A 144,179-nucleotide genomic window follows, 5' to 3' on the forward strand; every position below is an offset into this window, starting at 1 on the left:
AATCTCTCTGCCTACTTGTGATCTTTGTCAAATAAATAAATAAATAAAATCTTTGAAAAAAAATAATAAAGCACTTGCAACAGGGTCTGGCACATACAAACTAGCAGAAAATGCTTGCTATGGTCCTGCACTTACAGACCGAGCAGTAGGTAACCCAGAGTTAAGGGGAATCCCTGATATCACTATATAATGTATAATGTTTGTTTGTTTTCCAATGGAACCACAGGCCGTAACTATTAAGCAAATTCAACAGGATTTTTTTTTTAAGATTTTATTTATTTATTTGAGAGAGAGAGAGAATGAGCAGGGGAAGAAGCAGAGGGAGAGGGAGAAGCAGACTCCCCACTGAGCAGGGAGGGAGATGGGGGGCTTAATCCCAGGACCCTGGGATCCCAGGACCCTGAGCTGAAATCAGACGCTTAACCAACTGAGCCACCCAGAGTGCCCCAAGTTCAACAAGGTTATTACCCAGAAGATAAATGACTCATGGAAGAAAAAAAAAAGGAAAGACTTACAAAGTGCCTTGCTCAAGCATTGTCTAGAAAATACACTCAGTGCTATTTCATATTTTTCTTAGAGAGTTCTACAGACTCCTAATAGGAAGTGTCTAAAATAAGTTCATAAAGTTGTGTTTCAATAAAATTAAGCCCCGATCACTTCTGCCCGCAGGGGAGGAAGCTGAGGAGGGGGATGGTGAGTGGCAGCCAGCCTGGTAATCTAAGCGGTGTAGCTTCCCAACTTCAATGGTCAGAAACCAGCCCCCTGTCACAGAGGCAGGGTGAGACTGAAAAGGGCACTCCACGTTGGTAGGTAGCCAATTTTAACAATAGCAAGGGAAACTTACATAAGGGGTTTGTCTTAGATGAATGGACAGAAACACAGATGGATTCCTGCACCTTTCCTCCGAATCTTAAAAGTTTATAAAGAGACCCTAATTTGGCTCAGTCGTGTATACCTTGTAGACCTTTTCAACATCACCTCGCATCTCAAGGCTATGTCCTCAGAGCAACCTCTGAGAGCAGGAAAGGCAAGTCAAACCCACATTCCAAGGGCAGGGGAGGGGGTAAAAATTCTTCAAAGTGCCCTGGTCCAGGTCATGCGTCAATTGGTAGTCACATTGTTTTTGATCACCTTCCCTAACGAGTAGGAATACTAAATAAGAGACAATTCTCGCTATTGAAAATAAGGGAAAAGACCCCCTTTTTTTAGAACATTACTTTTGAAAACTTGTCATTATAAAGTCTTTCTTGAAATGTGTGTAAATCCTTTTTTAAAGCTCTGCCACCTTTACAACCCAGCAATGTCTTTCTCAAGGACCTAGGGGCATCTCCTTGAAATGTAACCATCAAGGAAGATCGTTTCCTAGTTCAAACTGCAAAACTACCTCCTGTCATAAAGATTTGAGAAGTTTATTTGTCCTTTGGTTAAAGGCAGTTGGTTAACACAACGGTCATTCCAATTGCCAAGTGAATTTAGCATGAACTACTCAAGGACTAGCTGTTGCTTACCTTGAGAACATGTAGGGAATGAGTTTTTCCTCCTTGCCAGTTTAAAAGGGCGATATTTCTCTTACCAATCTCTTTAGCAGATTGCGTGGGATTCTGCTTTATTCTTATTCAATAATAAAACAGTTTCCTTTCTCTTCTATATTGGGATAGCAGAAGATTTTGTTTTAATTAAGTTTTCCCAATAGCAATGACCTTCACTCTGCAGCAAACTCCTTAATGCCCAGGTCTAAAGTCCCCTAATATACATCAGCTCAGGCCTGACTGCCAGGGAAATAAATAACCACCTCTTCCAGGAAAGGCCAACGGGTTGTTTAGCATTGTCTTGGAGAGGGCATGAGAAGTCCTTTGACTGGTTTCTGTTTCACTCCTGAAGAACAGGAAGAAGGCTCACCTGAAAGGAGACCTCATGACCTCATTAGGAGGACGGTACCCGCTATGGGACCAGTAACATTCTTAAAGTTACAAGTCTGAGTCTGAGAAAAGGGAACAACAGTTGATAATGTTCCCACCTCTAGTCTTCGATCCAGCATTCATTCCTGGCTGCATAACTTGAGGGGGATTGTTAAACGGTGGTATCAGCTGGGAAGAAAAGCCAACCTCAAAGTAGGTTAGTAAATGCTCTGTTCATCCTCTTACTGGGGGTATAACCCAGCAGAAAGAACTACTCCAAAGCTTGTCAGTTTATAAAGGATTATATATTTAAAAAAGTATGGGGTAGATATGCTTGCAAGCAGTTCTTTAAGGTCTGCAGATCATAAGGTATAATTTGTTCAGTTGTAAAAATTAAGGTTTATTGATTTCCATATCAACACATGGGAGACCCATAGATCATCTTAATACATTTATTATGTTTCTATAATATCTGATAAAAATATTGCCCACGTGCCTCCACTTGACTGAGTTTCTGATTCTTCTTGTTTTTGATTTCTCCGGGAGCTCACTTGAAATGTTCACAGGAGGTTGACATCATTCACCTAGTGTAGTTTGAGTGCACGGTTAGTGCTCAGAGGACTTGGTCCAGGCTGCTGTTGAAGGAATCCACAGAGATTCGGTGCTGACAAGCAGAAGACGTGCTTGTCATGACTCCACGACAGACTGGCTTTCTGCTACTGGGCAAGTAAACTTCTATCAGCTTTATTTTCCTCATCATAAAATGAGGTGTTGGTGTAAATTATCTCTAAAATCACTTGTTCTAAAAGTCTGTGATTACAAATACATTAGATTTGGCAGAGTAATTATAGGCCACCTGATGTGGTCCTAAGAAGGTCATTGTAAAATGCTCTTAAGATTTAAAAAAAAAAAAACAAACTGATGGATAATATTCTTTATTTAGAATATTAGCTCTTGAGTATTTCTGGTGTTTGAGTACCTCATCTAATTTTACACATTTTAGGTGAATATTAGGCTTCATATTTTCAAAGTGCTTTACAATCATTAATAAGCTTCTTGAATGACCTCTGGAAGGGAGGCTTACCCATGATCCCAAAAAAAGACTTTTCTTTTCTCGTTCTGTAAAGGCAAGTCTCAAACTTGGCAATTTGGGATCTTACATACATTTATTTTTTCAATTAAAAAAATAAATTATACTTAAGCAGCCAATTTGATTCCAGTAACCCACTGATGTTTCGGGTAACTCTACTAATAATTTACAGATTAACTTGATATATATGGTTTTACTTCTATATCAAGATAAAATAAGACACATAGAAGTTAATTTTTTTATTCTAGTAAAATATAAAATAGAATTACTACAGTAAAAATAATTCTAGTAAAATAGACTTAGGGTTGAGCTACAAAAATAGAACTCATTTGTTCTATACTACCTGATAATCTTTAGACTAAAAAAGATGCACACTGAGTCATCACTGGTTCTCCACATGCTTCTCATTTCTCCAAACCACACCACCTTTCACAGTTCAGCATAAGTGCTAACACAGGTGCAAAACTGTTTCAATAAGTAGTTAAATTAATAAACGGTTGCATCAGGTGTTCATCATTATGGTTAATATTAGAGCTATAAATGTGATTTAGACAGTGGGCACCCAAAAATGATTTAGACACAGCCCGTATCCCTAAGGACCTAGAAGGAAAGGAAAGGAAACCAATATTTGTTTAAATCTATGATGTATGGTGTATTGTCTCAATTAATGATAACAATAATACTGCAAAGCAGATATAATTTAAGCCCACTTATAAAAGGAGACTGAGCTCCCTTTGTTGTTACCTGTGTGTGACCCTGAAACAACAAAATCCTACCTCTTTTAAGACTATATTTTAGGGGCACCTGGGTGGCTCAGTGGGTTAAGATTATATTTTAGCATAACATTAGTTAGAAATTAATGGTCAAATTAATGAAATTGGAGGGAAAACAAGATAATCTTTTATTTATCTTTTTTCCAAGTTTTTACTTAAATTCCACTTAGTTAACACACAGTGTAATATTAGTTCAGGTGTAGAATTTAGTAATTCAACACTTACATAAAATCTCCAGTGCTCATCACAAGTGTACTCCTTAATCCCCATCATCCGTTTAACCCATTCCCATGCTCACCCCTTCTCTGGTAACCATTAAATTGTGCTCTAAAGTTAAGAGTCTGTTTCTTGGTTTTCCTTTTTACCACCCCCACCACACCCCCACTGCCCAATACTCATTTGTTTTGTCTCTTAAATTCTACATATGAATGAAACAACCATTTGTCTTTCTTTGATTTTGCTTAGCATAATAGTCTCTAGCTCTTTCCCTGTTGTTGCAAATAGCAAGATTTCATTCTTTTTATGACTGAGTAATATTCCTTGATATTCCATACACACACACACACATATGTATGTGCAGGTATATATATATATACCACATATAATATTCCATTACAGTCTATGATATTCCATACATATATATCATTTCCTTATTTAGTCATCTATTGATGGACACTTGTGTTGCTTCCATAATTTGGCTGTTGTAAATAAGGCTGTTTTAAATAAACATAGGGCTGGGTATCTCCTGCTGAATTAGTGTTCTTATATTTTCTGGGTAAACATCACAGGTTATTCTTATTTTTGACTTCTTGAGGAAACTCCATACTATTTTCCAGAGTGGTTGTGCCAGTTTGCATTCCCACCAACAGTGTAGGAGAGTCCTCCTTACTCCAAACCCTTGCCAACACCTATTATTTTCTATGTTCATTTTAGCCATTCTGATAGGTGTGAGATGATATCTCATTGTAGTTCCGGTTTGTATGTCCCTGATGACAAGTGATGTTGAACAGTTTTTCATGTATCTATTGCCATCTGGATGTCTTCTTTGGGAATATGTCTATTCATGTCTTCTATCCATTTTTTTAACTGGATTATTTGTTTTTTGGGTGTTGAGTTTGATAAGTTCTTTATGTATTTTTGGATACTAACCCTATATCAGATATGCCATTTGCAAATATCTTCTCCCATCCTATAGGTTGCCTTTTAGTTTAATTGATTTCTTCTTCACTGTGCAGAAGCTTTTTATTCTGATGAAATTCCAATAGTTTATTTTTGCTTTTGTTTGCCTTCCTTTAGCAGACCTATATAATAAGAAGTTGCTATGGCCAATGTCAAAGAGGTTACTGCCTGTGTTCTCCGGTAGGATTTTAATGGTTTCCTGTCTTACATTTAGATCTTTCATCCATTTTGAACTTATTTTTGTGTATGGTATAAGAAAGTGGTTCAGTTTTGGGGCACCTGGGTGGCTCGGTCAGGTCATGACGTCAGGGTCCTGGGATCGAGCCCCGCATCGGGCTCTCTGCTCAGCGGGGAGCCTGCTTCCCCCTCTCTCTCTGCCTGTCTCTCTGCCTACTTGTGATCTCTGTCAAATAAATAAATAAAATCTTAAAAAAGAAAGTGGTCCAGTTTCATTCTTTTGCATGTTGCTGTTCGGTTCTTCAAACACCATTTTTTGGAGAGACTGTCTGTTGTATGTTCTTTCCTACTTTGTCAAAGATTAGTTGACTGCATCATTGTGTGTTCATTTCCGGGTTTTCTATCTATTCTGTTCCATTGTTTTATCTGCAACTTGACCTTTCAGTGGTTTTAAGATAAGGTGAAGGAATCAAAGAGAAAAATGGAAATTATGTAAGAGAAGGAGGTAACTGATAAAACAAGGCCTTGGGACAGATGAGGAGAAGGAATGGATTTAAACTGAGCACGAGTGGAGGAGTTGGTCCCAAATTGAAGGGTCAAATTATACCCTGAAACCAGAGAGAAAAAGGTAAGGATGAGGTGTAGGTGTAGATTTTAAAAGAAAAGAAGTTCCTTTTATGACGGGGGAAGGACAAAGTAGGATAGAAATTATGAAGAAGTCCTTACAGGAATTTCCTCAGTAACATACAACACCATATTCTTTGAAGGAGGCCAGGAGATGACCAGATTTGAGTAGATATTACCAAAGGTATGGGATAGCTCTTCAGGACTTCAGAGAATGAGTTTTGTTTTGGTAAGATTTTATCTATTTACTTGACAGAGAGAGAGAGAGAGAGCGCTGCACGAGCAAGGGGAGCAGCAGGCAGAGGCAGAGGAAGAGGGAGAAGCAGATTCTACACTGTGCCAGGAACCCAATGCAGGGCTGGATTCCAGGATCCTGGGATCATGACCTGAGCCGAAGGCAGCTGCATAACCAACTGAGCCATCCAGGTGCCCCAGAAAAAAAAAAAAAAAAAAAAACAACTTTTTTTTTTTTAAAGCAGGAAGTGGGGCTGATGAGTCATGTTCTATAGTTCAACTAATATTAGAGGTTATGAATTTTCATTGATTCCACATTTTCAAAGATAGACAGTTTAATGCAGAAGCTTTAGTACAGAAGGTGGTTGTATAATTAATTGGTTCATAGTTGGGGTTTCTTAGGGCTCATAGACTAGTTAGCTATAGAGGTGAGAGCTCTGAGACTAAAAGTAGTTCTGAGAGCTGCTCCACATACTGAAAGCAGAGCTGTAATCGTAGTTCAAGCTCCAATCCTGGTATGCAGCCTGAATATCTTGAAGGAGAGGAGACTGATCACCTATGTAAAGTAAAGGGATCAAGTGGTAAGAGACCTGGATGAAGCTAAAAAGCAGGTATTATGGAATAAGTATATAAGAAACGTAGAGGGCTAGGCAGCTCCAGTCAGAAAGTAGGACATTAAAGATGGGGAAGTTTCTGGAGATGGAAAATTCTAAAGGGTGGCCTTCAAAGAGGTTGTGTGTGTGTAGTAGAGGTGAAAATCACAGGATTTGAGAAAATTTAAAAAAAAAATGTGAGCCTAATGGGTAAAACGAGTTTTCCATTTTTGTCTTACAGTTGCTTGAGAATAATGGCAGGAGTTGGGGTGGAGAAGAAAGCTCTCACACAGGTGGCAATGTTCTCAATGAATATGGACAAGTAACATAGATTTATCTGCAATAGGCAGCAGGAACAGGATTCATAAAGGGTAGCTACTCACACATAATGGTTCTATCTAGGAGAGATTTTGCAAGTCTGGGAAGAGTAAGACACTGAAATGGAAAGTGAAGGTATAGATTTAGGGAGAAAGAGTAATCCTCCTGGCCAAAAAATATGGTGGATATCCTATTGGTCAGTAACTATGGCAGAGGCATTGGGGCAACTATCCTAGAACCAGTAGAGAAAAACTATTCTAGAGTGAGAGCTATTGGTCCTATTGGTCAGTAACTATGGCAGAGGCATTGGGGCAACTATCCTAGAACCAGTAGAGAAAAACTGTTCTAGAGTGAGAGCTATGTTTAATTTAAAGCAAAACATAGAGGGAAGTTTTCATGAAGACTTAAACAATCTATCAGGGTTTGTTTACAACAAAACAGCAGGTGAGAGAAGAAGCCAGTAAGTTACAGAAAGCAGGGGGCATGGAATAGTAAGCAACTTGCAACCGATCTAAAACTCTATTTGCATTGTGCTCTCTCTTTCAAAAAATTTCTAACCTCTGATTATCAGAGGTAATGCTCTGATTAGCTGATTATCAGAGGTATGCTATTAGTAAGCAACAAATAAATATTCCTTTGTTACTCTGACGTTGCCCCATCTCTTCTTCTTGCAACCAAAAAATAAAGGGCTAAGATAGGGTAACCCAGCTGGGGAAGGACTGATGAGGGAAGATGTGACTTTATAGTAAAGGAGCTGCAGGCTCATCAACATGTGTCAGCATGAGCAAGGAGAATACTTTTGGGATTGTATTCTGAGGATGCTGAACAAGAGGACATGGAAAATGAATTTGGATAAGGGAGAGTTTATTGATTTGGGAGCACTCATCTGGAAGAGAAGAATGAATGCCCTAGTAAGGATCCCAGAAAATATGACTATCATACTTCCATGATGGCTCATAGAAACTTGAAGAAAGTGGTGGCCCACATTGAGAGAAGTAGAAATAGAATTGTCATGGCAGATAGTGGAAGCAGAGGAGCAAAAGGCTCAGGGAAGGAGACATGCTAGAGTGGCTATCCTATGGAAAGCTGGGGATTCCACTAAATGACAATGTTCTGATTCAGATGCTCCATTTATCAAAGTGACTAGGAATTTTCTGGTGAGAGGGGTACCCCATCACTGAGAAGCTCAGGTGTGGCTTTTCTTGGTGGATTATGGCTGATGATAAGAGATACTGTCAGCAAACTAGGTTCAAAGATAGCAACAAGGATAATAGAATCCCAAAACAATAGAGGCCAGGGGGCAGCACTTAACCATCAGAAGGGTACAACTGTCCTACTGAGAGGCAAGATTGTAGTGGCCATCAACGGTCTTGACCTAGAGAGAGCTGTAGAGCTGTGGAGATGATTAATAGAAAATGGCACACCTAGGGGAAAAGATAAAAGCTAGCCAATGAGAGCATGCTCTATTGAAAAAAAAAAATGAAGGATGGATGAACACAAGGCTGAGAGCAGCACCCTCAGTAAAAAGTTTCAGTCTCTTCCCCAGTTTCCTGACCTGCCAGTTCATTAGTCCATAACCCAGTGGCTAAAGGAGAGGCGGGAATGCCGGGAGGGAGGACCCTGAAACACAGTAATGAGAATATATGGTAATGACTTCTCCTACACCAACCCCACCTCCAAATCTTTTCCAAAGGGATTTATGGCCATCCCCTTGGAAAACCATACACTTTAGAAAAGAGAATGCCTAAACATTTTTAATATTGTTGGACACAGTCATTACTGATACGTAGGAACTCTGAGTATTATTTTGGTCCCCAAGTAGGGTAGAGGTATAAGGGAACCAAATGATGAATGAAGATTGACTTGGGGTAAAATCTTTATCTTCATCCTAACTGTCACCACCAGTGGGGTGCATATAAAGGAGTAACTGCAATTTTTTTAGAAATCACAAATGCATGGAATTACAAACTTGGCTAGTACGTTAATGTCTTTATTAGAAAATCTCCTTACGTTGCTTTGTAGCTGATTTTAAAAATTATTTCTAGTCACGATCAGAAAACGTAATTCAAAGTATGTATATTCATTGAACACCTTTCAATGGGATCCACACTTCATAACCCAATACAATACATTTCAATACAGATCGCACTGTTCCTCTCCTTAACCACCAGGAGGCGACGAGGAGCCCACGTCTCACTCCAGCTTATCCCTCCTCTTCCTAGGCGGCCCAGCTCCCGGGAGCGCGCACGTTCCGCAGCCCACGCCGCTTGAAGGAGCTGCGGCCGCGCACGTCGGTCAGCCGCGGTTAGGCCTCCGCGAGTTGGCCGAGACTCGGGCGACCCAGGCCCATGTGGAAGCTGCTCCCCGTCGCGGGCCCGGCCCGAGGTAAGGGCGGAGGGGAGAGGCCCCGGCCCCGTGTTCCCGGGAGCAGCTGCGTTGGGCAGAGGGTCCGAGGAGGGATGCTTCCGGTCCGTTCCCGTCCCTCTCTCCGCCTTCCGGCGCCGCCTTCGTCCCCGCCCCGGGGGGCTGCGGGAAGGGGATACGCGCATCGTTGGACTGCGGCGGGGACCCCGGCCGGGCCTTGGCGGCTGCATCCCTCACCCAGCCTACCGCCGGGTTCTCGGTGGTTGGGACCAGCTCCTCCGGCCGCACTGACCCGGCTTCTCCGGCGAGACCCGCACTGACCCGGCTTACGGGCCGCGCGGAATTGCGTCTTGGCCGGCCATCTGCTCTCTCCTTCAGCGTTTTAAGCTTTTGGCCAAACACCTAGAATAAGTTATCCCAGGCGAGGCGCACGATGGCAGCAGACGACTTTGTTTTGAGCACACGGTTTAATTTTGTGAAAAGCCACAGAGATGAGTTGGGTAAATGGCAGCAGCCCCAGGAGAGGCATGATTTCAGTTTTGTTTTAGAGCCTTTTTTGGTCATCCGAACAACCGAAAAAGTAGGGTTTTGTTGTTGTTTCTGTTCTGCCCTTTTCAGCAGTGGCAGATGGTTATCTCCCGTTAATTGCTTGCCTGGTCAAAGTCCTTTTTAATTGATAAGCAGATGGTAGCCTACGAGGAGGTCCTGCCCCCTCAGGAAGTTTATTCTGATAGGCAAAAGAGCTAAATTTACAAACAGCGTTCGAAGTTAGGAAGAAGTAGTAAAAAGACTAAAGATCAAGGCCTCCCTGTGGACTTGGAGCAGTGCCGAGGTAGAACAGAAGCTGTTGCTGGGAAGCAGGACTTAATTCCTTTCCAGGAACAGTTGTCTGTGGCTGGCTCTGGGTTCCTACACAGAGAGAGGTAGGTAACAGTAGAAAAATGCATCCATCATCAGTGGCCAGCATTCTTTTTTTCTTTTTTTTTTTTTAAATTTATTTGTTTGACAGACAGAGATCACAAGTAGGCAGAGGCAACAGAGAGAGAGGGGGAAGCAGGCTCCCTGCCGAGCAGAGAGCCCCATGTGGGGCTCGATCCCAAGACTCTGGGATCATGACCTGAGCCTAAGGCAGAGGCTTTAACCCACTGAGCCACCCAGGCACCCCCCAGCATTCTTAACTTCTAGGAGATTGTGACCACTTTTCAGAATCTAACAGATATTATGGGCCCACTCCTCTAGGAAAAAATGTAAGTAAACCAAGGCACAATGTTTTTTCCTCGAAACAACCCACTCTAGGGTAAGAGTTTCTGAATAACAAAATATCCAAACGTGGCTTGCCTTTCTACTTCGTGAGTTTATCTGCCCTAATTACCTTAACACTCTGAAGATGGAGTCCCAGGCTCCCATACTAAACTGCTAGTCTCTGAGAAATAGGCTATTAACTAACAATTTGTGGTTGTCAACATTTTTTTTTAGAAATTAAACATGTACTTGAAATGGTTCCTTTAACAACAACAACAACAACAAAACAAAATTCCCCAAAATGCACACTTAAATCAGGTCTGAACATTTCTTGCATTGACCTATGTTGTTTATCCGGATTCAGTACCATATATTTTAGTTACTGTAGCATTAGGGCATAGTTTACCATCTGGTAGGGAAAGTTCTTGTAAATTTTAAATTTTTCTTTACAGTTTTTTAAAAATTATATTTTTCCCAGTGGATTCTTGAATCAGATTCCAAACATAATATTGTGATTTGTTTGGTAATGTATATTTATGTATGTTGATCTGGGCAAGACTTTTTTTTAAAGTTTTATTTATTTGAAAGAGGGTGACAGTGATGAGGGAGTAGGAGGCTGGCTGAGAACAGAGCAGGGGCTGGCGCCTTGCACCCCCTCTCCACCCACTCCCCTTGGTAATATCTGTGACATTTCACAGGCACCCCTGACTGCCCTAAAGAAGAGCAAATGGTTATCTTGCAGAGATCACAGTCCTGCAAGGCAGGAGTCTCTCTTGGTTTACAAATGTCTTTGAGATTTACAACAAAGAAGTTACCTTATCAATAGCCCAATTTCCAAAGACACATAACTCAGTTCCTCAAGCCCTAATGTCACCCTCCCCTCCATAAAAAACCGAAGGAGGCGGAGGTAGAAAGAAAAGTAAATAAAGTTAAATTTCTTCTAAACCTAAATCTCACTAACAAGGACGTTTGAGAGCAGGAATGTAACATTCCACCAGGAGACTCCCAATTGTCTTTATGTTAGTGCCTCATTAGAGGGAAAGTGGCCTTGGCTTGATAGTAACCAGGCCTTCAATATCTTGACAGTCTTCTTTGCCCCACTAGCCCTTCTGAACACCCCTTTGTCCTCACCTACCCAACTCCTGTGTGTATAACCAGCCACTCCTCACATGCCCATGCCCGGCGCAGCAGCATCTCCGTCTGCCCCCGGGTCCTGTCCCCGTGCTCTAATAAACCACCTTTTTGCACCAAAGCCGTCTAAAGAATTTTCTTAGCCGTCGGCTCCGAACCTCACCCTATTGAACCTCACCTAGGTTCAAGAACTTCATCAACAGCGTGTGTGAGAGCCAGCGGACACATGCGAAGGAGGTGGAGGCAGAGGGGGGGGAGAGAATTCTAAGGACCCTGCACTGAGCACTGAGCCCAGTATGGGGTTCAGTCTCTTGACCCTGAGATCCTGATCTGAGCTGAAACCAAAGGTCAGACGCTTAACGGATTGAGCCAGTCAGTCTCTGCCGACACTTTTCAGTATTGTTTTCTCTTTAGAAAATGCTAGAGCTTTCCATCTAATCTTTTGCATCTTTCAGTGAGGCTTTATAGAAATTACAAGTTTTGATTTATTTGAAGTTGATTATTAAAGTTTAAAAGCAAAATAAAAATATTTTACATAAATATTTGCTGTATCTATGTACGTAGGTACAGCAAATATGTGTCTATACATTTACTTTTTTTTTTTTTTTTTTTTAATTCTTAGAACCATTCAGACTTTTGACTGGTGTTGAATACGTTGTTGGAAGGAAAAACTGTGGCATTCTTATTGAAGGTGATCAGTCAATCAGTCGAAATCATGCTGTGTTAACTGCTAACTTTTCTGTAACCAACTTGGTATGTCACTAATTTATTTCACTAGTTTAAAGTGAGGGGGTTGAAATTACAAGATTACTTTGGTGTGTATGAGGGAGTTTGTAGAATTTTTAATTCCATAAAGGTGTTAGTTTTTTTATGTTAAAACTAAATACTATTTTGGTGGTTGTATCAGTGGTGTTTGTTTTGATAATTTAAGTTTCTGTTCCAGTGTCTTATTCTTTTGTAGTGATTTAGAAACTCAATACTTACTGAATGAACATTAAGTGCTTACTCTGTATCCATCATTGTGCCAACCCTGGCAATAGAGCAGTGAACAGACCCAAGTCACATTCCTGCTTCTAGAGTTCTTATAGCCATGTGAACACAGGCATTTCCCATGTAATGTAGGTTTTCACAGTGGGAATTGGTAAGTTTTAGTAGGAAAAACACCTGTTGCTATGTCTCATAGTTCTTTGAATGGCTTTGTTTTGGTTGGTTAGTTGTTTTAATCACAACAGTGGGTGGTAAAAATACTAGTGTATATAAATGGCTGTCCTCTTGATAATACTGGTGATAATAAAACCCATTATTTTGAGCAAAGACTGCGTACCAACAAATGCCGGATCTGTGCAGTAATATTTAGCTTTGGTGTCTGTATTCTTTTAGGTATAAGAGAAGATTATTATTGAAATTCCTAAAGGAAAAATAAAATTATTACTTTAAGTCAGACATTCTAGCCTTTTCTTATTGGACTTTTTTTTTTTTTTTAAACTGTGTTATTTTGGTAATATAAAAAAAAAAAACTTCGGGATGAAGCTATCATGCATAAAACAGACCACACAAAAGCAAAGAAATTCTCAAATGTGTGAAATTAAGGGGTTAGAAAACTCTGCACTGACTTAACAAAAATAAAGAAGATGCATATTCTGAGAAGAGTGATGCTGGAATTCAGGCATTTGCCATTAATTTCAAGTTGAGTGATCCTTCTGTGCCTGCAACTGAAACAGTAACTGTTGCCTTCTATGTTAGGAGGTTGGCCATCTATTCAGTTACCTATTCAAAAAGTTACCTCCTTTTTGTTTTGAAACCTTTTCCCCCTGGGAATTGCATTTACTGAGTGGTAAAAGACTTTAATTGTATTGATTTTTTTGTTCATTTGCTTCAGAGTCAAATTGGTGAGACTCCTATATTGACAATAAAAGATAATTCTAAGTATGGTACCTTTGTTAATGAGGAAAAAATGCAGAATGGCCTTTCCCAAGCTTTGAAGACAGGGGATAGAGTTACTTTTGGAGTGTTTGAAAGTAAATTCAGGTAAGATTTTTTTTTAATTGGTATTAAAAATGGATGGCTTTGTTTTGCACTGATCAAATTTTAAAGGACATGATATTTATGGATAATGAATTTAAAACCATTTAATTTAGTTCCTGCTTATTACATTCGTGCACTTTGCATCACATGTGGTTAGTGCATTTTGTCAGTGCCAGGAGTAGTTAAGAGTTGGAATGGTCACAGAGATCCTTGATGGGAGCTACATTTGTTTGATTCCACATAAGTTAAAGTATAATGTTAACTTAGATCATTGTTTTTTCTTAAGTGCAACACAAGACTTCAGAAGTGGTAATTTCATAAATTAGAAAGTGTAAAAATACATAAAAATTAAAATAGCATGTGATGTGAGCTTAAAGTACTATAAATTGCCATCTCTGGAGCTATGATAATATAACTTTATGTAACTTATTCTCATTTGCAGAGTAGAATATGAGCCTTTGGTTGCATGCTCTTCTTGTTTAGATGCTTCTGGGAAAACTGCTTTAAATCACGCTATATTGCAACTTGGAGGACGTACTGTAAACAATTGGACAGAAGAATGTACTCATCTTGTCATGATATCAGTCAAAGTTACCATTAAAGTAGGTTGAATGCCATGATATTATATTAAAATAAGTTCTGTGAATTTAAGCTTACTCACCAACTATACACAAGATATTTTTAAAGCCATTTATTTTAAAACTATCAGAACTGTTAGTTGTGGGTTTATATAGTGTCAGTCTGTGCCTTCATGTACCATTTAGGCTATAATGTTTAAGATAACCTGTTTATTATTTGAGACAAGCAAAAGCCTATAAAATTATATTTAGCATTTAAAAAATTTAGCATTTTAAAAATGATTTATGTTATATTTTCACCAATAAGTTTATTATAATGTGTAGTTGGTATCTCCAGTCTAAAAGTTAGCTTTTAGAGACTGGAAGTCCACTGCCAGTCTCCAAAGCTAGCATCTCTAGTCCTTTCTGTCAAGTTGTCTTCCTCCAGCTCAACTCATGTCTCATCCTCTCTTTACTAAGTTTTTATTTGGTATAATGCCCTTAAAAGACTTTTAAGTTTATAGTTTATTATTACTGTACTGTATCTTCACCATCTAGAGATCTGTAGATATGTACCATTAGAGGATGCCAACTCTCATTAAAACAGTGATATATTTTGGTATGTTTTCAGATTTTACGTCTTCATCAGATTTGGTTATATCCAAAGCTAATTGAAGAATGACATTGGGAGGTGATTCGTCTCCTTTTAAACAGGTTGACTATAGATATGTGAGATTGTTTTAGGTTAATATCTATAGTAAAAAGGAACAGATATTTAGATTCCCTTATTAGATGGTACAGAAATCTTTTAATACATAATTAGAATATGTATATTACAGTTAAACAAGTATCAGAGAGAAAGACTTACTGCTCAATTGAACCTCAAGTTAAACTTGTATTGTTGGTGGGGTTATCGCTGATCAAGGGTCGTTTGCAAGCTTATGAAGGTTATAAATTCAGCAGAGTGATTGGCCTCCTGAGTACTAATTTATGCTAATAAATCAAAATTTCCATTTATTAGTTTATAGTAGGGATGCAGCCTCATAGTGACTGTATATTTATGTATAGACTTCAACACAATCCCCTTAAAGGTACTAAGGTACCTGAGAAGTGAAATTTAGATAATCATACACTTGCTTGGTGATTATGAAATAAGAGCAAAGGCAGTTAAACAGTCTTGAGAGATACTTTACTGAGTCCATGACAGATTTGGAACTAGCGTCCATTCACCAAAGTGTACACTATTCCAGCGACTGAGATACTAACAGCACTGGATATTTGAATGTCACTGTATATACACCAGCAACGACGTGCAGAGCAATCCTTTTTCAGTATTTTTGATCAGCCATGTACCAAAAAAAGAAAACCAACTTACTATATTATTTGTTTTGGTAAATTTTCCAAAAGTACAGATTACCTTATATTTTTAAAATCATTAAATGTTTGAACCAAAAGGAAGCTTATGGAACATTCAGTTAAATTTTTATTTTCTGAAGAGGAAACTGAGGCATGGAGGACTTAAATCCTTTGCCCAGGATCACATGTATTGGAGCCTGCCCTCTGCCAGAGGCCAGTTATTTCACTCTACATTCGCGGTTGTTGTATTCAGATTCCAGTTTTGAGAGACGCCCTACATTGCTTGCTCATATTTAAGTAATACCCTATGTTATTGGAAGCATACTTAGAAATTCTTAAGTTGGATTATTTCCTAAAATTATGCTGAATCCTTATTTTCATCTCCAGTGGTGGTGGTTTCTAATCTTTTTCAGATTTTGTGGTATCTTTTTATTTGATGTTTATAGCTTAGTTCACTTGCTAGTTGAAGTTTCTCCACCCTTATCTAACCCCAATCTCCATGTATTTATTTTGAGCTTTTATACCGCCCCAAACAGTTATTCCTTTATTTACTTTCTTGAAAATACTTTATTCCATAGTTAAAATCTGTTCAAAGGGCATTTAGGCAGAAAAGATCTTATAGCTCATGTGTATCTCTTGATACTATCTTCTCTAGGGTAGTTGTTACATTTTCTTAATTCTCAGGTCTACTTTTTTTTTTTTTTTAAAGATTTTATTTATTTATTTGACAGACAGAGATCACTAGTAGGCAGAGAGGCAGGCAGAGAGAGAGAGGGAAGCAGGCTCCCTGCCGAGCAGAGAGCCCCATGCGGGGCTCTATCCCAGGACCCTGAGATCGAGGCAGTGGCTTTAACCCACTGAGCCACCCAGGCACCCCTCAGGTCTACTTTTTAACGTTGTAAGAACTTTTAAATTGGAATACGTTTTAAAATTGACTTATTTTGTTACATTGTTCTGCCCTCCCCAAAGCAATTTTTAAATTAATATTGTAATATATGGCTCCTTAAAATTAAGTGATATTACAGAGATTTGTATACCAAAATTAAACAGTGGCCAAATACTTTAGTTTTGTAGATTGTGGCTCCTTTATAAATTTAGAGAAATGAAAAGAAAAACCTATTAAACAGAGTGGCCCCTTTGTAGTCTCTAACCTAAAACTTTCCTTTAAAGAAAAGCTAGCATGTGATTATTTGTCTTCACTTATGTTTTCTTCTTTCCAGACAATATGTGCACTCATTTGTGGACGTCCGATTGTAAAGCCAGAATATTTTGCTGAATTTCTTAAAGCGGTTAAGTCCAATAAACAGCCTCCACAAATTGAAAGGTATATCCTGTATTTTATTTAACCTATACCAGTTTATTAAAGGATACAATATAGGATGCTAACCAACAGCCTGATGGAGAGATACATAAGGCAGGGTGTGGGGAAGGGGCACGGAGCTTCATGCTCACCCCAGGCACGCTCCTCTCCTGGCACCTCCAGGTGTTCACCAACCCAGAAGTTCTGCATCATGTATTTTAAATAAAATACGACATGCAGAACGCAATAGCACTGATTTTATTTAGGTTGATTTCCTCTTTAATGACTGTTTCAGGATGTAGTATTCAGTTTAACAAAGTTTTTTTGTTGTTGTTAGTATGTAACAGGGTTTGTTGGTGTTCCTTATCTCAGTAAAATGTTACATATGTGCCAATTTTTTTTTTTTAAGATTTTGTTTATTTATTAGAGAGCACAAAGGGGGGGTAGAAGAAGAGGGAGAAGCAGATTCCCTACTGAGCAGGAAGTCTGACAAGGGGCTTGATCCCAGGACCACGAGATCATTACCTGAGCTGAAGGTGGATGCTTAACCAACTGAGCCACCCAGTGCCCCCATATGTGCCAATATTTAAACAAAAAAAAAGGATAGCAAATGGCCACAGAGGTATAGTCAAAAGGCCACATGTTCCAGTGCCACGCATCATGCAGGCAGGACCCCTGAAATTGTTGGTCCTGCAATTGGTGCAGCAACACTGTTCTGCAATCATGTAGTCCTGAGTCAGAATGCTAACAGCACTGTGGCTTTGGGAATGGAGCTTATTTCTTTTGAGCATCAGTTACCTCCTTTGAAAAATCAGACTCCTGTATTTAAGTATTTAATAGTATTAGTTATTTTAAGTAATAGAGTATACAAAGTCTGAGCATTTTGCTTGGCACTGAAGTAGGTGCTTATTAAAAGAAGTGCTGCTGATTGCAGTAAGTATGGAGTAAGATTCACAATAGCTTTATGATGATGGTGAGGATGATTTTAGATGCTCTGCTAAATTGGTGAACCACCAGGGGCACCTGGGTCGCTCAGCGGGTGAAAGCCTCTGCCTTCAGCTCAGGTCATGATCACAGGATTCTGGGATGGAGCCCCGCATTGGGCTCTCTGCTCAGCGGGGAGCCTGCTTCCTCCTCTTTCTGCCTGCCTCTCTGCCTGCTTGTGATCTCTGTCAAATGAATAAATAAAATCTTTAAAAAAATAAAAAAAAAAAATAAATTGGTAAACCACCAGACTAAGGGATCTATCTACTATATAGTATTTGTGATGCTTTGAAGTAATATGAGCTATGGTTGAAGAGGAAGATGTTTGGCTTTTTATTTTTGGATTGTATGGTTAAATTGCTGGTGACTGTAAAATGGTGGGTGTTTTTAGTCAATTTTGCACAAGAACATGCTTGCCTAAAATATGTTAATAGATTATAGTCTATATGGCCTAATAAGTAGATTGTGTATTTATAAGCTCATCTTAATGTCTGTAGGACAACTTTGAATATTTAAGGCTTTAAAAATCTAGAATGTCATGCAAGTTAAGAATTCTATTAGTAGTTCAAAATATCATTAGCTGTTATAAAGTATCTTGCCCATTGCTGGTTTTTTTTTCTGGGGAGAGAGAGGGTACTATTTATGCCTAATATGTGTCTGTTTTTCAAAGTAACTGAAAGTCAGATTTTTCTTCTTTTTAGTTTTTTCATTTGGGAGGTTTCTTATATTGATAATGTAATATTTTTGGACTCTGGAAAGAGGTCCTCAGATTTTAAAATGGATGATTGTAAACTATTTTGAGTCCTAGACTCCTGTGAGAACATGAAAACACTAGTCTTTCCTCCAGAAACTTAAATTCCATGCTACCAACTTGCATAGTATTTCAGGAGAATCACATCTTTCCCTGAAGCCTATTCATGATGCTATGGAAGCCAGTAAATACCATAAATAATGATCCTTGCTACAGATAATAAATGATTATTAATCCTATATTGGAAGTGGAGGGTCTGATAGGTTTCTACTAATGATGATAATGTGTTTTATGGTCTTGAAAGTTTTGGAATTAGTCATTGATTTCCACTCACTGTTTAAGAGTCCCCAGTATGTTTAATCTGGATCTATTTTTGACTGTAGGCTCAACATAATTTTTTCTAGCTTCAGTTTATGACTGTATTAACTTAGATGACTATATTAAAACATCTTTGCTATAAGAGTAATAACTTCTCATTCAGTCTTAACCATGAAAAGCATTTACATTAGCCTGTGTTTGATAATGGCAACTGATGATCGATCACATTTTATATTACATTGAAAAATTAGTTTTTGCCTTCATCTTACTGGGACCCATTTTAATATCCATGTTCAAGTCTTTTTTGACTATGTACTCAACTATGAAATAGAAGAAGGATTCGATTTAAATATTAAATAGTAGGATAGGTTACAAAAGGTTTATGAAATAAATGTGATGGCTCTATAATAAAATGTAACAGTCTCTTCTTCTAGTTCTGGAAAGCGTTATCACTGTATTTAAAATAAAAGGGATATTTTTAACCTAACAAAAGTCTAGTTCTATTTAGTATAGTTGTGTCATCATCTCTTGCACTATTAGCAAGAGACAGGGTAAGACAGAGTTTAAGCTTTATGTACCTGACATGATTTGTGATACCTCATTTGTCTAAACTGTCATCAAAATACCAATGTAGATGAAGTCATTTTTAGAAGATGTCATTCAAAATACTTATTTTGATAATCAGTACTTTATTAAAGGAAGCTCATTAAAATATTGTATATTTTCTGAATGTAAAGAAATGATTCCTTAAAAAAGAGAAGGAGTTACTTTTGTTTGAGTTTTTACAGTTTCATATTGTGGAGTGCTCTCTCAATTACTATATTTCAAATAACAAGCATTGTTTTTGGGAAAACACTGTTGGGAGAAGGTTAATGTTTGCATTCATGTAATACAACTTGTCAAATGTGCAAAAAGTACAAGGCCCTGATTGCCCTATATACCCAGGCCGTTTCTTACCGTTTGTAGTGAGAAGCCTTAAGGGAAGAGGTAGTGTCCCTTTTGGGACAGAGAACAGGCCTGCTTATAATTGGCTGTGAAACTCATGGATTCTGAAATTCATTGTTCCTCTCTCCTGTAATACAACCTACTGTATGTGCCTTTTATATCATCCCCACAGGACTTAGTCAGGGAGGAGATCTTCCACAGATATGCTGAGGCTTGCTGCTCATATTGTCTCTGATCCAGGAGTCTTGTGTCTTCTGCCCACATCCACAAAACAAGAACAGGCTAACTAACTGGCTTATAGTCAAATATCAGACCCAAGAGACACATTAGTCTTAAACAGTCTTAGTTTATGGAGTTGACTGTATATAATCAATCAAAATTCAAGGCAAAGAAATCTAACATATGGCAGAAATTTTTTCCTGACAATATAACCTTATATTTTTACAAGTTTGAATGTCACTGAAATTTGGGCCTTTCAGAGATCACCAGAAGAAAGCGGTATAGTAAGTTCTTGTACAAATTATGAACATGGGGCTATAGGACTGACTAATGAAATAAGCAGCTGTCCAGATGTTGGGCAAATGAATGTTGTGGCTTGAAATACAGTTTCCATGACCAAAATTATACATAAATTGAGAAAAATTCTGTATTTGAAAAATTTGGGGACAGAAATTAAGATGATGTACTTTGAATTAGATGAAATTTATGGGACAGATATTAAGATGATGTTCTTTTAATTAAATGAAATTTACTTAAGATGATTTAAGGAATTTAAAAGCCATAAAAATGTACATAGGAAAAAGTCAGTATTTCTAGATTAATATTTTCTAGAATGTGTGAATTATATGTACTAGCTACTAGATAATAAGACATTATTTGTAGCTCTCAAAGTGTCTGTATAAATTACAGAAATTATTTAGGCAATGTGCCTCTAACCTTGGTCTCTGCCAAGTTAATTTACTCTTTTCCAAATTTTTTTACTAACTGTCAAATCACTGGAGTCTCAGAAATGCTTTAAAACTTCTAGAACATACTGCTTTAGAAATACTGATTTTTAATGGTGTTTTCCTCACATTTATTATTAGTTTCTTTTCTTGTTCTCATCCTTATACTAGTAAAGAGAAGAAGGCTTGTCTAGGTATATAAAGTTCAGAGCTTAGTGTATTCATTGTATTATCAATAATTTTATATATTATATACATATATGTATATACGTACATACATACATGTACATATACACATGTGTACTTGACTCCCAACATTTGGTTAGATTCTTCACAATACAGTGATGTATTTTTTTTTGCAAGATCAGTCTTATTAGGGCACCTGGGTGGCTCAGTGGGTTAAAGCCTCTTTTTGGCTCAGGTCATGATCCCAGGGTCCTGGGATCGAGTCCCGCATCGGGCTCTCTGCTCAGCGGGGAGCCTGCTTCCTCCTCTCTCTGCCTGCCTCTCTGCCTACTTGTGATCTGTTTCTGTCAAATAAATAAATAAAATCTTTAAAAAAAAAAAAAAACAACCAGTCTTACTGAGTGGCTCAAATTTACCACTGTTTTTAAAAGAAAATCAAGGGGCGCCTGGGTGGCTCAGTGGGCTAAGCCTCTGCTTTTGGCTCAGGTTATGATCTCAGGGTCCTGGGATCGAGCCCCGCATCAGGCTCTCTGCTCAGCAGGGAGCCTGCTTCCTTACCTCTCTCTGCCTTCTTCTCTGCCTACTTGTGATCTCTGTCAAATAAATAAAATCTTTAGAAAAAAAGAAAGAAAACAAAAACATATTTTTTCAGTCCCAGAATTTTAATGCTCAAATCTATATATAGGGGCAGTTAAGGGATGTTTACATTTTTTTGGTCTACTTTTAATTTATATTTTGTACTGTCAGTTTACTACCAAATATTTCTTAATGCCTACCATGAATTAGGCAATATAGAGCTGAGGATATAGTGATGAGTCAAAAAGCATTGCAGTTTCTGCCCTCATGGCACTTGGTAGAAGAGCCAAATACTAAAAATGACACATATTGAAGTTAGAACTCTGATAGTGCCATCAAGAAAAACTAAAGGTTTATGATGCTCCTATCTTTAGGAACGTGATTCAAGGTTTAACAAATGTTCAGTCTTCATTGAACTAAACTACAATGAACTATTTTCTGGGTATAGTAAACTACTAGTTGGGATAAAATTAAGAATGACAGTGTGATTAACAGTGGTGTAGGTAATTTAAAAATCATATTTCATTGTCATTGGAAGGCAGACTCACATCTACTCAGCTATATGTATGTGCTAAATATTTACACACCATTTTTACCTAAGACTGGTTCCATCATTTGGTGTTACAGTACTACATACACTAATTCGTGAAGTAGCCATTTGTGTGTAAGTGAAGTAATAGTTGCCTTTCACACTGAAAGAAGTGTGAAATAAGGGAGAATTCTTACTGAAAGGGAGAGGATAAAAGGCATTCAAAGAGATAGTAAAATTTACCTTATATATTAATTAGAATATTTACTAATTTTCTAGCACTAACTTTTCTTGTAGATATAACATAAATGGTTAAAATAGTTTTCACTATTCTCTGTGTCTTTAAAAGTAAATAAATAGAATTGTAAAATTAGGTGTTTAGAAATCAGAATAATGCAGTGGGTTGCATTTCCCTCTGTTGGCTAGGTCAGTTGTTCCCTGCAGATAACTCATTTATTTGAGATTGCATGTTCTAAGAATCACTGTCTTAGATGTACAGTATCCATTGTAGAGGTTAAAACACATACATTTTGTGGTTTGATGTTATAAGAATTAAAAATTAATGTAGTTGTTTAATCATGACTTAGCTAACTTCGTGAAATACGTATGTTGCCAAGGAGAAATCTGAGGAGAAAAAATGTAAGGAAATTAGTTCTAAAATGTGGGAGAGTGATCCTTATGACCTAAATATTTTTACCTCTCTCTGCCTGTATTAGCTGTTGCTCTCTGCAGGTAGCTGAGTCTTGATTGTTTAGTGACTAATTGTCCAGGTTGTGTATTTCCTCTATCCCACATTGCTCCCTTATCATCACCATGATATGTTAGTAACTTTTTTAATTTAAGATTTTTTTTTAGAGCCGTTTTAGGTTCATTTCAAAATTGAGAGGAAGGTACAGAGGCTCCCCAAGTACTTCCTGTTTCCATACATGTATTGCCTCCCTCAAACTCCATCAAAGTAGCATGAGCCTGCATTGATGTCATAATCACCCAAATTCCATAGTTTACATTAGGATTTACTCTTGGTATTGTACATTCTGTGGGTTTGGATAAATATATTATGACATATAGCAATCATTATAGTATTATACTGAGTATTTTCACTGCCCTGAAAACCCTCTGTACCCTACCTATTCATCATTGCCACTCTACCAACTCCTAGCCGCTAGTGAACTTCTACTGTTTCTATAGTTTTGCCTTTTCCAGAATGTCATATAGTTGGAATAATATGGTAGGTAGCCTTTTCAGAATGGCTTTTTCACTTAGTAACATGCATTTAAAGTTTCTTCATGTCTTCATGGCTTGGTAGCTCATTTCTTTTTAGTGCTGAGTAATAATTGCAGTGTTTGAATATACTGTGGTTTATCTGTTCACCTACTGAAGGGTATCTTGGTTACTTCCAAGTTATGGCAGTTAAGAATAAAGCTGCTATTCACATCTGTGCAGGTTTTAGTATGGACTTAATTTTTTCAGCTCTTTTGGATAGATACCAGGGAGTGCAGTTGCTGTATCATACAGTAAGAATGTGTTTAGTTTTGTGAGAAAGTACCAAATTGTTTTCCAAAGTGGCTTTACGATTTTGCATTCTCAACCAGCAGTAAATGAAAGTTCCTGGCACACCACATTCTCACAAGCGTTTGGTGCTATTTATGTTCTGGATTTGGGCCATTCTGTTTGTAAGAGTGACTCATTCTAATTTCCATTTTCCTGATAACATGATGTGTTGAGTATCTTGTGCTTATTTGTTATCAGTGTATTTCTTTGGTCACATAGCTGTTAAGATTATGGTCCTTTCAAAAGAAAAATTCTTAAATTCATTTTAGTTAACATATAGTGTCTTATTAGTTTTAGGGTTAGAATATAGTGATTGATCAGTTGCATATAACACCCAGTGCTCATTACATCAAGTGCCCTCCTTAATGTCCATCACCCAATTTCCTTATCCCCTTAGGTACCCTCCTTTCTTCCAGCAACCCTTATTTTGTTTCCTATAGCTAAGAGTCTGTTATGGTTTGCCTTCCCCTCTGTTTTTCCTTCCCTTCCCCTGTGTTCATCTATTTTATTTCTTAAATTCCATATATGAGTGAGATCCTATGGTATTTGTCTTTTTCTGACTGACTTAGGTCACTTAGCATAATACTCTCTAGTTCCATCCATGTTATTGCAAATGGCAAGATTTCATTCTTTTGGATGACTTGAGTAATACTCCACCGTGTGTTTGTGTGTGTGTGTGTGTGTGTGTGTGTGTGTGTGTATCTATGTCACATCTTTATCCATTTATCTGTCATTTATCCATTTATCTGACATCTGGGCTCTTTTCATATTTTGGCTATTATGGACATTGCTGATATAAACATTGGGGTGCCTGTGTCCCTTTGAATCATTTTGTTTGTGTCCTTTGGATGAGTACCCACTAGTGCAGTTGTGGGTTGTGGGGTAGTTCTATTTTTAACTTTTTGGGAAACCTCCATACTGTTTTCCAGAGTGACTGCGTCCATTTGTATTTCCACCAAGAGTATGAGATGGTTCCCCTTCTTCTGCATTTTTGCCAATGTCTGATGTTTCCTGAGTTGCTAATTTTAGCCATTCTGACTAGTATGAGATGATATTGTTTTTGTTTTGATTTGTGTTTTCCTGATGAGGAGTGATGTTGAGCATTTTTTCATGTGTCTGTTAGCCATTTGTATGTCTTCTTTGGAGAAATGTTTGTTCATGTCTTCTGCCCATTTCTTGATTGGATTTTTTTGTTTTTTGGGCTGTTGAGTTTGATACATTCTTTATAGATTTTGGATGCTAGCCCTTTAACTGATAAAACATTTGCAAATATCTTCTTCCATTCCCTAAGTTGCCTTTTGATTTTGTTGTTTTCTTTAAACAAAAAAGCAAAAGCTTTTTATCCTGATGAAGTCCCAGTAGTTCATTTTTGCTTTTGTTTCCCTTGTCTCTGGAGACATGTCTAGCAAGAAGTTGCTATAAGATTTGTCCCATTTTTTAATCAGATTGTTTTCTTACTGTTGAATTTTGAGAGTTCTTTGTATATTTTGGGTAACAGACCTTTATCATATGTGAGTTTTGCAAGTATTTTCTCCCACTTTTTTGTACATCTCATTTTCTTGATGTCTCTCATGGAGCAGAAGTTCAAAAATTTTTTTTTAGAAGTTTTAAATTTTAGTGAGTCTAGCTCATAATTCATTCATAGATCAGGCCTGATGTATCTAAAAAGTCACTGCCATAACAAAGGTCATCTGGATTTTCTTCTATTATTTATGTTATCTTCTAGGAGTTTTATAGTTTAGCATTTTGCTTTAGGTCTGTGATCATTTTGAGTTAATTTTTGTGAACATTGTAAGGTCTGCATCTAGATTTTTTTTTTTTAATGTGAAACGTCCCAGTATCATCATCATTTGTTGAAAACACTATCTGAGCTCCATTGAACGGCCTTTGTTCCTTTGTTAAAGATCAGTTGACTAATTTATGTCAGTCTATTTCTGGGCTCTCTATTCTCTTTTATTTTTTTCATAATACCAGACTCTCTTGATTACTGTAGCTTTATAGTAAATCTTGAATTTGGGTCATATTAGTACTCCAACTTTGTTCTTCCTTAATATTATGTTGGCTCTTCTAGGTCTTTTGCCTCTATGTAAACTTCAGAATCCGTTTGTGAGTACCCACAAAATAACTTGCTGGGGGTTTACTGGGGTTACATTTAATCTATAGATCAAGTTGGGAAGAACTGACATCTTGACAATACTGAATTTTCTTATCCATGAGCATTAGTAACTAGTAATTTTTACCTGAAGGTAGAGAGTTAAGCTGAAGGACTGAACAATTAAAAATTGCTGTAGCAGAAGGTTTGATTATACAGAAAGTTGAAACTGAACTGATGTGAGGCTTAAGAATTACCTGTTGATTTTATGTATTTTTTTCTTTTCCCTTATTGTCATGGATGATTAAGATGTTCTTATCTTATAGCATTATGTTAAAGAGCTAAAAGTGTGTTTTTGGTGGGGGGTGTAGGAGGGAGAGAGAATCCCAAGCAGGCTGCATACCCCGTGCATAGCCTGCTGCTCCCACAACCTCAAGATGATGACCTGAGCTCAAATCAAGAGTCAGACGTTTAATGAACTGAGCCATCCAGGTGCCCCCAAAGATTGTGTTTTCTAATTTCACTTTGGAAATTTTATTTAAGTTGACAAATATTTTAAGTTTTATAATTTCCTGAGCTTCTCTAAAGGGATCTCTAATAAAACACTTAAAATAGTAGTTCATAGAATTGGATGTGAACATTGTTAACACACTTTGGTTCCTGGGAAACACAAGATGCGAATAGAATTTGATCTTTGTAGACAGTGTCTCTTTCAACCTTTTGTAATTCACAAAACTTGTTCAACTCTTGTAAATTAAACTGTACTTTAGGATTGTCTTCCCTTGGATTATACTTTTTTCAAAAATAAAGAACAGTTAACGCTGTTCTGTTTGGCATCTGTCACCTGTCACCATTTTGTCCCAGATAAAACCCTTACTTTAAAAAAATAATAGTTTAATGATGAATTAATGATATTATGAAAATCAAACCTTCCTAGTGTCTAGATAACCACTCTGTTCAGTATAACAGTATACATAGAGAATAATATATATTTAAAATATACTGTAACTTTTTTTTTACAGCTTTTACCCACCTATTGATGAACCAGCTATTGGAAATAAAAACATTGATCTCTCAGGACGACAAGAAAGAAAGCAAATCTTCAAAGGGAAAACGTTTGTATTTTTGAATGCCAAACAGGTAATCTTATGAGCTAAATTTTGCTGAAGAAAACATTATCAACTGGATAAATTATTACTGTTATCAATAGTTTTTTTTTTTTTGAAATTTTATATGGAAGTGTAAAGTGAAACTGTCTAGGCAACAAAACTTGCCTGGAATTCATGTATACAAGATATTTTTTTGACATATGTTAATTGGCCAATTAATTAAGTTTATATAAATATATAAGTGAGGGGGTGGGGATAGAAAACTAATTTAAGTCCTTACTTGGTCAGTTAGTAAATGGGTGTTGAATGTCTTCAGTGTGCTGAAATGGGGATTCAAAGAGTTTATGTTGTAGGTGGAAAATGTAAGCAAGCCTACAGAGTACTGTGAATTAAGTATGATAAGGAAATGCAAAGAATGTAACAATTCCAAGGCTGCAGAGATATCTGGTGAACTGGGGATTTTCTGAGTGGAAGCCGGGATTGTCTTCTCAAAAAGTAGAACCAATTCTATTTCAGTTCTACTTTTATTTTACTTCTCTAATATAAATGAATGGATAAAGATGTATATATACAATGGAATATTACTCAGCCATAAAAAATAATGAAACTTGCCATTTGCAATGATGGGGATAGAGCTAGAGTTATAATGCTAAGCTAAATAAGTCATTCAGAGAGAGACAAATACCATATGATTTCATTCATGTGTGGAATTTAAGAAACAAAACAAACGAGCAAGTAGAAGAAAAAGAGAGGCAAACCAAGGAACAGATTCTTAACTGTAGACAACAAACTGATGGTTATCAGAGGGGAGGGGGTGGGGGGATGGGCAAAATAGGTGATGGGGACTGTGATATGTACTTGTGATGAGCACTGGGTGATATGGAAATGTAGAATTACTATATTGTATACCTGAAACTAATATAACACTGTTAACTGCACTGGAATTAAAATAAATTTAAAAGAATGTATTCAAGGAATTGAATGTGGCTATTTCATTGTATTTTTTCTATTTCTATTTTTAGCATAAAAAGTTAAGTTCAGCAGTTGTTTTTGGAGGAGGAAATGCCAGGTTGATAACAGAAGAAAATGAAGAAAAAGATAGTTTCTTTTCAGCTCCTGGAATTTGTGTCGTTGACGTAGGAATAACAAGTTCACAGATTCTAATTCCTGACTCTCAGAAAAAATGGATTCACTCAATTATGGATCAGCTCCAGAGGTACAGAATCATCTTTATTAATAAAAAAAATAAAGACCCGTTTACCTGTAACTTTTTTTATTGTACTGAATTAACAGTGTAGAAGGATATACAAGAATTAGATTTTATTGTGTAAAAACTGCTACTGAGATCATTTTTGTACATTTCATGGTCATGCGTCTGCAAGATATTCTTTGGAGAATATTCTTAGGGTTAGAACCTCTGGGTCACAGGTTATGTGAATACTCAACCTCTGGAGTTTCAAACTTGTTTTCTGCTTTATACTTCCACCCACAGTATGTAAGAGATCAAGTAGATGCACATTGTTTTCCACACTTGGTATTGTTAGACTTTACAGTGTTTGCTAATTAAATGGATATATAATCATATCCTGTGATTTTTTGTTTCTGTTTTTCTCATTACCAGTGATGCTTAACATTTTTTCTGATATTTAATGGATGTCCGTTTTTCCTGTTCTCAAATATCTGCTCATGTTTTTGTTTTTGTTTGTTTGTTTTTTCGATTTTTGTTTATTTGACAGAGGTCACAAGTAGGCAGGGAGGCAGTCAGAGAGAGAGGGAAGCAGGCTCCCCACTGAGCAGAGAGCCCAGTATGGTACTTGATCCCAGGACCCTGAGATCATGACCCGAGCCCAAGGCAGAGGCTTAACCTGCTTAGTCACCCAGGCGCCCCTCTTGTCATTTTTTTTTTTTCTATTTTACAGGCAGAGATCATAAGTAGGCAGAGAAGTAGGAAGAGAGAGGCCTGAGCTGAAGGCAGAGGCTTTAACCCACCGAGCCACCCAGGTGCCCCCTCTTGTCATGTTTTCACCCAGTTTTCTAATTGTAGTTTTTTTTTAACAAATTTTTTTTTTTTAAGATTTTATTTATTTATTTGCCAGAGACAGAGGGAGAGAGAGAGCGAGCGAGCACAGGCAAAGAGGCAGGCAGAGGCAGAGGGAGAAGCAGGCTCCCTGCCGAGCAAGGAGCCGGATGTGGGACTCGATCCCAGGACCCTGGGATCATGACCTGAGCCGAAGGCAGCTGCTTAACCAACTGAGCCACCCAGGCGTACCTCTAATTGTAGTTTTTTATACGGATTTCCCTGTGTGTGTGTGTGTGTGTGTGTGTGTGTGTGTGTGTGTTTTAGTTCTGTCCAGTTTTATCACTTGTTGGTGCATATATCACTACCTTAGTCAAGATAAAGAACAATTCCATCCCCATAGGATCTGTCCTGTTCTTTTATAACCATACCCACTTCCTTCCCTCCCTCCCCATTTCTCACTCCGTGTCCCCAAATCCTAGAAAACCACTAATTCATTCTCTTTCTAAAAGTTTGTCTTTTTAAAAAATGTTATATAAATGAAATATTATATACACTTTAGGACTGGTTTTTCTCATTCAGCAAAGTTTTTTGGAGATTCATCTAGGTTGTTTCTATCATTCATCCTTTTTAATTGCTGAGTAGTATTGAGAATATATAGATGTGTATATACTAGTTTTTGAGTCATTCTTACATTTTTTTCCAATTTTTGTTACAAATAAAACCTCTGTAAACATACATGTATAAGTTTCTTTGTGAATGTAAGTTTTCATTTCTTTGGAATAAATGCCCTAGAGTGCAGTTTCTGGATCATATGTTAATTATATATTTGTGTATTTTTTTTTATTTGTAGAAGTTCTTTCCATATTAATCTTTTTTTCACTCGTATATGTTGCAGAATTTTTACCACTTCATAATGTTTTACTGTGTGATACATGAAAGTTCTTAATTTAATATACTGAAAATTAACAACCTTTTCTTTCTTAGCGCTTTTTGTATTTTAAAAAAAATCTCTTTCTATTCATAGATCAAAAGGATATTCACCTAATTTCTTACTAATTTGTTGCTAGTGTTTTGATACATTCTTTTTGAAATTTGCTTTTAAACTATTTGGAATTGATTCTACTTTATACCAATGTCCCATACATACATAGGAATGTTGTTGGCTTTTCTCTGTTCCATTGGTCAATACGTCCTTATACCAATACCACATTTACCACATTGTCTTAATTACTGTGACTTCAAGTGAGTCCTCATATTTGGTATGGCCAAATGTTGCTGGTCTTCTTTAGAAGCCTCTTGTTCATTCTTGGCTCTTTATTTTTCCATATACATTTTAGAATCATCTTTTCAAAGATCCTGTTGAGATTTTTATTAGGAATTCCATTGAATTCACAAATCAATTTGGTGAGAATTAAACAATTTTTACAATTTCCCTGTAAAGATCTTGAGTATCTTTTATTAGATTTATTCCAAGGTACTACATATTCTGTGGTAGATATTATGTATCCAATAGGTAGAATATAATAGAATATAAATAGATAATATTAACCCTTTAATCACATTTTCTAGTTGTTTATTGCTAGTGTATATAAATTCAATAGACATTTAGATATTAATCATATCCTGCCACCTTGGTGACCTGAGCCGAAGGCAGAGGCTTTAACCCACTGAGCCACCCAGGCGCCCCTTGCTATTGCTATTGATTTTAAAAGGTTGTGTTTCCCCATTTAGGATGTTTCCCCATTTAGAATAATGTAATTATCTGTATAACATTATTATTAATTATATATTTAAAATGTTTTTACTTTATGGAGCCAATTTTTCTAATTTACATAATATATTTATTGCTTAAAAAAGTAAGATAATAAAATACCAATTTTGAATTGCCTGAACTGTCAGTATATATATGTGATCACTTGATTATAATACTTTAAAAATATATTTTCATATTATAATTGCACATATAGTTGAGTTCTGTTACATTAACCCAGGACATACAAAAAGCAAACAGTAGGCATTTGAAAAATACCTTTGAAACTACTACAACCACTTAAAGCATCTTTGCAATAAATATTTAAAGTAGTTTTGGGGCACCTGGTTGGCTGAGTCGGTTGAACATCTGCCTTCAGCTCAGGTCATCATCCTGGGGTACTGGGATGGAGCCCAGCATCGGGTACCCTGCTAAGCAGGGAGCCTGTTCCTCCCTCTTCCCCTGTGCCTTCCCCAGCTTGTCCTCTCTGTCACTCACTCCTTCTCTCAAATAAATAAATAAAATCTTAAAAAAAAAAAAAGTTTTGTAATTCTTAAACTCTGAGGTATAGTTTTATATAGCAGTGTTACTAAATTGTCTTTGTCTCGTTCACATAATAGAAAACAGAAGGTAGGTTCACTATAAGATTCCTTTAAGAAGATTCCTTAATACATGTAAGTTTGGTAAAATGATTTTATTTACTAAACTTAAAATTACAGAACGTGTAGAGATACAGTTTATGATATTTCTTTGAACTTTTCTGTCTCTGTCCCTTTCTGCCCTCTTCTGTCTTTTAAGTTTTATCTTTGGATCCTAGTAATAGATGTGCTTATAAAAACTTATTTTATTGCTTCATCTGGTATTACTGTTTCCTTTTTCTGAAAGTGAAAGAATTTTAGAAATGGAAGGTTCTATCTCCTTTACTCTAGGCCTTTATTTTACAAGTGAGATGACTGACTTGCTAAAGGTAGTGCCCAGTATAATATTTCCCCAGTTGAGTAGGCCAGTACTCTGTGTATTTGAAATTCTCTCCATTACCATTAAATCGTGTTATCTCTTTTGGGAAGGAATAAAAAGATTTCACTTGACATCATGTTAATAGAGGTTGTTAGTTTTAATATATTATCATGCTTAAACTATTTTATTTTCATAGGCAGGGGCTTAGACCTATTCCTGAAGCAGAAATTGGATTGGCAGTCATTTTCATGACTACAGAGAATTACTGTGATCCTCAAGGCCAGCCCAATACAGGTAATGAAAACAATATTTTATTGATTTTTTTTAACAGCTGTTAATTGTAACTTGGTGATAAGCTCTGTGCACATTACTGTGTACTTGTTAAGGATAACGATTTTCACCACCTTTTGAAACTCATCTATTTACCATTTTATTTACTTGATAAATATTTGTGGCTGCCATGTACTACTGGGCACTGTTTCTAAAGAAGTGCTGAAGATACAGTGGTGAATAAAACAAGATACCTGTTACTGTGAACTTTATATTCTAAAAGTCAGGCTTCAAGCAATTAAAGGCAGATACAACTGATAGGTTCAGTTAAAACCAGCCACCAAGGAAAAGCTAAAACAAGACCTGAAATTCTCCTTGTACAGCTTCTGCTCAAGAGGTCTGCCACTATCCGTTCTCACAGCCACTGCCGCACTTGAACTTCCCATTGTCTTCCTTTCCTGAGGGCTGTTAGAGTTGCCGGCAGTAATGGCCCTGCCTCCATACTCATTTCTACAGTTAATGTTTCACTTTGCCAGTAGAATCCACTTTTTCTTAAAACCTTTTACTAGCTCATTATTTATAAAATAAAACCCTCAGCCCTTCATCTAGAGTTCTGAGTCCTCAACAGTTTAGCCTTTCTCCTCCTGTCTTTATTTTTTATTTATTTTTTTAAAAAGATTTTTATTTATTTATTTGACAGACAGATCACCAAGTAGGCAGAGAGGTAGGCAGAGAGAGAGAGGAGGAAGCAGGCTCCCCACTGAGCAGAGAGCCCGATGCAGGGCTCGATCCCAGGCCCCTGGGATCATGACCTGAACTGAAGGCAGAGGCTTTAACCCACTGAGCCACCCAGGTGCGCCCTGTCTTTATTTTTTAAAAAATACACCTCCCTACAGTTTATACGTGCTATATTATTTATAATTTCCACACTCCTCAATCTTGTTCATCCTGGTCCCTGTTCTAGGATGCTAACACTGCTCTTCAAAATTTGACTCATTTAGCAGATGCTCACCTCTTTCATGAAGTTTTTCTAAGTTGTTTTCTCTCCCATAATTCTTCTCCAAGTCAGAATTACTTTCTATACCCCAATAACGTTTTTGCATTCTAGCTAGACTTTCTTCCTACTTTGAAATATAAGCGGTTGGTTCCATGCCTTTTTAGCCACTAAATGAGTTATAAGCTCTAATTAATTTTGGATCCCCTGACAGCACCACCAAGCACAGTACTTTTTTGTACACAGTGTGAATATTTGCTTAATTGAACTAAATTATTGGCACACAGGATTATCTTTGCCAGTGTGGAGCAACAAAGTTTTATCATCCACTGTTGGAAATGTGTTCATGGCCAAAAGGGCCCTAGAGATCATCTAATCTGTCTTTCTATTAAAAGGTAAGCAAGCTCGTAAGGCTGAGAGCAGTTAAGATTCCATAAATGATTCATGGCCAACCCAATCCTAAAATGTGAGTTTTCTGAACATTTAGACCAGAACCTTTTCTGTTGTATCATTTCAGATAGAAACAGAGTCATAAGTAGTGAAAATCAACATCTTAATTAGTAGTGTTACTTCCTGCACATACTTATAGATGGATCTGTGTAGGCTCCAAGTCCTAGACATGTGACTTATAAGCAGTTTTAGAATACAACCCATTGGGCGGGAATAGGATAAATGCATGTGTCTCTCCCTCCCTTTCTCCCCTCCTTATTTTCTTCCGTCTATGTTTGTTTATGAATTCAGCAAGCATTTATTGAACATCTGTTACATACCTGTAATTATTTTAAATACTTGGGATAAAGAGGTAAGCAAATCAAAGCCCTGCCCCTATAGTATTTTTAGCAAGGAAAACATTGTAAATCTTTTGTTGACAAAGATTCCTTATTCTGGGATCATTAGATCCAACTTATAGTTTCTTTTAGTGACAATATAAGCATTTGTAATTACTATTTTTTACAGACTTCTGTGTAAGCTGAAATGAATTCTAGGAATATTTGTGTTTAAGGAAATAACAATGAGCTTCTAATGAGATCACATAAGGAAAGTGGCAGAATTTGGAATCAGTAATAAACATTTACTAAGCACAACCTATGTCATGAGACCTAACCAGTGATGATTTAACTTAGATACTTAGTAGATGTCAACTTTTTAAATTTTTCATTTAATGATTTAATTCCATTAACTTATTTATATCTCTCATGTCCCAAACTTTGCTCAGGGACTGCAGATTTAGAAATGAACAAGAACCAGGTCCTATCCTCAAGGAGATTCCAAGTCTAATAATGGAAAGTAACAAGTAAATAAGTGTAGTATAAGGTGATGATGATGATAACAGCTAATAAATGCATTGTACTTACTGTGTTCCAAGCATTTTTCTAAGTGCTGTCAATGTATCAGTTCATTTTGTCCTCAAAACAAGATGGTTCTGATGAGGAAGCTAAGGTATGGAGAGGTTAAATAGCTTAATGCATGCAGTTGATGAAAGTTAAGCATGCAGTGTGTTAAAAGTTAGCAGAGTGATGTAAAGGGTAGTATGGAAGCTGAAATGAAGGATACCTGATTCAGTGTGGAAGGTTCAAGGAGAGTATGCCAGAAGAGTATCACTTGACTTGCTATTCTAGTAAATTAAAAGATGAAGTAATCATTAATGGTTTTCTGGAGTGGCCATGGAATTTATACCTAAAATATTTATATTTTCTTTTCAAATAGTATTCCTTCAGAAAGTGAAACTCACATTAATTTTTATTTGTGTCAAAGTAGAGTTGATACTCTTTCTGTGGGGAAGAAGCACAGTTTTTGTCTTCTAACTCGAATCATAATTTGAATTATAATGTAAGTTGATTTTATTTTTAAGTTGGTAATACTTCACAAAGGATTTGATGTAGCTTTAAAATGATTTGATTTAAATGATTCCATTACAGATGCCAACAGGCTGCTTTTATAGGGCCATTTCATTAAATATTTGTTGCTTCCACTGAGTGAAGATAGCTGTGTTCTGTGTTGGCCACTTGTTTCCCTCAGCATGACACAGTCTAGACATTTTAAGTGACAGAATGTCCATTTTGTGTCTAGCAGTTTTGATTCTTCCTTTCACTTGTGTCATTTACAGCACTGAAGAGGACTCCAGGGCCAGGCCTTTCCCAAGGCTTGTCAGTCAATGAAAACCTGGTACCAAGTGCCCCACTGAATACCACAACATACGTAGCAGACACGGAATCACAAGCGGATACATGGTAAAGCTTTATTGTTAACAAACTATTGCTATTCATAATATTAGTAAATTAATAGTATACTCAAGAAGTCAAGTCATTGTCTTTATCAGATCAGCTCTTAGGAGATAAAGCATGGGAGAATGGGTTGCCAGGGAAGATAGTACAGTAGGTCAAGGATTAGTAAACTTTATGTAAAAGTCCAGACAGTAAATCTTTTTGGCTTTGTAAGTGAGTGATCTGTGTTACAGCTACTCAGCTTTGCCTTTGTAGCATTAAAGCTGCCTTAGACAACATGTAAATGAATGTGTGTGGCTGTGTTCCAATAAAACTTAATTTATGAAAACAAGTGGCAAGCCAGATTTGGCATGTAAGCCATAGTTTGCTAACCCCTGTCTGATGATAAAGCTTTTTTGTTTTTGTTCCTTACAGATGTACATAGAAGGCTGTAAAGAATTACAGTACTTTATTTGTGATTGTTGAAGCAAGTTTGAAATAAATTTGTACTATAATATTGCCTTTATCTGAGTATAACTTTGGAGATACTTTCTATGTGTCTACCTGGCTATCTAAATAACTAATATTTGTTCATAAAGATAGTTTTCTAGTGGTTCACTGTTCGAAGAGGTTTTTGTTGTTGTTCTTTGAGGGTTTCATGGAGCAGGAGTAGGTCATTTGTATTCTGTGGTATTTTTCATTTAAGAGAACGTATTGTGTTTTTAAGTAATACATTAATGAGCTACTCATATTGAAAAATACTTGTGATATCACTTTTAGGTCATATTTAAATTTTTAATACATTGTTTTTTTTATATTGAGGCCAGATGTAAGTTTTTTTTTTTCAGATGTAAGTTTTTAAAGAGAAACTATTAATGTTTTGAGAGTCATGTATATGACCAGTTTACTTCTTTTTCGTGAAATGAAGAATATTAAGGGCAGTTTATGTAACCATACATTGTGGAACTGTGTGTGTGTGTGTGTCTGTGTGTTTATTTTAAATATTTTTCTAGTAGTAGAGAATTATATTCTATTCTGGGGACTGCCATCTGGCTGAAATGTAACCATATCAGTTCATCTATATTCCTGCCATCTGGCTGGAATATAACCATATCAATTCATCTGAATCTAAAATCATCTCATTTAGATCTAAATGGGATCTAAATATCTCATTATGTATGATGCTGGAATTATAGGAGATTGTTCTTTTTTGATTTTCCTTTTTTATTTTTTGCATGAAAATAATTGTAAAATTTTAAATAAAGCAAAAATTATCTAAGATTATCACTCAGTTTAATTTATTATAGAATACTAGGTTGATACACCATATATGTATGATAGTTTCTTATAGCAGAGTATGCCAGACATTGTATGCTATAGGGAATGAAGAAGAAAAAGTTATCATTTGTCTTTAGGGAGCTTTGATGAAAAAGGAGGGACTTTTTTGGTATAGTGAAATACATTCCCTTTAATTATAGTCTAAAGAGAATTATGTTCTAAAGCTGTATCACATTAGTACTATTTAGAAGACTTTTTTTCTTGATAAAAATTGCTATTAATCTGATTTTTTACATTGCATTCTTCTTTTGTTACAGTATGGATTTTAGTGAAAGACCTAAAGAAATCAAAATCTCCAGAGTGGAACAGAAATTCAGAATGCCTTCACAAGAAACGCCCACTATGAAGGAACCCCCCAAAATAAGCTCTGATGATAATGATGCAGTATCAGATACCATGGAAAGGCTGAAAATCCCTACCTGTCAGCTTTCACCAACTAAATTCTCAGGTGTAAATAAAAGTAGAGATCAGCCTTTTCAGCGGCTGCAGACCAACTCCATCAAAAACTACTTTCAGCCTTCTACCAAAAAAAGGTATATTTTTAAATAAAACCTCTCTGTGTCTCTGAAAAATATTAATTATTAATATTAAAGTATTAATATTAATTATTAACTAAATAGTAATTAATATTTAGTCTGTGTTCTGCTTGGATATGCTTTGTGTAGAAAACGGACCCTTTGACTTCATTCCCTCTCAGAAACGTCCGTATGTCCTCCTTCACCAAGGTCATTATGGATAGAATCTCCCTCATCCCTTTTTTTCCTGTGTACCTTAAGCTTCTCTGTTGTTTCACTTTGCTGCACTCCTTTTGAAGAGCTTTCCCACACCTCAGTTCTTTGAACTTCTCTCACTTCCTCTAAAACCATGCTCCCTCAATTTTTCTCTCTTTTTCTAGCACTTTTAATTATTCTAGGTCCTTCTCTATTCAGAAGCTCTCTCTCACTTTTATTTTTTAAAACATTCCCTTGACTTGGTTCTTTCCTCTAGCTACTGCCTCTTGTTCTTCACAATCATTGTTAAATTTCTCAGAAAAGGAAATTATTGTTACTGCTCCCATTTCTGTATGAAGTATTTCTTAACCAGCAGTATTTCATCTTGACATGATGTCCTTGAAAGTAGCCATTGACATAGTTGACAATTCTGGTGGCCTTTTGGTGCTATTCAGTTCTTTCAAACCTTTCTTCTCTGTATGTGTTTTCTCAGTTTTTGTAGTGTGGGCCTCTTCTGGTGGTTTTGCCTCTCTCACTTTCCCCGTTGCCCCCTCTGGGGACTTTCCCTTTTTCTACCACTACTTTTTATATGCCGTATACTGTACCTTCAGAGTTTCATGACTTTATTACAGATGATCAATATATTTGGTCCTAACTTACCTCTTAAGTGTCACTTCTACTTTTCTATAGGAATTTTCTACTGTTTTCCCAAATAATAGTCCTAGACCTTTTCCCCTCTGTCATTGAATATGTATTATTTTTGTTAGGAGTTCATTTTGTCAAAATCTTGGACTCTTTCTCTTTTACCTCCCCAAAACAGCACTGTGATTCTTATTTTCATTGTTTTATAAATTCTTCCCTTTTCATCTGTTTGTTTTTCCAGACCTCTGACTCATTCTGACCACCTAAATTATTACAGAATCTTCTTAGTCTGTCTAGCACACTGATAGTAGATTAGTATTATTAAAATACCACCTTGACTATTCCAATTTAACATGAATTTGGTTAACTTCTTGGAAGCAGAGATGTTTTCTTTGGACCTTAGTACAATTTAAATGAGTAAAGTACTTATTCAGAACTTAATGAATGAAACAATATTGTACAGAAAATTCTTTGTCATATATTCATATATTACTTGCAATACATAGTCTGTGCTGTATTCTGGATTTAGCCACTCTGACTTACTATCTTGAATCTGGCTCTCATTAATCCATCAGGTTTTATTCCTAAGGTAGTTTTTACCTGCCTACAAGTTCCTACATTGTAAAGTAAGCTATTGTTTCCTGGCAACAAGTCCTTTGTATTTTTATATCTTTCTACCTTTTCCTCTGCTTTGATTTACCAGCTACTGCTGCTTTGGCAGAGAAGATAGGCCTCTCCTTATTGTTTTAGCCATTAGTTTGACAGTCCTACAAAAACATTAGTGTCCATACAAATTATGCTTTTTTTTTCAGATGTCCCATTTTTTAATTTCCAGTGATACTAATTAATTAAGTTAAGAATGTTGTGAATTCAGTGGGGGAATGAATATTGTCAAACAAAAAAATTACTTAGCTGTGTTTATTTTCTGTTTTTGCTTTCTTCTCTCCTTTTTAAATCTAAGGGAAAGAGATGAAGAAAATCAAGATATTTCTTCACCCAAATCAGCAAGAATAGAAATGTCTTGTTCTCTTTTAGAACAGACACAACCTTCTGCACCCTCAGTATGGAAAAATAAGGAGCAGCATCTATCTCAGAATAAGCCTATGGAAAAGAAACCAGATAATTTACTTACAGATAGAGATTTAAAATCCACTGTGAAAAATTTTGCCAATCAGTCTCTTTCTTCAGAAAAACTAAGATCAGAAAAAAGAAAAGAAATTGATGATTTAGCCATAGAAGATGAAGTATTAGATCAGTTATTCAAGAACACAAAATCAGAGTTAGAAATTGGAGTGAAAGTTGAAAAACAAGAGGAAGTTGTCAATATTAGAAAAAAGCCAAGATTGGATATAGAAACAAATGGCACTTTTAATGAAGCAGTATCAGAAAATAACAGAATATCTGTAAGTAACATTTTTTAATGAGAAGTACTACAAATAGAAACTTAGAATGTTAAAAAGAAATTTGTGACAATATAAGCATTTATTCTATTTCCTTGAGGAAAATATTAATATCTTCAATATCCAGTATTAAGTATAAGAATTTGTTGGTTGATAAGGTAAATGTTAAAAATACAGTGTTTCTTCTATAGTAATAAGCAACAAAAAGTAAATTCATGCTTATTATTATTCATGATTGTTTTAATAGATTTCCAGGCTGTACTGTTATTTTACTACTATATCAGACCTTTGGCCTTGATGGTAAGTATAGGAGATGCCTTAATAGAGGAAAACAAACACAGAAAAATGAAGAAAATTAGGAAAACAAACTACTAAATAAATTTTTAGCATGAAATAGGTATAACATCACAGGAATTTTTATTTTGATTTTGATATGTAATATCCTGTCCTGTTTTCCTGTATGTTGATAATTTGTCTTACCATTTCAGATTTTTTTCTATTTTATGTGTAGGTAAGTTGCCTACTCTCTGTAGAATAGTTAGGTCATCAGGTCTCAGAGAGCACTGACCACATGAAGTTAAAAGGTAATATTCTGATCTTTCATATAGGTCCGTTAGCTTCCCTCTCATTCATGGTTGTAGTCATCCCCTCCTATAAATGGCTACTGCATAAAGATAGGACTACGTAGAAGGATAAGGATTAAGCAATTGAAAGTACAGTGATTCAGTAAGTATTTGTTGAGAATTAAGTATGGATCAAGCACTATAAATCTGTAACTACTGTTGAAAAAACAAAGTATATGTCCTGTTTAGCCAAAATATTGGCATCTTGTATGAAGGAGAGAATCCTCATTATTTCTTTTGAGTGAATCCTCAGTGCCCTTTTGTGGACCAGCTATGTCAGAATCAGCTGGTGAGCTTATCTAAAAATAGAGATGCCAGACCGAAACCCCAGAAGATCCTAATGTAATACATCCAGTTTTTTTTCCCCCAGAAAACGTTTCCTCATTTTATGGGTTAATAATTCGTTTTGCTGTCTTTAAAAATTCTAAAATCAGTGGCTTAAGGAAGATAGGATTGTTTTGTTTCTATAAAAGAAGTCCAGAAGTAGGTAACCAAAGCTGCTTGGAAGTTCTGTGGTATAAGTTTCTTAGGCATCTGTTTTTCTCTCTACAAGGTTACATCGCTAGCCATCATGTCAGCTTCACAGGGAGGAAAACGGTGGAGAGGGGACAGGGTAAAGACCTTTCCACTGAGTTCCTCCTCACTTTGTAAGGAGCTCTGTCAGAAACTCAACTTTATAACTTCGTTCGTCGGCCAGAATTTAGTCCTGGCCCGCACCACTCCCCAGCCCTCACCCTCAGTCTACAAGAGTATGGGACATGTTTCAGGCTTGGCACATTGCTGTCCGTAGCAAGCTAAGCATTAGATAAGAAAAATCAGATACTGAGATATCTGTAAGTCAATTGAGAACTTCAGAGAAAGAGGTATTCTTTATTATCAAAGATTAGCTGGCACTTTACAGAAGAGGTAAACTGAGTTAAGTGGATTTATATATCTTACAAGTTACTATCCTATAAATTTAGTGGTTTCTACTGTAGTGGAAGTTAATGTGAGATTTAGTGAAATCCAAGGGTTGATTTCCTATGTTTAGTAAATCTATTTATTTATTTATTTAATGAATTTACTAAATTTATTTATCTCTTTTTAAAGTTATGTTTACTCTGCTTGTATTACAACTTGACGGTGTTATTTTAGGTCCGGACTATTCCAGAATCTGTGTTGAGACCACTTAATGTTACAAGCATTTAATGTTTAGAAAGTTAGACTCTATTTATATTATTTCGCTTACACCTTTGGAAATGCGTTTCCCTGCCATGTTCTTCTCCCTGTACTTAATTTAAACTTAAAAAACTTAATAGTTTTTTCTGACATGTTCTTCTTTTCTTTCTCTAGTTTTCTTGTCCTACTACCTGCTTTAACTTTTAATAGCCTTTTTTTCTTTTTTTAAGTTCTATCCCACATTGGTCCCCTGCTCACAGTGGCTACAGCTCTGTCTGGAAATGTTTGTGACTTTAATAACAGAACTCTTCGATTCCTCCTGTATGACTGCTGATTAATTTTCCTGAATACTCTACATTGGCTATACATTTTCCCAGGGCTCCTGGTCACCCAAGCAACTGGGCATTAGATCCCAGAGTGGAAGAGCCAGGAAGTGAGCGTTACACACCAGTAATACAGAAACCATTAAACAGTCTTTTGTCATCTAAAAAGACCTTTCATTTAATAGCCAAGGTTTACATGCTTTGTAATGATATCAGGGAATACAGCCATTTTATTTTGCTCTCTGGTTCTGAAGCATAAATTTCCTTTGTCCTTATTTTACTATTTTAGAATTAATAACATTCTGAATAAAAATAGTTTTGCAGAAAACTGGAGAGTGAATAGTGATTTGATTGTGATACACAATGCTAAAAGTTAAATCACTATTCTAGCACTGTACATTTTTTTTTTTTAAGATTTTATTTATTTATTTGTCAGAGAGTGCGAGCAAGCACAGGCAGACAGAGTGGAAGGCAGAGTCAGAGGGAGAAGCAGGCTCCCTGCGGAGCAAGGAGCCCGATGTGGGACTCGATCCCAGGACGCTGGGATCATGACCTGAGCCGAAGGCAGCCGCTTAACCAACTGAGCCACCCAGGCGTCCCTAGCACTGTACATTTTTAGTAAGAACCTGTTATAAGAGTATTTTTGCTTTCAGTGTAAGATGATTTTTGAAAATTTTGTATTTTGAGATAATTGTTGATTCACAAGCAGTTGTGAGAAATTATATAGAGAGATCCAATTATACCTTTATATATATATCCAATTATACCTTTATATATATATCCTATATATATATATATATATCCAATTATACCTTTATATATATATATATATCCAATTATATAGAGAGATACAGAGAGATCCAATATACCTTTCATTTTGTTTGCCCTAATTGTAACATCTTATGTAAGCACAGTATCACAGCCAGGAAATTGACCTTGTTGCAGTTCATCAATCTTACTCAAACAATGGGAGATTATTATTATTACTATTTTTAAAGATTTTATTTATTTATTTATTTGTCAGAAAGAGAGAGAGAGAGAGCAAGCACACAAGCAGGCAGAGAGGCAGGCAGAGGTAGAGGCATGCTCCCTACCGAGCAAGGAGCCCAATGTGGGACTCGATCCCAGGACCCTGGGATCATGACCTGAGCCAAAGGCAGCAGCTTAACCTACTGAGCCACCCAGGTGTCCCTGGGAGATTATTTTTAATTCATTTTTATCATTTTGTTGGAAAGTCCTAGATGTTAATGGATTAAAGGAATTGCACTTAGTTTTTCTAGCTTTGTAAGTGATCGGGAAAAAATTCTCAGTCCTTTCATTTAAAAAACTTTTTGCAATTTTAAGGCAAAAATGTGATACTTCCCTTTAACATTGGATTCCTTACATATATTTCAGAAAAGTAATTTCTAAAATATGTTGATGGTAGAACTACTCTTTTTCTATTTTGGGATTTAATATAGATTCTAGCACATCTGTAAATTTTTTCTTTTTTTTTTTTAAGATTTTATTTATTTATTTGACAGACAGAGATCACAAGTAGGCAGAGAGGCAGTTAGAGAGAGAGGAAGGGAAGCAGGCTCCCTGCTGAGCAGAGAGCCCAATGCGGGGCTCTATCCCAGGACCCTGGGATCATGACCTGGTCCGAAGGCAGAGGCTTAACCAACTGAGCCACGCAGGTGCTTCTGTAAATTTTTTCTTAAAGATTTATTTATTTTAGAGAGAGTGGGGGCTAGAGGGCAGAGGAAGAGGGAGAGAATCACAAGCAGACTCCCTGCTCTGAGCATGGAGTTCATCATGAGGCTTGATCTCAGAACCCTGACATCATGACCTGAGCTAAAACCAAGAATCAGACACTTAACCTACTGTGCCACCCAGGCACCCCATAAGCTGAAATTGAAAGGTGTTGGCTAGATATTCCTGCTAGGTATATATTCATATGTGTGTGTCTGTGTGTGTATGACATTAAATATATTAAAAATTATATATATTATATCCGTATTATCCGTATATAATTATGTATATAAATTAAATGTTATAAATAATATATATAGAGATTTTTAAAAAATATGACCCCTGTGCCTGAATCTTGGCCTTAAAATTTCCTAGTCTCCATAAAATGTAAACATGATTCATCATCTTTGTTTATATTCCTCTTCTTAAACGCACCCACTGTGCACAGAGCATCTTTTCTTCACCTCATTCTACACCCTCTTATTCTAAAGGTTTCCTCCACTTTCTTAACTATAGCATCTTCCAAAGCCTAGTAGTAATACCTACCACTTACTGGATACCATCATTCTCTTTACAGCAGCCTTGCAGTGAAGCAGCAGTACTGTATGTATTGAACCGGTTAAGAAACTGACAGTAAAAAAAAAAAAGAAACTGACAGTAGGAGGTCTTCAGTAACTTGGCAATGTCACTTAGCTGGGTTTTGAACTGGGATGAAAACAAAGGACTGCTCTGCTCTTTTGGCTGTTCTTTTGTCAGCTTTCTCAGAGTGTCATATATTCAGTTACTCTACGCAGTGGGCATGCTGACATGAAAGGCAGTCTGAGAGGGTACGTTTGATAGGCCTTTAAAAGGTAGAATCTCCAGGACTTGGTGATTGCTCAGCATGAGAAATAAAGAGAGAGGGAAGAGTAGAGGATAATTCTCAGGCTTAGAGTCTGAGGGCCTGGTAGGTTATGATATGATTCTCTGAGATAGAAAATAACTTGCTCAAGAGGATAAGCAAGTTCGAGGGAGTAGGGCAGGTTGGGGACAAGGTGTGGGGAGTAAACTGTTCTGATTGTAGGATGATGTATATGAAAGTAGTGAAAGAGCACATGATAGGCTTGGACTATAAATTTTTAATCTTACTGTTGAAAAAGGAAAACATTAGTTCTCCTTAGTCCCTAGGCAGACACAAAGTATTTACATTTATTTTTCTGCCCTTTTCTTTCTAATTTTCTTACTACAGTTTTTCTTATTACAACTTTTATTACTGAATCATTGAAAATTTGATGTAAAACTATAAGCTCACCTACTATATCCCTAGGGATTATAGTATCAGAAAGCTATCTATGTACTATGCTTTCACCTGGAACCTGGTCTGGATATATGAATGTGAGGGATAGTATGACTGTTTACAAAGCAGTTTTCATTTTATTGCAGAAAATATCTTGAGCAATTAATATAACCCTGTTTCCTTTTTCCTGGATTAAGGGTGATTCAAAATTAAATACGAAACATAAGTTTAGGTAGAATCTTTTAACAATTTTTTATTTTAGACTATAGAAGTAATACATAGGGGTGCCTGGGTGGTTCAGTGGATTGAGCCGCTGCCTTTGGCTCAGGTCATGAGCTAAGGGTCCTGGGATCAAGCCCTGCGTCAGGCTCTCTGCTCAGCAGGGCTCCTGCTCCCCCATCTCTCTCTGCTTCTCTGCCTACTTGTGATCTCTCTCTCTGTCAAATAAATAAAATCTTGAAAAATAAAGTAATACATAATTGTGTAGAAATATAGAAGACAAAAACTTAACAATTTGTTGATAATCCTACAGTCTAAGGATAACCATAATTAATACTTTGGTATTTTCTCTTTTAAATCTTATTTTGCAAACTTAGAATCAACTATTAATGCTATTCCGTACTATTTTATATTCACTTATTATCATTTCTCATATTGTAAAACAACTTATGTGAACTTAGATTGTTTCCAAGTCTTTATTTTTGTATCTCATACTACAATGTCTTTTTCTCTGTATATTTCTATTCTCATCTTATAGCTTCTCTAGGAAAGATACTTGAAAATCAAATAACGGGGTCAAGAACATAAATATCTTTAAAGGTACCATTTTGTAATTTCTATGAACAAAGTCTTTTTATTTCTTTAGCAAGAAAATGAAATTGGGAAGAAATGTGAGCTCAAGAAAGATTCACTATGGTCAACTAAAGAAGAACTATCTGTGAGGAAATTTTAATTTTTATAATCAATTTCTGTCAGCTTACATTCTTAGGATTAATTATTTCCCTGTCTGTAATCTTTATCTGTTTCATAAGTATGCCTCCTCTGGAAATGGGTAGATCAAACCCATGATATACACAAAAAAACATGATACAACAAATAGAGTATGGAGAAAAGCCTAAGTGTAATTTCCTGCCTTCCACTGCATAGATGTGTGATCCTGAACAAGTCACTGTCACATTTCTGAACCTCAAGTCTTTATGAAATCAAGTTGACACTGTTCCAGCAGAGTGGCTGTTTATATCAAATAGAGTAATGAATGTAAAATATTTGGAACTGATAAAACACAATACAAAAGCTTTAGGTCATTGTTAACTAATTAAGAGTTCCTAATTGCATTCTGTCACTAGTAGATGAACCTTGTCTTTTGACTTTTCATTTTTTTCCTTTGTTTCCATCTTCATTTTAGTCCTGTTGCCACTTGCCATTTAATATATAGTAAAAGAGTTTAAAAAACTAAGATGGTCAGCTTTGAGCAGCTGTAGCAATGTTGATATGTAACTAACCAGTTAGTAGTGAATGACATAAAGAAATTCACCCAGCAACAAGAAGGAATCTTGAGGCTGATTTAATAACTATTAATCTGTGATTAAAAAGTGGCTTTCAGTTAATGAAGTAGTGTATCCAGAATTAATAATTTTTTGGAGATATCAAAAATAATAAAACAAATTACTGAAAATTCAAGAAAGCTTAAATATATTAGACGAGAACTTATAAAACAGATCATTGTAATAATGTTAGTTTATGGTTTTAATGAAAAATAAACAATACTGAGATTTTTTGCTAAGAAAATATATGCAAGAAGATAAATTATATATTGAGATGATATGTATTAGAATAAACTACTAAATTAAAATGCTATATGCTTTTAGTCGTCTAGCACAGAAGTTATAAATGTTTTTAAAGTTAGTATTTGAGTAGTTTTCTTACTTGGCATAGAGATGATTTGATTGCAAATACAAAATTCAAGTGCCAGAAATAAACCCTTTTTATTATTTTTTCATGTATTTGAACTTTTGTTTGTAGCCTCACAAATGACAAGTAATTTTCCTAATTTTTTTCTGCTTATGTATCCATCTTAACCCTATTTAAGATCAAAGATGAACTTCAGGATGACAGTGATATGCTTCCAAGGAAGGTGTTATTAACTGAATTTAGATCACTGGTGGTTAGTAACTCTCCCTCCAGAAATGCATCCAGTGTAAATAATGATTATAGTCAACTGAAGAATTTCAAGAAATTCAAAAAGGTATGGTATTCCTTTAACCAAAATATCACAAGAGGGCAGTGTTTGAAATGTTTTTAGAAAATACCACTGATGCTAAATATAAATAGTAAAAGCAGTTCATACTGAAAACTGTTATTTCTTCTGCTTAAAACAGTTAAAATTACTCTAGGAAGGGCATGAACTGATAAGTAGTGAATATGTGAGTAAATGTATGATGAATATATAATGAATACTTGGAAACAAACTTCATTAAGACTGAATTCCTGGGACGCCTGTGTGGCTCAGTGGGTTAAGTCTCTGCCTTCAGCTCAGGTCATAATCCCAGGGTCCTGGGATCCAGCCTGGCATCAGGCTCTCTGCTGAGCAGGGGGCTTGCTTCTCCCTTCCTCTCTGCCTACTTTTCTGCCTATTTGTGATTTCTCTCTCTCTGGCAAATAAATAAATAAAATCTTTAAAAAGGAAAAAAAAAAAAAAGACTGAATTCCTTAAAGGGTGCTGTTTACCTGGCCTTCACCACCTTAAACAGCAGGCTTTGGGTTATACTGATAGGGTCTTCTATTTCTAATAATCATCTATGTCTACCTGAAGGAGTTCTTTAACTCAGGGCTTTATGAAGATAAGAGATTTGTTGAAAATAGCTGAGCACATTAAATAATGAAAAGTAGGCATTTTACTATTACATGTATATATAAAAAATATAAATATGTACCCTGAGTATTATCATCAGACCTGAGTTGTTTCTTCTCTAGAAACTGGGAAGAGGTTTAATTTATCAGTATGGTTAAAAGAGTATTTCTGATCTACTCTGTATTCTTTTGTTGTCTTTTCTGGAATATTTGCTTCTTATCCCATTTTTATTACTGACTGTTACCTTTTGCTTAAGCATTCAATCATAATACAGTAATTTTGTCCAAGGTGATTTCTGTGGTAGACTGCTTTTCACTAGAGTATAATCTGTATGATTCTTGCTATACTGTGAGGTGTTGTAGTTTTTCTCTCTAATGTGAGTTACTATTAACATTTGTCAGTTAATTTTTTGCATACTATGACAATGTGTAAAAGGTTCTAAACACCATCTCTTGTACTTGGAGTGAAAGATGGAGATATCTCCCAGTTAGATGGCACCCACTTTCTCTTTTCCATCTGAAAGGTGTGGCTCATAAATACCACAGGGTCATTCTTTAACCATATGGTTACTTCATGTTGAGGATTATGTTACTGAGTCTCATTGTTAAATCAAAATTCAAAAGACATAGTATATTTTGTTATTAATGAAGTTACCAAAGATAAAGTGGTAATACTGTTGACCCAGGCATGGTGAAGGAGTATAGAGTTATACAAATTTCTGGAAAGTAATCTGAAAAAATTTTAAATTCTTAAAAATATTAATATCTTTGATTAAGGAATTTTATTTGAGACTGTAAAAGAAATTCAAGCCAAAATTTATGTAGCAGAATGATTTAATTAAATTGGCTCTAATTAAAGAATTTGTGTTTTTCTTTATATGCTCAGATCTAATGACATGGCTCTATTTGTGCTTTTAAAATAGTATTCAATGATGAAAACTATTTTAAAATTCCCTTTCCAGGGCACCTGGGTGGTTCATTGTGTTAAGTGTCTGCTTTCAGTTAATGTCATGATTTTGAGGTCATGATTATGAGGGTAATTTGACTCACATCCCTGAGCAGGGAGCCTGCTTCTCTTCTCCTCTGCCCCTCCCCCTGCTTCTTTGCGCACACGTTCTCTCTCTCTCTCTCCTCTCTCTCTCATAAATAAATTTAATTTAAAAGTCTTAAAATTCCCTTTCCACTTTATATATTGACATTTTAAATGTATGTCCCATAGATGTTAAGGGTTTATTATTTCCTAAATACAATATTAACAGTGGCTTGATTTTCTTTTTCACAATTATAAGCCATTAAAATTTTATTATTTATTTATTTTTAAAAAATATTTATTTGTTTATTTATTTGACAGAGGGAAACACAGCGAGAGAGGGAACATAAGCAGGGGGGAGTGGAAGAAGGAGAAGTAGGCTTCCTGCTGAGCAGGGAGGCTGATGCGGGGCTCAATCCCAGGGCCTTGGGACCATGACTTGAGCCAAAGGCAGACGCCCAATGACTGAGCCACCCAGGCGCCCCTATAACCCACTAAAATTTTAATTAAAAACATAAACTATTGCTATCTCCAACATCTTTTGCTAGGGATCTATATATTAGAAAGTTTTGAGACATAAATTTTCATGAGTACTAGACAAGACTTAAACTTTGACATCTTTAGAACAAAATATGATACTTTTCAGTCTCTATATTTACCTTAAGTTGCTTTAACTGCTAACTGACGAGGTAAGGCTATTTTTTAATAAAAACTCCCAATTAAAAATCTCAACTAAATTCTTGGTACAGTGACATCTAAATCTGGGTATAGCAACAGCCAAAAATAAATAGGTCAGAAACATGGGCCTAGCATGGGCCTAGTTACTGATCTCTCTCACTTCCATTTGTAGGAATAAACATTTTTGGCACTTATGTTACACGTGATTTATATTGTGCTTTCTTATTAAGCTTTTTTATTTTTTTATTTTATTATTATTTTTTAAGATTTTATTTATTTATTTGACAGGCAGAGATTACAAGTAGGCTGAGAGGCAGGCAGAGAGAGAGGAGGAAGCAGGCTCCCCGCTGAGCAGAGAGCCTGATGTGGGGCTCGATCCCAGGACCCTGGGATCATGACCCGAGCTGAAGGCAGAGGCCTTAACCCACTGAGCCGCCCAGGCGCCCCATTAAGCTTTTTTAAAAAATGATGGTTTTGAGGGTACCTGGGTGGCTCCGTTGGTTAGGCATCTGACTCTTGATTTCAGCTCAGTCCATAATCTCAGGGTCATGAGATTGAACCTCATGTCAGATTCTGCCTTTGTGGCAAGTCTGCTTAAGATTCTCTCTCTTCCTCTCCTCTATGCCCCAACCCCATGTTCACACATTCGCTCTTTTTAAAAAAAAAAATGAGATGGTCTTAATTTGTTAATGCATTTAACCTTACTATTTTTATTATATAATAGGTCACATTTCTTGGAGCAGGAAAACTTCCACACATCATTGGAGGATCAGATCTAATAGCTCATCATGCTCGGAAGAACGCTGAATTAGAAGAATGGTTAAGGCAGGAGATGGAGGTTAGTAGGAACTGAGGGCTGGTAATTTGCTTGGTTTACATTTTGTCCCTCATGGTTTCCTTAGAGCAAATCCTTAAAATCAAATTTTACGATAATTGACCAAAGGTCATTGATTCAGGAAAAATCCTAAATTACAGAGAATTAAGATTAATTTGTACCTATCCATAATACTTAAGAGGCTTTTAAGCTTATTCAAGTTATTAAAGAGGCTTTTAAGTTTGTTAAAAAAACAAATTAATTAAGTTTGTATCCTAATATAAAGGGGAGAAAAGAGACTTAACCTACAAAAATGTAAAAGAAAGCTAAAGGCTAACAATCAAAAGATGGTTGTATAGTCATATGGGGGTTATTGCAAATAATATCAGTTACATAGTATATGAATGTACTGGGCTTTCCAGATCTGGAAATTATCTTTCAGTGGTCCTGAGAATTTCTCAGTCATTATTTTATTGAGTTATTACCTTTTTCCTGTTCTCTTGTATCTTTTTTTCCCGATGTTTAATTTTTTAAACAACTGTCATACTGTTTTCCAAAGTAACCGCACGGTTTTACATTCCCACTAATAGTGGGCAAGGGTTCCAGTTTCTCCATATGCTCTCCAGCACTTGTTATTCTGTTGTTTGTAATGGGGCATCTAACTGGTGTGAACTTTATTGTGGTTTTGATTTGCACTTTCCTAATGATTAGTAAGGTTATGCATCTTCTCATACACGTGTTGGCCATTTGTGTATCTTTTTTGGAGATAAACCTATTCAAAAATTTCTTCCCATTATTATTCAGATTGTTTATTTTTTGTTGTTGAATTAGAGGTGTTATTTATGTAGTCTGGATAAGAGTCCCTTATCAGATGTATAATTTGCAGATGTTTTCTTGCTTTCTCTGGGTTGCCTATCCCTCCATTGTTTGTGTATTTTACATATGCACAGAAACTTTACATTTTGGTAGTTCAGTTTATCAGTTTTGTTGTTGATACCTGTGCTTTTGGCATCATACCCAAAATATCATTGCCAGATCCAATGTCAGAAAGTTTTTCCTTTTTTCTTCAAAGAGTTTTATAGTTTTAGCTCTTATATTTAGATTTTAAATTGATTTTGAGTTCATTTCCATAGGTGTTATAAGGTTAGTTTATTTCATTCTCTGTGGTATACTTTTACACTTTGGTTTAATGATTCATAAGCACACCATCTCGAAGGAGGGGGTGGAGTCTTAAGTCAGTTACACTATTGACAACTGCTTGCTGTGGGAAACTTGCCATAATGCCTCCTCCCATGGGCAGTTACTGATCTATCTCATTTTTCCCCAGAGTGTTTTTAAGTTTTAAGAAAGTAAGGTAAATTATTAAATAGTGTTACTAAATTATTAAGTAGTAACTATTTCTATTTAATTCAAATTCTTAAGCTTTTCATTATGAAAACTTTCCAAACATACACAACATAGAGTAGTGGAACAAACCCAAAACACATCTTCAACAAATATTAGCATTTGCACATCTTGCTTTCTGTTCTCTTTCCCAACTTTTTTTCTTTCTGGAGTATTTTAAAGCAAATTCCAGTCATTTTATCATTTCATTTATATTTATATGTTCAAACATATACAGATTTCTGATCAAGTATATATTATGTCAGAGTGTGCTTTTCTGTGTACTTTTATAGTAGGATACTTACATAATCAGTTCATGTTGATTTAAATCCTAGACTAAGACCAGCAACATAATTTTGACACTTGAGATTGCTTTAGAGTTTTATAATTTTGCTTACTTGCTTTATGGCATGTCTTTAATCATATCTATAAGTAATATGTTCCCTAAGCCTCAGGAAACCAGATCTCAGTTACAACATTGTTCTGGGAAGATATGAACTGCTTTATAGCTCTCCATGTTAGAATGTGATTTTTAAGAATACATTATTTACATGTATCAGCTAAATATATTCATATACTCTGTAATGAAAATTCCCAGGGAAGATTATACAAATATGCTTCTCTTTTTTTAACTTTCTTCTTGGGTGTTTTGAGTCCTAGTTATTATTATGCAAAACAGCCATCTACCTGATTCATAATTTTTTCTACCCCTTATTTTTAACTGGAGAATTTAATAAAATTCAGTAAAGTGTCAACTTTTTGCTGTAGAGGAAATTACTGCATGAAAGTTAAGATTTCACATGACTGTTGAATTGATAGATAACCAAGGTCTTGTTCAAGATTAGAAAGTTTTCTTCTTAGCCTTTGTGTTGTGTGATTATCTAGTGCTCCTAGAACCCAGAGGTGGGCTTCAGACAGGTCCTCTCAGCAGGCTATTTGAAGTAGAACTGTTCAGTAATGGGCAGGTAGGGGTCTTACCTCTTTCTTGAACTCTGGTTTGACAGAAGTCAAATTTCACTTTCTTCTCTATCTTATTTTTTATACATTTTATCCCTTTTTTTCTCAGGATTGCATTCTTTGGTAATTTTTCCAGATTATCTTCTAGTTTGGTACTTTTCCTTTCTGTTCTTTCTGGTTGGTATTCCCACCCATCCACTGAGTTTTCATTTAGCCTATTGTATGTTTTCAGTTCTGGTTGTCTGTTTCATTCATCTCTAGGTCTTACTGTTCCCTGATGATATTTTTAAGCTCTTCCTGTATTCTTTGCTTAAAGTGTTGTTAAATTTCTGCTACTCTTCTCTTACGGAGTCTTGTTTCCATGTATATGTTCTGTGATAGTTGAATGTGAACTGCTTATTTCCCTTGGAATTTGATCTGTGGGAATTCATTGAGTCCTACGTTTAAGTTTCTTTCCTCTAGAAAAAATACTTTTGTTTCTGCCTGTCTTGTTCTACCAATACGAGACCACTTTAGCCTCCACTTGTGATTTTTTTTTGGATCACCTAGGTAGTTAATATGTGTTTGGACCAGAAGCCTGAGTGAAGGCCAGCTGGTCAGTATAAACTTGAGTTTTTTTATTTTTCCTTCACCCTGTGTTGGGGTTGAGGCAGGCAAGTGTCTTTCTTACCTTCTTTTTGTGTTGTACAGTTTATTCCTCTTTCTCTCTTTAATGCTGGGGTCTTTTCTTAGATTTCCCCATCTTCGATTTTCTTTAATATTTCTCATCCCCCATACAGACATCAAAGCAGAGGCCAGTTTTTTATGCTTTGCAGAAACCCAGAGGGCAAGGCAAAAGCTGGCCATGGTACTTGTTCACTTTTCAGGGCTTTTACTTTGCCTCATTGTGGGTTAATGTAGTCTTCAGCAATTTATGTTTAAAAATGCTTTTTAATCAAAAAATTGTTAGGAGGGTCACCAAAATAAGTAGGGTTGTTAAGGTCACTCACGATACTTAGTGTGAAAAAATGAAAGAATGGAAGTCACATCCATTCCTCTTTTTTATTTTTTTTTGGAAGACTGAATGGCCCTATTTAAAATGTGCATTTCAAAGAATTATGGTACTACATGAAAGAATGATGAAGTTAAAATCCTGAAGTCCAGAAATGACCCATTTAAACATGAAGTGAATTATTCCAGATTTCTCTTTATTGAAGAGGAGTAATAGCCAGGGACAGAGAAGGAAGAGAGGGAGAGAGATTGATAGAAGGAAGTAAAGCTGAAAGCATTGCTGAATTTTTGGACACGTTTCTTCTTTTCACGGTATTTTATTTCCTGAGATCCCTCTAAGACCAAGGGGTGATAAATAAAACCAAAACAAAAACCACTGTCAGGTTAGAATCAGTATTTGTTTCAAACTGCCTACTTTGATTTTAGATAAATTTTTTGGCTCCCTGCTGTAAATAGTGAGAATATTTGTACTTCCTCCCTTCCCTGTTCCCCCTCCTTCCACATGCCACCATCTTCTGGCAGTCCTTTCTTTTCTCCCTTTTTAGAAGGTAACTTGCATGCCTACCCAGTTCCTTCTTAGGCTTGCAAGTCAGTAACGATGAGAGTATGTCTCAGTGTTGATCAGCTTTCCATTCATTTTTCCTGGAATGCAGTATGTTATTTTGATTTGCAGATGCAGGTCTTTTTATTTCAAGGAACTCTTCGGTACATCTTTGAAAACATTTTTATATTTGTTAAGTTCTCTACATTTAAGATGTAACTGTCCTTTTACTAGATCACCTTTGCCTTCCACATCCATTTCTTCTGCATTCACTGTGGTTTTCCTGAGCTCTCACTATGTCAGAAATTCAGGTTTCATTTGTGTCTGTTCTGTTACCTCATCAGCTGTGTGATCTTGGACAAATTACTTTCTTATGCTTGTATTTCTTCCTTGTAGAATGCCTATAGAATGGGAACAATAATAATAATAATAATAATAATAATACCTCTGTTTCACAGAAGTATTGTGAGGATTAAATAAGATGCTACTTGTAAACTGCATTTATAACAATGGAAACAGTCACTATTAGGTATTTCTAATTTGATTCTGAAGTGGTGTTATAAGTCTCAGTTTGTTTACTTAGCATTTGCTCCCTTTTCATTGTCATTGTGGTTTTTGTCATCTGACTTTTTGGTTTTTATTTTATTGCTTTCATATTCTCAGTAACTTCATTTTTTTGTCCTTCGGTTATTATTTCTTTCATCTGTCTTGCATGTTCTATTCCAGTTGCTGCCTTTTCTTTCCCCCCTCTGGTATGTGAAATAGTTTGCAGTTTTCTTTCATCTTGAAGCTGTTTAGAGTAAAATACCATGTCCAGGTACTGTTTGCTTGTGAAGCATCGTATGCTATCTTGTGTAGGGATTACAATCTAAAGACGACTTGTACAACTGATGAATTAGTGAACTCTGCATCTGAAACTAATGATGTACTATATTTTGGCTAATTGAATTTAAAATTTTTAAAAAACCAGACGAATGGATAAAGATGTGGTATATATACACAATAAAATATTACTCAGCCATTAAAGAATGAAATCTTGCCATTTGCAATGACATGGATGGACCTAGAGTGTGTTATGCTAAGCGACATAAGTCAGTCAGAAAGACATACCATATGATTTCACTCATATGTAGAATTTAAGAAACAAAACTGATGAAGTAGGGGAAAGGAAGGAAAAATAAAATAAGATGAATCAGAGAGGAGACTCTTAATTATAGACCCAAACTAAGACTTGCTAGAGGGGAGGGCGGGGGACTGGGTAATTGGGTGATGGGCATTAAGGAGGGCACTTGATGTAATGAGCACTGGGTGTTATATGCAACTGATGAATCACTGAATTCTACCTCTGAAACTAGTAATATAATATGTTACCTAAGTTGAATTTAAATAAAAAATTTTAAAAAAAATACAGTTTGTGAGGCAAAAGTGACTATAGTCAAAATTACTACTACCCAAGCTCTCAGTATTCTGGTAGAGAACAGAATTGTCTTGATGGCTTCAATCATTAGTATGGCAGTGTGCTCAGCCAGAGGCGATATACACGTCCCATCTAATTTCTGTTGTGCCTAGACCTTGAATGCAGGAAAGGAAGGGCTCTGCTGGAGCTGCGTGCTGCTCCTTCCTGGAACTGGTATGAAATGTGTACCGGGAGTGTATCTTATCCCAGAAGACAACAACCTGCCATTTTAAGTTGTTTACCTCATTTGTCAAGGCTGCACGCAGCCTGTGCCTTTGCTCAGTGTCAGTCCCACTCACTTTCTGTGTATTTGTCCCTTTCCAGCAGTCCACCAGCATGTCTTCTCTTTTCTGCTCAGGATACTTTCCCCCAAATTTGTAGTATTACTGAGCATTCTCACGTTTGGTTTTAGTTTATTTAATGGGCTGTGGCAGTGTTAGGAACGTGTTGCAGCAATCTTTTGGTTCTCTGCAGGCTACTTTTCTCAAGTAGGTGGCTTCTTGATCATGGCTATAAGGTTTTGTTTGTTTTTGCCCAGAGAGGAGTTGAGAGAATGACAGTGTCGCTAATTAATGACATTTTTCTGTCTTTTGTTTATTTGATTAGAATTAGTTGAGAGCCTGTGTTCTAGATTTATTCCACCAAATCTCTCTTTTTGCTAGAGCAATTTTAGGTGCACTAGGTAGGTTTTACTTGTTAAGATAATAGAGTTGACTTGAGGCATCTGGGTGGCTCAGTGGTTTAAGCCTCTGCCTTTAGCTCAGGTCATGATCTCTGGGTCCTGGGATCGAGCCCCAAGTGAGGCTCTCTGCTCAGCAGGGAGCCTGTTTCCTTCTTTCTCTCTGCCTGCCTCTCTGCCTACTTATGATCTCTGTCTGTCTCAAATAAATACATAAAAATCTTAAAAAAAATAAAAATAGAGTTGACTTTCTCATGCACACAGTGTCTGTATGTAAATTTGCTATTACCTTGATGTCCTGTTTTCCTAGGCTTATGCCAGCTATTCTTAAGGTTTTTTTTGCCTTTCGTTCTTTTTCAGTTTTTCTTTCTTTACGTTTGTTGCAGACCAGTCTTCATTTTGATAATCACTGAATCCATTCCTAAAGTTTTCTTCAATTTAGGGTATTTTTCATTTTGTGCATTAAACATAATAATTCTTTGAAGACAGTATCCAGCCTGATTTGAATTTTGAAAGACTGGATATGTAATTCTCCCCAACCCTTAAAAAATGCCAGTGATATGAGGATTTCTGTTTCTTAAAACTATTTTACTTAACATTTTTTACTAAGACACATAAAATAAAGCTGACTTTTCCTTACTAGTTTTTCTTTACTGTATTATAACTTTAAAATTAGCATCCCCTGCTGGGAAGCATTTCAAAGTAATTACGATAATAATACCAGCTGCTTTTTTGACAGCTGCTTTTTGAAAATCATTGTTTTCCCATTTATGTTCTGCTATACCTATTAGACAGTGTAGAAAGATAAAATGTCATTTTGATACTTCACCATATGAGTAGAAAATCATTCTGTACTAATCCCTGCAAGTCATTCTTCTCAGCCCTTTCCGAAGACTCAAAATCAGTGTAATAGCCTGGTTAAGACCAGGTGTTAAGACCTGGTGGGCGTCTTCTTACTAGGGAGACCAGGTCAAATCCCAGTTCTTCTGTATGACAACCTTTTGATCTTCTGCAAGTTACTTAACATAAGTTTTTGCTTCCTTGGTGGTTAAAACTGGAATAATAGTCTAATAGTGATAATGAAGTTACATGAAGATTAAATGAGATATATCTTGAAGGAGTTTTAAGATAATATCTGGAGGGGCACCTGGGTGGCTCAGTGGGTTAAAGCCTCTGCCTTCGGCTCAGGTCATGATCTCAGAGTCCTGGGATTGAGCCCCACGTCGGGCTCTCTGCTCCGCAGGGAGCCTGCTTCCTCGTCTCTCTCTCCCTGCCTGCCTCTCTGCCTACTTGTGATCTCTCTCTCTCTGTCAAATAAATAAAATCTTAAGGAAAAAAAAAAGATAATATCTGGAAATACACAAATGTAAGCTATTAACAGTAAAAATAAATAGTATGTACCTTCAAGGAACTTACGGTCTTTTAGCAAAGATACAGAATTATAACAGAGGGAAATCGATATGTATCTATGAGTTGTATGCTGAAGTTTTATGGGAGTTCTTCATAGCAGATGCCTGGGTGGCTCAGTTTTTATATTTTTTAATGAGGAGGATTGAAAAACCATTGGTAAAGAGGTGAAGAACATGTTGTTGGACACATAGTAGGCACAAATTATTGTTGAAATGAAGGTGCACTGAAAGATTATCAGAAATGGGAAAAGGAGAAAAAGGAGGTAATTTTCTGGGCAGAGGAAAATGGTATTTGTTAAGAGGTGTGTGTGGTTGGTGGGTTGGTGGGTTGGTGATTCAGTTTTAACTGGCATCCAGTATTCATGGAGAGGGGCCTGAGAAGTGATTGAGAAGGTGGTGGAATGGAGCCAGGTTATGAAGAGCCTTTCCCATGTTAGGGGTCAAACTGAAGACTTTGTTTTCTTTGGTAGGTTAAAAAAAAATCATTGAAGGGTTTTAAATCGTTGAAGTGTTTTAAATCATTGAAGGGTTTTAAATCGTTGAAGTGTTTTAAATCATTGAAGGGTTTTAAATCGTTGAAGTGTTTTAAATCGTTGAAGTGTTTTAAATCATTGAAGGGTTTTAAATGGCATGATAGGATCTAGACTTTAGAAGGATGCACCCAGCACAGAGTTTTTCTCATCCTAACACTCAGACATGCATTAAGAGTTTGGTTTGTGTTTTAAATTACTTTGTCAGGGCAGTAGTTAAGCAGCACCTTCAGAGCCCTGATTTGGGACCTTGGAGAAGAGAACCACTTCACCTGTAGAGCTGTTGTAGTTGAAAGTGGGGTAGAATTTGCCCTCTCAGCCCTTTCCCTCAAAACAATGATACTTCATTTAGTAAAAGTGTTCTTCTGGAAAATATATTTAAAAACTCAACAAGCTAGCAGTTTATACATATATTGGTTGCCTTTGATGGAGAGGGGATTGACTGAAGAAAGTTGTTTAATTAGAGGACTTTTGCAGTAATCTTGGCATGAAGTGAAAATGGAGAGGATTTGGTGAATGATGGAAATATCGTAGAGGCAAGAACTCATAGACCTGGTGAATTCCTGGATGTGAAAATCTCCAAGATGACTGACCACCCAGTATAGCAGTTGATTAACCATACATTCATCATTGAACACATGTTTGAAATTATATAAATTTTGACAGGTGCAAAATCAGCATGCGAAAGAAGAGTCTCTTGCTGATGATCTTTTCAGGTAAAGTTTAATTTCATCCTTCTTTTATTCTTAGAGATTAAATATTCATGTCTTTTTTCTTTAGAAATAGACACAGCAGGATGCCTGGGTGGCTCAGTTGGTTAAGCAGCTGACTCTTGATTTCAGCTCAGGACATGATCTCAGGGTCCTGGGATCGAGTCCTGCATCAGGCTCTGCACTGAGTGTGGAGTCTGCTGCATGTCCTTCTCCCTCTGGTCCTCCCGTGACACAAATGAGCTCTCTCTTTCCCTCAAATAAATAAAATAAAATCTTTAAAAAAATAGACACTTAGTCCCTTCACCTAAAGAATATTTCATTTTTAATGCTGTTGTTTTGTTGTTGTTTTGTTTTTTTACTACTTGAGTACCTCTCAGTGGGGTTTGCTGCATGTATCTTTGAGATTTGGGACTGGTGAATTTAGCTGATACATTTGTGAGATTTCCAGATCTGAGTTAAATTATGAATGAATGGGTTTTGAGTTAAGACAAATAAAATACCGAAGCATTTGCTCAGTTTTAGTTGGCGCAAGAGTAAAAACAAGAGGCTGGATTAGAGTTTCAAATCAAGTTTTTGTGGGATGTTTAGAGGAGTTATAATGGGTGGTTACAGTTTAATTCTGATTTAACACATATCCAACATTCCTGCAGGCCCCAAACCTTACAATATTTAGCTCTCAAATACAAATAGTATAAAATAAAATTAATTGATCTACTTATAGGTGGGTACTGACTAGGAGAGAATAACATTTTCCCAAGTTTATATAAAGGCAGAACCAAGAAGTACTGTATTTTTTAATCTGTTTTGTTCCCAGTTTGATTCTTTAATTTCATTATTGACAGTATATCATTGGTGAAAATGTTGACAAATGGTGCTCATTTTTCATAAGTATTTAAGAATATCTGGTTTCTAGTTAAATTTGTTAATTATTCTATAAGAAAATTTTATAAAGTATGTCTATTTTAGGATCATCTTATGCAAATGTTATACTGTAGTTGGGAGTGGAAGGAGTTTGAATCCATACTGAAATAGGTGTAAACATGTATTTTTAAACCATTTTTATTAATTATTTTGATGCTTTTACTGGACTTTTTCTATTGTTGATATTTTATTTTTACCAAATATTCACCAAACCAACATCATAAAGGTAAATGAAATTAAAAATGTCAGTGCTTAATACTGGATCGTAAGGATAAAATTGGCATTCTCATTGTGTTTGCCAAGGTGTGACTATGTTTTAAAAGCCCTTTAACTTTATTTCTTTCTTTGCAGATACAATCCTAATGTAAAAAGGAGACGATAATTGAAGATTTCATAAAGGAGCCGCTCTCAGAGAAATATTTCCTATCAAATAGTTACATCAAGTTTCCTCTGGGATACATTCATTAAGTATATAGAGGGGATTTAAATTACAAAGGTTTTATGACCTAAATTTGTTTAATAAAATGCACAAAATTCCATTTCATTTGTATGTGACAGTATTATTGAGTTTCCAGTCTCTGTCATCTCATCTCTTATGGTAATTTTTTCATTTCTAAATGTGGCTTTTTATTTACTGAATATTTAATACACTCACAGTTCAAAATTCTAAAAGTTTAGAAGGATAAGAAATGAAAAAATCTCCCTTCTACCACTGCTCTAGCTGTGTGGTTCCCCTCCTCTGATAAAATTCATGATAATCATTTCTTATGAGTCTTTATAGAGATTTTTGCTGCCTCTTAAAATTTGTATGCATATTATTTTCCAGTAATCTCCTACAAAAATGATAGTGTAACATCGCAGTAATCTGCACCTTGCTCCTTTTTGCTGAATAGATTGGAAGATCATACACATATCAGAGCATACATTTTTTCCCCATTTTACCATAGTCTTCCTTAAGCTGAAGTAACCCAAGTGAAATGGATTTCAGGGGTGTAGATGTCACCCACCTATTCTAGTACTAGAAAAGATAATATGGAATACTTCATCAAGTGGTTAGATTTTACTAGAATGGGAAGACTTATTTGGTGATCTTACTGAGCTGGGTGTGTATCTCTTGAGCTAGTACTGGTTTTCCTATCTGAAAAACAGAAATTAAGATTGTTGTTTTTGTTAAAGGAAGATGGTAAGAAAAAAATGTCTTTTTTCAAATTTGTAATGTAGACAACTTGGCTGTACATGAGAATTATAGTAGACTTTTTATCAACTCTTAAGGACTGATGCATTAAGTTCTGGGAAGTAGAACAAGCTTTTTGTACTCAAATCTATACATGAAATATTCATGGTCTCATGTAGGTTCTGCCACCCTAATGAGCTAAGCATTTTAGGTTGTTAGAGGTAGGCTAGCATGAAGACTTATATTGTAATTTAATATGTATTATTGCTAGATCCCCCCAGAAGATTATTGATGCTGAACACCTTTTCACGTGCTTGTTGGCCATTTGTGTCTTTGGGAAAAAGGTCTCTTGAGCTCCTCTGTCCTTTCTTTAAATTAGATTTTTTTTTTTTTTGCTGTTGAATTATAGGAGTTCTTTATATATTTTGAATATTAACCCCTTATCAGATATATTTAATATGCATATATTTTCTCCCATTCCATAGGTTGTCTTTTTGTTTGGTTGATTGCTGCCTTTGATGTATGGAAGCTTTTTAGTTTGATGTAGTTCCACTTGTTTATTTTTTATTTCATTGATTTTGCTTTTGGTACCAAATTTAAAAAAAAATCATTGTCATGACTGATGTCAAGAAGCTTATCTCCTATGTTTTCTTCTAAGAATTTCATAGTTTTCTTACATTTAAGTCTTTAATCCATTGTTAGTTGTTTTTTTGTATGTGTGTGGGTCTGGTTTTGTTCTTCTGCACGTGGCTGTTCAGTTTTCCTGCAACCATTCACGAAGAATCTATCTTTTCCCTGTTGTGTACTCACGTATCCTTTGTCAAAAATTAATTGACCATAAACGTGACTTTATTTCTGGGCTCTTCATCTGTCAGTTCCTCTATGTTTCTTTTTATGCCGGTACCAAATAGTTTTGATTAATATAGCTGTGTGAAATCAAGAAGTATGATGCCTCCAGCTTTGTTCTTTCTCAACACTGCTTTGGTCATTCAGAGTTTTCTTAATGGGTCCAGCTTTATTTTTTCACATGTGAATATCCAATTATTCCAGCACATTTTAATGAAGAGACTGCTCCATTGAGTGTCTTTGGTAATTACTAGTTGGCGATATACACTTGGTTTTATTTTGGGGCTCTCAATTCTGTATTTGTCTTGGTGTACTTGTTTTTATGCCACTACCAGTTCTGCGGACTATAGCTTTTTTCTTTTCTTTTCTTTTTCTTAAATTTTTTCAGTGTTCCAAGTTCATTGTTTATGCACCACACCCAGTGTTCCATGCAATACATGCCCTCCTTGATACCCATCATCAAGCTCACCCAACCCCCCACCCCTTTCCTTCCAAAACCTTCAATTTGTTTCTCAGAATCTACAGTCTCTCATGGTTCCTCTCCCCCTCCCATTTCCCTCAATTCACTTTTCCTTTCCTTCTTCTAATGTCCTCCATGTTACTCCTTATGCTTCACAAGTAAGTGAAACCATATGATAATTGACTTTTTTCAATTATCTGCTTATTTCACTCAGCATAATCTCCTCCAGTCCCATCCATGTTGATGGAAAAGTTGGTTATTCATCCTTCTTTCTGATGGCTCAGTAATACTCCATTGTATATATGGACCATATCTCCTTTATCCATTCGTCTGTTGAAGGGCATTGGCTTTTTCCACAGTTTGGCGATTTGGGCCATTGCTGCTGTGAACATTGGGGTCCATATGGCCCTTCTGTTCACTACATCTGTATCTTTGGGGTAAATACTCAGTAGTACAATTGTAGGTTCATAGGGTAGCTCTATTTTTAATTTCATAAGGAATCTCCACACTGTTTTCCAAAGTGGCTGTACCAACTTGCATTCCCACCAACAGTGTAAGAAGGTTCCCCTTTCTCCACATCCTCTCCAACTCTTGTTGTTTCTTGTTAATTTTGGCCATTCTAACTGGTGTAAGGTAGTAGCTCAATGAGGTTTTGATTTGAATCTCCCTGATGGCTAATGATGATGAACATTTTTTCATGTGTTTGTTAGTCATTTGCATGTCGTCTTTGGAGAATTGTCTGGCATTTTTCACATGATTTTCTGTTTTTTGAGTGTTGACTTTGAGGAGATCTTGGATATCAGCCCTTTGTAGCATGATTTGCCAATATCTTCTCCCATTCCGTGGGTTGCCTCTTTGGTTTTTTTACTATTTGTTTGCTGTTGCAGAAGCTTTTGATCTTGATGAAGTCCCAAAATTTCATTTTCACTTTTGTTCTTTGCCTTTGGAGACGTGTCTTGAAAGAAGTTGCTATGGCTATTGATGAAGAGGTTACTGTCTATGTTCTCCTCTAGGATTTTTTTATGGGATTCCTGTCTCTTGTTGAGGTCTTTCATCCATTTAGAGTTTATCTTTGTGTATGGTGTAAGAGAATGGTTGAGCTTCATTCTTCTATACATAGCTGTCCAATTTTCCTAGCACCATTTATTGAAGAGACTATCTTTTTTCCACTGGATATTTTTTCCTGATTTGTTGAAGATTATTGAACCATAGAGTTGAGGGTCCCTATCTAGGCTCTCTACTATATTCCACTGATCTATGTGTCTGTTTTGTGCCAGTACCATGTTGTCTTGGTGACCACAGCTTTGTAATAAAGCTTGAAATCAGGCAATGTGATGCCCCAGTTTTTTTCTTTTTCAACATTTCCTTAGCAATTTGGGGTCTTTTCTGGTTTCATACAAATTTTAGCATTGTTGGTTCCAGCACTTTGAAAAATGCCACTGGTGTTTTGATCAGGATGACATTAAAAGTGTAGATTGCTCTGGGCAGTGTAGACACTTTAACAATATTTATTCTTCCAATCCATGAATATGAATGTTTTTCCATCATTTTGTGTCTTCTTTAATTTCTTTCATGAGTGTTCTGTAGTTTCTAGAGTATGGATCCTTTAACTCTTCGATTAGGTTTATCCCAAGGTATCTTATGGCTTTTGGTGCTATTGTAAATGGAACTGATTCTCTAATTTCTGTTTCTACAATTTCATTGTTAGAGTACAAGATAACTGATTTCTGTGCATGGATTTTTGTATCCTGCCACATTACTGAATTGCTGTATGAGTTCTGGTAATTTGAGGGTGGAATCTTTTGGGTTTTCCACATAAAGTATCATGTCATCTGTGGAGAGAGTGAGTTTGACTTCTTATTTGCCAATTTGAATATCTTTTGTTGTTGTTGTTGTTGTTTGTCTGATTGTTGTTGCTAGGACATCTAGTACTATGTTGAACAACAGTGGCAAGAGTGGTCATCCTTGTGTTCCTGATCTCAATGGGAAGGCTTCAGCTTTTCCCCATTGAGAATGCTATTCACTGTGGTTTTTTTCTTTTTAAAGATTTTATTTAGTTATTTGACAGAGAGAGATCACAAGTAAGCAGAGAGGCAGGAAGAGAGAGAGGAAGGGAAGCAGGCTCCCTGCTGAGCAGAGAGCCTGATGCAGGACTCAGTCCCAGGACCCTGAGATCCTGACCTGAGCTGAAGGCAGCAGCTTAACCCACTGAGCCACCCAGGCGCCCCACTCTGGGTTTTTCATAGATGGATCTTAAACAAAGTTGAAAAATGTTCCCTCTATTCATACACTTCGAAGAATTTTAATCAGTAAAGGATGCCGTATTTTGTCAGATGCTTTTTCTCAATCAATTGAGAGGACCATGCGGTTCTTCTCTCTTACTGATTCGTTCTATCACATTGATTGATTTGTGAATGTGGTACCACCCTTGCATCCTAGGGATAAATCCCACCTGGTCATGGTGGATAACCTTTTTAATGTACTGTTGGATCCTATTAGCTAGGATCTTGTTGAGAATCTTGGTATCCATTTTAATCAGGGATCTTAGTCTGAAATTCTCCTTTTTGATGGGGTCTTTGCCTGGTTGATCAGGGTACTGCTGGCTTCATAGAAAGAGTTTGGAAGTTTTCCTTCTGTTTCTGTTTTTTGAAAAACAGCTTCAGGAGAAATAGGTATTATTTCTTTGAATGTTTGATGGAATTCCCAAGGGAATCCATCAGGTCCTGGGCTCTTGTTTTTTGGGAGGTTTTTGTTTACTTCTTCAATCTCGTTACTAGATATTGGTCTATTCAAGTTGTCAGTTTCTCCTGTTTCAGTCTTGGAAGTTTATAGGTTTCCAGGAATGCATCCATTTCTTCTAAGTTGCTTAACATAATGGCATATAACTGTTGATAATAATTTCTGATGATTATTTCTATTTCCTTGGTGTTAGTAGTGATCTCTCCCCTTTCATTCATAATTTTATTAATTTGGGTCCTCTCTCTTTTCTTCTGGATTAGTTTGGTTCTTACTGATTCTTTCAAAGAACCAGCTTCTAGTTTTGTTGATGTGTTCTACTGTATCTCTAGTTTCTAACTCATTGATCTCTGCTCTAATCTTGATTATTTCCCTTCTTGTGCATGGGGTTGTCTTAATTTGTTGTTGATTTTCCAGTTATTTAAGGTGTAAACAGAGTTGGTATATTCAGGATTTTTCAGTTTTTTTGAGTGAGGTTTGAATGGCTGTGTATTTCCCCCTTAGGACCGCCTTTGTCATATCCCATAGGTTTTGGACTGGTGTGTTTTCATTCTCATTGGTTTCCATGAATTATTTAAGTTCTTCTTTGATTTCCTGGTTGATCCAGATGTTCTTGAGCAGGATGGTCTTTAGCTTCCAACCATTTGAATTCCTTCCAAACTTTTCTCGTGTTTGAGTTCCAGTTTCAAAGCATTGTGGTCTGAGAATATACAGGGAATTATCTCAGTCTTTTGGTATCGGTTGAGCCCTGATTTGTGACTCAGTATGTGTTCTATACTGGAGAAAGTTCCATGTGCACTCAAGAAGAATGAGTATTCTGTTGTTTTAGGGTGAAATGTTCAGTATGTATCTGTGAGGTCCATCTGTTCCAGTGTGTCATTCAAAGCTCTTGTTTCTTTCTTGATTTTCTGCTTGGATGAGCTATTACTGAGAGTGGCATGTTAAGCTCCCTTACTATTAATGTATTCATATCAGCATGACTATTATGATTAACAGTTGGCTTATGTAGTTGGCTTCTCCCATATTTGGGGCATAAATACTTAAAATTGTTAGATCTTCTTGTTGGAAAGACCCTTTAAGAATGATATAGTATCCTTCTATTTCCCTGACTACAGTCTTTAGCTTAAAATCTAATTTATCTGATATGAGAATCACTACCTCAACTTTCTTCTGAGGCCCATTGGCATGAAAGATGCTTCTCCATCCCTTCACTTTCAGTCTGGATGTATCTTTAGGTTCCAGATGTGTCTCTTGTAGACAGCATATGGATGGGTCCTGACGTTTTATCCAGTCTGCAACCCTTTGCCGTTTTATGGGAGCATTTAGGCCATACACGTTGAGAGTGATTATTGAAAGGTAAGTTTTTATTGACATCATGTTGCTTATGAAGTCCTTGTTTCTATAGATTGTCTCTGCATATTTCTTTTCTGTGTCACTCTTGGGTTCTTTCTTCCTTTATAGACCCCCCCCCCCCTTAATATTTCTTGTAGTGCTGGTTTGGTGGTCACATACCCTTTTAAACCTTGCCAGTCTTGGAAGCTCTCCATCTATTTTGAATGTCAGCCTTGCTGGATAAAGTATTCTTGGCTGCATGTTCTTCTCATTTAGTGCCCTGAATATGTCTTGCCAACCCTTTCTGGCTTGCCAGGTGTCTGTGGACAGGTCTGACGTTATTCTGATGGTCCTTCCTCTCTATGTAAGGAATCTCTTCCCCCTAGCTGCCTGTAGGACCTCCTGTCTGAAATTATGATTCGTGAATTTCACAATTAAGTGTTTGGATGTCTTTCTAGATTCGATCTTGGGGGGGTGTCCTTTCTGCCTCTAGGACACGAACACTTGTTCCATTTCCCAGAGTAGGGAAATTTTCACCCAGATTTTGTTCAACTATATCTTCTTTATCCACTCCCTCAGGGATCCCAATAATTCTGACGTTGGAACGTTTCATTTCCTAATTGTTTTCATGGCTTCTAAGCTGTTTGTTCCAGGCCTCTTCCTGATTCCTTCTTTTCTATCAGTTTCTCTTCTAGATCACTAATTCTGTCTTCTGCCTTAGTTACTCTAGCTGTTAGAGTTTTTAGATTAGATTGGATCTCACTGATAGCATATTTAACTTCTGCCAGATCTGCTCTCACTTCTGCCCTTAGAGATTCTATGTTGTCACTAATGGTATTCTCCAGCCTGGCCATTGCCTGGATAATTGTAACCCTGAATTCCCTTTCCAACATACTCTTTATGTCCATATCTAGTAGTTCTGTGGCAGAGGGTACAGTCTCTGAATTTTTCCTCTGGTGTTCTCCTAGTCATTTTGGTAAGAGGTAGTTGAGGGGATGTATAGCTGAAATATCAACCACAATCCAGGCAAGGTGCACCCTCTCCACTGATGTCTTCCACTCTCTTAGAGATCCAGAAGTGTATAACCTTACATCTCAGGCTGATTTCATAGGTGTTCAGAGTGTTCTGGTAGATAATTAGCTCACTTTAGGGGACTGGTTAAAATAGGGTCTCCTACTTCCCCACCATCTTGCCCCTCCTAGATCCAGACTATAGCTTTATTTTTTTTTTTTAAGATTTTATTTATTTATTCGACAGACAGAGATCACAAGTAGGCAGAGAGGCAAGCAGAGAGAGAGGGAGGGAAACAGGCTCCCCGCTAAGCAGAGAGCCTAATGTGGGGCTCAATCCCAGGACCCTGAGATCATGACCTGAGCAGAAGGCAAAGGCTTAACCCACTGAGCCACCAGGCACCCCCCCAGACTATAGCTTTATAGTAAAGCTTGAAATGAGGAAATGGGGTTCCTATTGCTTTGTTCCTTCTCAGGATTTTGGGGGCTACTTTAGGTCTTTTGTGGTTCCATACAAATTTTAGAAATTCTTTTTCTGTTTCTCTAAAAGATGCCATTGGAATCTTGATAGGGATTACATTGAATCTGTAGATGCCTTTTAATAGTATTGACATTTTAACAATATTAATTCTTCTAGTCCATAAACAAAGGATACTTTTCTATTTGTATCTTCTATTTCTGTCATTGATGTTTTATAGTTTTCAGAGTAGAGATCTTTTACCTCCTTAAATTTGTTCCCAGGTATTTTGATTTTGGTGCTATTTCAAATGGGATCTGCTTCTTTATTTTTCAGAAAATTTGGTGCTACTGTATAGAAATGCTGCTGATTTTTGTAAGTTAATTTTGTTTTGTATCCTGTAGTTTTACCAAATTCATTGATCAGTTGTAACCATTTTTTGGTTGAGTCTTTAGTGTTTTTTTATAAAATTATGTTGTCTACATATAGAGACTATTTTACTTCTTCCTTTCCAATTCTGGTGTTTTTTTTTTTTTTTTAATATTTTATTTATTTGAGAGAGAGACTATGAACAAGGGAAGGGGCAGAGGGAGCAGCAGACTTGCCACTGATTAGGGGGCCTAGTGTACAGCTCCATCCCTGAACCCTGGGATCATGACCAGAGCCACTCATGTACCTGCTGATACCTTTTATTCCTTTTTCTTGCCTGGCTGCTTTAGCTAGGACTTTTAATATGTTGTATAGGAGTGGTAAGAATGGACACCCTTACCTTGTTCCTGATCTTAGATGGAAAGCTTTCAGCCTGTTACCACTGAGTGGGATATTAGCTGTGGGCTTGTCATGAGTGGCCTTCATTATGTGGAAGTACGTTCCCCATGTCCCTACTTTGTTGAGAGTTTTTATCATGAATGGATGTCAGATTTTGTCAGATGGCTTTTCTGCATCTATTCAGATGACGGTATAATTTTTAACCTTCATTTTCTTAGAGTTGGGTGTCACATTGATTTATTTGCAAATGTTGAATCATCCTTGGGTCCCTGGTTATGGTATATGATCTTTTTAATGTATTGTTGAGTTTGGTTTGCTAATATTTTGTTGAAGATTTTTTTGTGTCTATGTTTTTCAAGAATTTGGACCTCTAATTTTATTTTTTTGTAGTGCTGTTTTTTGCTTTTGCATAAGAATAATGCAGGCCTCATAAAATGAGTGTTTCTTCCACTTCTGTTTTTTGGAAGAATTTGAGAAGGATTGGTTTTAATTCCTTATTAAATGTTTTGTAGAATTCACCAGCGAAGCCGCCTAGTCCTGGGCTTTTCTTTGTTGGGAGATGTTTGATTACTGATTCAATCTGCTTAGTAACACTTGGTCTATTCAGATATTCTGTTTCTTTTACATTTACCCACATTTACCCACTCTTGCAAAGTTCTACAGTTTTTTTGACCTGTAATTGTTTATTATAGTCTGTTAAGATCCTTTCTATTTTGTGGTATCAGTTGTAATGTCTCTTTGATTTCTAATGTTACTTTTTAGAGTCCCTTCTCCCTCTCTCTCTCTCATGTGTAGCCAAAGTTTGTTAATCTTTTGAGGAAAAAAAAGGCTTACTTTCATTGATCTTTTCTGTTGTCTTTTTAGTCTCATTTATTTCTGCTCTGATATTTATTATTTGCTCCCTTCTACTAACTTTAGGCTTAGTTCTTTTTTTAGCTCCTTGAGGTGTAAATTTAGGTGTTTTTTTTTGTTTTGTTTTTGTTTTTGATATCTCTCGTGTTTCTTGATATATAGGCAGCTTATTGATATGAACTTCTTTTTCAGAACTGCTTTTGCTGCAACCCATAAATTTTGGTGTACTTTCTTTACATTTTAATTTGTCTCAAGGTACTTTTATTTCTCTTTTAATCTCTTCTTTGTTCCATTTATTGTTCAGTAGTGTGCTGTTTGATCTCTACATATTGTGAGCTTTCCAGTTTTCTTCTGTAATTGAATTTTGATTTCACATTGTGATTGGAAAAGATGCTTAGAAGGGTTTCAGTCTTAAATATTTTATGCCTTGTTTTGTGGTCTAACATATGATCTGTCTTATAGAATATTTGTGTATGCTTGAGAAGAATGTGTATTCTGCTACTGTTGGATGGAAGGTTCTATAAATATCTGTTAAGTTCATCTGGTGTAATGCATCACTTCAGCCCCATAGTTCCTGATTTTCTCTGATCTATCCATTGCATAAAATGGGGATTTAAATCTCCTATTACTATATTGCTGTTCATTTCTTCCTTCAAATCTATTGATATTTATATATATTTAGGTAATTCTGTGTTGGGTAGATAAATATTTACATTTGTTATATCCTACTGTTGGATTACCCTTAATATTATATAATGACCTTCTTTGTTTCTCATAATACTCTTTGGATAGAAGTCTTTTTTGTTTAAGTATAGCTACTCTGCTTTCTTTTTGTTTGCATCTGCATGGAATATTTTTTTCCCATCCCTTCACATTCAGTCTATGTATGTCCCTAAAGCTGACATGAGACTCTCATAAGTAGCATATAGTTAGGTCTTCTTTATTTGTTTTGTTTTGTTTTTGTTTTAATCTGTTGAGCCACTCTGTGTCTTTTCATTGGAGGATTTAGACCATTTACATTTAAAGTAATTATGTATAGGTGTGAACTTATTATTCTCATTTGGCTAATAGTTATCTGGCTAATTAATTTCTGTAAATTGTTTTGTAATTCCTTTAGTCCTTCCTTCTTGCTCTCTTCCTTTGTGATTTGGCAGTTTTCTGTAGCGGTATATTCCTTTCCTTTTATCTTTTGTATATTTGATGTAGATACTTGCTTTGTATTTACCATGAGGCTTAAATAAAACACCTTACAGTTACACAATCTGTTTTAAACTGATAAGAACTTAATTTTGAATGCATACTCCACTTTGAATGCAAGGTCCACATTTTTACTCTTCCACTGTGCCTTATGTTTTTGATGTCACAATTTACATCTTTTTACTTTGTGTAACTATTAACAAATTATTGTACTTACTTTTCTGCTTTTGTCTTTTAACCTTCATTCTAGATTTATAAGTGATTTTACCTGTCACCTTTACTACATTAGAGTGTTTTCAACTTATATATTTACCTTTACCAGTGAGATTTATAATTTCATGTATTTTCCTGTTACTAGTTACCATTTTTTTCAGCTTGAACGTGTCCCTTTAACATTTCTTGTAAACCTGGTTGAGTGATGATAAACTTGTTTTTCTATCTGGAAAATCCAATCTCCATCAATTCTGAAATACAGCTTTGCTGGGTAGGCTATTCTTGAATGGCAGTTTTTTTTTCTATTAGCAATTAAAATATATCATTCCACTATCTTCTGGCCTGCCATATTCCTGCTGAAAAAAATCTCATAATCTAGTAGCAGTTCCCTTGTAAGTAACAAATTGCTTTTGTTATTCTCTCTTTATCTTTAACTTTTGACAATTCATTTAATGTGTTGGTGTGGGCATTTTGGGATTAACTGAAACTTTTTGGTTTTCTTGGATCTGGATGTCAGTTTCATTCCCCAGATTAGGGATATTTTCAGACATTTTTTCTTTGAATATGCTTTCTGCCCCCTTCTTTCTTCATTTAAGATCCCTATAATGCAAATATTGGCCCCATGAGTCTCCATAAACTATTTCCATTCTTTTCATTATTTTTTTCTTTTTTCTTCTCTGATTAGATTAATTCCATGCTCTACCTTTAAGTTCACTTTCTTCCTTCCTGTTTTATCTATCAAGTGTGTTCTGAACCCTCTGTTGAATTTTTTAGTCAGTTTTATATTCTCCGGCCTTCTGGTATGTTTGGTTCTTGTTTTCTCTTTGTCAAAATATTCATTTTGTGCATGTTTTATTCTGACCTTGGTTAGAATATTATGACCATAATTTTTAACTTTTTGATAAATCACTAATCTTCAAGGTCTACTTCTAGATTTTTATATTGTTATACTATGTGGAAAAGGTTTCTATATTTCTTCATTTTCCTTGACTCCCTGTGTTGATGTCTGTGTATTAGATAACATAGTCATAAATAACATAGTTGAAGATGTGCTAGGTTCTTTAAATGTATTAAAGGAAAGGATCTTAGCATCTAGATTCAGGCTGACTGGAAGCTGGACCCTCAGGCAGAAAGAATCTTTCAAAGTATGTAAGTAGCCATCTTGCATGGAGCCGTGAGCTGGGTGTTTCTGCTTCTTCTGTACTGAACCCTGGGGGAGTAGCTAGTTAAGAATTATTTCTGTTTAGCTACAGTCCTGTATGACCCATGAACACAGGCTCTTTCTAGTGATGTAATTAGGATTGGGCTGCAGGGAGAATGCAGCCATGGTGTCAGCTGGCTTCCCTGGTCTCCGAGGAGGATGGCAGTCTCTCCCTAGATGTGAGATAAATTAGAAGCCTGACCTTTACACTACAACTTCAAAGATGTGCAAATAGCTCTCTGTAATGGAAAGACTGGGATAAAGGCATTTTTGCTTACTGATTCTTTATTGAACCCTGGGCAGATAGCTTGTTAAAAGCTGTTTCTTTGCTAGCCATAGTCTTGTTCAACCCACAAACAAAAGCCCTGCTGGCCACCAGTGGTAGGCTATCAAGGAATGTGTCCTCTGGGTGACAGCTACAGGAGCTACTGCACTAGATGTGTGTCCAGCCCTTAAGGAAGACATGAGTGACTTAGAGCAGAGCAAAAGACAATGCAGAGATGACACCTGCTGGGTTTGGAGAAGATAGCAGTCTTTTCTAAAATTAGCAACCAGACTTTCAGGCTGTGGCTTAGAAGATATGCAAATAAGCCTCTTTTTAGGCAAAGACTGGAAGGAAATTGGGCATTTTTCTCTGCTCCCTCTGGTGGGTTATCCTCAGTAAGTCCAAGCCAGTTAAGAATCATTCTTTGTTTGCTGTAGTCTTGTGGTCTTGTGAGCACCAGGCTTGTTGGCTTTCAAACCTAGGTATTTCAGGGCTGATCCCTCAGAAGGAAGTCTTAAAAATTGGGATATTAGATGTTGCATCCATACCCTTCCATCCTTTGGCAGTATATTTAAGTTCCTTCCTGATTGTGTGCTGCTGTGCCAGAAGTGGAGTTTATGGCAAGAGTGTATCTGAGCCTCACCAAACCCTTTGGATGTATGTGTGTGTGTGTGTGGGGGGGGGGGTTTGACCATGTCGGAATTTCTGAGCTAGTTCTCAGTTTCTTTCAGAAGGAATTGTCCCATGTGTAGCTGTAGATTAGGTGTATCCATGGGAGGAGATAAATTCATGAGCCTCCTGTGTCATGGTCTTCACCAGAACTTCATTCATCTTAAAACTCAGTAATTAGGTGCATATACATTTAAGGTTGGTCATCTTCTGGACTTACTATATCTTTTGTTATGAAATAATCCATCTCTAATACTTATTTTGAAGTCGTCTCTCTTTAATGTTTGCATCCTATGTCTTTGTCTTTCTTAATCCTTCTTTAGCCTATGGGTGTCTTTATATTTTCTTAAGTCTCTGTAAACCAATATTCTTGAAGCTTCCTTTTTATCCAGTATGATGATACTTGCATTTAAACTGGTGATGGTTAATCTACTTAAATAATTTGTGGTTAGGGTCTGTTACCATGTTTTTCTTCTTTGTCCCATTTGTTTCTTTTTTCCTCCATTGGATTAAGTATTTTTTAATATTCCATCTTATTGCTTCTATTGTCTTTATAACTACACCATTTACATTTTAATACTTGCTGGAAGGATATAATTCTTTACTTAATACAGCCTGCCTTAAATAACATACTTATACCTATATAATATGTATGTCATAAATGTATACTCCACTTATCCCTTTATTTATGGTGTAATATTTTACTTCTAAATGTCCTAAATCTTAGTTTTTAAAATTTTGATTTAAATTATTTCAAATACAGTACTATTTTTCTTTCAAAAGTTAATTGGAAATAGAGCTACCCTGTAACCCAGCAATGGCACTACCAGGTATTTATCCCAAAGATACAAATGTAGTGATCCAAAGGGGCATCTGCACCCAAATATTTATAGCAGCAATGTCCACAGTAGCCAAACTATGGAAAGAGCCCAGATGTCCACCAACAGATGAATGGATAAAGATATGATGTATGTGTGTGAGAATAGTATGTATATAATGGAATATTACGCAGCCATCAAAAACATCCTGCAGCCATCATTGCCATTTTCAACGACTTGGATGGAACTAGAGGGCACTGTGCTAAATGAAATAACTCAGAGAAAGACAATTATCTTACAATCTAACTGATACATGGAATTCAAGAAACGGGCAGAGAATCATATGGGAAGAGAGGAAAAAATGAAACCAGAGAGGGAGAAAACCCATAAGAGACTCTTAATCATAGGAAACAAACAGGAATACTGGAGGGGAGGTCAATCATAGGAAACAAACAGGAATACTGGAGGGGAGGAGAGTGGAGGGATGGAATAACTAGGTGAGGGCCATTGGGGAGGATATGTATTATAATGAACACTAGGTATCATAAGATTGATGGGGTGCCTGCGTGGCTCAGTGGGTTAAGCCTCTACCTTCAGCTCAGGTCATGATCTGAGGGTTCTGGGATAGAGCCCTGCATCAGGCTCTCTGCTCAGCAGGGAGCCTGCTTCCCCTTCTCTCTCTGCCTGCCTCTCTGCCTACTTGTGATCTGTCAAATAAAATCTTTAAAAAAAAAAACTAATCACAGACCTTTACCCCTGAAACAAATAATGTTAATTGAATGTAAAGTTAATTGGATTTTAAATGAAACAATGTGGGATCTGGAGGGAAACAAACCGTAAGACACTCTTAATCTCACAAAAACAGAGGGTTGGAGGGGGAGTGAGGTCGGGAGAGGGTAGTGGGTTAGGGACATTGGGGAAGCTTTGTGCTATGGTGAGTGCTGTGAAGTGTAAACCTGGCGATTCACAGACCTGTACCCCTGGGGCTAATAACACATTATATGTTAATTTTTTTAAAAAGTTAATTAGATTTTAAGTTAGGCACTAGAAAACTAGTTTTTATAATTTCTGGCACTTTGTTCCTTCATGAAGATACAGGTTCCATCAGTAATGTACCTTCAATGTGAAGAATTTCCTTTGTAGTGAAGGTCTTCTGAAATCCAGTTTTCTCAGCTTTCATTAAAGGATATAAAATTTTATGTAAGTATCAGCATTTTAGAGTTTTAGTTTGACAGTATTAAGCACTCTGAAAACATTTGTCCATTTCTTCTGGTCATTTGTTTGTCCTTACCATTTATCCTTGTGTCTTTTTTCCTTTTAGAATTTCTTTTTGTTTTCCAGCAGTTTGATAATAATATGCATAGGTGTTATTTCCTTTGTATTTATTTATCATTTGCAATTTGAGTTTCTTGGATCTGTGCATTGCTTATTTTTTAAATCAAATTAGGAAAATTTTCAATTTTTATTTCTCCACATAGTTTTCTGCCCTAATCTTCCTGTCCTCTCCCTGTCCTTCTGAATTCCAGCTGTACATACTACATCACTTGATTTTTATCCCGTATGTTACATGTTTGTTTTTTAATCCTTTTAACCTCTCTAGACTGCCTAAAATACTAAGAGCTGTGCCTCAATCTTTTTTTCAAACCCCAAAGAGATTCTGCTAACATATTTTTGAGAGCTAGACTTATTATGAGGGATACCTCCTTGATATGAATAACTCAATTATTTCATGCTTCCTCCACCTCCTGAATAGCTAGTTGATACTGAATAAAAGATTTAGAATTAAGGGACAGAAATGGCTAAGAGTACAAGAGTATATCAGAGAAAAGGCTATGCTATCTGTAACCCAGAAGAGCTAGGTTAGAGGGAGAAGGGGGGGTTACTACAGGTGAAATTATTCACTAGGTTTATTTAGGTCCCTACTGAAGTTTCACTGTCCCTATTTTTTTAATGAATACTTTCATTACAGAAATGCTATCATTTGGGTAAAAGCAAACTTTTGAGACACAAGGGGATTGTAACAGTTCTCAATCTTACAAAAATGTCAGTTTTTTCACTTCAGAAGTAACAGTAAGAAAAAGATCCAACCTAACTCATTCAGAGCTCAAAAGGACAAGCAAGAGTATATGCTCAATCGATGTAGTCAGAGGATGTTACAACCATTTCAATAGGTGTGAAATTTGAACATTACATTATAGTTAACTAAAACTAGATTTCATCATTTCTAGTCCAAACTAAATCAGACATGACACATATCAAGAGTGTAAGAATTCAGCAACTTATCTGAAACACACCTACTTGTCAAAGTGTTCTTATAAACCTTGATGTTTTAAGGTGAATTATGGTCCTGTAAGCATGTAACACTGCAAATATGGACATTATAGTTTTTTTTATATTAAGGAAAAAACATTCAATAAACACATTCCAGATTAAATAAATTTTACCAAAAAAAAAAAAAAAAAAAGGCTGAGAAATTCAACTTGCCATGAAGAACTTCAGAAATCAGTTTTTTACCTAACACTACAAATTCTGAAGACCTCTGTGAAAATACAGACATTAAAAACATCTAAATAAATGAAGACAAGGCATGTAATTCAATAAATAACCATAGGATAAGCTACTATGTCATCTCCAATGAACAGATTTCAAAGTAATCAGCATGGGAATAGAGAATAGATTTAACCTTAAATAATTCTAGCAATAACCAAACAGTATTATAATATTAGAAGTATTTATGCCCAAGTGTTAGTTTTAATGACAGAAAGTAACTCAATATTCACACAGGGATAAGCAGTTTCATTCACAATTTATTGAATTGCAAATTAGATTGTTAGGCTAGTTAGAGAATAAATCTCCAAAAGTATCTTGGCAGGTTCCTGAATGTTTAAGTGTATGCCAACATTACTGGATTGTTTAAATTATTAGAAGCTAAGAATATGAAGTACTTATCAAGGTTTCAACAATAAAAATATTTTCTTAAAATACCATATTTGGTAATAAATTAGATTTATAGAAATTGATAATACAATATAAATTAAACCTGAGTTATAAATGCCTCCTACCCTGTCCACTCCCAGCATACATAACTTACATCACAATTTCTTTTGGACCAGTGTGCCTCAAACTTAAGCATACATAATCCTTGAGGATCTCATTAGATGCAGTTTCTGATTTAATAATTATATTGTGGGGCCTGAGGGTCCACATTTCTAACAAGCTACAAATGAAGCTAATGCTGGTCTTTAGACCACCCTTGAGCAGCAAGGTGACGTAAAGTATAGTAGAGATGCTCTCTGGCCTAATATACTGTATGGTTTTATAGATTATTCAAGGCTATAAGATGTTGGAATCAAACATAACCACAAATGATCACAAAAACTAAATCTTGGAAGAAAAGAATGTTTTAGTTAAGTGAAAGCTTAAACTGTACCAAATTGGCAGTGTTTCTATTTGTCTGACAGTGACACCTTTGATACAATATAAGTCAGGACACCAAGTTCTTGTAACTTTAGTTACTATAGCTTGAGGCTCTCTTCCAGTTCATTCAAGTCCAGAAAATTCAAGCTAGTACACTGCAAAACCACTATGAAAAATCTTTAATGGTTAACTGTCCATATAAATTACTTATAAACTCACTTTAAGCTATGCCATCTCCTCCTCCTCTTTCAACAAATAAATGCTTTTTTTTCTGTCTTGTAGCTAAACAGCGTGTCACACCCAATGCCCCTCCCTTTAAAAATCGAACAAAATTGTCTCCAACCAAAGGACCCAATGCAAAAAGGTTGGCTTCTTTAACACATTCGTAGGTGTATGCATCTATTTCCACAGGATTATTCTTACATGTGATTGGCTGGCTTGAGTTATGGCCCAGGTAACACCCTTGCTCCTTCAGAAAAGACAGATTGGGATGAGAACCTATCAGTACTACTGCCGCAGAGAGCTTAAATATTTTTTTCAATCCAGAGAGGCTTTGAAGAATGCATTTCATGTCCGACTTAAAGGAAAGCACATGGTGCTCAGGAAAGCTGGTATAATCAGATAAAAGACTGGAGTCTACAGAATATGACTGAGTACACATCATATGATAGACTTTATGGTATTCTGGATAAAGCTTTTTGGGAAGCTGCTTGAAAATTAAGCCTGGATCAGTTACTCGTCTGCGAAATACATGAATCACAGGAATATTATTATTGTAAGCACACAGTACTGCATCAGCTGCAGTAAGCCCAGAACCTACAATTAACACTGGATCCACTTTGCCACGCAACTTTCCTTTGCTGATAGCAGCTCCAAATTCAGGCATTGAATGAAACACAAAAGGAAAATCTTCCCCTTCAATTTCCAGATGGGCAGGAGAATCCAGTGTTCCAGTTGCCAGAGCTACGTTCTCCGCAAAGAGACAGAAGGGAACATGGGAACCATCCGCTATTCGCTGATAACCCCTGATTTCCCAATTTCTCTTGACAAATTTAGATTTCTCTATCTGTAAATGCTGTGTTGAAATACTTCCATCTTGTCCATCATCATCATCTTGATGATCTCTGTAGAGTCTTGATACAGAGGTGATATAAGTATTCTCTCTGAAATTCTTCTGAAGACCCATGACTTTTACATAATGTTTATAGTAGCGAGCTATTTCCTCTGGCATAACTCGATCTCCTTTTAGGTTCCTAAAAAAAGGAAAAGGAAAAACATTCTATGAGGAGAGTACTGTATTAGTTTTCATGATTATTCCTGCTCCATCTAGTAAGCTATTATAGAGATCTTTTTAATTCGTCTGGACTGTCTTAGCTATAAATTATCCTTTTACAAAGAAAGCAAGCTTTTTTCTTTGGTTAAAAATGTTAAAGAACTGGGGCGCCTGAGTGGCTCAGTGCGTTAAAGCCTCTGCCTTTGGCCCAGGTCATGATCCCAGGGTCCTGGGATCGAGCCCTGCATCGGGCTCTCTGCTCTGCAGGGAGCCTGCTTCCTCCTCTTTCTGACTGCCTCTCTGCCTACTTGTAATCTCTATCTGTCAAATAAATAAATAAAATCTTTAAAAAAAAAAGTTAAAGAATTAGTTTTATCAATAGACGTCCCATGAGGGTAGAGACTGTATTTTAATGCACCTATTTCCCCAGTGCCTTGCACAGATAGACACAGGATGGTTTTTTTCAGAAGACTGATCTGAATTTTCAGACTTTGGGAAAATAGCAAGTCACGAAAAATCATGTCAAGATCATGTATATTATCTTTAAGAATTATATATACTAGACATGTAGAATCTGTTACAATCTAATTCAATCTGTTACAGGCCGTAGACTGAATAGTATGTAGACTGAATTCTTTACAGTTGTGAGATAGACTGTAAAAGTCTGTATTTCCACATTTTGATTCATTTATTTATTTATAAAGGTAGCTAATCTGACCAGATCCTAAGTACATAAAACATTCTGTTTTCCTGTTCATAAGGAAATCTATAAATATAGGAATGTACTCTTTTCATAAAGAGCAGATTCTTTCATTTTCCACTTGAACTTTAAAGCAATAGGCATTAGTATCCCTAAACCCTGGGCCCTAATTATAAATAAGTAGCAGCAAAAACATATCAAATAATTTCACATAATTCATTACAAATTATAAATAGAAGAAGTTCATAAAGGTTTTTCTTAAAATTTAAGATTTAAAATGTTAACTCTCACTTTACACAGAAATCCTATGTAGTAGTTACTACTACTGTAATCTCCATTTATAAATGAAGAAATTAACAGCTAGTTTAAGTTACTTGACCATGTTCACAACACTAGAAATTAGAGAGTCAGGATTCAAGAATCAGTCTCTTAAGATCTAGAAGTCAACACTACACAAAGGCAGGAAGTGAAGCCAATCTTTAATCACAAGATTCTTTTTCACAAATTACTTCAATATACAATGTGCCCACTGTAAAAGGATGAACACTTCTAGCACCAAAACAAACAAAATCATAAAGCTTCCCCTTTTTCACCCATATCACAAAAGGAAGAATGTTCAGCAATTTTCACTTGCTTGCTTATGAAAAATCAAGAACTTGTACAACTTGCCTGACTTTACTACTTTTTATTTTAAACCCATAAAAGGTTCATTTTTAAGAAATCCAAAAGGGGGGGTGGCCTGTCTGGCCCAGTCAGAAAAGCATGTGATTCTTGATCTCAGAGTTACGAGTTCAAGCCCTATGTTGGGTGTTGTGATTACTTAAATAAAACTTAAAAAAAAAAAAAAAAAAAGGAGTATCTGAAAGGTTTAATCTCAATGATAACGCTGGCCTGAATTTGCTCTCCTTAAATCTTCTCAAATTAAGGATAATTTCTATGAAGTCATATGGTTTCTAACAGGAAGTCAAGCACTCCCAATCTAACTAAGGTTAACGTCCTGCTTTGCTTTATTGTTTCTGAGCAAATCAGATTCTCTGTATTAGTAATTCCTATCTAATTTAATACTACTATCCTTTGAAAATAAGGCTTTTCTTATTATTTCTCTTTTTTAAATTTTAGGTATTTTTCCCCAAGTAAACTTGTATTCTTCAAAATAGAGCTTTCATCTTACTTACTTCTATTTTCACATTTCTTAATAAGTATTTACCTCTATAAGTACCCAGTAGGGTAACCAATCACATCACAGATTCTGGCTGAGTCCATCGTTCTAAATTATTAATCATATATACTCTTCTACTCTGAAAGGCAAATATTATAGGTATATATACATGAGATATCCATATACAAACTTGTATATCAACTGGTAAGAATAAGTAAATAAGTGTAGAAAGAATTTGTGGGTAAATGAGAAACTAAGCAGAGTGGTTTAATAGGAAAGTGGGATAAATCCATAATTAACAAAAGCAAAGGAACCAATCTATTTTGTAACATCTCTAAATGGAAACTAGCTCATGATCACTGCTACAAAGAGATTTTATCTGAAAGACACATAAATCTGTATTATTCCTTTAAGACAGAATCACAAATATTTTGAAATTACCGATAGACTTTCCCACTGTACATCAAAGAACTCTAATAGTTTGATCTTTACCTTCGTTTGCTAGATACCCAATCTTTAAACTTAAGTCCAGGTAGCTCCATCCAATTTCCAAAGCTGATTGTCAACATAGAACCTTCCATATTCTGTTTGAATAAAAAATGCACAAACACATGTAAGCAGTAACATGGATTTTTAAAAAACCAAATCCATCTTCATTCGTTATAAGAGTCTGGATAAGGATAGCAGAAGAAGTTCTAAATGGTTGTGTAAATTACAAATACTTTTATTCTGTAGGATCTATATTCCTTTCATAAAGTTACATACTTATAAAACAAGTTTACAATATTTCCAGATGCCTACACAATGTTAATAGCTTCAGCCTATAATAATATAATCCAGACACAGAATATGTTACAGGAACAAGTTAGTATTTTCACTTTTTAAACAAAAGGAGGGCGCCTGGGTGGCTCAGTGGGTTAAGCCTTTGGCTCAGGGTCCTGGGACTGAGACCCGCATGGGACTCTCTGCTCAGTGGGGAGCCTGCTTCCTCCTCTCTCTCTGCCTGCCTCTCTGCCTACTTGTGATTTCTGTCTGTCAAATAAATACATTTTTAAAAAATAAATAAATAAACAAAAGGAAAAAGTTCCTTAATTTCTAAAACTTTAGATACATATCTATTTTAATATTAACAGTTTTTTTTTTTTTAAAGAAATGCACAGCAAAACAGCTTTCCCCCCTCCATCAATTATAATTACAAAATCTAAGCTAGTTTGGATAACAGCAACATCTTTTTCTAAAACTAGGGAAAGAAGCAGTGGTTACCTGATTAAGAACAGACTCACTGCTCAAGCTAATGTTGGCTTAAGAAAGTGACCCCTTCAAGCTCCCCTGTCCTACTTCTTTCTGCTTTGCTTACTACACAGCAACAAAAAGCCCAAGGGCCTATAGCACCTGTCCCAATGACCTCAATGATCTCTTCCAACCAACTGTCTTAGGCTATGGCTTTTTCTTAACTCTTCCTGCCCTGCTTCAATACAACCCAGTACTGGGAATGGTACTTATTATTACAGTTATTATTAATGACTAACATTTCCAAGCACTATGTGCTGGGCCTTTCAGAGCCTATTATTTGTGACAGTGTGTAGACCCCTGGGAGAGAAGGTGACAAGCTGCTACTTGCTTTGAGGCAAACTGGGCCTGATACTAGGATGTGAATCAAGAAGATGGAAAACATCACAAGGGAAACTGTTAAGAATATATTATATACAGAACTTATCTGGAGCCATAACTGTCTCATCTGAAACTCAAAAAAACCCTTAAGGCACTAATATTCCACTTCAATAATCTAAACATTATTCCCACAGCACCACCTCTCCCAGTTAGTTGTGAGCCCTGGTCCCTGGATCTCTTCATTTTCTCCTAGTCTTCCTTGTCCTCCTTATGCCATGAGTGCCTGCTTTCAGGGAGGCTATAGTATATTAAGGGACACAAACCTGACAGAAGTACTAAGGGCATACAGAAAGAGAAGAATATTTCTTAAAGGACATAAGTGGGCTGTGAGGAGTGTACCATTAGGGAAAATATTCCAGGCAGAATAAAGATGTTATGCGAGTTTTACAAAGAAAAAGAACAGCAGTGTCCTTCAAGAAATTAAAAAGTTCAGCCTTATGCAGAAAAGTATTAACAGGCTTGGGTTGCTTAAACTGTGCATATTACTAAGAAAGGCCTGTCTTTAGGACTGGCTTTTGGCTGCTTCCTAGGAAACAACCCTTGAGCTCTTGAAATATTCTACCCAATGAGTGACTTTTGATTTTTTGTATGCCAGAAGCCTTGAGCCCTGCTGTACCTGCAACTGTACAGTGACTGTAAATTTATCTTAACAATGAGATTTATGTTAAATACCAGTGTTTGCTCTGGGAGGCAGAGGAGTCACACACATGGATGCTGCTTTTCTACATGACTGCCACCCAGAAAATCCTGGACACCGAGGTGTCGGTAAGCATCCCTGATTGGCAACTCTTTGCACATGCTGTCACAAATCACTGCTGGGAGAATTAAATGTAGCCTCCTGCAACTCCACTAAAAATGGCCACTTAGAAACTGAAGCTTGTTTCTCCTGGACTGCATTCCCTAAACTTTTTCCCTTTAATGATTCTAATCTGTATTCTTTCACTGTATAAACTACAACCATAAGTACAAAAGAATCTACAGCCTGCGCATGAACCTAGAACCCCAGAAAGAATATTCTGGAGCATGGAATGTGAGAAAGCAGTAAAGCAAGAAAACCAAGTAGGGGCTAGATGACCCAGGCTATGGTAAAATACATTAATAATGAGTGCGCATATTATTCATTAGATGAACTGGAAGCAACTACAGGGTTTTATGCATGGCTGTAACATTCAAAGGTGTTATTATAGAAAGGTAACTCTGGCTTTGGTATAGAGATTGTACTCAAGAAGACAAGACTGGAGTAGGAAACCTTTGCAGTAATTGGGTCAAAGATGATGATGGCCAATTACAATTATGATGGGGCAAAGTAGGGTGAAAGGACTCACAGTATGTTTATGAGAAAGAACGGAGAAGATAAAATAATTGTTTTGAAATAGGAGTTGAGGCAAGAACAATCAAAGAAGGTTTCTGGCTTAAGTAACTACATTCCAGTGCCATTACTCCACGGTAAGGAAAGGAAGAAATCTGATGATAAAGATGACTGGTTAGGTAGGCATGCTGGGGTTGAGAACACCTATAGGATAATAAAGGGAAGGTATTTAGGTGACTATATAAGAGAAAGCAATGTGGGCCAGGGATCTTGATTTGGGAGTCACTCAACATTCATATGCAAGTCACTGAAGTATAAGAGACAAGCCAGGGAGAATGAAGAGTATAAAAAGCCAAGACCATGGCTTGGCACAGAGTTTACAGAAGTCTCCACAAGGTAACGAAAAGGAGTGACTAACAGGAAGAAAAGCAGGAGATGAACGGTTCAGAGAATCTAAGAGAGGTAGTATCACTGTCAAATGTTGCAGAGGTCAGGAAAGATAAAGTTTAAGACCATCAAACTGAGCAAAAAAGAAAGTTATCAACCTATAAAAAGCTAAAAAGGCAGGCAGTGACAGAAGCTAGAGTGAAGTCAGCTAAGGAACAGCAGGCAAAGGCATAAAAATAACGGACAGGTGGGGTGCCTGGGTAGCTCAGTTGGTTATACGTCTGCCTTTAGCTCAGGTCATGATCCAAGGGTTCAGGGATTGAGCCCCGCATCGGGCTCCCTGCTGGGTGGGGAGCCTGCTTCTCCCTCCCCCACCCTGGCTTGTGCTATCGCTATCTCTGTCTCTGTCTCAAATAAATAAATAAATAAATAAAATCTTTAAAAATTAATAATAAAAATGGATAGGTAACTATTTCAAGAAGGTGGCTCTAAAGCAAAGAATACAAATAAGCTAACACATAAAAAATTTTTAGTAGAAAATAATTTTAGTATATTTATATACAGGTAAACAGGAGCTGCCAGAGAAACTTAAGATACAAGAAGGGGAAAATCAAATAAGCGAAATCCTTAGAGAAGACGGGTCCCGAACACAGCTGGAAGGTTAGTCTTAGATAGAAGTGATACCACTTCTACAGCAACAGGGGATAAGAAACAAAGAGGTAGCACGAATGCAGATACATTTGCAGGTTTTAGCATAAAATTATGAAAGTTCAATCCTGATGGATACTATTTTCTAAGAATCAAGAGTATTTAAGTAGGAAAGTCAAAAAGAGGACAGAGATTTGAGAAGAATATTTAACAAGGAAATAGGAAAGGATTACCAAGTAGAGTTCAAGACCCAAATGAGGCTGAAGAATACTTTTCACAGCTGTACAAACTTTTTTTTTTCTGACAATGTTTAATAGCTTAAGTCTGGGAAAAGATAGACAGTTATATAAATTGCTTTTTTTGGCCAAGCCCATGTGATAGCAGGACAATGGGTCAAGAGACTACAGAACCTAAGCTGGGTAGGTAAGGAGGTTAAGATCAGAGCCTCAAACTCTCTGTGCTTGAAGACTAGGTATAGTGTAGCCGGATGAAGCAGCTGGAAGAATAAAAAGTTGTGATCATCAAGTAAGGTATTTAAAAATTTCGGTTTCACTGAGCAGTCACAGTGGAGCCACTGGAGTTAGTACCTAAGGAGGAATGGAAGAGGAGATTACTAAGAATGAACACATTAAGAGATGAAAAGTTAAGGTGTTGTTTCTGTGTCATACATGTAAAGGTACTCAAGTTGACAAGAAAACTTGGATACAATGGAAAACCATGACTTAGGTGCTTCAGTTTCAAAAACAGGGGGACAATCTGGAACGGTCGAGGAGCAAGAAGATGACATAAACTGTTCAAAGGAACAGAAACTCTGACAGAAGAGCGATGGAGAATAAAGAGAACCCCAACCTCACTACTCAACCTGAGACATGGGGCCATGGGGAAGTGAAGAGACTCCGCTTCAGGAGGCTGCAGCAAGAAAATCTTCAGGAAAGCAAGATTTCAAGGAAGGGAGTAAAAGCAGCATATAATTGAAATGGTTAAGAGTAAACAAAAGCTTTGTTTATTAGCAAATGGAGTTTTAGGGGAACACTGTTATAAAAAGTCTGGAAGAGGGGAGAGCAGTGAGAAATTTGACCACAAGAGAAGTAGAAAACTATACAGAAAGGACTATGAAGAGGACAAATGACTTAGGGAACTTATATCCTGAGTTATAACTGAGGTTAACTAGCATGTATGTGAAGCATGGCAGGGGAGAGGGCTGTCTAAACATAGAACCACAGTCAAGAGCTTCAAGATTAAGGCATGGAATGCAGAGGTGAGAGGGAATAAATAATTATGCCTGGAAGAGTCAGGGAACTGCATAGAAGTGATGCCTGAAAATGGATAATAGTTAAAATATCATTTATTTATATCCCTATTCTAATGGATATCCTATATGATGCATGAGAAAAATTCAGCGAGTTTCAAGTATATTTCAGCTTTACCACTGATTCAAATGTGTTTTTAGTAATCAGGGCTTATCTATCCTTCAACTTTCCTATACATAGGATACATAGGTGGAAAAAATGAAATAACACAGATTACTGTCTGTACATTTTTCTAAGCAAGAAATATAAGTACAAAAAATCGTAAGGAATTTAGAGAAGTATTATACATTATGGCTTTTTCAAGAAATACCATTTAACAATGCTACTCACTAATAGCACAAATATAAACACCAAAAGGCATAGATACTATTAGTTGCTATCCCTTACCATTAAGGAAATTAAGAGTAAGAAAGGAGTTGGAAAGTCCCATAAATACACTGAAACAGTCACTTATTAAATGTAAATAACTATTTAGACATACAGCATTGAACTAATATAGGAATATTCAACTGAAGTCTTTACCACAGAGCTGATATTTAATGTTAAAATTCAGATGAAAGGGGCACCTGGGTGGCTCCGTGGGTTAAAGCCTCTGCCTTCGATTCAGGTCATGATCCCAGGGTCCTGGGACTAAGCCCCACATCGTGCTCTCTGCTCAGCAGGGAGCCTGCTTCCTCCTCTCTCTGACTGCCTCTCTGCCTACTTGTGATCTCTGTCTGTCAAATAAATAAATAAATAAATCTTTTTAAAAAAATTTTTTTTAAAATTCAGATGAAATCCTTCTTCATAAAACAGCAAAAAGTATTTAACATTTATTTATATAACAAATGAGCACTCACTACACACCAGATGCCATACAGGAGAAAAGAAAAATTATTAAGTTCCTGACCCCTAACAAAATGCACTGAATTTTTATGTTAATCAATTCTGATTTAACCCTTGCCATGAACTGAATTTGTGTCACCCCCAAAATCCATACACTGAAGCCCTAACCCCCAGTGTCATGGTATTTGGAGATGAGGCCTCTCAGAGGTAATTAGGTCTACATGAGGTTATGAGGGTGGTGCCCTTGTGACAGGATTAGTGGCTTTATTAGAAGAGGGGTGGAAGGGAGGAAGGAGCACGCCCAAGAAAGTGCTATCTGCAAACCAGGAGAAGAGCCCTCACATAAGCTGAACAGGCTGGCATGTTGATCTTGAACTTCTCAGCCTCTACACCATGCAATAAATATCTGTTGTTAAGGCATTCAGTCTAGGTTATTTCATTATAGCAGCCCAAGCATATTAATACTTCTTTCTTTTACAATCTATTTTTCACTTAAGATATAAATAATGGGTACTGGTATGAAACACTCTGCCTTCGATTCAGGTCATGATCCCAGGGTCCTGGGATTGAGCCCCACATCGTGCTCTCTGCTCAGCAGGGAGATTTTATAAAGTCTGATATGAATTTAAAACTTTTACTATGTAAAACATTGTTGAAATATTTTTATATAGTTCGTGTAAAATAGTATAGAGAAGCTAAGCTTATTCTAAGACTATACTAGTAATCAAATTCGGTTTAACCTCTAGTAACCCATATTTTATTGTACACCATTAAAATTTTCAGATAAAAATTTGGTAAACTTCTATAACGTCTGATAATATAAAATATATTTTATTGAATGACATTAAAATTCTCAGATAAAAGTGTGGTAAACATATATAATGTATGATAGCATTATATATCATAATGTTTCAACATTCAAATGGTCTTATCAAGATGACATATAACTCACATGCACTATAAAATGTGAAGAAAAACATACTCACATGCCAAGCACCACCAGGTGGACCTTTACCAAGAACTAAGTGAGGAATGTAATGATGTTGTTCTAATTTCCAGTGCAAAACGGATGGATAATCATAACCAAAATCAGCATCTGGATGAAGAAGTGTGTCAAAAAGGACTGCAACTGGATTGGAGGATCGGCCCTCAAGGCCCTCAGACAAGTATTCTAAGTCCTGAATAAATTTTTCAAAAAGGGGAAACAAAAAAGGCAAAGTTTGAAGGAAAAAAAGCAAAAAAACAAAACAAAAAAACCCTCAGCTGTTACAAAAGTGAAAACCATTACTCTCATCCAGCATTTCCCAGATAATGTTCTATAAAACACTGATGTTCCTTGAGAGCTTAATAGATTCTTGGTCAAATGAATATAGGAAAAGACTGGATTTCAACAAAACTAATCAGATCGCTTTTACTGCAACTCCTGAAGGTGCATTTAATACATTAATATGCCTTAATATGTCTACTGTAACGTTCCAGTAACAAAAAGCATCACTTCCAAAACTTATCTGAACATAGAGCACCTATTAAAACTCCCACCAGGAAATAATTTGGGAAATTCTGCTCTCATCAATTCAGTTAAATAAACAGAAGTAATTTGACAGAACATATTTCCAACTGATATACAATGCTTATATAAGTAGAAAACTAATCTTGTTTGAGTATTCAAAACAAAACAAAACAAAACAAAAGATTGACATGTAAGAAATACCTGATCAACAATGGAAAGATGTCTTGCTTCTTCTAATTTACTATGTAAGATTGTATTTGGATGTATTGCTTCTGATGATAAATATGGTCTGTAGCCTGATAACATGTAAGAAAGGCAAATTCCTGAGGGTCCATTTCCTATTGGGAAAAAAAAAAAAAGGTGCATCATGTGTCTTAATATTCTTATTCCTTGACTTTTCTCAAAGATGCATTTTCTCCCTTACCTATTTGTCTTCCTTCTCTAAAGTTTTAAAACCAAGTATTCATAAGATACTGACTTTTGTCTTCTCGGTTTTCTTTTGGGAATCTCATCTACTTGAAGCTTTAAGTCTATATGCTACTGACCCTGAATTACACCTGTACGCTGACCCCTTGCCCAAAAATACATCCCACATTTCCATAAGCCACTTCTTTACTCCACCTAGTTGAACTACTACTAATTTAATCACAATGTGTTCAACACATATTCGTGGGTTCCTTCATTTAGGTGCCCTCTCCTTTAAATCCCATCCCTTCTCAAAAGTTTGGTGCTAACAAAATCCTAAATTAATTAAATTCTGATCCTAAATCTATTTAGTCATTTATATCCACTCAGTTGTCTTTGTTAGTGTCAATCCTCTACTCTCAAAAGACAAAAAGTCCCTTGTTTATCCTAAGACACACCTATTCCAAAATCATTTCACATTTACATTCAGACAAATTTTGATAAAACAAGGTCCTCATCATATTACTCCCTCCACTTGGAAAACTTTAACTGCTTGCTTCTGACTACCCAGTGCTCACCGTGTTCTGTTCTAAATCATCTTTCCAGACCCATTTCCTAATAGCGTCTTCCTCTACTTTTATATGCTTAAACTAAAGCCAAACTGGATTTTTTTTCTTGAACCCCAGTGAACTAGCTCCATTTCTGTGGTTCCTTTAGTCTAGGTTTTCACTTCTCTATTATCTCCATCTACCAAAAATCTAATCCAACTGGGGTAACTGTTAGCCTCAGGAAGAAAATTCTGTTCCATTCTCTAATATTTTGTGCCCCAAATAAAAGCAGCTCAAAGATGTAAATATGAAACGTAAAATCCAAGAATATCAGAAAATGGATTACTACTTCTACTTACAATACTGAAGTGGGAGGCCTTTAAAAAGACTGAAAGGAAAGTAAACCAATTCTTCATAAAAATTAAAAATAAGTGAGAAATACTGGAAGTTAAGAACTGAGGCAAAGAGTTTCCCTAAATCAAAACAGAGACAAAAATTAGAGAATAAAAATACTATATGATAGTATCGATACAGATAAAAGATAAAGAAAAAGGGGCGCCTGGGTGGCTCAGTGGGTTAAAGCCTCTGCCTTCGGCACAGGTCATGGTCTCAGGATCCTGGGATCGAGCCACTTCGGGCTCTCTGCGCAGCGGGGAGCCTGCTTCCTCCTCTCTCTCTGCCTACTTGTGATCTCTGTCTGTCAAATAAATAAAATCTTAAAAAAAAAAAAAAAGATAAAGAAAAAGCATTTCCTATTCGTAATTTTTTTAAAAGATTTTATTTATTTATTTGACAGACAGAGATCATAAGTAGGCAGAAAGGCAGGCAGAGAAAGTGGGGAGGAAGAAGGCTCTCTGCAGAGCAGAGAGCCCGATGTGGGGCTCGATCCCAGGAGCCTGGGATCATGACCTGAGCCAAAGGCTGAGGCTTTAACCCACTGAGCCACCCAGGCGCCCCAACCTATTCGTAATTTAAAAAAATAAAAAAACCTCAGCAAAGTCAAATAGAAGAATACTTCCTCAACTTGGTAAAGAGTATCTACAGTAAACCTACAACTAACAATCATTCTTAAATGGTAAAAAACTAGATGCTTTGTCAAGAACAAGACAAGGTTGTCTCTTCCCATCATTTCTACTCTACACATACCATGACAGATGCCATAGTTAATGCAATAAAAGAAAATACAGACTTTGGAAAGAACTTCTTTGTTCATAAAAGCCATGATTTCTATGTAGAAAATCCCAAAGAATGGACCAAAAAACTCCTAGAACAAGATTGCATGATACAGGTTAATATACAAAAGCCAGTATCTTTTCTATATACCAGCAATGACCAGGCAGCATCTGAAATTAAATATACAATACTGCTTAATCTGTGCATGTGCCCACACACAAAACCACACACAGTTGGATATGAATCCAACTGTTTATACTTAAGATGATAAATACACATATAAGATATACACAAGGAAAACCAGAAAACTCTGATCAAAGAACCCAATGATCTAAATAGATGCTCTTGAATAAAAAGATTTGATACTGTTACGATGTCAGCTCTTCTCAATTTGATCTACAGATTCAATGCAATCCAGTAAAAATTCCAGCAAGTTATTCTGTGAACACAAACTAATTCTGAAGTTTGAATGCAAAGGCGAAAGATCCATAATAGATTACCAACATAATATTGAAGCAGCAAGTCACAACCAACATCACCCAAACTCAAGTCCTACCATAAAACTACAGTCAATGAGACAGTATGGAAATTATTAAAGAGTAGACAAATTAATGGAACAGAAGGGAGCACAGAGATAGACTCTCACAAATACAGTCAACTTATTTTTGACAAAGGAGCAAAGGCAATCCAATGGAGAAAGGACAGTCTTTTCAACAAATGGTACTGGAACAACTGGACAACCACATGCCAATATATGAAGTCTATATAGTAACATTTTATCTTTTACAAAAAAATAATAATAATAATTCAAAACATATCACAGACCTAAATACAAAACACAAAATTCTAAATTTCTAGAAGATGAAATAGGGGAAAATCTAGGTGACCTGCATCTGATACTAAGTTTTTAAATAAAACACTAAAAGCAGGATCATCTGTGCAAGAAACAAATAGATAAACAGGACTCATTAAAATTTAAAATTTCTGCTCTGTAAAGATAATACTTAAGAGAGCGAAAAGTCACACTGGGAGAAAATATTTGCAAAACATAACATATACAAAGAACTCTTGAAACTCAGCCATAAGAAAATAACCTAATTAAAAAATGCACACAGGATCTGATCAGAAATTTCAAAGATACAAATAACAAATAAACATTTGAAATATAATCATGTATGTAATATATGTAAGCATGTCATATATGTAATCATGTAATGTAATCATGTATGATTATAGCACTGCAAATAAGACAATGAGGTACGAAAACACACCCTTCAAAATGGCTAAAATCCAAAACAGAGGCAATACCAAATACTGACATAGATTTAGAGGAACAGGAACTCTCAGTCATAGTTACTGGGAATGCGAAATGATACAGCTCAGGAAGACAGTTTAACAGTTTCTTAAAAAGCTAAACATAATCTTATGATATGACCCAACAATCACACTTCTAGGTATTTACCCAAATAAGCTGAAAACTCAATGGCTATGCAAAATCCTACACATGCATGTTCATAGCAGCTTTACTTCTAATTGTCAAACACTGTCAGCAACCAAAATATCCTTCAATAAGTGCAGAGACAAACTCAAACATCCAAAAAATGAAACAGTGTTCAGTGATAAAAAAGAGTTGAGCTACCAAGCCATGAAATGACCTAGATGAATCTTCAAGGCATACTGTTAAGTGAAAGAAGCCAGTATGAAAAAGTTCCATACTGTGTAATTCCACAAATATGATATTCTAAATAAATCAAAACTACACAGAGAGTAAAAGATCAGTGGTTGCCAGGGGTTGGGGGTTGAGGGACAGGATAAATACATGGACCACAGAAGATTTTTAGGAGGCAGTGAAGCTACTGTTCTATAGGATACTGTTAATTGTGGATACGTAACACTTCAGCAAAACGCACAGAACTGTACAACACAAAAAGTGAACCCTAATGTAAACTACAGATTTTACCTAATAAAATGTATAATCAGAGGTTCATCAATTATAACAAATGCACCACACCAATGTGGGACATTGGAGGTGGCAGGAGAAGGAGAGTATATGAGAACTCTCTGTACTTTCTACTCAATTTTCATGTAGAAGACTGCTCTAAAAAATAAAATCTATTAATTAAACTAAATATTAAATACATATAAAATAGTAGGATTTAGAATCCAAAACTAAGAGAAGTTCCTTAAATCAAAAAGAAACAATACTCAACAAAGGCAAAAAATAAAAATGGGCAGTTCAAAGGCAAATAAACACACAGATGGAATGCTCCCTCACTCCCAAAGACTGTCCCCATCCTAACCCCAAGCAGCTGAAAGTGTTACCTTATATAACAAAAGATAACTCTGTAGATGTAAGTAAATTAAGGACTGTGAGATAGGAAGAGTACCTGGACTATAGAGGTGGAAACCATCTAATTATACAAGTCCTTAAAAAAAGAGACCCACCATATTAGAAATTAAAAAAAAAAAAAAAAAAGAGAGAGAGAGAGAGAGAGACTCTTTCTCAGCTTTGATGAGGGGGAAAAGGAAAAATGAAAGAAAGTTAAGAGAGAACCAACACTGTGGACTCTGAAAATGGAGAAAGAGCCCAGCAGTCAAGTGAGTGTAACCTCTAGAAACTGGAAAAGGCAAGCAAACAAATGTTCTACCCTGGAGACCCCGGAAAGGAATGCAGTCTTGCTGACATCCTGACTTTAGCCCACTGACACTAGGGTTGAACTTCTGACCTACAGAACAGTGAGATAATAAGTGTACATTGTTTAAAGCCACTACATTTGTGGAAATTTGTTATGATAGCAACAGAAAACATACATCAAGGAAATTAGTTCTCTGCTCTGATGGAGTGCTCTTGCCAGCAGTCACAGCCCCACATGCACTGGATTAAGCTACTCACTGGCTAGTTGAAGCAAAACACAGATTGTTTTGGGGGGAGTGACGTGGGCAGGTAGAGACAATGGTACTTCTTCCTTTTCTGACCCTCCCATAGCCAGCTAGAACAGAAGAGGGTTCCCTGACTCATGACAACTCATTCAGGATGAAAAACCAGTGTCAAGCAAAAATGAGAAAATGGAACACGAGGTCTAGTCCCAAGTTACCCTGAATGTGAACTACTACACATACCATCATCTCTATCATCACCCCTAAAAACAAAACTAGAAACCACACTTGCCTCTTTTCCTCCCTCCCTCCCTTTACTGGATCCCTCATATGTCAGAAGATGAACTTTTCTCTCCTTCCTGTTAACTTTGAAAGCGGGCATCAGGAGCGCCTGGGTGGCTCAGTCAGTTAAACGTTCAACTCTTGATTTTGGCTCAGGTCCTGAGATCAAGCCCCACTCTGATCTCCATGCTCAGCGGGTCATTGTTCCCAGACTAAAAGAACGAGTTACTGGAGATTCTCTCTCCTTCTGCCCCTCCCCACCTCACACATGCACAGTAATCTCTCAAATAAATAAATCTTAAAAAAAAAAAAAGGCTTTCAAAGAAAGTAAAGATGCTATATGCATATTATGCCCCATAATTCTTTCCTGCAGCTTGCATCACATCATAGTAATTGTCTGACTTAGAAAGTCTGAATATTAGATGCAAGATTTAAGTAACGGGAAGTTAAAAACATGCAATAAAACAAAGTCATAAAAAACATCTGTAATTCTGAAGTAGTTAGGTTGCATTAATAGCTTAATTTTTAGTATTTTCTATGCCTATATGTTGAGGTGGTACAAAGGATATATAATGATAGTATTATGGTTAAGGTCACTGTACACACCACAGCAGAGCACAGTAACATTCATTAAACTGAGAACCGGTTACTAGCTTGCACAAGTTACTCAACTTCTGAGTTGCCCTAATCGTATTTACTCCACAACAGAGGGCTCTAGGGTTGAAAGGCATAATCCCATAATATACACAGAATGCTCTGCTCTGTATGGGCTCTACTAATCCTGGTTATAATCACTGCCATGACACTATCATAATAATTAATGCAACTAACAGTGTTTTAACACAACGGGGCAGTATCAATTCTTCAATGAATAAAATGTTACATTCAAACACAGAATGTACTAACAGATAAACCAATTACTCTCTCCAAAGATCCAGTTATTGGTTACTTAATCATATCAAAAAACCCAAGACTACTTCTCAATACAATCCTAAGAATTTGTGCCATGTAACTATGCATATATAGTAGTAGTAAGCACCGGAATTATAATTTTAAGAGTTAAAATGCAGTACTTACCTATAATTACCACAGGCAAAGTCACTGATGAATCTTCTAGTAAAGAAGTTTCTTCAACTAATGGCATAGCTTTAACTTTCTGCCCCAAATTATCACCAAAATATTGCACTAAGGAATTAAAAATCTCTCCTTCGGTTTCAGTGTCACTATAGTTTCTTTAAAAAAAAAAAAAAGAAGAAGAAAAAATGAAACATGAAACAAAAAGAAGAGATTTAGTCAACATAACTTTATAAAAACCTGTCTTTATTCAGATTTTATTTAGGCCAGAAAATATGGAATAGTTCCATAAAAATGAGAAAAAGAAATTCTTGTTTAATGCTTTCAAATTAGTAGCTTAGCTTACCTGTCAACCTGTACCACTTTTAATGTCAAAAATCCTAAAGAGCTAGCTGATGTCTCTGTAGTACCACATAGACAAGTCTACACAAGTTCTAAGAAAGAAGCTATCTTTAAAAACCAAAGAGACAGCACTGTAGTGGGGATTTTTATAATTCCCTGAGATTTCCTAGGAATGGCTAGTTTCTTTTTTTTTTCTCACTAATAAAAAAAGTACATGCACTGGAGGTGGTATATTTGGAACAAAAGAGTCATAATATTTTAAGAAATGGTTAATAGTACTTATGTATTACAAACTGTGTATTTTGGTAAAAAGAAATAAGGTTTATACATCTTGTTAGTTCTCAGATATTGAAACCTGGAAATATCTTTATGTTATTTCCAATCTACCTTCTTTCCTAGTTGTCTCTCTAGAAACTAGTTTCAGCATTCTGACATGCTCACGAAACAAATGGAGTAGCCTCTGAGCACAGCTAATGTTCGGCATTACACCAGAGATTACTTCAGAACAGAATCCCCAAATTATTTTTCATCTTTATATAGTCAGCAGCAGGCCAATATCTGGAAATATTAAACTGTGTACCAACTATGGGTGAGTATGCTTACTGCTACTCACAAAATGATAAAAATGAGACGGATCAGTTATTTCATAGGACTCACAGATCCTGGAGGAGAATGATAAATGTAAAGAACTGGGCAGAGACCAAAATTTCTGCTTCTCTCTAACCTCCCAAGGTTCCAGTCTACCCTATGATAGAGTAGAGTTCTCCAGGATATGCTGACAGCTTTCCTAAAGAAGGTATAAACTCCACCCCAAATATCTAGATTCCTCTAACAATATGTGGCCTTTGAGGCCAGAACTTTCCTGAAGAGTAACTCTACCCAATATTTGGACTCCTCTAACAATACATGGCCTTTTGGGGTCAGATAAGATACCCTTTGGATAGGTCTACTAGAGAAAGCCCCTCCTCACAATGAAGCCTGCTCCTCAAAGAAGCATCTTACGCTCAATACATTCCTTTCAGACCATTCCAACTATTTCTCTGAGCAGATCCAGTATTCTAGTTACCAGCCTGCTTTGCTTCTTGGCAACTGAACACAAACAAGTGTATTATACTCGGACCTATTTCTTACATTTCTCCTGAATGTGTGGTGAGGACAGGTCCCCTGGTTTCCTCTAGATGCTTCTAATCAAAGTCCTTTTGGATACCCAGACCTGACTGATATTGTGGTGGCTGTAAAGGCCACAATTCTTTTTCAGAAGATGCACACCTCATCTTTTTTTTTTTTTTTTTTTTTTTTAATTTTTTATTTTTTATAAACATATATTTTTTATATACATATATTTTTATCCCCAGGTCTGTGAATCACCAGGTTTACACACTTCACAGCACTCACCAAATCACATACCCTCCCCAATGTCATAATCCCACCCCCTTCTCCCCAACCCCCTCCCCCCGGCAACCCTCAGTTTGTTTTGTGAGATTAAGAGTCACTTATGGTTTGTCTCCCTCCCAATCCCATCTTGTTTCATTTATTCTTCTACCCACTTAAGCCTCCATGTTGCATCACCACTTCCTCATATCAGGGAGATCATATGATAGTTGTCTTTCTCTGCTTGACTTATTTCGCTAAGCATGATACGCTCTAGTTCCATCCATGTTGTTGCAAATGGCAAGATTTCATTTCTTTTGATGGCTGCATAGTATTCCATTGTGTATATATACCACATCTTCTTGATCCATTCATCTGTTGATGGACATCTAGGTTCTTTCCATAGTTTGGCTATTGTGGACATTGCTGCTATAAACATTCGGGTGCATGTGTCCCTTTGGATCACTACATTTGTATCTTTAGGGTAAATACCCAATAGTGCAATTGCTGGGTCATAGGGCAGTTCTATTTTCAACATTTTGAGGAACCTCCATGCTGTTTTCCAGAGTGGCTGCACCAGCTTGCATTCCCACCAACAGTGTAGGAGGGTTCCCCTTTCTCCGCATCCTCGCCAGCATCTGTCATTTCCTGACTTGTTGATTTTAGCCATTCTGACTGGGATGCACACCTCATCTTAAGTCTCTTCCAGATATCCCCACCTCAAAGGCTGCTGTTCCCATAAACCCGGGAAATTTAAAAAAAAAAAAAAATTACAAAATCACTTTAACTTTTTGTTCATCAAAGAGATATTTCCTTCAAACCTTAACAAACATTTCCTCCTTTTCAAGTGTGCAATTCAGGGTTGTTGTTATAATCACAAGGTTTTGCAACCACTACTAATTCCAGAAAAATAGGATCACCCTAAAAATGGTTAAGTTAACAGTAGTAAACTAGTTAGTAGTAAACTATGGTACTCATGAAAACTCATTCCCCATTCTCCCTTCCCTCCAGCTACTCGTGACCACTGATCTACTTTTGGTCTTGTTGGATTTGCCTGTTACGGAAATTGCGTGTAAATGGAAACTCTCACACATTATGTGGCCTTGTGTGTCTGGCTTCTTCCACTTAGCATGTTTTTCAGCTTCATCCACAGTGTAGAATATATTGGTACTTCCATTTCTTTTCATGCCTAAGTAATTTTCCACCTTAGAGATAGAAAACATTTTGTTCATTCACAAACCGATGAACATTTGAGTTGTTCCCCCTTTTTGGCTGTACAAATAATGCTGTGAACATTCGTGCATAAATTTTGTGGGGATCAAAGTTTTTATATTTCTTAGGAGTACATGCAATGGCTGGGTCATAAGTTCTGTTTAACATCTTAAGGAACTGCAAACTGTCTTCTAAAGTGGCTGGATCAGGGCGCATGGGTGGCTCAGTCATTAGGTGTCCACCTTTGTTTGGCTCAGGTCATGATCCCAGGGTCCTGGGATCCAGCCCCGCATCAGGCTCCTTGCTTGGCTGGAAGCCTGCTTCTCCCCCTCTCCTCCTCCCCCTGGTTGTATTCCCTCTCTCAAATAAATAAGTAAAATCTTTTTAAAAAATAAAAAAATAAAGTAGCTGGTTCATTTTCCATTCCCAACAGCATATAAGAGGGTTCCAACACTTCCACATCCTTACCAACACTCAACTTCTTTTTTAGCTACCCTCACTGGTGTGACATGACATCTCACTGCAGTTTTGACCTGCATTTCCCAATGACTAAGAATGCTAAGCATCTTTTCATATAATGTTTAGCTATTTGTATTTTCTTCTTTGTAGAAATAGTCTTCACCCACTTTCAAACTGGGCTTTTTATTAAGCTTTAAAAATTCCTTATATATGTAGAACGCAAGCTCCTTTTCAGATATATGATTTGCAAATATTTTCTCCCATTCTGTGGGTGGTCTGTCCCTTTCTTTGTCTTTTGAATCACAGAAGTTTAAATGTTTCGATTTTTGCTGCTGTGCTTTTGGTGTCTAAGAAACCACTCCCTGGGATGCCTGGGTGGCTCAGTCAGTTAAGCTGCTGCCTTCAGCTCAGGTCATGATCCCAGGGTCCTTAGATCAAGTCCTACACTGGGCTCCGTGCTCAGTGGGGAGACTGCTTCTCCCTCTGCCTCTGCCTGACACTCTGCCTGCTTGTGCTCTCTCTCTCTCTCTGACAAATAAATAAAATCTTAAAAAAAAAAAAAAAAAGAAAAGAAACCACTCCCTAATCCACGACCACCAAGATTTACTCCTATTTTCTGTAAGTTTTATTGTTCTAGCTTTTAGATTTAAGACTTTCATCCATTTTGAGTTAATTTTTACACATGTGATGTCTGAGGTAAGAGTCCAACTCCACTCTTTTGTTTGTGGATATCCATCTGTCCTGGAATCATCTGTTGTAGAGACTGTTATTTCCCCTTTGTCTCGTGATCCCATGGAAAACCAACTGACCATAAACATAAGGATTTATTTCTAACTCTCAGTTCTATTCCACCGATCTATGTTAATATCTTCAGGCAAGCGCCACACTGTCTTGCTTACTGTTTCTTTGTAGTAAACTCTGAAATTAGGAGTGGGTATTCTCCAAATTTGTTCTTTTCAAATTATCTTGGCTATTCTGGGTCTCTTGCAATTCCATATGAATTTTAGGATCTTACCATTTCTGAAAAACAAAGTCTGCTAGGATTTTGTAAGACTGCACTAAATTTATAGATCAATTTGAAAAATATTGCCATCTTAATTAAGATATGGTTTTTTCAATCCATGAACATGGGATTCCTTTTATTTAGGCCTTTAGTTATTCTCAATGATGTTTTATCGTTTTCTGTGTACAAGTCTTTTTTTTTTTTTTTTTAAAGATTTTATCTATTTGACAGAGAGAGATTACAAGGAGGCAGAGAGGGAGAGGGAGAGAAAGAGAGGGAGGAAGAAGCAGGCTCCCTGCCCAGAGAGAGGGCAGGGATGCGGGACTTGATCCCAGGATCCTGAGATCATGACCTGAGCTGAAGGCAGAGGCTTAACCCACTGAGCCACCCAGGCAGCCCTCTGTGTACAAGTCTTAAGACTTAGGAATAAATATTTCATTTTTCATGAGGCTAGTGTAAATGGAATTTTGTTAACTTCACTGTCAGATGGTTCATTACTTTTTTATGTTGATCTTGTATTCTCCAATGTTGCTTTAATTCATTTAGTCTAGTAGGTTTTGTGTGTGGGCCTCCAGCAATTTACCTCTAGTCTCAAGACTCTAGTACATTCATAGAGCCAAAGTTTTAGCTTATTTAAATTCTCTATACAAGTAATTAGATCTGATTTTCTACTGGTCATTAGTATAATCTGTACATATACAGTATGTATATAATCTATAATAAAACTGGTATGTATATAATGGTATATGACCTAAATATTGGTATAAACTATTTATAATAAACTTGCACGGTATTTGGTCTAAGTTTCATAAAGATTAACACTGATGAAAAACAGAATCCAGAAACAAACAAAAAACAAAACTATGGTTCACTGGTTTTGCATAAAGCAACAAGGAAACAAACGTCTCTTGGTGAGTATTCTTTCTAAATAATTCAGAGCCTAAGTTATAATTCACATATCACTGCACATGTTTTATAATACATTCATACTATATCACAGGTCTATGAATAGTTTCAACTTCTACTTGAGATATCCAACTTGATCCAATGTTATCTTTAAAACAAGTATTTTGAGTAATAAAAAATCTACTTTTCCTTTATTTGGGATACTAAGTTAGAAAACATTTTATTACATTTCAGGAAATAGTAAACAGCACTTTATACACATGCAAAAATAGTTGCCCTATTAGGCATAAAGACTATTTGATATTTAAAAAGATTTTAAAGAACTTCCACCTTTTGTTCTTGAAATATTAGAACCCAGTCTTGAAACAAATTTAAGAGAATGGTACAGATATAAACTTTGGGTAACAAAGACTTTCTCCCATCTAGCAAGACTTCTTTTAATGATGACTTAAATGAGATGGTTTAGTATCTGAATTTTTATAGTCTTTGGAAGCATGATCCTAAATTGTCACCAAATTCATACTACTCTATGAAAAAAAGGTTCTAACATCACAAATGAAGTCAGTCACACTGTTCATCTTCGGAAACAGTAGGTATAAAACAGTGAGTGGACAGTTGGAAAGTCAGTGGACAGATATCACAATACCTATTCCTTTCAGGTATTGTACAAGAGTCAAAATATACAGGTTTGTTCCTAATAAAATTGCTCAAAAAAAAAAAAAATAGCACAAGTAAATTATAAACACCTTCCTAAGAAGAGGTCTTAAATATTTTATTTTTTAAATCTGAGCTACAGTATAGCTATTTTTACAACAGAAATAAGGTTTATTAATCAAAATTTTTATCTTTTGGCTAGCAAGGCTTGTTTTTCTTTATCCCTCAAGATCAAAACATACCAACTACTTTGTATTTATCTCCTCCAAATTTCTGTACAAAGTGGTAAGCATGTGGTATCCGTAACCTAGGGTTACGGATATGAATCCCAACCTGTGTCCTTAAGAGTTCAACTATACCAAAAGCAACTATGTCAAAAGGCATTTAGACAGCAGTTTCTTAAAGGCGTGTTAATTTCTCAAGGGGCTTCAGTTTAACAAGTTTTCATTGGAGGAATCTGTTTTCTAAAACTCTTCAAAGTGGATCTGATACTCTCAAAACTGGTATCTGTCAAGTAGTCAACAAAGTTGCCTAAAACTTAAAATCCAGCAGTTTATTACATAAAACATTTTTTTTTTTTAAATATCCAGAATTTAAAATACCCTACAAAACTCACTGAGAAGTTGGGTAAGTCTGGACTTTTGCTATTAAAACAGGAGTTTTGAACCTTCTCTTTGTCTTAAACTCCTTAGTAATTTGGTGAAACCTGAACCTCTTCCTTGAATAGTATTATTACACACATAAAAGATACATGGGATTTACAAGGAAACCAATTACATTAAAATAGTTATAAAAAGTAAACTTATAACATGTTTATTTACATTTCTCTACTGTATTAAATAGCAAGTTTGGTGATGTGTAATTACTGTAATTTTGAAGAAATAAACATACAGTATTTCCAGATATGTGCAACTGTGATATGAAAGTATTTGTGAATTTTACTGTTGACAAGGTCACAAATACTATTTGACTTGACGCTTACATTCATAATTGAAGGGTATACTCGATTTTCATTAAAAGTTTAGCAAAAATAGCAGGTGTACCTTTCTTTACATGCAAGTTCATGGCCACTTAAATTCTATGAACTCCAATTTTAAAACTCTTGATCTGAGTTTCATATTTTGAGAAAAATTTTACACATCATTATTCTAGCACATTCATACAAACGAAGTAAAGTAATTTGTTAAAGTCTTCGCTAAGTTTAACATTTTTCCACCACAGGGTTAAAACCACTTCCAAGTGCCTTTAGCCTTTCTCCCAATAACTGATTTAAGTGTCTGCCAACTGTACAAGAGAACATATTCTCACTTTTATTTTAAAATGCACTAACCTCATCACCCTTAAGAACTTTCCCATAATGCGAATCCTGAATCGCCACCTATTTCAAATTTCTTTAATATACACTTAAAAGGACAAGCATCTTTGAACAAAGTTAGCACCTACTTGTAACCAAACCATCACATTTAAAACAGTTTCCTATCTCCTTTCAAACGCAGTAACTTAGATTATTACGTTTATTTTAAAAAATATATAAAGATTTAAAGGTGGGGTAGGGAGGAACCTTCGCAACCCTTCACTCAAACTTTGCACTACTTCGAAGTCTCAGGTCGCAGTAACCGACTCGCTCCGGGTCTAGCCGGTTTCGAAGTCCCCGTGACTGGCCCGGTCCAGGGGAGGAAAAGGGGGACATCAGAGGAGAATGTTGTCCACCCCCGCCCCCCCACTCACAACCCCGGAGCGAGGTGCCCCCAAGCAGAGGCTGCCGAGGCGGGAACACGGATCAGGCAGGAATCAGGAGGAAGCGGCTGCCGAGGCGGGAGGCAGCTCAGTCCAGGCGCCCGCCCCCCATCCAGGACCGGTCCCGACCCCAACCCCGCCCGGCGTCTACACATCTCGGCCCCGGCACGGCTGCGGAGCCGGAAAGCGCTCCACCCTCCTCCTGCTCCCATCCCCTCCGCTCCCCGCCAGAAAAGTCACCTGAAATGACCGGCCAGGGAGCAGCGGCAGCACCACACCGGCATGGAGCGCGGCGCACGGGGCGCCAGAGCGCGACCGCCACGGCCGCCGCCACTGCCTGCCCCGGCTGGGCTGCCCGTTCCGGGCGCCCGCCCACTCGCCCGGGGTCGCGGGGTCCGCGGGACGCCAGGGCCCCGCGCGTCGCCGTTGCCGCGGCTGCCCGGAAACTGCGGCTAAGCAGCCGGCGGGTCTCCGGCGCCCCGAACTCCGCCTCAGGATAGCGGCTTCCGCTCCTCGCCTGCGGGGAGCCAGACGCCGGCGGCGGAAGATCTGGGGGCGCCGCGATGGGGGCGGAACGGGGCGGAGACGCTGCGACGGCTGCGGCGGAGGCGCGCGGGCTCCTCCTCGCAGGTGCGGCGGCGGCGGGCGAGGCCGGCGATTGGTGGAGACGCGGCCGGAGCCGCGGCTGCGCGGGCCGGGGGCCGAGGTCCGCGCGCCAACCGGACCGCGGCGGCGGCGACCGGGGGCCCGGGCCTCGGCCTGCGTCCCGCGCCCCTTCCGCGTGCACCGCACTCGCGGCCTGGGGGTGAGCAGGGCGGGGCGGATGCGCGTCGAGAGGGCCGGATGATGAGAGGAAGAGAAAGCTGCTAACCGGGGTAGCGGAACGGCTCGGGGGAAACCCTGCGTACAGCGCGGCCTCCGCGATCGGGGAGCGACGCGGCGTAACCCGAGTCCGTCCGCGCGGGACTCCCACCGAGGAGGCCGGGGAAAGGCCGAGAGTCCCACCCGGGAAACCCACCTTAGCGCCTTTTCTCGCGCTGGCCTGGGCGCAGACGCTGGGAGCTGGTGCGCGCTTCACCCGGCATCACAATCGCCCGGGGCGTGGTGGGGCGGAGGGTGGGGCGGCGGGGGGGACACACCAAACCACAGGTGCCCAGTCTCCACCCCCAACTGTCTTGACTGTGGAAGTCCGGCTTCTTGAATAGGGGGTACTTCCGTCCCCAAAGTAAGTGGCTTTCACTAGCGTGAGAATCACCTGAGTTGCTGGCTAAAAATACAGGTGCTTAGCCCCGCCCAAGACTTACGGAGTCTGTTTCCTGGCGGGGGAAAGGGCGGGAACTTGCGTTGTAAGAGCCCCTCCAGGTGAACGTGATACAAGAAGTTTAGAAGGGAACCGCGTAATGAGTGTCCCTATGCGGTATTGTCAAAAATGGAGGCAGGAAAAACTCCTAGAAGTGACTAACTGCATATACAGTTAGACATAGATGTCTTCCTATCCCCACTTTCAGAAAAGCCCAAGTATTTTTGCGGTTAAAATGTAAGCTACAAAGTTGTTTTTAAATAGTTCTTAAGTTCTCAAGTTTTCCTGAATATTGCCATTGAGTGAACTTCCACGTAGCAGGGATTTTAGATTCTGTAGAGCTTAACAGAAAATTGAAGGACTCAGCTTCCCTCCAAGATTATTAAAAGAAAATCTGTTTTTTCCATCTTATTGACAATCTGACACGTTCGTCCCATTTCATGTCTCAAACAGTGAAGCATGAAGTTTCTTTTCTGTTAATAGTTATAACATCCTTTTAAAGGACCTAAATTCCTAAAGTGAATGCCAATCCCAGAGAATTGAAATATTTAAGCTGTAAGAATGTTTATAAGTGCTTTCTGTAATTTTTCCTTTATGGCTTTGTTTTTACTTTGAGTTTTCTTGAAGTATTTCAGATCAAATAGTAAAGTGAGCATATCAAATTTTAGGCTTAATCTGGTTTGTATTTAAGCCTTGTGACCTTACTATCATGATTTGCACTATATAATGGTTTATGATTAAATCTGACCACAGTAACTACATAGAGGATTTTTCTTACAAGTAATGGACCACGTCACAGTTTTTGGTTTTGTTTTTGTTTTTCTAAGATTTTATTTATATATTTATTTATTTGTCAGAGAGAGCACGAGTGCAGGGGGGTTAGAGGAAGAAACAGGCTCTGTGCTGAACAGGGAGCCTGACTCAGGACTCTATCCCAGGACTCTGGGATCATGACCTGAGCCAAAGGCCGATGTTTAACCAACTGAGCCACCCAGGAGTCAACCAGTTTTTGTACTTTTATTTTGAATTGTAGGTGAGGTCTTATTTGAATATAAAAATCCACGTTTTATAATAAAAAACAAATATAAATTGTAGGTGAGCTTGTGGGGCAGCAGACTCAGATACAGGTGGTGAGGATGTAAATTAGTATGTAATCCAATACTCCCTCACCTGCATAGTAGAACCTCAGCTGACGTTTCAGTGCCCACCCTAGCACATACAGGGTGCCACTTAACTCACAATAGCAGCCTTGCAACTCCACAATACCTTCTGGGCTCCCAGTGTTACCTGATTATAGAATCCTTACTGAGCAACTCTTCTTACTGGTGTATCATGTGTTCATATGTCCGGTATGTCATACATTTAATTGTAACAAAGTGGCTAAAGGGACTGTCTGTTGGACTCTTTACTGTGCCAGCTATGTCGATCTTGGACAAGTTACTTTGCATCGCTGGGCTTTGATTCCTCACCTATTAAGAACTTCATTGGTTGTAAGGATTAAATAAGAAAATGCTTCCAAAGCACTTACATAGTGTCTGGTTCATGTTAATCCCTGAAGAAATGTAAATTTTCATTATTATCAATAATAATATTGTAAAATAATTTACATTTTCTAAAGCAGAAATCTAGAAGGTATGGGTTGAACTGTGTCCTTTGCCAAATTCGTTTGTTGAAGCCCTAGCCCCCAATGAGGCTATATGTTGAAATAGGGTCTGTAAAAAAGTAATTAAGGTTATATGAAGTTTTAAGTATGGGATTCTAATCCAGAAGGGCTTTACCTTATAAGAAGAGGAGCTTAATGTTTTCTGCCAGGAGAGGGTGAAAAGCCAGGAAGAGCTCCTACCAGGAACCACACTGGCATCCACCTCGATTTCAGTCTTCCCAGTCTCCAGAATTGTGAAAAATGTCTGATGTTTAAGCTGCTCAGTTTATGGCATCTTACTCTGGCAGCCCAACCTTATTAAGACAGTATGTCTTTGCATTTCCTAGACACAAAGAAAAAATTTTAATGTAAACTATTCAAAATAAACCACTGCATTTCATAAACTAGGTTATCTACCAATAGATCATCCCATGCAAGAGTTTGGTAGTATAATATTCAGTTTTAGAGTGTTCTAGAAAACGTTCTTAAAAAATTAGTTTCTCCTCTATGGAAGCCCTGGGAAGCTCAGATATCTTTCAGATTTCTTATCCTCAAACCTATCAATACTTTTCGGTGCAGTGGATACCTCTGTTGCGCTTTCAGTTTGGAATTTTTATCAATTCAATTATCTATTTTGATGGCATAATATGAATGCTTTCTTGACTACATAGGAAACTGGGGACAGAAGCTGGTGCTAGAGATTTAAGAGTAAGTTTGTTCCTGCAGTTTGAACGTAGGACAGAGAGAAAAATACCAAAGGAGGCTGCTTGCTAAAAATATAATTTATTTTTGTGAATTTTGTACCAGTCTGTTGCAAAGAATGGAACTCATGAATTCACTCTAGCTAAATTAAGAATAAAAGGAATTTCTTAAAGGGTATTAACATATTGCAGAATTATAGGTAGACTGAAGACCATAGAGGTAGAACCTGAGAAAAAAATACTCATAGTCACAATGAAAGGGCAAACCTCCAAGGGAGCTGCTGCCTATCTGTGGCAAAGATGCCTGCCAAACTGGCTGCTTTGGCTATAGCTACTGGTTCCAGAACTGTACCTGACATTGCAATACTTTATTTATTGTCTGCCTCCCTCTATATACAAAGGAACTTAGTTTTTCTTTCTTTCTTTAAGATTTTATTTATTTATTAGAGAGAGAAAAAGCACAAGAGAAGAGAGGTCAGCAGGAGAAGCAGACTTGCTGCTGAGCAGAGAGCTGGATAAGGGACTCAATCCTGGGACTCCAGGATCATGACCTGAGCCAAAGGCAGTCGCTTAACCAACTGAGCCACCGAGGAGCCCTGAAACTTAGTTTTTCTTGTCATGGTTATATACCACAGCTCTGAGAACAGATCTTAGTTTGTAGTGGGGATAAGCACGTAGCATCGTAGGTAGCACTCATCCAGTAAACCAGCAGGGCTGATGTTGGATAAGCCTTTAATTAAATGGAAGGGTCAAACATGAATTACAATTCATTTGTCTGTCTCACTGCCTGTAAGATCAACTTATGGACTCTTTGCACTACAAGATAAGAAAAGTAGAAAATAGAGAGCAGTAGGCAGTGTGACCAAAAAGAGAAGTCATACAGAACTAATCAAGGTTTCCATATTAAAATAGAATATCCAGAAATTGAGGGCAGAAAAGATGGTTGGAGGAAATTTGCAAGAAAAAAAAATGTTCTGAACTAAAGGGAGACATGAGTCTGCAAATGGATAAGACCTACTGAATCCTATGAAGGAAAAAGAAAAAGTCTGCATGGAGGCATATCCTAAAATGTAAGGATGAGAAGAATTAAAAAGATTCTAAAAGCTTCCAGAGAGTAAATATAGGCCCTCCATAAAGAAATGAGAATCTGGATGGCAATAGGCTAACTTCCTATCAACAGGACTGGATATCAGGAGATAAGCAAGCCTGAAAATTCTATGGAAAAAGGATTTGGGGGGCATCTGGGTGGCTCAGCTGTTATGTGTCTGCCTTCAGCTCAGCCCTGCATCAGGCTCCCTGCTCAGCGGGAAACCTACTTTCCCTCTCCTAATTCCCCTGCTTGTTTTCCCTCTCTTACTGTCCCTCTCTCTGTCAAATAAGTAAATAAAATCTTAAAAAAGAAAAAAGAAAAAAGAAAAAGGATTTTGAACTTGGAATCTAAACCAAGCCAAACTATCAATATAATGTGGGGGCAGAATGAAAAAGAAAAACATGAACTGAGAAAGCTTCCTCTGCCAAATACTCTTTTTTAGGATGTTACTTGAGAATGTGGGCTGGCAAAACAAGGGAATTATCCAAGAAATTGGAGCAGGTTGGTTGTAGGAACAATAGGATCAACTCAGAAAAGCAATGAAGGCAAGTCCCAGGAGGACAGTGGAGCAGCAGGCCTGACAGCTCCCCCGACCCCAATCCAGATTGAAAGGAGACCTCAGGGCTGCAAGAGAACTGCCCATGGAAAGAAGAGAGTCCTTGTATGTGACAGTATCCTGCAAGTGTCAGAAGAGCCTATTCTAATGATGCCATGAAGGCAGACCATTTAAGTAAAAGTAAAAAGGCAATTAGAAGTCAAGCTGGGCTGGGCGTGTGTGACTGAAAGTATACAAAAAACGAGTATGGCATAGTCACAGAATGTAAGTCATGTGGGCAGGAGTTGTTTACTGATTTTGTTTTATTTACTGGGGTAACAAAAAACAGAGTAAACAAAAAGGAGTTGTTTACTGATTTTCGAATTTACGCCTCATCGGTAGATGAAGCAAGAATGTCTTACCTATGGTTAACAAAACATATTTTAAATGCTAAGCCTGATAATGGAAAGAGAAAAAGAGGAAGGTATGGAACACAATATTCTTATTTGACAAGGTGATTGAGACTTATAATACCGCTTATAATTTGAAAAGAAATACCATTTTAAGATTATTATTTAGCATCACAAAGGTGATTAATAGAAAAGCTAACACTAGTGGTACAGCTTATTAGGTATTACAGGGGGGGGAAATTTGAGGTGGTTTAAGAAATCCTTACTTGTATTGGCAGGAAGTGAGTATGCAAGACCTAACACTGATTATGTCCAGAATTAGGGGCATAGAAATAGGAGGATACCAATGAGCTAAATGTGACTGCCTCTGGGGAGCAAGATTGGGAGGCTTGGGCAAGGATGGGTTGGGGGCTCACTGCTTTGTGTTCAGCCCACTTAAACTGATCCATTCATTTACATGACAAGTATTTGTTGTGTACCAAAAAACGCGCCAGGCACAGGAATGAAACAGAAGATCTGGGGACACAGAATATTTTCTACCATGACAATGCCGAAATTTGAAATGCCAGAATTTTCAGTCATCTGACACCCATACCGGGTGTTGTTTGTTGGTGTTGTGGGAGCCAGGGGATTAGGCAGCCAAGGAGGAAGGTGCCTGTCCTACCTCTCTCCACCAATGGGGTGGCTGGGCGAAGTCCCAGATTTCTGTGGAAGTGACTTGTGGTTTTGGAGTTGCGAACTGATGTGAGCTGGAGCAGCAGGCATGGTGAGCGTACTGGGACGACTCGCTGAGAGCAAGAGTGAGAAAAGCCTTCTCGTCTCATACTGCAGATTAGCGCTTTTCAAGCATGACTGCATCTTAGAATCACTGAGAACCATTTAGGGAACAATGCCCAGGTATAGCCCCTTCTCTACCACTTATTAAGTGAAAAGTCTCTGGTGACAGGGCTTTAGGCACCTGATTCAGATCATGAACACTGAATTCACGAGCAATGTGTGCAAAATTGATCAAACTGGCAAAGCATGAGAGCTTCAAACCACTTTTCATTCTGATATTCATAGGAGTCTGAGAAAGAGCTGCACTCACTTCTTTGACTTTATGATACATAGTTACAGTGTAAACAGAAAACGTGTAGCTTATATTTCATGAATAAAGTTAATTTATTGGTCAAAAGCCCCCTACATACACATACGAATTTACAGTTCTCATCTCACCTTTTAGTCCTAGTGCCCCATAAGCTGTTCTTTCCAAACATAGCAGAGCAATCTCTCCTTAGGATTTTACATTGGCTGTTCCCTTTGTCTGGAACACTCTTCCACCATATCCCCATGGCTAACTCCCTCCCCTCCTCAGAGTCACTGACTCAAGTATCACTTTCTCAATGAGCCTGACTCTGATCACCCTGTTTAAAATCGTAATCTGCCCTCCTTGTCCCGGGTTGGTACTCCCAGTCTCACCTTACTCTACTTTACTTTTTTATCATAGCACTTATTACCTTCTAACATATTATGTAATTTGCCTGCTTAGCGTATCCACTGTGCAATGTTTATTTGCTCCCATTAGAATGGAAACCAATAAGATAGGGTTTTTTCCATTTTGTTCACAAATGAAATTTAAGTGTCTGGAACAGTGCCTAATGCAGAGTTAAAACTCAAATATTTGCTAAACTTCAGTGGCCTCTTAAATATCAGTTAGCTCATTATCTCCATAAAAAGATATGTGTTTAGTCATGTTACAATAATTTGTGTTTGGAACATGTTACATAATGTCTTTATGGAGTTGTAAATCTACCCAAGCATAAGTTCTGTCTTCCAGTGAAGCATGCTGGAAATCTAAGCTGGGAGTCAGAAAACCTAGGCCTTAGTCTTGTCTGTTAAGTAGGTATATAATATTGAGCAAGTAAGCTTCACCCCTCTGAGACTCACTTATATAATCTGTAAAAGGCATTTGTTATAAATGAACTCCAAGTTCTCTTCCTCTTCTGTCATACAATGTTTTATTACTAGAGGTGAGATCAAAACACAACATTAAATTTGTGTTGCTTTCTATTTTATTATGAAAGCGGTTAAAATATGCACCAACCTCCACATTTCAAAAGTTGAATTTAGTATAGTGGTTAAATGTTATCCTCCATGGAATCAGACTGTCCTTATTTTAATCCTTGCTTAGTTGCTCATTACCTATGTGTTAAACAAGTTATTAAACATCTTTCAGCCTCAGCTCCTCCTTCTGTAAAATGAATATCATTAACAGTACCAACTTCAGAAGTCATTGTTATATTTACCATGAAATTAGATAATCTGTGTAAAACATTTAATACAGTGCAGGGCTCATGATAAGAGCTCAGTAATTGTTAGTTACTAACTTTTTATGAAATAGTCAACTTAGCAATATTTTCTATTTGTGGAAATAAATGAAGACTCGTCAGATGAGAAAAGCACAGGCTATTTCTGTTCTGAGCTTGCTATAGAATGGAGTCAGCCACCATCACTGGCATTTTGGCAGACACTCAAAGGCAAGCAGATGAGTGGGAAAGCTTTTAGTGGGAGGGGAAGTTCTCAGGAAGGCCCTGATTGGAGGCTACTGGCAAGGGGTAGTTGTAGGCTGGCCAAGTAGAAGTAGGCATCCCATGTGATTGGTTTGGGGTGCATATCTGTTGGGTACTAAGTCAGGAAAACGGAGAAAAAATTGGGGACCTACCAGTTATTTAGCAAATCTTGGACAGTTGGACCCAATTATTACAGAAGTTGGAACCAATTATTACAGAAGTTGTAGTTTAGCTTTCTGGCTTGTCACCAGAGGTAGCCGTCCAGCTTCCTTGTAAGACTGACTGAGCAAGCTGGCTTCCTGGGCTGTTGATTGTAGATAAAGAGGTTGGATTCCTGAGCAGGTTGCTGCAGGTTGTGGGTCAAAGTTTTATTTTTACATATGGTCTGATCATCATCTGTTTGCATATTCAGCCTCTCAGATTCATAAGAAAACAGTCAGAATTTAATTTCCTGCACTGAATGTGGCTTTTTAATATCTCAGAATAATATTAAATCTGGGGACAATTTAATTAACTCAATTCATTAATTTACTTTGATATACTAGTTTTAGCTGTTATTTCAAGTAAGAGTCAATTTAGAGGGCATCTGATGGCTCAGTTGGTTAAAGCATCTGACTCTTGATTTCAGCTCAGATGCTTTAACCTTGATCAGGTCATGATCTCAGAGTCATGAGATCAAGCCCAAAGTCAGTCTCCACACTCAGTGTACAGTTGACTTGAAATTCTCCCTCTCCCCTTATCCCACCCCCACCCCTACCTCTCATGCTTGCTCTCTCTCTTCCTCTCTCTCTCTCTCTCTCTCAAATAAATAAATCTTTGGGTGGGGGGAGAGCCAACTTAGTTCGATTGGGAGATTCTATTTGGATGATGACAGTAGCTAAGCTTTATTAGCAAGGTTATGAAGAATATTGACTGGATAAAAAGGGATTGTTTTAGTTTTTTAATAGATCACTTATTTATTTGATTTAAATATTGATATTTTGTTGATACAAACTAATCCAATCAGCATCTTACAAAGTACATTACCTTCCCTTAATCAGTTGTTTTTCTTTAAGATTTTATTTATTTTTTTATTTGACAGACAAGGTCACAAGTAGGCAGAGAGGCAGGCAGAGAGAGAGAGGGAGGGGGAAGCAGGCTCCCTGCTAAACAGAGGGCCCAATGCGGGGCTCGATCCCAGGACTTTGGGATCATGACCTGAGCTGAAGGCAGAGGCTTTAACCCACTGAGCCACCCAGGTGCCACCCCCTTAATCAGTTTTATACATAAAAAAGGCTTAGAACAAATAAAATTTGTTTCTAATCTAATCTACAAATATAAGTTGTTCCTACCTAATCATCCGCTTCAATAACTCTTTGCTCATTAAATCAGAGAAAAATCTAAAATGCCTGGCAAAGTTATTTCTGGAAAGGGACCCATTTCTGACATTTCCTTCCAGAGGCTTTAGAATTTCAATGTATGCCACCAAATAGGATAATTTCACAAGGACATTGACATTATTTTTTACTTTAAAATAGATTTTTGTTATTTTGCTCCTAACTTTGTTCGTTTCTATTTTTTGAGACTCTTTGGCTTCCTGGGTTAATAAAAAGTGTTTCAAGATATAGCAGTTCTTTTGTCTGTATGGATCTCAGAATCTTTAGAGTTGCTGAACACTTAACAGTGACTTATTTGAAGACTCTCACTTCTATTGAACATCCACTACTATTTTGCATTTATTTCCTATAGATTTGAAAGAAAGAACTATAATGTCAAATACATCACAGATTAGATCACTTGGAAAGAACAGTTGAGTTTCCACCATTATATAATTTCTTCTTGATATGTTTTAACAATAAGAGGAATTGCAAACCTGGCATCCTAAGGCATTTAATAATTATAAACTTATTTTAAAATAAGACAATCTCTATTTATATAATAATGATGTCATCAGATATGTAATATTACTCAAATAACTATATATTTGTCCTTGTTCTCAATCTTAAAACAGATTACTATAAATCCCAGAAATAATAGCTTTAACCATAAATGTGAACACATAGTTATTTCTAAATTTTATGGTAGAATATGTAGCAGTCATAACATAGTTAAATTAATCCTTTTTTCGGCTGTCTAACTGCCCATTACATTTCTATGACTAGAATCTTTGATAGGGTTGTTCTTTTGGAAGGTGGCCAAGGAATGTGCTTATTTGCGTTTTGTCGTTAAGAACCATAATAGAAGGCCATAAAAACTCATGTTAAGTATGCTAGAAATTTAGTGTGGCATCCAGAGCTCAGAACTAGAGTTTGGAATCAATTTCTGTAAAAGTATGTGAAACACATCTAGCTTCTATGAGCAATTCCAGTTGAGGGCAGGAGGATCAATTTCCTTCCCTGTTTAAAATCACTACACATGCAAGATTTAATCTCCAGAGTTAACTCACAAAAGACACGGAAAAATTACATAAACTAATTAAATAAAGACCTTTGAGATCTCTCCACTCTTTTCTTGATGAAGAATATATATTTTATTGCAGAAAGATTCTGTTTGGCTTATTTACAAATTTGTCTGCTCTTATTTAATGTACTGTCTCCTTTCATTGTGATTTATATTTTCTCCTTCTTTATAAATATGTCAGAGTATCTATCGTGCAGACTTGATTGTATCCTTTTTTTTAGTCCTTGTTGTGCAAATTATTTGTTGTGTCCCCTGATACGCTTTCCGGTGATTGATTTCCTCAAGAAGATACGATGTCAAGTTTTAAACACATCTCCAGCGGGGGTCAATTTGGTGGGGGCTTATGCTGCACACTCGGGTTGTAGATACCACAGCCCAGTTTCACATTTGCTTCTGCTTAGAAGACTGGATGGAAGTCTACCATATCTAGATGAGTTTTAGTGCAAATATCTTGGTTGGGGATCATTTGACCCAAACAGAATGAAGTTTGACTCGACTGCTCCCCACAGGCTGAGGTGCTAGATTCCTTGGGTGACTCCTTTACCACCCAGCTTCCCTGCAGTCTCCGAAGGAGGATCAGTAGCTATAGTTTTTCTGTTTCGTGGAAAGGCCGGCTCCTTATGACTCCCGGTTATATGCAGGAAGTTTACAGGTAGGTCTTTTGGCTATGACATGCTTCATTCATGTTTCTCAGAATCCCAGTACCCTCGTCTCAAGCATAATGTCTAGTTTCAACATATCCATTAGCTGGGAGGACCTTATAACTCAGCATCCAAATTGGGGCACTTTGAAAATAAGAAGGGGACATTGTTTGAATTATTGAAGCAGCAGGTACAAAGCAAACGAGTCCTTAGCAAACTAGTTCGTGTGTGGTAAACCCATAGTCACTCTGAGGTATTGGCTTCTGCTCCCGCTCACTACTCATTGCCTCACATTTTCCATTTCTTTACTTCTACAGTGTGGAGATTTTCCTGTCAATTTCTAAACTGATAGTGCATCCCAAGCTTCCATTGTTAGAGTTGATCCGTGTGTCTGTATTAGGGGCAAGGGGTTCTTCCAATATCAACTTATTCTGAAAATTTATTAATTTCTTTAATATATACAAGTCTCCCTGGCCCTTGTGAGATCCAGCTGAGTCTGTTAGCTATTTCCTTATTATCATAATCACATTTACGGGAATCCTGGATACAAAGATGGTAAATAATTTTACCCTTCATCTCCCTTGAAATAATTGACTGAATTTTGTCAAATATTTTATGGTTTCTGAATGTTCATCATTCCTAGGATAAAGTAATATAGTTCTTTTATTTCTTTCAAAAGAATCGAACTAGTACTTTGAACTTGAATTTAACTTGAATTTACCAAAATGTACAATGCTGAATAATACTTTATTGTTATTTGACATTTAATCACAGCAAATAGAACTACTTTGGCAGTAGAATTTCACACCTAATTGCTCAATACTCTGAGTCAGGATTCCATTCTACAGCAGAGGGACGAGCAAAAGCCAAGAAAGTCCTGAATAGACTGAAATACAGGAAAACTAACAGAAAATGACACCCACACATGCAAACAAAGCAGACCAGTTTTTCAATCTGAATGAAATCAAAATGGGCAGGAGGGTTTTGGCCGGCAATAGGAATCTAGCGACCAGAACTGGGTCCTGAGGTGGATGAGCTGCACACGTCAGGCAGAGTCCACACGTGAGCTGAGCTTAGACATTCATGGCACAGACACAAATGAAGTGAGGCCAAGTGGGTCATAAGCTCTCAGGAAGAGGCTACTGGAGTGCGTTCATTGTGTTCCACTGCCTCTTCATTCCCCTATTTATTGCTCATTCCTTCCTTCCAACCTGATCATCTGTTATCCTCTGAAGACTCTCCAGGCCCAGACAGAGTACTCAGGACTGGCAAGAACAAGCCTGTTGCAAAGGCAGCAGTTGGCAATGAGCCTCCATTAATACAGCTTGACTTTATTACAACTCTGGTAACTGCCTTCTCAACCTCTCCCACTTCTTCTCTTCCAGCTTTTCTCTACTGACCATACTCCAGCTTTTCTTCCAGATTTATGTATCTGTCTGGGAGCTCCTACCATCAACCCATCCTGACGGGTTTTGTTCAACAAAGCTCTTTACTTCCTTACATTGTGGAATGGCCCAAACCCCATGGATTTCATTCATGGATGTGTTACTCTTCTTGGCTTCATCTTGTGAAGGTATCATTTAGAGCCAAGACTTGAAATAAAACAGCTAAAGCTTTATTTACTCTATTGACAGAAGGCAATATTATCTTCTTTTTCCATCTACAGTCTTTTGATTACTTAAAAAAGTATCATATTTCTGGGGCACCTGAGTGGCTCAGTCAGTTAGGTGTCAGCTACTTGAATTTGGCCCAGGTCCTGTTCTCATAGCTCCTGGGATTGAGCCCCGAGTTGGTCTCCCCACTCGGCAGAAATCTGCTTGGATACTCTCTCCTGCTGCTCCTTCCCCCACTCATGCTCTTTCTCTCTGTCTTTCAAATAAAGGAAAATACATCATATTTGCGATTGTGGCAATACAGTTACTGCTTCTCTGAGTTTCATAATATATTAACCGGAACATTGAAAGAGGAACTGTACATCTAAAGCAAACACACAGAAATGACATGGAAACACACTTGTGGATCTCACCTCTCCTACATATTTCAATCATACACTCTGGAAAACTCCAATGGGTGCCATTGTTCTCTTTCCTGTCTTTGATTCCCTAGCCTACCTGCACAGGTTAGGATTCCTTGACAATAAATCAATTCATGCTCCGTTGAACAAATATTTTCTCTCAATACCTGCTTTCCTTCTTCTGTCCAAATCGTATTGTAAAAGTCATCCCTTCACCACAAATATGAATCTTAAATTAAGCCTTTGTAGAGCATTTAAGGTACATGGTCTATTTTAACTGCTGTTTAACATCTTACCCTTAACTTTCTGGTGATCTCCAAATCCTAGTAGTTATAGAAATACACCAAGATATTTCTTGCCTTGAGTCTTTGTACCAGCTTTCTTTTTTCACTGGAATGATCTTTTCTTTAAAGAAATTACCGAGTAGTATTCCATTATATGGTATTTGGTTATGGAAACGACTATAACAATTTGCCAGTTGAGGGACATTGTAGTTATTTCCAGTATGCAGTTATGATGGATCAAAAATTTAAAAATAAAGCTGTTGGAAACACTTGCAAGCATGTCTATGTGTGTTTTCATTTCATTTGGGAAAGACCTAGGAGAGGGATTGCTGAGTCGTAGGGTAGCGTATCCTTACCTTTAGAAACAAATTCAGACCTATTTGCCAACAGTGCATGACAGTTTCAGTTGCTCAATATCCTCGACAATACTTGGCATTGTCAGTCTTTTTAGTTTTAGATATTCTGGTAGTATATAAAGTAGGACCTCATTTGGGTTGTAATTTGCTTTTCATGAATGATTAATACTGTTGAGCATCTTTTCATATGCTCACTTAGATTCTGAATACAAGTTCTTTCCATAGAGGTTCTCTTTATAAGGTTCCACTCAACTAATTCCTGTCAGTATTCCCTGGGACAATAAAGATGGACAATTGCTTGGGAAGTCATGCTATCAAGCCTAGATGGCTTATCTCCACGTCTCATGAGAGAGAATAAGTTAAGCCACAGTTACTTTGGATTTCTCTGTCTAGTAGCTGAACTAGATACCAATCCAAATGGACTACATCATAGTATCTGGCCTATTTCTTCTTAACCTCCTAAAGAATTCGGTTAATTCATTTCCTTCTAATAGTTGATATCAAAATCAAAGGAGTTCGACTTGAAACATTAGTGGAGCTCTAGGTGATGGGGAACGTGATTTACATTAATGTAGGGGAAGAATTACAAGGAAGAAAATTTTGGTTCAGAACAGGGAAACTTTCTAAGAGTAAAATAGTTCATGTAGAAGGAAGGAGCTGGGGGATTTTAGTTCGGTTGTGGGCTGGCATTTGCTAACTATGCAATCCTAGACGAGTCACCTCAACTCTCACATTCTGTTTCTTAATGTATAAAACAGGGATAATTGTTGGTATCTCTCTTCAAAGGACTTTTGTAAAGGCGATAATATGTGGAAGGTCTGTACAACTGCAACAGTATTGGTAATAAGACCCACTGCAGAAGAAGTAATGATAGAAATTAAAAATAGGTGTAGACAGTAGCACTGGTCAGTATTCAGCGTGCTGCCTCAGGAAGAAGGGTGCTTCCTGCCTCCTGAGGTAATATTCCAGCAGAGGCTGGACAACCAGCCCTTAGCATGTTGTAGAAAGGAATCCGTTGGACAGAACTTCGACCATCTGGTCTTTAATGTTCTTTCTAAGTCTAAGCCTCTGTATCTACGTTATTGTCAATCACTGTATGCTTTTTCTGGTCCTTTGGCAAAATGCTACAGTCAGTACCAGAGGAAGCAGGGACACGGTATAAAATAAGAGGTAGTGAGATATTTTAAGTACTCTAATTGTGAAAGCTGTTCATTGAATTTCTACCACCTCCTTCGAAACACTATTAGTGAATAGCAAGTGGGATTCAACTTCAGTCGCTTTTAGGAACACTGAGCTGAAGTTGATCCTTGTTAAAGATAAGGCATGGATATAATTTGGGGACACAGAGCTCACATTTTGCAATACTTGGGAGCAACAATTTCCAGGGTCACTGGTATTTTTCATAAAGTTCCTAGGCTGATAAGAGCTATATCTGAGTAAATCAGTCAACAAGCAACAAATAAATGCATAAGCTAAATGACTGATATGTTATAACAAGAATGAATTTGTTAAAGTATAAATTTATATTGTGCCCAAAGACATGGACAAATATTAAGGGGGGCAAATAGAATATTTGAAGTTTAGTAAATTTATCAAAGTTAACATTGTGGGGTGCTTGGGTGGCTCAGTCATTAAGGAGCTGCCTTTGGCTCAGGTCATGATCCCAGAATCCTGGGATCAACTCCCACACAGAGCTCCTTGCTCAGAGGGAAGCCTGCTTTTCCTCCCTGCTTCCCCTGCTTGTGCTACCCCTCTTGCTGTCTCTCTCTCAGCCAAATACATAAATAAAATCTTTTTAAAAAATTAAATAAAAAAATTAAATTAACATTTTGGGAATAGATGTTTGGGGGCTTATCAAATTATCTGGAATGTTTTAAAAGCATTTATATTTAAACAATTTTTCAAATATGTTAAAGCTAATAAACTTCTTCCTTTAAAAATATATATTTAAATTTCTACTTTTTTTTAAAAAAGGTTTTATTTATTTCACAGAGGTCACAAGTAAGCAGAGAGGCAGACAGAGAGGGAGAGAGAGAGAGGAGGAAGCAAGCTCCCTGCAGAGCAGAGAGCCCGATGTGGGGCTCAATCCCAGGACCCTGGGATCATGACCTGAGCTGAAGGCAGAGGCTTTAACCCACTGAGCCAGCCAGGTGCCCCTTAAATTTCTACTTTAGACGTAATACCTGGTCATTACATAAAGTTAAGAAAAGAATAAACATTTCTATAAAAAGAAGAAAATAAGAATTATAAGAATCATACTACTAAATGTAAACACTTAATATTTTTGGGCATTCCCTTCTGCAAGATACATACAATATACAGACATATAAATACATATACCCATATAAATACATAATGTATACATACATATATACACTTTTAAAATGGGGATCTTGCTGGGGCGCCTGAGTGGCTCAGTGGGTTAAAATGGGGATCTTGCTTTCATTAGATATTTTTTTGAAAATCATACGGTAATACTTTCCAAATGGTACACTCTATATTTTATATCTAACATGTTTAATAGTATTCCCTCTCGCTGAATAATTGGTCATAAAAAAATGGGACTGACTTAATTATCTAAACCAGGGAAGTACCATTCTGAGTTCTTTTGTGTGTTTTTTAATTCCCCAGTGCAATGTAAGTTTGGGTTGGCTGAGAGCCTTGAGGTCTTTTCGTATCAAATCCAACTGTTTGCAGACAGCTAGGGCACTGTGGCCCTATCTATCAAGGTCCTCTTCCTCCTCACCATATATGGCCAGGGTAGGACAGGGAATTCTTCCAAAGCAAGAGGAGAAAGCAAACCATGCTGTGTTCTAAAGGATGTCACACACTCCCAGACTGTATTAGGTATAAGAAGGAGGTTCTTTTAAGTAAGGACGTAAGATAAGTTCTGGTAAAGGCAATTCTTTACCAGAGTTCTTTATCTGAACTCAAACAATCTTGAAATGAATGAAAGAAGCTAAAGGGGCAAAGTTGTACTTTCTACAGAAGATATTTTAAGAAAAATGGATTTGATCTGAAAATATAGACTCAGAAACATCAGCTGGATACAATTGTAAAGGAAAAAACTCAAGGGTCATATGTACCTTATGTTTCAGGAAAAACCAACCTCATAACTATAAATATAATTTATATTTATATAAATATATATATTTACATATATATAAAACAGTTTTTTAAAAGATTTTATTTATTTGATGGACAGAGATCACAAGCAGGCAGAAAGGCAGGCAGAGAGACAGGAGGAAGCAGGCTCCCCGCTGAGCAGAGAGCTGGATAGGGGACCCGAGCAGAAGGCAGTGGCATTAACCCACTGAGCCACCCAGGTGCCCCACAATATAACAATCTTAATGAAAAATTAGAAATGCAGGGCACCTGCAGCGCACCTGGGTGGTTCAGTCATTAAGTGGCTACCTTTGGTTTGGGTCACGATCCCAGGGTGATGGGATAGAGCCCCTTGTCGGGCTCCCTGCTGGGTAGGAAGCTTGCTTCTCCCTCTCATGCTCCCCCTGCTTGTGTTCCCTCTCTCACTGTGTCTCCCTCTGTCAAATAAATAAATAAAATCCTAAAAGAAAGGAAGAAAGAAAGAGAGGGAGGGAAGGAAGAAGGCAGGAAGAAAAGTTAGCAATGAGTTGGTTTAACAGGAACACAGGGGGCTGGGTGGGCTGGGAACCAGGACTGAGGGAAGGCTCATGCCTCCCCTTGCCCACAGCCCACAGCTGTCTTCTTCATTCCTCAGAGAAACTGGATGAGGCCTCTACCGTTAAGATAAAGACTGGGTTTGCACCATGAACCTACAGCCACTTCCAGTTAATTCAAATGTCCCTCACCCAGGCCCAGAGAGTGCAGAGCTGTGATTCTTTTTCAAACTTTTTCTTCAAATGAGCCTTTAATGTGAAAATGAGCCACATCTTAGGATGCTGTTACCCCTTAGATATTTTTTGGACTTGTTTTTTATTATATTTTATTTAAATTCAAGTTCGGTAACATGCAGTACATTATTAGTTTAGTGATTCATCGTTGCATATAACACCCTGTGATTACGACTTCAGGTACCCTCCTTAATGCCCATCGCCCAGTGATCCCATCTCCCCACACCCCTCCCCTCCAGCAAGCCTCACTTTGTTCCCTATAATTAAGAGTCTGTCATGCATTGTCTCCTCCTCTGATACTATCTTATTTTATTTTTCCTTCCCTTCCCCTATGATCCTCTATTTTGTTTCTTAAATTCCACATATGAGTGAAAATCATATAATTGTCTTTTGACTTATTTCACTTAGCATAATACATTCTAGTTCCAACCACATCATTGCAAAAAGATTTCATTCTTTTTGATGGCTGAGTAATATGTCATTGTAGATATATACCACATCTTCTTTATCAGCTCAGCCATCGGTGGACTTCTGGTGCCACCCCTTAGATATTACGTTAATTTGGTGAAAACAGTTATAAGCCAGGATGCAGAATGTATGACGGGCATGATTCTAAGGGGTCAGCGGGTGAGAATAGGAAGGGAGCACAAGATAATTAACACAGAATGCTTGTCAGGCACTTCTAAGAGCATTATACATACTAATGCATTTAAACTACATAACAATATGCAGGAAATTATTCAATTACAAAATAGATTTCATTTTTTATTACATTATACTAAGTCATTTTTGCTTATCAGTCAGTTGACATGAGTGAAGCAGAGGACGATCTAATTCTTGAGTTGCATCCAGTTGCATCTTGAATTGGGAAGCGTGTAAAAGTAGTTTAAGAAGGGTGGATAGGTAACTGCTTAGAGGGGAAGGAGGCCTGAATAGCTAGCTCTAAGTTACTAGGCTGCTCACTGACATTCTGAGTGTGCATGGGTTTTGGTTTGTGACAAGTGAGTTATTACTTTTTTTTTTTTTTAAGATTTTATTTACTTGACAGAGAGAGATCACAAGAAAGAGAGGCAGGCAGAGAGAGAGAGAGAGGAGGAAGCAGGCTCTCCACTGAGCAGAGAACCCTATGTGGGGCTCGATCCCAGGACCCTGAGATCACGACCTGAGCTGAAGGCAGAGGCTTAACCGAGCCACCCAGGCGCCCCGAGTGATTACTTTTTTACCCTCTACATGTAGTGCCTTCCTAACACAGCTGCTTCTCCCAGGTTGTTTCCCTCCTCTAGAATGTCACTGGCTACTGGCTGAAAGTTTACATTAAGTGCTATCAACTAGAAGCAAAAATGCTGAGTTTTACTTACAAACATATCAAGAGATTAGAGAATGCTATTGTATGGGAAGTGAATAAAAGCAAACACCAACAGAGCCTTCCAGAATGCTTTACATAGATCAACACACGGATTCCACAGCACAGGCTGTGAAAATCCTCACACACAGCACAGAGAGGCTAACTACTTTGTCCAAGACCACACAGCTCAGACGTGTTGAAGTCATGATTCCAACCTTCCAAGTCTGGCTTTCCAACCACTCCTTGAATCACTGTTTGCTGAGAACATCAGTTCTCTGCTCACCCAGATGTGAACATGCCACTGCGGTTCTCAATTTCTCTGTTTTCTTTTCCTTAATTTACCCACCTTAGTAAGTTGAGAGAGAAAACTGACGTAACATGTGTGACTGTGTATATGACACTAAGAGATGTTTCTCATCGTTTTAAGCGTGAAGCTCTAGCAGTAGTGCGATTTCTCTTTAAAGCTAACATTATATCGGGACTGCCTTCTATTGGTGGTGGAACCTCGGAGCGGACTCCGCTTCCGCCGGCGTCTGCGTCCTGATGAGCCGGGGGTGGGGGGGGTGGGGGGGTGGCTGAGCCCTGGGCTGGAGATCCCTCCCAGCACTGATCTACTGAAGGTGCAGCACCAAGTGAGGTGAACCTCGGTGGGGTCAATGGCCCCAGAGTGTGGTTAGGCCTTTGCTGGTCGGCTTAGCACTGTTCTACGCTCTCCTTCTCCCGATTCTTTTGATTTTAATTCATTTGTTTTTAATTCTTGTTTTAATTGAAGTATAGTTGACACACAATATGAGTTTAAGGTGTACAACATGCTTTGACAAGCATATACAGTACAAAACGCTCACCACCTTACCTGCAGCTACCGTCTGTCAACAAAGAACGTTATTATAAGATTTTATTTATTTATTTGACAGAGAGAGATCACAAGTAGGCAGAGAGGCAGGCAGAGAGAGAGGAGGAAGCAGACTCCCTGCTGAGCAGAGAGCCCGATGCGGGACTCGATCCCAGGACCCTGAGATCATGACCTGAGCCGAAGGTAGCGGCTTAACCTGCTGAGCCACCCAGGTGCCCCAAGAACGTTATTATAATATTACTGACCATATTCCCTAGGCTGTACTCTTCATCTCCTGATTCTTTTTATTTATTTTTTAAAGATTTTATTTATTTATTTATCTATTTATTTATTTATGAGAGTGGGGAAGGAGACAGAAGGAGAGAGAGCTTGGGCAACAGTGCACAAGGTGGAGGGTGGGGGGGTGGAGGAGAGGCCGTTGGCATAGACAGAGAGAGGGAGAGGGAGACAGAATCTCAAGCGACTGGGCACTGAGCGGAAGCCCTGGGCGGAGCTGGATCTCACCACCTGGAGATCATGACCTGAGCCAAGTCAAGAGTCGGCCACACAACCCACTGGGTCACCCAGGCGCCCCAGCATCTCATAGGTGGCTGCTACTGCATCTGTCCTGACCCCTCAGACTGCCATGGACTCTGTCTTTGCTCCGCTCTGTTGTGCCACATGTGATGAAAAGTTAGAAATGTGGGGAGAGATGGTTCAGTTGTGCGGATGGTGGGGGAGGGGAAGTACGCTGGGAAGGAATAATCTAGAAGCAGCATAGATATAACTTCCGCTCTTGGCTGTGGTTTACTCACTTACTCAGTCAAAAGCAAAATCACAGCAGAAAGCATGTGAATCACAGAAAACTCACTTAAAAATTGTTTAACAGGGCGCCTGGGTGGCTCAGTGGGTTAAGCCGCTGCCTTCAGCTCAGGTCATGATCTCAGGGTTCTGGATCGAGTCCCGCATCGGGCTCTCTGCTCAGCAGGGAGCCTGCTTCCTTCTCTCTCTCTCTGCTTGCCTCTCTGCCTGCGTGTGCTCTCTCTCTGTCAAATAAATAAATAAAATCTTTTAAAAAAATTGTTTAACAATTGGTATAACAGAGAAGATAAAAATTAAAGAATGCATGTTTAAACCAGAATATTAGCCTAGATGGAAAAAGAAGGGAAGCTAATTCTACCCTCTTCCTGATCACATGCCTTGTCAGTTACTGTAACAGTTCTGAGAGAGGAAGTAAATTATCTTAAAATAATGCCCAGACCTCCTGCCAGCCAAAGGAAAAGATAAAACCTTAGATTTGCAGTTTTTGTTGTTCTTAGAATTTAAAACTTTTGATTAACAGTCAGATGATGAGATTATCTATTTTCTAGGTAGTTTCATAAATAAAACTATAACATATACAATTCTTACGTTGCTTTTTGAACATTGGGAAAAAGCATAAACCAAATATTCTGACATAGACAGTTATTCTTTAATTTTTGTTATTTTTAGTGTTATACTTTATTAAACAATTTTTTAAAAATATTTTAATTATTTATTTGACAAAGATCACAGGTAGGTAGAGAGGCAGGCAGAGAGAAAGGAAGGGAAGCAGGCTCCCCATTGAGCAGAGAGCCCCATGTGGGGCTCAATCCCAGGACGCTGGTATCAGGACCTGAGCCGAAGGCAGAGGCTTTAACCCACTGAGCCACCCGGGAGCCCCTTATTAAACAAATTTTAAATGATTTGATTCTTCTATGATTCACATGCTTACTGCTGTGATTATTATTTTTTTTTAAGATTTTATTTATTTGTCAAAGATCACAAGTAGGCAGAGAGGCAGGCAGAGAGAGAGGAGGAAGCAGGCTCCCTGCTGAGCAGAGGACCTAATCTGGGGCTCAATCCCAGGACCCTGAGATCATGACCTGAGCAGAAGGCTCAACCCACTGAGCCACCCAGGTGCCCCTGCTGTGATTATTTTTGATGTTCACTATGGTTTTGGTTCCTGTGCACTGAGATTACATTGGGCAATTGAGTCTTTTTTCAGAATGTAAAAATAAAACATTTGCATCAGTCAAATGTGAGGAAGACATACTGTTTCTATTTTGTAGAATTCCTGTAGAATTGGTCGGGTTTCTTTTTTCTAAAAGACAAAATATACTTCATTGTTTACTTATCCATAATCATCCCAATTATACTATTTGGGGCAGGGACTGTGGGCCTCTGGGAGTGTGAGGGATATGAAATCAGGGCGAGTTTGGGAGGTAACATAAATGGCTCTAATAATATATGCAAGCTTTTAGCATTTGATTCTATTTTGGAAAAAAAACAAGTTTAATTCTAAAGGAAAAAACTCGTCATGTGTTAGCTGAGTTCTATTTAAAGATCCTGGTATTTTTAATTATAAACATTGTTCTCTCTGCCTCTGTGGTCCTCAGCCATAGGAATATGTTGTGCAGAGAGAAGACCACTAGATGCAAGGTCAATAATGTAATAAATGGGTTAAAAAGACAGAAGGTAAGTGGTCTGCAGCTAAATCAAATAAAGTATATAATACAGGTTCACCATCTCTTATATGAAACTCTTGGGTTCATATGTGTTTCAAACTCTTTTTTTAAATACATGCCTTTTGGGTGCCAGAGTGGCTCAGTTGGTTAAGCATCTGCCTTTAGCTCAGGTCATGATCCTGGAGTCCTGGGATTGAATCTCAGATCAGGGTTCCTGATCAATAGGGAGTCTTTTTCTTCCTCCACCTCTGCCTGCCTCTTTCTCTCTCTCTCTGTGAAATGAATAAAAAAACTTAAAAAAATTAAACATCTTCCTTTCATCATGTACATTATAACCTTATCAGGAGTCTGAGAAAGCACCCTATAATCAAACTCATTAATATGTTTACAACAAAGTACATAATATTCACACTATGTGACATAAATAAAGACTATGAATAACCTCACATCATTTCAGGCGGGTTTTGCTATCTGATGAGTTTATACCAAAATTAAAGAAAAGCATTTAGTCTTCAGAATTTTTGTGTTTTGTAATTGAGGGGACAATAGACCTATAAGGATGCCACAGGGCAAAATATTATATTTTTCTCTAGTTATAAGCGATGTTCTGTCCAAAATAAAACACATATTTTTAAAGTTACTGGGGCTTTTTTTAGTGCAAATTCATTCCAAGAGGAAAGAAATAAATGTCAAATTTATTTTTTCATGCAACTTCAGATATGTTGAAATATCTTAGAATAAAGAAATGCAAGGATATCTTGTATTTTGTAAATACTGACATTTGAAATAGAGCTGTAAATATTGATATTTGATATAGAGCTGTGATATTGCTTTTTAACAATGTTAATGCACTCCAAGTAAAATACTGGACTAATACCTACTGTTACCCACCTTACAAATACACAATTTATTACGAAATAATATATCTGAGATTTGGCATAAAAATGTTAACAAACAAAAAAAAGAAGTGGGTGTCTAAATGAAATAAGATTGGCAAAATATTAGTAATTGTTCAAGCTGGATAATGAAGGTTCAGTAAATCATTCTATTTGGGGATATGTTTGAACATTTACATAATGAAAAGTTTTGCTCTTATTCTTTTAGTACAGAAGAACAAGTTCTCCTTTAGCACTCTTAAATTTTTTTTTTAAATTTTATTTATTTGTCAGAGAAAGAGAGAGAGCACAAGCAGTGGGAGCAGCAGGCAGAAGGAGAAGTAGGCTCCCCACTGAGCAAGGAGCCTGATGTAGAATTTGATCTCAGGACCCCAGGATCATGACCTGAACCTAAGGCAGACGCTTAACAGACTGAGCCACCCAGGCTTCCCAGCACTTCTAGATACTGTGTAATTCTCTTTTCTCTGAATTTGCATTGCGATTCCACAGTTCCTACATACTTTTATCTTAATGTGATTTTTAAGCTTGAAAATCTTTTTTTTTTTTTTTTAAAGATTTATTTATTTATTTATTTGACAGAGAGCGATCACAAGTAGACAGAGAGGCAGGCAGAGAGAGAGAGGAAGGGAAGCAGGCTCCCCGCCGAGCAGAGAGCCTGATGTGGGACTCGATCCCAGGACCCTGAGATCATGACCTGAGCCGAAGGCAGCGGCTTAACCCACTGAGCCACCCAGGCACCCCTTAAGCTTAAAAATCTTGATCACACTTTCATACTTCTCTGCAACAATAGTCATAGAAAATGAAATTTGAGAAGTTATTTTCTAAGATCCTAAAGCTCTCTGTACTACAAATGTCTCCCCAATTGAGATTTTAATACAATCATAATTTGTACGTAAAATAAATATATTACATAAGATGTATGCTGTTTTGATAAATAAAAGCTACAATTTTTTGGACTTCCACCTTTTCAGGAGAGATGGATCTGCATCTTAATTTTTTTTTAAATTAGTGTATCTCTATGAGAACGATATTATTAATTACTAGAATGAGATAAGGTTCTAGTCTCATCAGTTCTATTCCCATTTTTAGGAATATTGAGTATTTTGAAATATTCCTCCTTTTAATATTTATATATTTAGTGCTGAGAAACTATATTAGTGAAAAGATAGAAATGTGAAAAATTTGTAGTAGCAATGTCATTTTGAAGTCTTTCACATCATATATACATAAAAACTCCACAATAATCTATTATTAAAATAGACCTATTATTAGAAGTTATTTTAAGTTCTATTAGCTGACAAGTTAGATTAGGCTTTCCTTCTCTTCTGATGAAAGCAAATTATTAGAAAACATCTCAAAAATTAGCACTACCCAGTCATTAGAATAATTCACTTTCTCAGCACTAACTTTAATACAAAGGTTTGCTTTGCCACCTTAGAATTGTTCATACCTGAAGCATGATAGACTTTTGTAAAAAAAGGAGATGAGCCATTATCAAGACCTCTTGGGAAAGAATGAAGATAAAGATTTGATGAATAATTCCCTTAAAATAGCCACATCGTCTTACCTCACTTTTTGACTTAAAATTATTTTTAAATTTAAGAAGTTATAAAAAGTAATATAGGTTGGTTGAGGGAAAAAATGGTCAAATGAATTAGATGTTTATAATGTTAATGTTTATAATGTTATTTCTCACCCTTGTATGTGAGTTCAAGTTTAAATGCTTGACTGGAAACTGGGGAAAAGGCCTACTCAAAATTAAGAGGCAAATCTTCTATGAAATCTGAGATGAGAGGAAGAACAGAGGACCAAAGCTAACCATGGGTAAAAGAAAAGAGTTCTTCACAGTACATATTTTTCTTCTTTTAAATTTCTGCTGAATTCTAAGTTTCCATGGTGGGGAGTGAGACAGTTTATTCCAAAAGGCTAGGTTGGAGTAGAAGATGCAAATGTTCATGAATTGAGTTTAGCTGAGTACTGTAGATCTGTGCCAAGATAAAAACAACAAATGGGTGAAGAGTTAGAGACTAACCAAAATCAAAGAGTCGAAAGTGCATCATCAAACCGAGGCTACTGAATCAATCATCTGGGGAATAGAGAAGGAACAGACACAATCCAGTTGGGAATAAATAGGGAAGATATGAATTGGAATTCCAGTGAGTGGTCTGTTTTCTAGAATCTGAGTACTTTCTAAACTCTAGATATCTCACAAATGTTTATTTATATCTTGCTTTCATGAATGGCTTGGGGCACAGCCAAGGGTAATTTGTCCTGGTTTAATGAATTTTTTTTTTTTGGCTTAAAATAACAGGATTTATTATGTCTTTTGATGGTTTCTGTTGATAGTTTAATGAATTTTGACAGAAGCAGAATTCTAATAAGAATTTTAGCACCTTAGATTAAAGCATCTTGAAGAGTTTTCTGTTAAAGTGTAAATGTGCCTGGAAGGATGAATCATCAGTCCTTAGCTAGAGTGAAATGAGGAACTTTAAAAAAAAATTGTATTTATTTATTTGTCAGAAAGAAAGCGAGAATGAGCACAAGCAGGGGGAGTGGCAGCAGAAGGAGAAGCAGGCTTCTTACTGAGCAAGGCACCCACGTGGGACTCAATCACAGGACCCTGGAATCATGATCGGAGCAGAAGCAGACAGTTAACCGACTGAGCCACCCAGACACCCCTGAAATAAGGAGCCTTAAAACAAAATGTATGGTGCCTCTTCTACTTGTCAAAATTTATTGTGTCCTTAAAACTGGTTCAACTTTATGGTATATAAATTGTACCTTAATAATTCAAATGAAAAAAATCAAGCAAACAGAATGTTGCACCTTTAGGTTTTTAGGGTGGGAAGAAAAATTTTCAATTGAGAAACAATTGGACTGAGTGGTTTCCAGCTCTGCTTGAGTTTGATCTGCTCGTTGAGATTTTCTCCTCAGTTTCTGCCCATGGAAAACTTCTTGAAGAATGTTCTGCTCTCAGTTCTTAAAATATTTACCCCTTTGACTTATGACATATTTTCATTTAAAAAGTTGGAAATGATTAAATATGATCAAATCTGACAGAATTTAATGTCTCTTCCATAGCTACTTTTCCCTACAACTTTCTCCTCTTAGATGTAACCATTTTTAACAATTTCAGTTTTTATCCTATTACACCTTTCTTTATGCAAATTCAGATATACATATCTTTTTTTAAACCAAATTGTATCATGACTAACATATTATTCTGAAACTTGCTTTTTTATTCAGTGACATATCACGTGTATCTTTCTACTGCTTATACATCTACTCATTATTTTAAGCCTAAATTTTATTCTAGTGAAAGAATGTGCCACAACTTTTAAAACCAGTCCTCAGCTGATTTACTTTAAATTTGTTCTAATTCTTAACAATTTAAAAAATGCTACTAAGAATAGTTTTGAGCAACTATCCTTGCCTATTTTATATGAATATTTCTGCTTGAGAGATACTAAGAAATGGATTTACTGAGGCAATGGATATGTGTATTTTTACTTTTTTTGATAGGTACTATTATTTTACACTCCTAAAAATAATATATGAGTATCCTTTTCTCCACTGTAATGTTTTGAATTTTTGCCTGATAAATAAAAGTAATATCTTACATTTTCATGCCCCCATTCATTAGTAAGGTTAAGTATTTTAAACTATGTTCATTGACCATTTGTATTTATGCTCCTACACTTCCCTGGTAAAGGAAACCAGAATCTCTCACCCCAGAATATGTCACTTTGGCATATTGAATATTTTAAAGTTATAGACACTTAAGGAATAGCAGGTACAAGAAAGACACCCCAACCCTCCTTATTCTCCCTGAAAGCAGGAGATAAAATTCCCATGTGATAAGTACCCTCCTTATAACAGAAAGAAAGAAAACATTATCAGAGATGGGGAATTGGGAGCCAATAATCTGTACAAACAAACCTTGTTAAACTAACCCTTACCTTAAGCCTTTTAGGCTTAACAAACTGAACCAGCCATGTACCCCTCAAATAAAAAAAATTTACAAAAGTTATCATTATTTCTATTTTTAGATGGTTTGGGATTTGTCTCTGCTTCTCAGTATATTGAATTTTTAAATTTTCTTTTTAAAATTTCTTTTTGAATTTGCTAAAAGTATAAACTACTTTTATTGTTGATTTAATATTATATACTGTTTTATTATTTATTTCTTCAAAGATGTTATTTATTTATTTATTTATTTACATAGAGAGAGAGCACAAGAGGGGGAGCAGCAGGCAGAGAGAGAGAGAGAGGGAGAAGCAGGCTCCCAGCTGAGCAGGGAGCCCCGATGTGGGACTCATCCCAGGACCCTGGGATCATGACCTGAGCCACTTCACAGACTGAGCCACCCAGGCGCCCCATTTTATTATTATTTAATGAAAATCACAAACCCATATTGTATAAAACAATTTGCACTGTTTAGATTTTCCTTGTTATCACACGCTGCAGGCATTTTAGTGATTTAAAAACCCCATAAATAGGAAAGTATTTGTCAGAATGTTTAATATGTCTATTTCCTTCCAAAATCTTCAGCTGACCACAAAGTATCATTCTTTCAGAAACTTAGACTATAACACTGCAGTCTGAAAGCACCACTGCAAATTAATTAGTTCAGCTGCCTTTTTCATTCCAAGCATTTTTCTGTCTCCTCGGTGATCTCGAAATAGCAAGGCACGTTGCTGCTAACTTATCACCTGCCTGGTCCTGTGACTGCATGAACATTGCAGACTTCTACCAAATACATCTGTCTTTAACTTTCCTAGGACATTTTCATCTGCTCAGTTTAAACAGTTCCCCTGTTAACATGATCACCTTTCCTGCTCGTAATTCTAAGTAATATGTTATAAAAAAAAAAAGCAGGTATTTCAGATAATCCTGATTTTGAGTCTGTTCTTTTATCCCCATGACTACACTCCTCTCACTTTGTGCGATGCCAATCCAAAAGTTATTGAAAGGGAAGGGGATATGAGGTTTGCTTCAAAATCAAGATAGCAAATGACTTCTCCTGGCTTTGGGGAACAAGACAGTTTTACCCATTTTCAGAATATTAGTGACACCCATATCCAAACACAGGTATAGAAATGCATTCCAAAGTTTAAAAAAATTTGTCTTTTATTCTCTGTTTTATTCACACTAATGCTGCTGGCCATAGTATCTGAATAAGCTAAACAATAATATTTTTCACATATGTTCAGTTAAAGAAAGTGTGTTGGAGTTAGTGTGGTATTAGGATCTGGGATCATACGGCAGAATCTGTTTCCTCGCGGCTGGCTGGGAGATATGGGGGAGGTTATTTGAATTCTCCAAAGCTTTGTTTCCCTGGGTATAAACTAGATAAAATGGTGAGATTTATCAAAGGACGCAGCAGACTTTTGGTTGGATCACTACAACTTGACTCAACAACAGCTCCATAAAACATCGTTATAGTCTTATCAGTTGATAGTCCTTTGTTGTTCTACCTCTGACCTAGAAATTCCATATAGGGTACAATTCTTCCTGGCCTTTGTGAATCATCACAGGGTTCTGAATTACAAAAGAGAAACATGCCTTACCAGTAAGATAAAAGTTTCCAAACTGGTTTTGCCAAGAAGGTGCTTGAGGACTCTCTGTGCTATTTGTAGTGGCAGATGCTGTAAAATCAGAAACACTGGGCCGGGCGTTGTCTTGACTCCAGGAGCAGAGCTCTAGCTGCTCTCAGTCCATGGTTCAGTATGTATTGTTACCTTTAAATGTGTGAGAAGAGATTGTACCCCTTGATAACTAACATTTTACACATTAAACTTCAGGTATTAAATTTGTGAAATATTGCCGGGCTCCACCACTGAAAATAGAATTATATCGAGCAGTTTTCTTCGCAATAAGTACTATCATTATACAACCTCCTTGACCAAATTTCCTTCCATTTTAAACTATGTTTACCTTTGATGGGAATACAAGCTCTCTGCAAATGTTCCACGGCCTTGAACCATAGCCTTGAACGAGCTGCTGCTGGACAAACTCTATTTGGGGTCATAATGCACAACAACAATCACTCTGTTGTCTCTCCGTTTACTAGATAAGCCACTTAAAGCTGTACCCTTCACCATGACAGATTATTTCCTGTAGAAAATATTTGATGAGGGTAATCCTAGAATATTCGGTTTTGCGAAATAGTTTTACAATCTCATTTGAGGTGTTCATTGACATACGCGGCAGGACTCATAGGAATCCCCTTTTATTTCAAGAGGTTTCGTGTCTTCCCTTCCCCCGCAAAAAAAAAAAAAAAAAAAAAACGTTAAGAAACTGGTCCCATCTGAATAGGAGCCTTGTGTGACTCTGGGAGTTAACTCTCTGAGTCAGCAGAACTGAGGTTGGTTATCTGGAAGAGAGGCTGCTGGCATTGGCAGCCTGGACCTAGAGGCCTGGACCGACCTCAAAGTCTGATTATACCAAAGACAAAGGATTGTTGGCATCATCAGTTCCGTGAACAAGCAACAAGTGGGCATTCCATTCCAGGGTGGAATTGGGTGACCTCATGATCCTTCCCCAACTGTGAGAAAGTGACTTTCAGCTCAGCTATTAAGGAACAAAGAAAGGTTTATATTTTCTGAAAACTGTAGCTTGAAGGTTTTGGTTTTTGTTTTACAGAACTTTTGTTAATTGAGAAAAACTGAAAATGCTTCAAAGGATGCTTTGTTTGAATTATTATTCAGAAATCAGCTCTTTCATTAAATATTTACTGTGCTTTGTTAAGTACTGGAAATATGAAAATGAGTAAGACTCACCGTCCTCAAGGAATACATAGTTTGGTGAGTAAACACATATATATTTTAGGTCTAAGATAAGCTCAGTCTCTCTGGTCATTACAGGGCCATCCTGGAGGAGAGATCTGGGCTGCTCCTGCATCTTCTGGAGACCCAGGCTCTTTGTCTATAAAATGAAGACACTCTCGGTCCTCCTTACTTTAAAATGTAACTGAAGGGATGAAATGATATGTCTGCAAATATTTTTTAAAACATCCCTTAGTGATATTTCTCAACTTGTGATCTACCTAACTTATGGTCACCTTGGGCACGTGGTACTTGTGAAAAGGACAGCTCCTTGCACTGTACCTCAGTGTACCTCCTTGCACTGTATTAGAATGTCCAAGAGTGGAGTCCTGGAAGCTGCATTTTCATAATGGCCCTCGAATGATTCTTATGCACATGGAGTTTGAGAAATTGATTTTGGGAATGCTGACAGTTGTGCGGGCAACCTTATGAGAAGGTTCAGATGTCCCAGACTTGGAATGAGCTTGACACCTGATGAGGCCATGAAGAAAGGAACAGAGGACTGATGACCAACCATTTCCTCTCTCAATGCCATTGCCCTGTGTGGGATCCAGTAACCATGGTTCAGGAGACAGGGGAGGTAGGCAAGATATAGAAACCCTTCAATGTGCTGCAGTGAGTTTTCTGACAGCCCTGTAGAGTAAGGACTCAGAATATAGAATCTTAAATCATATTTTTCGTCTACCTGAGAGGTGAACTGTTAGTCCACCGCCACTTAAAATCTATGAATCTTTCCATTTATTCAAGAAGGGTTTTGAGTACATGTTTTTTGCTCGGCACTGTGTTAGTCACTGTAGACACTATGCTGAATTCGCAAACACAATTTCTATCCTTGTGATTTTAGTGGACCAACAGAGTTAAATCAATCGTCACACAGTGAAGCTTGTAATTACAATCATGAAAATTACCATGAAGCACTAATAAAAAGTATCATGAGACATTATGACAGAGACCTAACCTAGACTAAGAACTCAGGAAACTGAAAAGATTGGCATTGGTTGGAAGGGTATACGGCTTTTCAGAAAAAGCATTCAGACAGAAATAAACTCCTCAATTTTAAGATTGGTGAAGATGATGACAGATTTGGACAATGCTTCATAAGAAGTTATTGAGGAAGTAAACATATTTTACTTTTGAAACAATCATTTTTGAAAAGAGAAAGATCTTAAATTCTAAAAAATAAGACTCTAAAACATAAGAAAATTACACAAGTGTTCTGCAAAAAATGTGTCAGTGAGAATTTTTTAGTGACTATTCTAATAGCCAAAATGCAAGGCTGCTAAAGATCCAACAGTGGTGAATTATTTAAAGATGCTACAGGGGCACCTGGGTGGCTCAGTGGGTTAAAGCCCCTGCCTTCAGCTCAGGTCATGATCCCAGGGTCCTGGGATCCGGCCCCACATCGGGCTCTCTGCTCCTCAGGGAGCCCGCTTCCCCACCCCTCTCTCTGCCTGCCTCTCTGCCTACTTGTGACCTCTGTCTGTCAAATAAATAAATAAAATCTTTAAAAAAAAAATAAAAGATGCTACGAGCACACAATGAAGTACTATTCAACTTTAAAGATGTTGTGGATGATTTATTCATTGGTTACATGAAAAAAAAGAAGATTGTGGACCAAAATGGTTGATAGCCTGTCTTTGTGAACATATTTAATACAGAGGTATATATTGACATAGAAAAGCAGATTCTGAGCAGTAAGGTTATTTTTCTTTGTTTGGCATGTCTGAATTTTCCAACTCTTCTACAGAGTTTCATCCCAAGGGAAGAATGATAAAAATGTATTTTAATAACAAATGTCGCAAACAAGCTTGTACTATTTTGGCTGGATATAAGAAGTAGTGGTGGGAGAGTGCGGCCATGGGAAAGAAGAAAGGACGTAACGTCCACGTTCAGATTCAATGCCTTTCCTGAGAGCAAGAAAAAAGGCTTTTTACCTTCAGCCAAAAGGGCAGAAGCAGAATAAAAGTATAATGTTATACAGCAGAAAAATGAAGTTCTGAAGATAGAAGAGTTTATTTTGCAGACTTAGGGCCATCCAGTAAGAGATTAAGTCGGCCTTCGTGGGCTGGGAGGGTCTCCTCCTTGCACCTGAGCCCCAAAAGGCCTAGAGGCAGCAGAAGGACGTCTGTTGTGTGTGAGGGGTACATAGAGGCTCCTGGGTTCCTTCCAATTTGAAGAGTCTGGGATTGTATGAACTTCAGCCTTTCTCCTAGGACGTGCAAGTAACCGTGTCCTGAGCGACTTGGGGGCTCCTGCCAGCAACGTAGAAAAGAATACCTAGAACTCCTACTCCCATTATGTTTTATTTCTTCACTACAAATTCAGCTTGTGAAAACATACATTTGATGTTAATATTCTTTTCATTCTTATTTACAAGCCTCATCCAGCTATTTCTGTGAGGTCTGGAACTGTCTTTTATTTTTGTTCAAAATCCCTCAGCTGCAGGAGTTGGTGAATGCTTACTGTCTTCTAAGAGTCTCCTCTAATCTTTTTTTTTTTTTTTTTAAATAGTTTGAGTACAATGTTTAGTGGCTTTTGGCCATAAATAATGGTGATGAAATTGAGGTATCCCTCTTTTTAAATTTTTTTATTATTATTTTTAAGATTTTATTTATTTTTCAGAGATAGAGAGAGAGAGCGCGCACAAGCAGGCAGAGGCAGAGAGAGAAGCAGGCTCCCTGCCGAGCAAGGAGCTCGATCCCAAGACCCGGGTTCATAACCTGAGCTGAACGCAGCGGCTCAACTGACTGAGCCACCCAGGCGTCCCTTTTTTAAATTTTTTAAAATGCATCTCTCAGGGCGCCTGGGTGGCTCAGTGGGTTAAGCGACTGCCTTCGGCTCAGGTCATGATCTAAGGGTCCTGGGATCGAGTCCCACACCGGGCTCTCTGCTCAGCAGGGAGCCTGCCTCCCTCTCTCTCTCTGCCTGCCTCTCTGCCTACTTGTGATTTCTCTCTGTCAAATAAATAAATAGAATCTTTAAAAAAAATGCATCTCTCATAAGAGGAATATTTATGAGCAGTTCACACATTATGATAATATATATAATAAGATTTAAAGGTGGAGCGTCATCCGAGGGCGAGACCTTGTTCCCGTGGGCATTGCACTGACCGCCCCGCAGAGACCTTCCTCCGGAGACAGGAGGATGAGGCACTTTTCACTCACGATGTGCCACTCTTTCCTCAGCCATTGCATTTTGGACTGTGGCAAAGAGCAGGAGGCGTTTCAGAGGGGCATTCCAAGAAGTGGATGTGTTGTTCTCACAGTGGCGCCACACAGACCCAGGCATTTCTACTTGCCCAGGATACCATGAAAACCATGAGAGCTAATGCTTTCAATCACTTTCATTTTCTAAGAAACAGAATGGCATTGGTTTGTTTAGACGTGCCTTCACACACAACCCAACAGAACGCAGTCTGCCCAGGCGGTGTGATTGCCAGTGAGGGTAGGGGTTATGGGGGGGTTGGAGAGAGGGGAAGACTCTTTCAGAATACAAATTAAGTGCTGAGCTCCCTCTAGTGACATAAGAGAGATGCATTTAAGAACCTCAGTAGTGTACATAGTTTACAATTTGATTCAATTATCTTTAATTCCATTAAATTCTGTTACTTTCCACTCCACTTAATTTTTACACAACAGCTATTTCTTGAGCCAGAAATGTTATTGAGAAACGTTAGTAAAACTATAATTTGAACAGATCACTAAAAATGGAAATTATAATAAGGGAAAATGTTTGATGTGATTCTAGCGTAAAAAAGACAATACTCCAGTTCACCTTGTTTGTATAAACAATGTGTATAAACAATGTCCCTACAACACACACATACACACACACACACCAGCTCTATTCCAGTACACTCACCTTGATGTCCAACACCTTCCCTATTTGTGGGACAGGGGTCTCCTTCATTTGCACGCTGAGAATAAGTTGAGGACTGCTCCACGGATATGGCGGGAATAACTGTTACCACTACAGGAAAAATAAAACAGAGATCACGTAAGCATGTCTCATTGATACACCAGTAGGGCTATGTTCATGCCTTTTTTTTCTTCCACTTTAAAAATTATTATTATTTAAAGGAGATAGAAGTTTATTGAATACACAGCAAGGGAGCAGTGGGCAGGACAATAAAGGAGAGACTATCAGGAGGGGGGGGGTTGTAGTTAAGGGGGAGACTAGGGAGGCATGGGAACCTATTGAATTTCCTTTTTGCTACCTGTGCTTAGTTATAAGTAGCCCACTGGTCAGCTAGAGTCTAATGGTTATTTTGAGGTGGGTCACCTAATGAATCTGTTTGCATTCAGCCTGATGGTCACTATGGGCCCTTTTCCCTTACTCAGGTTTCCGTTGCTCAAACCCATTGCCTAAAATTGGCCTCTGTATTAACCCCCACCCCCAATCAACAGTGACAGATACTTGGCATTTGGGGGTCTCATCTTCAGTAGCTGCTTCATGGTGGAGGGTGGGGGCATTGGGGAGGGAGTAGGGCATGCTATCCCTACCTAAACTTGTCAGTCCATCAGGGATTCTGTCCAGTTTTAGAGCAGGAACGTGTTTGTTTGCAGATCAAGATGGCGGCTGGATTCGCAGGACAGAACGAAAAGAGAGGCCTGAGAGAAGCAAGATGGCTGAGTGTCAGCCAGCATTAGAAAAAGATCCCAAGCCGCTCCCTAAGGTGTACAGGTTTGCCTTGGACAAACTGCAGATGGAGAGGGGGAGGAGAGAGAAAGGCACACTCACAGGTGCCTCACAGGTGCAGGCAGTCCAGCCTGTTAGCCCTCAGACCTTGAGACCACATGGGGGGAGTCGTCGTCGTGTCTAGAAACCTCCATTGTTTGAGGAGTACTAGGGTTAGAGGGCTGAAGGGCCAAAAAGAAAAAGGAGAGGGAGGGAAGGGCAAGAGGGGAAATCCCTCACTCTTTTAGGAAAGGGTGGCCCAGCTGATTTCCTCTGGGGTCCAGGTCCTCACCAAGGAGTAACCTCAACCAGAGGTTATCTGTTCCTCAAGGAGTGCAGGAGTCTGTCCATTGAGGGAAAGTCCCAAGAAATTCCTGGAGCATCCAGGGTAAGCCCCAGGCCAGCAGAAATTCCCTGTGAAGGCTGCCCAGTGTGGGGCAACCTGCTTGGGTGGAGGCCAGCACACAGTGGTGAAAGAATTCACCCAAGGCAGAGTAAAGGAGATAGAGATGTTTATTGAACATATTGCAAGGGAGCAGCAGGCAGGATAGCAAAGGCGAGACTATCTGCCTGTTCATAACGTTTTTGTTGTTGTTGTTGTTGTTGTTTTCGTTTGTTTTTAAGATTTTATTTATTTATTTGCAAGACAGAGAAAGAGAGATCACAAGTACGCAAGGAGGAAGACAGAGAGAGAGAGAGAGAGAGAGGGAAGCAGGCTCCATGCTGAGCAGAGAGCTCAATGGGGGGCTCCATCCCAGGACCCTGAGATCATGACCTGAGCTGAAGGCAGAGGCTTAACCCACTGAGCCACCCAGGCACCCCTCATGCAGTTTTAATGTATTTTAAAAAGTCCAAAGAGCTCAATGTGGTACTGGTTGTGAGTTTTGATTTTCTAGACCAAAACAATTCATCTTACATATCAACTATTCTCAAAATGTGTATTCATAGTTAAGTATCAGAAAATTGCAAGCTAAAATAATTACTAGAAGAGAAACAACTATTGAACACTTGCTCTTTCCCCCTAACTTAGCACCAGAATGACATTTCAAAAGCCCCACCTTCTCCTGTTACTGCCCTACTTACAGGGCCTGAAGTAGGAGGCAGTGTGGTGAGAGGAGCTGGGGACCCGGATTCACACCGTGAGGTTCATGCTCTAGCTCTGACCCCCGCAAGCTGGGTGATCTCGGGCAAGCCGGTTAACTGTGTCTGCCAAATGAGGATAAATAATAACAGAGCCTACTTCATGGGACTAGATAAGCCCCTGACATACAGCCCAAGCAGTATGATACACTGTCTGATGAAGAAGGCAGAGGCCCGTTCCTGTGCTGGTTATTTTATCTAGGTCTCTCATCACTAGTCTTTCTCAAATAGGACTTTTCTGTGTGAAAAATGAGGTTTGTTATAGTCTCCTCGATAACAAAACAAACGCCATGTTTGTTCTTTCCACAGACTATTGACTCGATGGAGTCAAACTCTTGTGCACATGGCTAAAATTTCTGAGCAGTCTTTCTCAGACTTCCTTTTACAAACCTAACAGCCCACTATTTTGAATATAAATTCTTTACCGTTTCAAATTGATTTAGTCACTGTCTTCAGCCATACCCTTATCTCTTCTTCATTCATTTCTTCTCCCTTTCTCTCCCCTTCTCTTTCCTCTATCCTCCCTTTCTTCCTTCCTAGGTTAACATGCACCCCGATCCTCTCTGTCACCATCCTTCATTAAGGATGAAGACATTTAACTCAGGAAAATTATTGTGGAGTATAAAGTACACTATATGCATCCCTCAGTAATTAACTTATTAATATTGTAGGACACTTGTGTGACATTGGGGCATTTCAGGCAGAGCACACTTACGAGCTTGCCCCTTAATGGAGAATGGGAAGATTCCAGCGCTTTCACCCTTATGGTTATTCCTGTTATGGGAAAGGACACCAGACTCACTGTTCACCAGAGGTTGCTGGTTACCATCAAAATATTTCCCAAGTCTCTGATTTTGCCAAAATTAATAGGCCCTGACACTTGTAGGAATATGACACACAGAAACTTATTCTCAGAATTTCTTATGTTTAATTTAGGAACATTTGGCATTTAAGATCAAGATTGGTAAAAATCACCAATTTTGATTACCTGAAGACGCAAACAGGATAACTTATCCTCAGAATTTAATACAGGAATTAATACACTAAGGGGTGCCTGGGCGGCTCAGTTGGTTGAAGCCTCTGCCTTCGGCTCAGGTCATGATCCCAGGGTCCTGGGATCAAGCCCCACATTGGGCTTTCCGCTCAGCAGATAGACTGCTTCCTCCTCTCTCTCTGCCTGTCTCTCTGCCTACTTGTGATCTCTGTCTGTCCAATAAATAAGTAAAAATCTTAAAAAAAAAAGAATTAATACATTAAACTTTTAAAGGCCCTTTCACGGTCGTCATCTGATTTCATCTTTTCAACAAATTCACAAAAATTGTTTTTCAAATGGGCTTTAAGGGACCAGGGAGAGCATTGGAGAAGCATATTTAACACCTTTCTGAAGGTCCTGGTGAGCCACTGAATGGAATCCTTTCATGAGGACTCTATGTGAATCACTATTTCCTTTGAATGGTCTGAGGCAAATCTTATTCCAGAAACCCAGGGTTGGCTCAGACGTCTCTGCACCTTCCTATGTAACTTTTTGCAATTTTTCAACACCTCTCATCAAAGATGAGGAGTATGGGCAGAGGAGGAAAGACAGAAGAACGAAGAAAGAATGTCCAGATTCAGGATAATATAATACACTTCAGAAGGGGTGAGAGCACAGGACATTCTGAAGGAAAGAAAGGGGCACAATCAGCCCTTAAAGCTGGGTGTGGCTTTCTGGGCTTTCAGAATCCTTTGGGAAAGAGATGAGGGTTTCCCATTTCTGTAGGCTCTCTCCTGCTGCTCTTAGTGGAGGACTGATTCCAGGCAGAAAATAATGTGAAGCAATTTTTATTTTTATTTTTTTAATCTTTTCTTTTGTGAAGTAATTTTTAAATAAAGGGGAAACATTTTTCAGGATTTTTAAGAATATATGAGTTCATATAGCTGTTCGTCAAACCATGAAACATCTATTCTATCCAAGGGGATATGGTTATGAAGGACACAACCCTGTTCTCGAGGGGATGACAGGTCAATGAGGGACAGTAAATAATAATAACTATAATAACCATTTATTAAATGCCCAGTCTATGTGAAACTTATTTACACTTGATATTTCTTAATCTTCACAACAATCCGTTGATATGGTTAGTATTATTTTTACTTCATGGATATTGGCGACTAAGGCACAGAAATGTTAAGTAACTTGTCTAGATCTCCACAGCTGGCAAGTGACAAAACTAGAAATTTGAATCCAGGGAGTGAAATACTAAAACTTTGCCCTTGAGCTCCTATCTTCCCAAAGAGTGCTTCACGGATTTCCTTGGGAAGAATTGTATGGAATAATTTCAGTGTGTCAGCCTTGTACAGGATCTGTGGATACCTGGAGTCTGATTCACCACAAAGACAGAGGCCAAAGATAGTTATGAGGCAGTGTGGGGAGTGTTAGTAGAAGTCAGATGGGAACTCAGAGAAGAGATTGGTTAGGAAAATCCTCCCGGAAGGGTATGAACCTGATAAACTAGTAGGGTAGAGATCAGGCTGGCAAAGACAGAGTGAGGAAAGTGCCTTCTGGGCAGAAGAAACTGGATGTGTGAACACTTAAAAAAACATGGTTTCCTGAGTGAATAGAAGTAAACAATATAATATGAAGCAGGAGCTCGGGTATGGACTAGGAGAAGAGAGAAGTGAGAAAGCTGAATAACTCAAAACAAAATAATGAAGTCTCTGTATTTAATATCTTTAATGTTCTGTTATTTCTGTGAAAGTGAAATGTGTTTATTTTTTGAAAAAATGCTGATATTATATGTATTATAACAATACATAAAAGTACAAAGAAAAAAGTAAAAACCACCTGCACTTTCTTCACTCAGAGAGTACAACTATTGACATTTTATTGAACATCCAGTATCTTTTTATATGTATATAAACATATGGTTATATGTGTGTAAACATATAAGTGGGATCATATCATGCATGTTGTTTTGTGATTTCCCACCATTACATGGCAATGATAAGAATCTTGGGCCTTTTTCTGAAGAGAATAAGTGAAGGAATTTCAACAAGAGGGTAACATAATCATATTTTTATATTGTGAAAGAACACAACAACATTGTACAGTGTAAACTTGAGGTAATAGGGTGGCAGGAAGATCAAGGAACCCAAGGAAGAAATGCTGACAGGAACCAGGCAATGGTGGTAAGACAGAAACAAAGGATGAACTCAAGTTACAGGAGATGGGCTCAGTGGCCTCTCTGGCTATGGAGGCAAGGGCTGTCGCATGGTGGGAGGTGAGGAGTGAGAGAGAAATCTCTATTGATTTCTAGGTTGTTGGTTCTGGATTGGATGTGTAGGTATTAGCACCATTGACGAGCAATTTGGGTAGCCGGTGGGATATACAATTGAAAAGAACAGGTAAGTATTCAAATACATAAATATGGAGCTCAAGATAGAAATCAGAGCCAAAGATAGAATTCTGCATATCATCAGAGGTTAAAGCCAAGAGAATTAGGGACTGAACAATGGAGACACCAAAATGTGCAGGCCAGACAGAGGACTTTGAATAGGGACTTTGTTTTGTTTAGTGTTGTATTTTCAGAACAGCCCTTAGGAAATAATAAGCTCAAAAATGTCTCTTGAATGAATAAATGAATAATAATATACATTCTACTTGTATTTCAATAGGAAAGGCTCCTTACTGTAGCAGCATAGTAGTCCATTGAGTAAAAAGATTACAAATTGCACATCCATTTTCTTATCTTTCCAGTTATTAGTAGCAGCATAACAAACCATCCCAAATTTAGTGGTATAGAAAACTACTTTGTTATGCCCACAGATTCTGTGGGTCAGAGTTTTGAAACAGATACCGAAAGATGATGTGGGATAATAGGAAAAAAAACATGCCTCTACTCCCAATTCCTGGCATAGAGCTCCTAAAACCCTTGTAATTTCTTCAGTGATAACAGCCCTTGGAACATTTCTTATTCTCATAGTTATCTTTCACCGTGTCTGACAGGGCTTCTAAAATCCTGTAAATTCCTAAGTGATAAGAACACAGGGAACATCTTTTGTTCTAATGAGGCTGCTCTAGGTAGACGCCTGAATGGGGGCTGGTCACCAGGAAGGTCAAGTCATCATTAAAACCTTGGCATTTTCAGCCCTGTCCCCCATTCTCCAGAAAAGAGAAAGGAAGTGGATTTGCGATTTATAATTGATCACACCTACATGAGGAAACCTGATAAACCTGATAAAATCCCAATAGGAAGGGATTCAGGGAGCTTCCAGGTTGGTGAACACATCCACACTAGGAGGGTGATGCAGCCCCAACTCCATGGAGACAGAAGCCCCCGTGCTCAGGACCCTCTCAGAACTGTCCCTGTACAACTCTTCATCTGGCTGTTCATCTATATCCTTTATCATATCCTTTAATAAACTGGTAAATTTAAGTGTTTTCCTGCATTCTGTGAGCTGCTTTAGCAAATTAAATGACCCCAAGAAGGGGGTTGTTGGAACCTCTGATCTATGGCTTGTTGGTTGGAAGGACAGGTGATAACCTGGGCTTATAGCTGGTATCGGGGGGGGGTGGGGGGACAGTTTGTGGGACTGAGACTTTAACCTATGGAAACCACCACTCTCTCCAAGTAGACAGAGTCAGAATTGAATTAAATTATAAGACACCCAGCTGGTGTCACAGAGAATTGCTTGGTGTAAGGAAAAACCTCCACATATTTGGTGACCATAAGTGAAGTGTTCTCTGTGTTAAAGGAGAGATACAGGGAAGAAACACAGCATAGGAAAGAACTTGGTTTTATCCTACACAGAAGGAGGAAAACTGACTTTCTCCTAAACAGATGGCTTATCTCTTCTTCACAATGTGTGAGACCTCAGCTGCGAAGATGAGAAGGCTGGGCTGACTTGATGCTTATGACTAGAATCATCGGAAAGCTTATTCACTCATGTCTGGCTGTCTACTGAGACCTCAGCTACCTCAGCTGGAGCTCTCCAAGTAACACCGTGGCTTTTAAGAGCAAGTGTCCCAAGAGGACCAGGCAGAAGCTATATTGTCTTTTAAGACCTAGCTAGAAAGTCCTAGGGTGACACCCACTCAGATTCCTGAGGAGGGAATATAAACACTCAATGGGTGGAGTGTCAAAAGTCAAAGCCACATTGTAAATACACCATGTGGGGTAAGAGATGTTGTTATGGCTATCTTTGCAAAATACAATCTACCACAACTCCTCTGTTCCTATTTGTCTGTTACTACAGACTTTTATTTATGGTTCTCTCGTCAGCCATGCCACAATGTTGACAACATTAAGTCAGCAATCAGGTAAAACCCCTGCATTGTTTCAGAAAAGCTAGCCATTCCCTTTTCATCTCATACGTACTTTTAAACAGAGGCTCTGTGTTAATCAATATTAAATTTAATTATCATTCCGTAAGTATTTATTGAGAATCTTTCATTCACCAAATATCCCATAGACAATAGGGAGAGGGTGAATGCAATAAAGAAAAATTGTTTCTTAAGAAATTCGCAGGGGAGCCTGGGTGGCACAGGGGGTTAAAGCCTCTGCCTTTGGTTTGGGTCATGGTCCCAGGGTCCTGGGATTGAGCCCCATTTTAGGCTTTCTGCTCAGCCGATAGCCTGCTTCCTCCTCTCTCTCTGCCTGCCTCTCTGCCTACTTGTCATCTCTGTCAAATAAATAAATAAATCTTCAAAAAAAAAAAAGAAAGAAATTTGCAATCTAGGGAAATACAAGTAAGTTAGGGATTTTAAAAATAGGGGATACAAACTTCTATTAGCTTGTTGAATTGTCAGTCACTGATAGGATACAATTTATTTTCAGGATATTGTGTCATGAAACAATTTAATGGCCTGCTAGATTCCAAACAGACACACCATGCCACTGGTATTCCCCGATCTACCAGTCTGATGACCTCGAAAAGAAGGAAATGAAGCAATTGAGATAACTTGTGCTTCATGAGTTCATGCTGACTTGGAGTGATCACTGCTTCCTTTTTTCTCTTTATTTTCTTATTTTAAATATTTGAATGATCTCAAACATCTTCCTAAATGTTTAGTAACTCTCTGTACTTAATTTCTTTTTATAGATCAGAAGCCTCCAGAATGTCTCTGAAGATCTCAAACATGTTTATTTTAGCATTTTATTCTGTGTTCTATATTGTGTTTTCCCAGAGGTTATTTTTGCTCATTGGGTTCAGGGCTTTTCTTCTCATATTCTTGGTTGGTTGATGATTCTTAGTTGTTCGGGTCATATTTGTAAATGAGATCTCAATTTGAACATTATTGGTGGCTGGAGTCAGTAAGAATTCTTGTTTGCCTGGCCGGAAGCTCAAGTTTAAAGTAAAATCAGCTCTGACTCAGCGGTGGTGGGTTTTCCAATAAGATGTGAGTGTGGTCTTTTTAAGGATATGCAGCTTGGGGCACCTGGGTGGCTCAGGCAGTTAAGTGACTGGCTCATGATACCAGCTCAGGTCATGATCTCAGGGTATGGGTCCAAGCCTCGTATCCAGCTCTTTGCTCAATGGGGAGACTGCTTGAGATTCTCTCTCCCTCTTCCCCTCCCCCACCTCTGTCTCACTCTCTCTCTCTCTCAAATAAATAAATGCTAAAAGAAAAAAGAATATGCAGCTTTCCTTTGCTGCAAGGTCCTAATTCTCTGGAGTAGATGTTCATTTGGAGAGAATTTCACCTGAAAAGTGACTATGT

At 37.5% G+C, this 144,179-nt stretch overlaps 2 protein-coding genes across 6 annotated transcripts; one reads left to right on the forward strand and one right to left on the reverse strand.

Moving 5' to 3' along the window:
* Positions 1–9,112: 9,112 nt before the first annotated feature.
* On the forward strand, positions 9,113–59,732 carry NBN (nibrin). 3 transcript variants are annotated; one of them, XM_059166068.1, is made up of 16 exons: positions 9,113–9,271; positions 12,246–12,376; positions 13,503–13,651; positions 14,091–14,250; positions 16,782–16,885; positions 26,760–26,877; positions 27,869–28,062; positions 31,770–31,867; positions 34,945–35,068; positions 36,637–36,912; positions 38,693–39,134; positions 45,108–45,179; positions 46,332–46,487; positions 49,525–49,638; positions 58,226–58,275; positions 59,545–59,732. In XM_059166068.1, exons 1-16 carry the CDS (start codon positions 9,235–9,237, stop codon positions 59,573–59,575), a joined length of 2,256 nt encoding a protein of 751 aa, XP_059022051.1. In that variant the 5' UTR covers positions 9,113–9,234; the 3' UTR covers positions 59,576–59,732. The 3 variants fall into 3 exon arrangements, with proteins under 3 accessions (XP_059022051.1, XP_059022052.1, XP_059022053.1); XM_059166069.1 differs by lacking the exon at positions 12,246–12,376 and having other exon boundaries at positions 9,134–9,271; XM_059166070.1 differs by lacking the exons at positions 9,113–9,271; positions 12,246–12,376; positions 13,503–13,651 and adding an exon at positions 14,837–14,919 and having other exon boundaries at positions 14,110–14,250.
* Positions 59,733–75,978: 16,246 nt separating this feature from the next.
* On the reverse strand, positions 75,979–102,601 carry OSGIN2 (oxidative stress induced growth inhibitor family member 2). 3 transcript variants are annotated; one of them, XM_059166073.1, is made up of 6 exons: positions 102,462–102,601; positions 93,763–93,917; positions 87,602–87,738; positions 86,877–87,068; positions 80,233–80,324; positions 75,979–77,861 (listed from the first exon to the last, which is right to left on the reverse strand). In XM_059166073.1, exons 2-6 carry the CDS (start codon positions 93,827–93,829, stop codon positions 76,829–76,831), a joined length of 1,521 nt encoding a protein of 506 aa, XP_059022056.1. In that variant the 5' UTR covers positions 93,830–93,917; positions 102,462–102,601; the 3' UTR covers positions 75,979–76,828. The 3 variants fall into 3 exon arrangements, with proteins under 3 accessions (XP_059022056.1, XP_059022055.1, XP_059022057.1); XM_059166072.1 differs by lacking the exon at positions 102,462–102,601 and adding an exon at positions 101,684–101,823; XM_059166074.1 differs by lacking the exon at positions 102,462–102,601 and adding an exon at positions 96,563–96,677.
* Between the last annotated feature and the right edge of the window lie 41,578 nt (positions 102,602–144,179).

This window comes from Mustela lutreola, chromosome 3, assembly GCF_030435805.1.
Source record: "Mustela lutreola isolate mMusLut2 chromosome 3, mMusLut2.pri, whole genome shotgun sequence".
Classification (NCBI taxonomy): Eukaryota; Metazoa; Chordata; class Mammalia; order Carnivora; family Mustelidae; genus Mustela; species Mustela lutreola.

Bases quoted from the DNA above. Each gene is read 5' to 3' on its own strand.
- NBN (XM_059166068.1), top strand. From the start codon at position 9,235: ATGTGGAAGCTGCTCCCCGTCGCGGGCCCGGCCCGAG. The intron at 31,868-34,944 runs GTAATGAAAACA...TGTCATTTACAG, and splicing joins TCAAGGCCAGCCCAATACAG to CACTGAAGAGGACTCCAGGG. The intron at 46,488-49,524 runs GTATGGTATTCC...ATTATATAATAG, and splicing joins ATTTCAAGAAATTCAAAAAG to GTCACATTTCTTGGAGCAGG.
- OSGIN2 (XM_059166072.1), bottom strand. From the start codon at position 101,727: ATGCCGGTGTGGTGCTGCCGCTGCTCCCTGGCCGGTCATTTCAG. The intron at 87,739-93,762 runs GTAAGTACTGCA...TTTTCCCAATAG, and splicing joins TTTGCCTGTGGTAATTATAG to GAAATGGACCCTCAGGAATT. The intron at 87,069-87,601 runs GTATTTCTTACA...AAATTTATTCAG, and splicing joins ATCTTTCCATTGTTGATCAG to GACTTAGAATACTTGTCTGA.